The sequence below is a fragment of the Xenopus laevis genome, chromosome 2S (assembly GCF_017654675.1).
Source record: "Xenopus laevis strain J_2021 chromosome 2S, Xenopus_laevis_v10.1, whole genome shotgun sequence".
Classification (NCBI taxonomy): Eukaryota; Metazoa; Chordata; class Amphibia; order Anura; family Pipidae; genus Xenopus; species Xenopus laevis.
The window spans coordinates 101,552,886-101,661,966 of record NC_054374.1 but is presented as its reverse complement, the minus strand read 5'-3'; the positions used below and the strand labels follow the sequence as shown (position 1 = coordinate 101,661,966).

Below are 109,081 nucleotides of genomic sequence, written 5' to 3'. Positions count from 1 at the left end.
CCAATTGGATAGTTTTGGCACCAATATGGATTCATGCAGTTTAGTGACCATCAAGTACAAGCTACTGCTTTGTTATTACAGAGAAAAAGGAAATTAGTTTTAGAAATGTGGATAATTTGAATAAAATAGTCTATGGGAGACGGCCTTTCTGTAATGTGGAACTTTCTGTATAACGGGTTTCTTGAAAATGGATCCCATACCAGTAGTTGGAATTTCAGTGATATTTGTTTTATTTTTGTTTTAATAAATGGAACCCGGGATGTCCCAAATCCCAGCATATGGGCCAACAGTAACCAAACCTTGGGAGGCACATTTATCAAATGTCGGATTTCGATTTCATGTGTGTTTTTAAAAACTTCCTCTAAACTCCCATAAATTCAACCAATTGAAATTTATTAAAAAAATCCAACTTTTAAACTCGGTTGAATGTAATTGACCCAAAAACTCAAATCGAATTTGAATCTAATTCGATTTGAATTTTGAAAACTTGATTTTGAGTTTTTTTCTCTCGGGAAAAAAAACTTGAATGTCAGGAAGGCTGCAAACAACTCAAAATTGATCCCTGGACGTTTCCCATTCACTTAAACAGCAATTCGGCAGGTTTTAGGTGGCGAATAGTCGAATTTAATTTCTTAAAGTGCCAGAGTATGATACATCTCGAAAATCGAATTCAAATGTTTTAAAAAAACTCTAATCGAATTTGAATAGCTCCCAGACAAATATGACCGTTTTGACCAAAAAAAACTTGAAAATCCAACTTTTCAATTCAACCCTTGATAAATCTGCCCCTTAGTATCACACTATTCTTATTATTTATGTATTTATAAAGCACCAACATTTTTGGCATCGCTGGGCAATAATAAATCACCACTTTGCAGCTCTGCACAACATTTTGCAAATTATGCAATATTTCGCTTTTTCTCAATATACAATTAGTTTGGATTATGTTTTTTTATTATGTATTTGGACAAAATCCTTTGTGGAGGATTCGATGATGAGTCCAAAAGTGATGGATTCGGAGCACCCCTAGCTGGAACTTCATGTAACTGGAAGCAGGAACTGTCTCCCTCTTGAAAACACTCAGCCCAGGCCTTGCCTTTCAGTTAAATGGCTGGAGTGTTGTTTTTAGGAGGAGCCCCTTCATAGCTGCATCTAGGTTTCCTTGACAATAGTACATGGGTGATTTCAATCTTTTAGTTTTACTTCCAAAATGTAAAAATCATTTTGACTTGTTCAAGGCCTTAAAATTTGGTATGCTGTAGACAATAGTGAAATAAATTATGTTGCAAACTGGCCTTTATATTTGGCAGCTTGGAACAGTGAGAAGGTGACAATGAAATAAAGGATGGTAGATAATTAGTTAAGGAAATATTATATAGATATATATATATATATATGGTTGCATTGATACCTAACCTATCGTCCCATTAAATACCATGTAGTATATGAAGCAGTAAAAATCATTCTGCTATTGTCTACAACATATGAGTTGATCTTTAAGAGAGCATCCCTTTAACATAATGTTGTCTTTCATTGACCGGTTACATTCCAAAAGCTTTATCTCCAACACAATCAAGATGCTTTTACATGATGTTTTCCTATAAAACTATTATTTATGTATCAATAAAATTATCACTAATACAAGTAGGACATATGCTTCTGTTATCTTCTGTTAGAACGTATGTAGTCCAAAAAGGAACCCGTGTATTGACTGGAGACCTCAGCGAATCAAATTGTCCAGGGATCACCTGATCAGTTCCATAACAGTGAGAGCACCAATTGCTCTGATCGTTGATTTGTTGCCAGCAGTCATTTAAGTTTAAAATTTACAGTTGACCGTATGGTGGCCTTAACAGCAATGTTACAACACTGAGATTGAGAACTGCTTGTAATTATTGACATTTTGCTGCAACTGACAGTTTTAAAGCACCAGCTAGTGAAATGTGTAGGGTACCATAGCCCTTTGAGGCCCTATAGCTTCTTTGGTAAAGTAGGGAGCCCCAAAAATTAGATTCAACAACAATAGAAGATAATATTACAGAAGATTAGAGAGATTTGTCTATTGGTTGTAGGATTAATTGGGTTGTTGCGACCTGATGCACATTGTTGGATATTCTTTGAATTTAGGGCAGTGGCTGACGGGGAGATTTGTCGCCTTCGATAAAACTGCACAACCGCGGGCGGCAAATCTCCTTAAAATGCCTTCTCCATTAGAAATAACTGAAATCACCGGCAATAAGAAATACACATCGCAACGGTGCTTGAAGTTTCCTTCCAAGGCATCTTCAGAAGAACGATGCGATATGATGATTTTACCACTGGCTATTTTAATTATTTCTAACAGAGAAGCATTTTCAGATTTGTCGCCTGCAGTTGTGCATATTTATCTTAGGCAACAAATCTCCCATCAGCCTCTGTGACTAAAAGTGAATAAAGCTTAAAATCCTGATAAAAGCTTTTATTTCCGTACAGGAAAATGCATTGGGAACACTGCACATTCTATTCCAAATCAAAACATGAAGAAGAGTGTATCCCATTTGTGTTATTTTTTTACAGAAAGTGAAGAAAATGGAATATTAGGCTGTTCCAAAAAATAGCAATTTCTGTATTCGTTTTTACAAACTGAAAAATGTTTCAAGATTTTGCTTTCCTTTGAATCACTGACCTAATATTTAGTTGTATAATCAGTGTTTCTGAGAACTGCTGCACATCTGTGTTACATGGAGTCCACCAACTTCTAGATCCTGTTACATTCCACAATTCTTCTGCATTTCTTGCTTTTGCCCCAGAAACAGCATTTTTTTAGGTCATCCCATGCGTTTTCTATTGGAGTAAGATCCAGGAATTGGGATGGCCACTATAAAGTCAATGTTGTTGATCTGGAACCAAGATGTTGCTCGTTTACTGGTGTGTTTTGGGTCATCGTGTTGTTGAAACACACATTTTAAAGGCATTTCCTCTACAGCATAAGGCAACATGATCTCTTCAAGTATTTTGATGTATTGAAACTGATCCATGTTCCCTGGTATGTGATAAATAGGCCCAACACCATAGTATGAGAAATATCCCCATATCATGATGCTTGTGCTTCACAGAGTACTATTTGTACTATTATTTGGAACAATATTCAATGAATGATCCAATTACAAGTCATGACTGTTGGGTCTGTTGGTTTTCTATTACTCTACTACATCTACTAGTAAATTATTTGCCATGTAGAAATATAATTTCATCAGGTTAGTGATGCCGGATTGCTATTATTCTGAACACAGCTGTACTTAGGGACCAACTTACTAAACTAATAGTTGCAATGATTTGTCCTATCATTGAAAAAGAGATGTTTGTATTGTTAAAGGAAAAGTAACACAAATATAAATAAATAAAATAAATGTTTTAAAGTAGTTAAAATGCCTGCAGTGGTGTGTTTGCTTCAGAAATACTACTGTTTAGATAAACAAGCTACTCTGTAGCCATGGGGGCAGCCATTCAAAGCTGGAAAATGAGAAAAGGCACAGGTTACATAGCAGATAAGCTCTTTAGAATATAATGAGATTCTACTCGCTTGTTACTTACTATGGCTGCCATTTAGCCCTATTTAAAATTGAGTGGCCACACCCCAAAGCTACACATCAGCTTATTTATATAAACTATAGTAGTCTTTCTGAAGCAAACACACACATTTTACCAGTACAAGGCAAGAGTAATATCTATTTTAATTACTTTTACAACACTTTGTTTTGGTGTTATCGTGCCTTTAATTTACCTGTTATTTTTCAATTTGTATAGATTCCCTGCTAGCTAAGTAGAATTCGGTCAATTGAATATTGCTGCCAGTCCTGTTTCTTTCCCTACCCATGAAGCAACAAATTGATTGAATGTCCCCATTTTTCATTGCCAATAGCTTATTTATAAAATGTGACTGCACTGCAATTGTTGGCATAAACAGAAACATGAATACCCCAGACACCTATATTTAGATGTCACTTGTTGTAGTTCATACTGTTGTGCTTGATGATGTGATGATTGTGTTATTTGGAATGGCATATGCTGTGCAGTTGCTCCTGATATGCTGCATAGGATTTTTATCTTATTAACTTTCCCTGCCTCACCGGCTTTCCCGGCACATTCTGTGAGTAAACGTACTGCAGTTTTCATGTATAGTTCTTACAAAAAAATAACCAAGCAATACTTAGGATAGGTTGGTTGGCTGGGAGAGGGGTAAAATTCAAAAGACCAGGGTCGGACTGGGCTGGTGGGATACTGGGAAAAAAACCGGTGGGCACCGCAGTGTCTCCATTTTGAACTTCACTGATCTCAAGTGCTTGTTGAGGTATTTTAAGTCTAGGACTGGCCTGAAGGACCCGTCTCTCTTGGGTACCAGAAATAGATTGGAATAGAAACCGGAGAATGTCTTTGACGGGGGAACTGGCACAATCTCTCCGTTTTGTTTCATCTTGTAAATACAGTCTAGAAATGCTTGAGCTTTCTCAGAACTGTCGGGAACTCTGGACATAAGAAAGTTTCTGGGGGGATGGGAAGAGAAATCCACGTGGTAGCCCTCTAAGATGATTTCGTTGACCCAGGTGTCCGACGAATGTCTTTTCCATACCTCCAGGACTTGTAACAGCGATAGACTTTTGCCCCAGCTTGGCTAATGCTTTGCCCAGGTTATCTGCTATAGAGGGTAAGTTCTGCAGGTAAGCCAGCGACTGTGAAAGTTGGAGTGCCCAAAGTGGAGCTGGCGGGTTCTGAAGAAGGGCCTACTACATTCTCAATATAGATTCGTCTTGACTGACAAGACCTGTCTGGGTAGCTGTGGGAGAGGGGTTGCTACCTGGGATGGTTGCTGCTACATGACTCTTGGAGCATGGTCTGCAGAGGGGCTCGGTCTGGCCTGCCATTTAGTGCACATGAAGTATGTGACTTGTGCCACCGCTGTTGTTAGGGCTCTTCCCCCCCCCCACCCTGGGGAATAGGCCCCCTAACTTACCTTCTGCCATTTGTCTCTCTGGTACTGGCTGAAGGGGTGGGTTGCTGCCTTACCCTCGTTGTTACGAATTTTATTAGGCAATATCCCAAATTTTAGTCCACATGCAAGGGAAAGGTATCCTTCCTCCCCTGAGGTAGCTGAAGGGAGCCCCCAGAGATTCCGCTGACTTAAGGAGCAGAAAGGCAGGAGCTACTCGTGTCTGTGTCCTCCCTGCTGCTGGACACGCGATCCAAAATGGCCCCTGGAACGCATGTGGCGTGAAGGAGTGCATGGTGCCAGGGGAAGCAGCCCTGGGTCCTAAAGGAGACAGAGGGAACCGAGACTAGCAGGGAGGAGAACAGATGCATCATAGTAACTAAGGATAGAGGAGGTAGAAGAGACAGGATAGCAACCAGGGTTCGGCTCTACCCCCCCTTAGCCCCCAGAATAGGGGGGGGGGAGGCACCAGTGCGAGTGTGAGAGGAGAGTCTGTATGGACCCCTCATAACTCTAGCTTACTGGCCAAAACATCTGCTGGCTGGAGCCAGGAGCAGAAGACAGTGGGTGGTCGATATAGCTTTCTGGGCTAGAAATGACCCAGTAAGTCTTCCCATGAAGGAGGGTAACCCCCAATAGGATACAGGGACCCCTGTTCCTGGATTACCCATTTTCATAAAATCTTCTTTAGGTGAAGAGAATCCAACCTCCTAGTAAGCAGGACACTTAAAACTGGATAGGTTGGTTGGTGTCGGGATAAGCCAGACCCTCTGGCATGCCCCTTATTTTAATTTCAAGTGTCCTGCCTCCTAGAGGGTGGAGCTTAACCCCCAGTGTCCCCCTTAAGACGACAGAGAAAGGGTTTCACCTTATTCAGCCGCAAGACAATTAACCCTGATCTGCTCTGATGTTGTTGATATTTATCAGTGGTGTGTTCCTGAGGGGCAGGTCAGTCAGACACAATATTTAGAGAGCACCACTGGGCACTGACTACTGAATGATAGGGTTGTCTTGTACCAGAAGTAAAGGCTCACATGCAAGTCCTTTGTAATGAACACTTTGGAATGCAATTTTACTCCACTGAGTGCTCCAGCGCTTGCACAGAGGTACATAATCCCTATGATTCTAACTCAGGTACCTAACCGCCAACACTACTGGATTTATAATCACAGCAAAAATGTCAATTAAATGCTGAAGTCTGAGGCCTGTCAAAAGGGCCATAGTTCCTGGGTTACAGCCCGCAGTTCCAAGGGCACATGTATCAAAAACCAATAACTTAATAAAGCCAAAAAAATCCTGTTAGAAAGCAATACAGACCACCTGGTATTCCGCCTTACGCATTTCATACCATCTGGCACTTAATCATATGCAAGGTATGAAATGCGTAAGGCGGAATACCAGGTGGTCTGTATTGCTTTCTTTTTCCACATGATATTTGAATAAAAACTAGCTTTAAGTTACAGTTGTTACCCGCAAAAAAAAAGCAAGTACCCTGCTAAACGAGGGTAGGCTTTTCACGTGCGGGTCTGCAGGTCTCTTCTTGCTGCAGCTCTCTCCCAGCGGCACGCGTCTGTCCCTCAACTATCGGACACTATTGATGATGTCCCTTCCAGTTGCAGCAACATCACTTCCGGTTTGATGGTAGTCAGCGGGTTGTGGGTAAGGCAGTTGTGGGTCCAGGTAGCGGATCAAAGTGGGTAAATGTTCGAGTTGCAGGCTACGGTCGGGTCTTAGAAGCCTTGCATCATCTCAAAATCTTGTTTGTGCACCAGAATGGGGGACCTGATGTCCATTCCCATGCCCTGGTTACACAATTAAATGGTTACGAGAACTGGGGGAAAGTGGGGAGAGCAGTGACATCTAGGAAGTGCTGAATGGAAAGTGAAAAGTAACTGCCTGCAGTTGACAATATTTGATTGACAGCTGAAATTTTGAAATGAGTTTACAACAGCTATAAATGCTTTAATAAAAAAACAGAATTTGGATTTCATGTTTAATTTGAAAAGGACTTTTATTATACAGTTTTTATGTCTGGGTGACAGGTCCACTTTAAACTGTTTAAAGGGGTGGCACACCTTTAAGTTAAACTTTAGCATGTTATAGAATGGCTAAATTTAACCAGTCTTCATTTTCTTTTTTTTTATAGTTTTTGAACTATTTGCCTTCTTCTTTTGACTCTTCATCTTTCAAATGAGGGTCACTGACCCCATCTAAAAACAAATGCTCTGTAAGGCTACAAATGTATTGTTATTGCTACTTTTTATTACTCAACTTTCAGTTCAAGCCCTCACCTATTCATATTCCAGTCTCTTATTCAAATCAATGCATGGTTGCTAGGGTGCAATTCCCACAATTTGGTTGCTAGGATACAAACTGGAGAGCTGCTGAATAAAAAGCGAACTAACTCAAAAGCCTAAATAATAGTAAATGAAAACCAATTGCAAATTGTCTCAGAATATCACTCTCTACATCACACTAAAAGTTAATTTGAAGGTGAACAACCCATTTAATTGGTTACCGCACCTTGGCAAACTTTATGGGGGTAAGTTGCCAGCCAATCTCCATCTAGTAAGTGAGTAGCCAGAAGCTAAACAGGCCAGACAGGGAACTGCGTCTTTCAGCCCAATCAAGTCTTGAGATATATGCTTTCATAATAAGATAGGTTGAAAAAAGATGCACAAGTCCAACCTTTTAACTTTTTTTAACCTGCATTACTGCCAGTTGATCCAGAGGAAGGGGAAAAAAAACCCCATCTGAAGCCTCTCCAATTATGTAAGCTTAGAAGCATGGAAAAGCAGTTTGTGGAGTAATAGCTTCTGCTAGTGGCCTAAACTCTGTAACCCTGTTTTACACCAGAATCAGTCTCTACAGAAGAACATGGAAGAGATCGACCCAGGATCAGGAATTAGGAGTATAATAAGTGAGATCAATGTCATACCAAGTCAATATACAATTTTTTTTTCATTGAAAAATAAAATCAGTCTGTTTGTTGAGCAATAATTTTCTTTTTAAAGCAACCATTTCTGTACTTGTAGAGTAGGGGGAGAGCAATTTTTAAGATTCAGTAATGGGGCTTCACCCCAAGCAGTCCAGCATCAGCGATGTATCCAAGAAAATCTTAACTATGAACATGTAGTAAATACAATATGTGTGCCTTCCATAGTTCTCTATGGTCATCAGAAGATTATACTTTATTCCAACACTTCTTAAGTCATGGAAATGTAAATCAGTCCAGCCAACAATTAGTCACAGAATATTTACAAATTTAAATATTTTGGAATTGCCCTTTAAGTGTACAGTTGAAAAAAAAAACTATTATTTAGTGGGCAGAAAATGCTTCTATACTGTAGCAATGCACCATGCCCTGAGGACACTACATCACAATGCTTAAAACTAAATAATAATAATAAAAAAAAAAAATCAATTTACAAGACTCCATCTACAGAAAGCAGTTCCTTTACAAAGGCAATGCAACATGTTATTTTGTAGGCTTTGCTTCTGAAGGGTTTTCTCCAGTGTCCAAAGTTTTCAACAACCTGAACAAGCCGGCTGCTTCCCGGATCCTGCTGAACTCGATACAGAAAGCCTGCACCTCTATAAACAAGTCCTGCACGTTGATTATCTTGTTTCGAATCAACGACTGCAGGAAAACACAAACTAATCGCACCAAACGATTCTGTAAAAGACGCACAAAGCAAATGTTAACATGCTCCTATAAGAAACGTTACTCTCAGTAGATTCGATGAATTCTAGCTCTAACCCCTACTATTTACAATGCATTGGGAGATCATCAAGGGTCAAAGTAAAAATTCAAATTCGAGTTTTTTTTATGGCCAAAACAGTCAAATTCCACTAGGGAATTATTGAAATTAAATTTTCGAGATTTATCATACACTGGCCCTTTAGGAACTCGACTATTCGCCAACTAAAACCTGCCGAATTGCTGTTTTAGTCAATGGAAGATGCCCTGGGATCAATTTGGAGTCTTCCTGACATTCAAGCTTTTTTCTGAGAAAAAACTAAAATCGAGTTTTTAAAACTCGAATTAAATTCTATTCGAATTCGAGTTTTCGGGTCGAATCTATTCACCCGAGTTTTGAAAATTAAATTTTTAATATATATTTCGATTGGCTGAATTTCGAGTTCATGGGAGTTTTAAAACACTCCCATGAATTCAAAATTCGACCCTTGATAAATCTGCAGCTTAAAATCACAGTACCATACACATCAGCATCAAATGTATGCAAGAAAGAAAGAAACATGAGATTAAAACCAAATGAATAGGAAATCTTGATAATATTTCAGCAGAGGGAACCCATAGCTACAGTGTATAGCCATAGGTAGGTGGATGACTGCATGAGAACATACCATGTTGGGGGGGGGGCAGATATCCATAGCTAGAGGTCTTCTTTTTCCATTGTGTCTCCAAGTCACTTATTTTTGAAAGGGGTGATAAAATCCCTTGCAGCAAAACCATTCCCTCTGTACATTACTCGTCCCAGAGCTATAAATGCTGGAACTTTGAATGGGCTTGTCACTATTAAACAGCTCTGCCCTCTTCTGGATCAGAAATGAGGTAGCCTTTAAAAGGAACATTTATTTTTGCATGTTCCTTACCTGCATATACTTGTCCTTAATCTGCTCACATGTGGATATACAATTTGAGATGTAAAGGTGAATAAATTCAGGAGGAAGATCCACTGCTGTTGTAAGTCTGAAAAGAAAAGAAATATTAATTTGTTTATAGAGAATTAAATATATTAACGAACAAGACCAAAAAAGTTCTGGGTGCATAAGAGGCTAAACAGCATTTGCTGCACAGCAACCCAATGACTTAATAGCAACCCAATAATCTCTTAACATATTGAGTCTTAAATTGCATTTTAATTAACTAAGAATCAAGCTAATCAATGACAAAATGAGTGGAGACACCAAACTATTCTGTATGTATCATGTGAAGCAGTATGCACTTTAGCCTTAGTTATTGATAGAAGTATTTCACTTTGTTCAAGAACTCTAACCAGCTTGCAGCCATAGTAAAGGATTTTATTTGTTTAGATTTACACAAAACTTCACTTTCAACTTCCAGCACCCGTGCACATGGTTTGTTTTAAAAAAACATATAGTAAAAACACAGATAAGCAAAAAGGCTGGTATGAATAAGATGTATGTACAGAGTTTGTAAGTAGTTGCTATGCAGAGAAACCCCAACAAGCTCGCCGCACAAAAGAATTCTTTACTGCATGTTTATGCACTAGGGCTGTACTGATCTGTAGCACTGAATTACCTGCACAGGATATTCCTCAGCACCATACGAGCGACCTGTATTTTGCTTTCTTAATGTTGTTTTGAGGGGCAGATTTGACAAAGGTTAAAAAGTTTGTGGTATTTAAAGTCTTATACTTATTATCAATCTTGGTGAATTATTAAATCGTTGCCCTCTTTCCTTTTTATCTTTGAGAAAAATGTGTCTTCAGCTTTACGTAGGCGAATACCATTGTATTCTATGGGTCGAAATACGTGTATGTCCAGCATCTGATATATGGCCGCTCAATGTCCAGTTTTCCTTGCAGGCGCACTATATTTCATTGAGTTTAAAATAGTTAATCAGAAGAAGTCTGCAAAAACTCACCTATTTACAACTTCCATGGAATGTAAAGACATATCCATGTTGACAAGCACTGAGAAGTATTCAGTTATTTGACTTGATTGCATTAACTTTAGCAGCATTTCAATAGCAACCAATGGATTGTTTTCCACCAAATCTGGAAGCTTGGCAGGAGTAAGGCCAATGTGATACACCAACTTAGGGTCTTTTTCTAATTCTCCGAGAAGCTAGCAGAAGGAATGGAAAGAGAAAAATAAGAGAAATTTTAAGAAAAACATAAATGTGGCAAACAAATGTGATTTACATAATATATTACAGGACGCTTTTCAAATGCCAGGAAGACAACATATAATAAAGTCTAATTTAAAGGGGTTGTTCACCTTTGAGTAAACTTTCAGCATGATGTAGAGAGTGATATTCCCAGACAATTTGCAATAGGTTTTCGTTATTTATTATTTGTGTTTTTTGAGTTATTTAGCTTTTTTCAGAAACTCTCCAGTTTGCAATTGCAGCAAACTGGTTGCTAGGGTCCAACTTACCCTAGCAACCATGCACTGATTTGAATAAGTGACTGGAATATGAATAGGAGAGGCCTGAATAGTAAGAGGAGTAATAAAAAGTAGCAATAACAATAAAATTATTAGATGGGGTCTGTGACTCCCATTAGCTAAAAAGACTCAGAAGACAAAGACAATTAATTTAAAAAAATTATAGAAAATAAATAATGAAGACCAATTGAAAAGTTACTTAGAATAGGCCATCCAACAACATACTAAAAGTTTACTTAAAGGTGAACCACCCCTTTAAAGGAGAAGGAAAGTCTGTTTGCACTTGGGGGTGCCAAATGTTAGGCACCCCCAAGTAATTTTATTGACTTACCTGAAACCCTGGGCCGGTGCTCCTATCAGCAGAAAACTGCACTGGCCCGGAGTTATACCAGTGAGCAGTTCTCAAACATTTGGCACCCCCATGTGCAAACAGACTTTCCTTCACCTCTAACTTTGCTTATAGCTTTATACTAGTCTGTATAGTAGCAGATGACACACCGTCAACATCAAATGTAAACAATTTAGGGATGCACTTAATCTACAGGATTTGGACAAATACCAAATCTAATCCATATACTGTTCATTATTATATATTGCTTTAATGAGGTAATTAAAGAAACCCATTCCATCCCATCTACAGTAACAAAAAACAAAAATACAAAAGTATTGTAGAAGCAATACCTATATTGACTAACAATAAAAAATAAATTGCAAGCTTTCGGAGCACCAAGGACCCTCCATCAAGCAAAGTAGGTATATCTTGGTTTTGTTTGTTTTTTGTTATTTTTGCTACTGGCTAACTTGCCACAGTTTTTGTTTTTGATCCCATCTACAGGTAACTGGTGGACATTTCTCTGAAGGGGCATAACCTTATCAAGAAAAATAGACTGAAAATTCATTCTTGCACCATTCACTTCCTTCTTAATTTAAATTGGTAAAATGGGGCTTAAGGCAGAGCAGTTCTCTGAGGACTAGATCCAGGGACCTAGAGGATAAGTAATGATTAAGGCAGCATCTCCAGTGTAAAGCCTCTCTGTATATCTCTTGCTCTATCCTTCTGGATTTTAGCCAAGTACTGACAGCCAGAGGTAACAAATTTGTGTGTCCCTGCCCATAAAATCCCAGTCACTCCCACTCTTCTCTTTAGACACTGAGGAGTAGGTATTGTGGCAGTAACATTCTAGTAAGTAGAGCTGTGAGAAATGCAATTAATGTCACAACTTTATCTTACACTGTTCATGTTATTATCTTCCTTTTATCTTTACCTGAGTTTGTTGAGGGGAGGAAAGTGGGCTTTTAAATGCCTTAGCCATAATCCGCTTAATTTCCACTCCAGTGCTATTCTTCACGCACATGGATCGGTCCCATTTAACAGCATGATCTGGTTCTATAAGATTGAGCCAGGCTAACTCATCCTCACAAACATGAAGAGGAGGTGGGGGACGGATAAACTCTGGACGAAAGTGGCCTAGAAACATCAAATAAAGAAAGGTATAGAGATACATTGCGTTTGTGAATCAATACAAATTGCTTATACAAAAATCGTTAAAATTTCTATTAATCCGAAAATATATAAATATATAAATCCATAAATGGATAATATCACAAATTTTCTATATTTTTCAGTATTTCTAATTATGCACACTTATAATTAGCATGGACAGTTTTATGCTACTAAAGATTCATAAAATACCGGTTTTTAATTACCGTATATACTCGTGTATAAGCCGACCCGTGTATAAGCCGAGGTACCTAATTTTACCTACAAAAACTGGGAAAACTTATTGACTCGCGTATAAGCCTAGGGGTGAGAAATGCATCACAGGGTGAACAGCGCAAAGCAGGGTGCCGGGACGCACATGGGCAGAGAGTGCAGCCTCATACCCCCTTAATGGACACACAAGTTGTAGTGACTATAGAATGAGAATTGAGGGGACAATGGTGATAATATGACAGTGTTTTTCTGGGCTGCTCTGCAGGACTTTACTTTTATATGTAAAACTACAGGTCAAGTAGTGGCAATTAGTAAGGAGCCCATTCACATGCCAGCCACTGGCACAGCATAAATGCAGGCACATGAGCTTGCCCAGTCAGCTTGCAATCCTGCAACGTGTGTAGCCCATTATTACAGGAATGCTCTCTCCCAGCATCTTCCCTCCTGCTTGTCTTTTCTCCCTTCCTCCTTCTCTTCTCCCTCCCTCCCTCCCTGCTGCTCTTCTCCCTTTCTCCTGCTCGTCTCTTCTCCCTCCAGCTCATAATCTTTTAGTTGGGCAGGAGCCAGGGTGTACCCCTCCCCCAGTACCTGATCGTGTAGTTGGGCATGGTGCCAGACGCACAGACAGGGAGGTGGACTTGTCGAACACCGCTGTCCATCTCCAGCTCGGACTGCAGCTCATCAGGGGCTTCCCGGGGGCGTTGAGGAGCCACACGGAGCAGAACATGGGAAGTGCCTCCCCCAGACTCCCTCCAGCAGGCGGCCGACTGTGCGGTTCAGCAGCAACTCTTCTTAGTGAGCCACCGCTGGAGCAGTGCTGCCGAACAGCAAAAGGAATACGCAACTCTCCTGTGCTGCAGCCGCCAGCTCTGATTTTAGGTAGTCCCGCAGGAAGGCATCGGGCTCCATGGGCCAGAGGGGGGTGAGAGAGGGGTTCAGGACGGCAGCGGTATAGCAGGAGGACACCGGAAGTTGTCATTTGTTCTGCACTTCCGCCTCCAGCAACGCGGCACCTGGCTGGCCCTTTTGGAAGTTCGTTTGGGATGCGAAAGCAGGTATTTCCAAACGCGTTTAGCCTCGCACTGCGTGCTGCCCTTGTTTTGGAGTCAGAGTCCTCAGCAACCTCGACTCCAACAAAAGATATTTTCCCGGTGCCCTTGTAGCGCTGCCATTGACCCGCGTATAAGCCGAGGTAGAATTTTTCAGCACATTTTGGGTGCTGAAAATCTCGGCTTATACGCGAGTATATACGGTAATAATATTAAGTAGTCAAAACATGCAGTGGCGTAAACTATATATATTGGATAGGATCTGTGACCTTTTTTGGTGGAAATGCTCTTTTATAAAGATATAAAGCTTAAATCATGGCCATAAAGCAGGACAAACCTGCTGTTTTTTTTCGAGAGAAACTAAGGATCCTCTGCTTGCATTTATTACACTTACTCTTCCAAACATAGTTACATTTTCACCAAAAATTACTCTACTTCACTAACATAAAACCTTTTTTTTAGGCATAAATACAAACTTAAGAAACAAAAAAAAAAAAAACTTTATTACTTTCAATAGGTGGTTTTGGCCCGCTGACTAATGATTCTATTATTTGTGAGGCAACAGAACTGTCAAATCCGGAATTGGAAGAATCTGGGTCCGGGTCACTTAGAATACTGGGGAAGCTGGCTTTGCTTTGTGTTGGGAGCTCAGACTGCCGCTCTGCAGGGAAAACAAATATATAAAAAGTGAGCCGATGAAGAAAGGAGAAAAGAAAAACGAGGAAGGACTGGAGGTATTTTTCCCCCTCAAAAAATAATATTTGTAGACACATTTTTATTGAGGTTATACTATAACGTGAGATTTAAATAGTTTTTCCATTTTATCTGTCCGATATAACATCACAAAGAGTAGAAATTGTACAGCAATTAAAGGGACAGTATACACCCTTTTTCAACATGATCTCACTGAACAGGGCTTGTGCTAAACATACTTTTAGCCTATTCTTTCAATTTAGGATTATTTTTTTTTTCATACATGCACTAAACAAGAAAATACAACTTACTTTTATAACTTCCTGATATCTAGTTCCTGGTTCTGCTGATCAGAGGAGAAGATGACAAAACATATTACAAGTGCTCTTTATATAATTAGCAGCTAGTAATCTTCAAGGCCTAACAAAGACTGCAGCTTAGGGTTTTTTTTTTTTTTATAGAGGAATGGGATCCCCTATCTGGAAACTTGTTATCCAGAAGCCCCGAATTACAGCAAGGCCATTTCTCAGTAACTTTTAGGGAAAAAAATGATTTCCTTTATCTCTGCAATACAGCAGTATCTTGTACTTGAGGGTAGCTAAGCTGCAAAATCCATATTGGTAGTAACAGAATCCTATTGGATTTATTTAAATTGTAAAAATGTAATTAAAAGAATTGGCAGAAGCCCTAACTCATTCTTAACAAAGTTGTACATATGTGAATGCTGTCCCTTTTAAGATGGGTAGTACAAAAAGCAATCATCACAATTAAAGGGGTTCTTCACCTTTGAGATAACTTTTAGTATGATGTAGAGATACAATTGGTTTTAATTTTTATTATTTGTAGTTTTTTAGTTATTTAGCTTTTTATTCAAAAGCTCTCCAGTTTGCAATTTCAGCAATCCGATTGCTAGGGTCTCAATTACCCTAGCAACCATGGATTCATTTGAATAAGAGAATGTAATATGAATAGGAGAGGTCCTGGATAGAAAGATGAGTAATAAAAAGCAGCAATAGCAATAAATCCGAAGATTTAAAGAGCATCTGTTTTTAGATGGGGTCAGTGACCCCCAGAAGAAGGCAAATAATTCAAAGACTAAGTTGCTTAGAATTGGCCATTTTTTAATATACTAAAAGTTAAGTTAAAGGTGAACCACCCCTTTATTTTGCAGAATAGTATGCAGCTTGCCTCCTAATGTGCAAATGCGACCCTCAATCCGATAGGAAAATCAAACATGCCAGCCATCAGTCATTTGCTTAATGAACTACAACTCACTGAAACCTTGGATACCTCAATCACCAAGAAAGCTGCAGGTTTACATACATAATATGTCTCTCTATTCTTGGGGCCACCGTAATCTTTAATGGATGAGGAACACAGTGCTATTATTAGCTGGGATCTATATGCACTTTTTCATCAAGCAATATGACATTGCCAGCAATCCCTCGCAGCAGAAAGGACAGAGGCAGCTGTAAAGAGTTTTGAGGGTGGAGTTTTAAAGGAATTGGTCAGTATATAAAGAAAAACTGGGTAAATAGATAGGCTGTGCAAAATAAAAAATTTTCTAATATATTTAGTTAGCCAAAAATGTAATGTATAAAGGCTGGAGTGACTGGATGTTTAACATAATAGCCAGAACACTACTTCCTGCTTTGCAGCTCTCTTGGTTTCCTCTGATTGGTTATCAGGCAGTAAACAATCAGTGACTTTAGGGGGGACACATGGGTCATAACTGTTTGCTTTTGAATCTGAGCTGAATGCTGAGGATCAATTTCAAAATCACAGAACAGTTATGTCCCATGTGGCCCCCCTTAAAGTCGCTGACTAACTCAAAGTTAGAGAGCTGAAAAGCAGGAAGTTGTGTTCTGCTATGTTAGACATCCAGTCACTTCAGCCTACATTACATTTTTGGCTAACTAACTATATTAGAAACATTTTTTATTTTGCACATCTTATCTATTTACCCAGTTTTTTATTTTTACACTGAAGTGTTCCTTTAAGCATATCATTTGTCAATCACAAGAGATTGGCTACTGGAAATGATAACATTCTAAGGACAGCAGTTCTTACATGTACTGAAATTAAAAGTGATTTTTAAAAGGTGGAAGGTGTTTTTACAACTTTTGCTTTACAGTATATATCCCCATAAAGTCTATTACTCATTTAGTATGTCAGTATCTGTTATGCAGCCAATGGTTAATTAAAAAAACAGATTGCTGCAAAACAATAATGACAAATTTAGCACAGGGAAGTACTAGACTCAAAAGTGTAATTTAAAACGGTTCCATCAACGGCATTTACTATAAGGATTTTTGGAGCAGAAGCTAAATCTTGAAAGTTACCAATACTGGAAACACACTTCCATATTTGGGATGAAACTTATTTGCAGTGCTACAGAGAAAATAGGCATGCTCATTCTCAGCTTTTAACATGCTGAACCATCATCGGCCAGCTTCAGCCCCCGAATGTTCTCAAATGCCTTACCAGCAAGAGCTAACTGTAGTCCACTGATGTCCACTGGCTGAGCCAAACTGGTTACATCCATCACAGCAATCTGCCGGGGAGTCTTTTTAAATAGCTCCCTTGGTGGTGCCAACATCAACTGCGAGAGGAAGAATTTTTCTGGTGGAGTAATTGGCGGCAGAAATCCTGTAAGACCAATAATATATAAGTATAAACATATTTTGTGTATTAATCAAAATGCAAAGAAAAAAACTGTAAAATGATATTAAAACAAGCTATCAAATCAGTAGAAATCAAGAAGGTCCTGGCCATCATGCAAATACTGGTATCTTTTATGAGAACTTTTAGTTTACCTAGCCCACATTTAACAGGGAAAATAACGTGACTTTTTATCACAAAACAAGGCAGTAAAAAATGTTTTCCCCTTCCCACCCCTAATTTGCATATGCAAATAAGGGTTCGGATTCGGTATTCGGCCAAATCTTTCGTAAAGGATTTGGGGATTCAGTTGAATCCAAAAAAGTGGATTCGGTGCATCCCTAATAAAGAGACATCACATAAAAATGCTTTCATATCAATTTTAATATTAACTAGGCATTTGATTCTGGAACTTTTATACATGTTCTCTAGGAATGTCCCCTTTTTCAGGGGTATTGAAGATGTATTCTAGTTGCTACTGAAGAAGTTGTGCTACCAAATTTTCTGTGTCGGAAAGCTTGTCTATTGCATATAATCTGCAGTCTGTTACTTAATTCCCACTGTTCTTTCCTTTATCCTATGCCAAGAACTGACACAGATGGGTCCTACTTTTCCGAATGTAAAGCCTTTGTAGAAAACAAGGCCTTTATAAACTGACTTATGGTCGTTAACCAGCTAATATAACTCCTTTTCAGTCTCTTTTGTAATGTTAAAAATGCAAAATAAAAGCTAAAAACAAAAACCGAAAGCATTTCTTCACTTAGAGGGCCTTACCTAAATCTAGTACAGGTATGGGACCTGTTATCCAGAATGCTCAGGATCTGGGGCTTTCCAGACAACTGATCTTTCCGTAATTTGGATCCTCATACCTTAAGTCTACTAGAAAATCTTGTAAACATTAAATTAATCCAATAGACTGGTTTTGCCTCCAATAAGGATTAATGTTATATTAGTCTGGATCATGTACAAGGAAGGTACTGTTTTATTATTATAGAGAAAAAGGAAAACGTAAAGAAATTTGGATAAAATAGAGTCTATGGGAGACTTTCAGTAATTTGGAGCATTCTGGATAACGGATTTCTGGATAATGGATCCCATACCTGTACTAGAGGACTTTGGCTTGACTTGCCCTATTACACAGTTCAAAGCTATAGGCAGTGCATTGGAGTATGCAACAGAATGAGCTAGGGGTGCCCCCTGTCCCCGTTACTATTTTCTTGGCTCAAGACCCCAATATTATGGGCTATGCAGAAACAATTAGAGAATATAAAATAATTTTATATGCCAATGACCTGCAGTTAACACTGCCGAGCTAACAAAACTTACTGCCTCACTAAGTTTGCTCGATTCTCTGGCCTCTCAGAAGAGTAATAAAATTCCTATAGTACTGGTAAATGTGCAGCGAAAATGTTACCAACATTAACATATATTTATAGTCCTTAAAATAATTATGACTCCTAAGTTATTAGGTTTACAAAGTACTGTTCTTCAAAATTCACTGGACCCCAAAACTGCACCAAGGAAACCCTTTATTGTTAAAGGGGACCTGTCACCCTAAGAAATAATTTCAAATTCTTTTCTATCATTTTAGTTGAGCAAAATAAACTTTACTTACACTGTATTTATTATTATTATCTGTGGGGCTTGGATGTCCAAGTTATTTTTCAATTTACAAGTCTGCTCAGATTAAAGCACTTATGAAATGGTTCCTCCCTGGACAACCTTTCCCTTGGCTACAAAATAGGAAATCCAGGCTTTCTGCCAGGAATGCACAAAATAGTTTTCACCAGCAGGATAAAAACAATGTAATCACAGTAAAATCTTTATTGGGACTGGAAACCAACATTAAATAATCTGAACTGGCCCGTATCCTTTTGTGCAGTTTTGTATCTTAAAGCTGGCCATAGATGCAAAGATCTGATCGTACGAATCATCGATTTGTACGATTTTTTGGACCGCGTGTGGAGAGTCCCGACATTTTTCTCCGGCGGGGATCGGTCGTTTGGTCGATCGGACAGGTTAAAAGATTTCTGTCGGCTGCCGATAATATCTCTGCATGTATTGCCCATTGTACGATTTTCAGTGGGAGACTGTCACTAGCTTTGTCAGACATAACTTTCGTACGATTGCTGTCAGGGGCAGAACATCGGCTGATCTGTTCTTCTACTACTTTATTTGATCTGAATGGTTAGTGACAGGTCTGGGATCTTTGCATCTATGGCCAGCTTTAGTCACACAGTGATATTGAACATGTCTAGTTATTCAAACCCTAGTTACCTTTCTAGAAAACAGTAGGGATCCCCTCCATGTGAATCAGTCTTTCCAACTGTACATGTTCCAATATGCCACTCCTGACCTTATCGAACATATGCTATAGAAAGGCCAACAATTTACAATGCTATCTAGTTTTTGGGGGTGTCACTGAATTCAGCAAGGCCACTGCCTGGTTGCTAGGCTAAACTGGTCCCTAGCAACCATACATTTGCTAAAATTCCAAACTGGAGAGCTGTTATACAAACAGATACAAAAAAAACACATTATAATGAAGACCTATAACAACAAGCGGTCTGAGATGATCACTATCTGAATGTATTGATCTTTCTCTGCAAATACAACTACACTGGGGTGAATAAAAGATACTGAGGGTGAACTACACCCCCCAGCACCTACCGACAACCATTACCTGACAGGGGTCTCTCGATCTCCTCTACAGAAGGAGGCGGTGGGTTGAGCAGGTGGGCGAAGACTGCAGCAAAGGGGTTTGCAGCAAGCGGCTCGGTGCGGTACATCTCCCAGAGCAGGTAAAGCGCGGTGAGGCGCTGCGGGACACTGGGCAGTAGGTCTGGCTGCTGCAGAAGCATGACTAGCACGGAGCCCACGCGGAAATGGTCTGCTTTGGAGAAGTAGTGATGGAAGGCGGCCGAGAGGCCCTCGAACGTGTTACTGCACGCCTCCTCTGTCATGATGCCCAGCAGGTTGGACAATTCCTTCCCACACAGGCTCATCTTGGCGGGAATACGGATAACGTCTGAGTAGAACACCGCTGCCTTCTCCGGCAGCCGAGACAGCCCGCGCCTTCTCCCGTGTTATTACATGTATGATGGTCTTGCGGCAGCAGCCTGCCTGTCACTGTTCTACAAAACGCGTGTCAATAAAGTTTTCTATATCTTATTGATGGATGTTCTGCGTGTGTTTATTCGGTAGCGGCTAGTTCCTGTCCTAGGAAAGGACCTGACGTCACGGTCATGTGATCCTGCCATGTGACCGCTCCACTGCAGCTTAGCTATTCGTGAGCGGCAAATTCAAACATGGGAAAGTGCTAATGGGTTCTAGTGGCGGGCTGTGGACTCTTGACAGAACCTGCAACTAAATTCCCAGGGTTACCAACTTGTATTGTAGGTTTAGTACGGGTTGCAACCTCTACCTCAGGTTTTGGGGAGTTCATTGTGTCGCTGGATGTTTGTAGGGATTGAAGGGATCATTGCCGCGGAATTTTTGTGGGGTGAGGGGGGATCACAGTGAATGAATGTCAGGTAGACGCATATTCAATATTACACACCCAAATGCAGCTACAACATTGTTGTTGGAGCTGGGTTTTTTTTACCGTTACTCGCACAATTACGGTGCAACAATGGCAAGATAAAAATGAAAGACATACTGACACATCTATAATAATATTATATTCATTAACCATGAACAGCTTTGCTTTTCTGCCATGCACTGAAAGTCTCCCTTAATGGACAATAATGTAATGGACAACATGGGAACAATAAATTGTATAGAAACTGTTGCCTTGGTGTTTCATGAGCTGACGGAAAATGTGAAGCGCCCAGTCAAGTAATAGAACATGGGATAACGATCATGAGAGGGACTTCTATTTAAGGAGAGGATAATTGCCCCTAAACCTTTTTAAAGGACCAGTAACACCCAGTTAGCTTAACACTTTATTCCCCCCAAAATTCTATATAAGTCAGGCTTACTCTCCCCTTTGGTTTTCTTTTTAAATCTTGAGCTTCAATCTGACTTCCAAAGTGCTTCATAACAGAATGTGAAAAGGTGCTGAACCATAAGTCAGCTTCACATGGATGACCTAAAGCACCTAAGCTTTTTTTTTTTAAGTATCTGCAGTTCAAATGTCTTTCTTTTCCTTCAGACAGCTTTGGGGGTAATATTGTGAGCATATATATTAAAGGAACAGTTCAGTGTGAAATTAAAACACTGGGTAAATAGATAGACTGTGCAAAATAAAAAAATGTTTTCAAAATAGTTAGCCAAAAATGTAATGTATAAAGGCTGGAGTGATTGGATGTCGAACAGAATAGAACAGAACACGACTTCCTGCTTTTCAGCTCTCCAACTCTGAGTTAAGGTGGCCAAACACGGCCAGATTAAAGCTGCTGATATGGGTCTTTTAGACCGATTCGGCATCTTATCTGACCGTGTGTGGGGACTCCCAACGGGTCCCCCCAATCAATATCAGGCCACAAATTGGGCAGATATAGATCAAGCAAGTTTGATTTTTTTCTTTGATCCAGGATCGCATCGGCTAGTTGATGCGGTCCTGTGACCCGTCGTCTCCCATTCACAGCATTATAATCTGATCGTTCAGCCCCAGGGCCGAATGTTCAGATTAACCTGATATCCCCAGCTGTTAGTGGGCATATTGGGTTAATATTCGCTCGTTTGGCGACCTCTAATAGTGTATGGCCACCTTTAGTCAGCGACTCTCTCTGGACATGTTATATATTATAATATTATTATTATATATTAAGCATGCTTGATAAAGGGGGTAACCCCGAAACGTTGCATGCTGCAATAAACATTTAGCAAGGTATAACCTGCTTGCATTACCTGTGTGCCGGTGAATTCTTGCTCTCATGAATATGCAGCCATCTTCCTTTTTATTTTAGTTCCCTCCACCGCAATTCCAACCACAGTGTCCCTTATTTCCCCAATTATTTCTACCGTAATTCCACCAGTGGTCCCATACTTACACCTAACATATGGTTCCATAGACAAGAGCACCCTCAAGCCACTCGGTAGACCCTGCATTCCTTTTCGCTCCATCCCTCAGACTGCAGAAGCCGGATCTGCAGGCTGCCTGGGGTTCAATGGAATGGAGAGGAATGCAGTGTTCACCTAGCAGCTTAAAGGCGCTCCCATTGCCTTCCTCTGGATCAAATAGCGCAGTTTATTTAATAATTATCAATAAAACTGTGACTTACACAGATTTAACATCAAGTTGCTTTGTGTGTGTCTTTATTCTGGGTATTGGTCACATTTGGGAAGGGTAACATATAGATGGGGTGGGTGGGGTGAGAATGGAACAAATAAGAAACACTAAAAAGTTAAAGAAGAATGAAAGTGAAATCTACTCATGTTCTTGTTTTATAAGAAACCCAATCAGTGGAAACCAAGTGAGCTTCAAAGCAGGAAGTAGTTTTCTGTTCTGTTAAACATGCCGTCACTCCAGTCTTTATAGATTACATTTTTGGCTAACTAACCATATTAGAAACATGTTTTTTTGAACAGCCTATATATTTACCCAGTTTTTATTTTTATACTGAACAATTCCTTTAAGCTCAGCATAGCAGAGGAATTCAAGCTGCCATCACCTTTCTGCTATGGAGCACTTTGGAAGTCAGATTCAAGCTCAAGATTTAAAAAAAAAAAAAAATATAGAGTAAACCTGACCTAGTACTATAGCTATTTGAGGATGAATTAAGTGTTAAAAAATGTTGGTGTTACTGTTCCTTCAAATATAAGTTCTGTCATCCCAGTGTCTTTACTATAGAGACTTGACAGGGCTGGTAAACACTTGTAGGCTGCAGCTACATTTATATGCTACATGTATTTCAATAAGTGGGGAGAAGTTATTGTGGAAAGGGTTACTACACAGGACAGGATATGGTTAAAACTTAGCTGCACAAGGGAGATGAAGGCAAATTATAGACTAAGAAAACTGAAGGGAAAGGATAAAGTGAATGTATGTGTGCACTTTTTGGAGAACGTGAGATAACATGATATCTTTTCCCTCCTATAAGTGTAATGGAACACCAAAAGTTTTGTTGAGCAAAATGTTTGTCAATTCATTCTTATGGGAATGCAAATGCTAGCTAATCAAAAGACTGAAGAATTTGTTGCAATTTCCCATTGACTTAAATTGGAAGCTCGTGGTCTAGGGCACTACCAGACATGTTCTTCACACTGCTGCTACTTCATCTACTTACCTAAGAGAGCTGCAAAAATTGGAAAGTGGCTCATCTTTTAGGCCAAACTGCTTGGCAACTTCCTGCATTAGAAACTTATTGGTGGTCAAATTCTTCCCATTCCAACTGAGTTTGAGGGCATGGGAACTGTAGTATGAAGGGATGTTACAGAGGGTTTACTCAGAGTCATGAGCAATTAGTCCATGAAAACTATTCTCATGAAAGAAAGATACTACATCCAGGTGATGGTCCTCCAAGCTCTTAAATACCTGGAATGCAGAAACTGAGTTTCATTAAAAATATTCAATACATGTTATTATATTTTAAGACTAGAAAGTAGTCTCTGACCCTCTCCCCACTCAAGACATAAGCCTTCATGCAAATGATTGACACGTTTCCCAGAAAGCATCAGCGGCCCTGTACAAGTGGAGAATGTGGAGCTCGGGTGGCACCAAGGAAAAGGCTGGTCAAGATAAGACATATGGAGCTTCAAAAGGAAACATGGGCCTTTTACTTTATTAGGGCTGCTGTGTATCTGAACTGTTTACATCACCCCTAGCACTACAAACATTATTTTGTTCACACCCCTAAAGCCCTTTACTGTTCACATCTCTGACTGAAAGTGCCCACACTGTTCACACCTAATGCAAACGGCTGGAGGGGCACCAGCATTGTGTCACTGTATGTAGCACAGTATGAACTGCCAGGGCTGGATTTATAATGCAGTTGCCCCTGGGCCTACTGCCGCTCATCACCCCCATCCCCTCCCCTTCCTTTGTGTACATGCGGAAATTTTCAGCATCGGGTCTGGTGATTGGTGCACATGGCATTTTAAAAACTATTGTATCTCCTGCAAATTCCCAGTGCTTCCGAACCAATGCGGGCATGGTTGGGCAGCGTGCTGCCCCTCTAAAATACTGCTGCCCTAGGCCCATGCCTTTCTGGCCTTTCCACAAATCTGGGCCTGTGAATTGCTCATATTAGAGTCGTCCTGGTAGGTTTCCCTGTCTCCAGCTGTAGTCTGCCTTCCCTATGATCCCTGTATGTGCCACACACTGCCTGCCCTATGCTCCCTGTATGTGCCATACTCTGCCGGCAAGAAGCAGAGGCGCATCTGCCGGCTTCTGTGAAACAATGCTCCAGTCTTTCGGCCGCTGTACTTCGGGTAGGATCAGTCGCGCATCCAAGGCTCCGCGGGCTGCCCCCTGCTCTAGTTGTGATCGCTGCCGGCTCAGAGCTGCACCAATGCAGAGGAACCGGAGTTGTTGCTCCAGATGCGCCTCTGCTTCTTGCCGACAACCCGAACAGTCTGCTCCATCCACGATCTCAGGGCTCCTCTATAGCAGCAATGGCAGCAGCAGCAGCACAGCTGGGAAGCACCGCACTCCAAGGTAAAGCTGTCACAGATCCGGATGCATCGCTGCTTCTTTCCGACAACCCACACAGTCGGTGGGTCGGCAGTCAGGGCTGCATTCCTGGAGCGGAGGAGCGGGGTTTGGAGACATCGCCTTCCTACTGCTGCTGGATGAAGGAGGATGAAGGAGGATGAAGAAGAGCTGGAGAAGGCGATCGGGCACTGTCAATGAATAGCCAGGAGAAGAAATCGAGCGCTGCAGGATGGATGGTCGCCTTTTCGCTGTTTCTGAAGAGGACAGGAAGTGGACTTTCTGTAAGTTATTTCTTAATAAAGGCTTTGCTATTTTAAATTTTAATTTGTGTTGATGTTTTTTTTTCGTTGTATTCTAACGAATTTTGTTGTAAAAATGTTTGACGTTACTGGTCCTTTAAAGAGGTGGTTCATCTTTAACTTAACTTTTGGTGTGTTATAGAATGGCTAATTCTAAGCAACTTCTCAATGGGTATTCATTTTTTTTTGTTTTTTTTAAACTTATTTGCCTTCTCACAGCTTTCAAATATGGGTTACTGACCCCATCTAAAATCAAATGCTCTGTAAGGCTACAAATGTATTGTTATTGCTACTTTTTATTGCGGGTATGGGATCCGTTATCTGGTAACCTATCATCGAGAAAGCTCCAAATTACGGAAAGGCCATCTCCCATAGACTCCATTTTATCCAAATTATCCAAATTTTTAAAATGATTTCCTTTTTCTCTGTAATAATAAAACAGTACCTTGTACTTGACCCCAACTAAGATATAATTAATCGTTATTGGAAACAAGACAGCCTATTGGGTTTATCTAATGTTTACATGATTTTCTAGTACCTTAAGGTTTGAAGACCCAAATTACGGAAAGATCAGTTATCCAGAAAACCCCGGCCCCGAGCATTCTTTTAGCCAACACTGAACTTACTGCAATATCTTACACTGAAAACAATTCTTATGTTAACGCACTTTAATCAAAAGGATTGTAACTTAATATGTTGCAAAACCAATAAAAATACTGAAAAATATAGTAATGAGAATAACCCCTTGCTAGCCCATTAGTTGGCATCAGAGATCAGAGACAATCTCAAAGTAAGCCAGCAGAGAAAGTGCCTTCAAGCAAACCTTACGATATATTTTAAATTTCCATTATGCAGAGTGAAATGTATTCAGGTGTGGGATTCATTATCGGGAAACCTGTTATCCAGAAAGCTCTGAATTACGGCATGGGCATCTCCTATGGACTCCATTTTATTTAAATAATGCAAATTTTAAAAAACAATTTGCTTTTCCTCTAGTAATAAAACAGTACCTTGTAATTGATCCAAACTAAGATATAATTAATCCTTATTGGAAGCAAAACCATTTAAAAACCATTTTGTTTACATGATTTTCTAGTAGACTTAAGATCCAAATTACAGAAATATGTATTATCCAGAAAACCCCAGGTCCTGAGCATTTTGCATAACATTTCCCATACCTGTTCTGGTTAATAGTTCCCAAGCATTCTGGATAACAGGTCCCATACCCATACTGGATCACAGGTGGATAACAGGTCCCATACCTGTACATCATTTGGATATTAATACCTACTAGAAAACCATGTAAACATTAAATAAATCCAATAGGCTGGTACTACTTCCAATGAGGATTAATTATATCTTTGTTTTGATCAAGTACAAGGTACTGTTTTATTATTACAGAGAAAAGAGAATCCATTAAAAAAATCTGGATTATTTGTATAAAATGGAGTCTATGGGGCCTTTCCGTAATTCGAATCTTACTGGAGAATGCGCATCATAGGCCACCATCTTAATCTCCTTCTTCTTCGGTAGCGGCAAGTTCCTATCCTCGGAAAGGACCCGACGTCACGGTCATGTGATCCTACCATGTGGCCGCTCCACTGCTGATTACCTATTAGTGAGTGGCAAATTCAAATTCAATTCAATGGGAAAGTGGTAATGGGGATCATTGTACCTCTGAATTTCTGTAGAGTGAGGGGGATCACTGTGCCTCTGAATTTCTGTAGGGTGAGGGGGATCAGTGTGCCTCTGAATTTCTGTAGGGTGAGTGGGATCAGTGTGCCTCTGAATTTCTGTAGGGTGAGTGGGATCAGTGTGCTTCTGAATTTCTGTGGGGTGAGGGCTGGGATCACTGTGCCTATGAATTTCTGTGGGGTGAAGGTGGAGTCACTGTGCCTCTAAATTTCTGTGGGGTGAGGGGGGATCACTGTGCCTATGAATCTCTGTACATCGTGGGTGTTCAGTAACCAAGCCTCAGCAGAATAACTGCGTAAAGCAAAATTTTACCAATTTGACAACTTTTCGGTACTTGACACACGCTTTGGCAGGAAGGTTTTACAAGCCGAATGCAATCTGGGCAGCTAAGTGGCAAATGAGATTCAATGTTGATAAATGTAAAGTCATGCACCTGGGATGTAAAAATATCCACTTAACAAAGAATTCTCCCCTCTATACTCACATCTAATCAGATGGGTTTTCTCCAGAACAGGCACCCTGTACAAGCAATCAGGAAAGCTATAGCCACAATCTATCAATGTAACCTGGAAAAATGAAGACAAGGTTTATTATCAACTTAGATACAGATAAAGGATTTGATAGGATCTCACACACATATATGAAGACTTCTGAAATTCCAACACTTTGGGATACTCATGCTTAATCTTTTCAAAGCCTTATATGACTCACCTCAAACCTTCCTCACAGTCAATGTGTATAACTCAGAAATATTTAGAATTCAACAAGGAACCAGGCAGGGTTGCCCCCTCTCCCCTCTATTATTTAACATAGCGTTAGACCCTTTAATACAACATCTCCTTCTTAATAAAACCTTTCAAGGAATCCCTCTGGGACACTTAAAACAAAAAATAACAGCTTTCGTAGATGATATCTTATTATTTATTCAACATCCCCAAACAGAATTGCCCGCAATTTTAGATACCATACAACTCTTTAGTACATTCGCAGGCTTCTGAATAAATCTGACTAAATCAGAAGCACTGGATATTGGTGTTGAAGGAACAAATAACAGGAATGACTTTCCATTTACGTTACCAAGATCACATATAACATATTTGGGTATTAAACTACCAAAAAACATACAGAATTATACTCTCTGAACATTTGCCATACTATAGATAATACACAACAAGAACTCAAAAAATGGGAGACGTTGAACTTAACATTTCTAGGTAGAATTAATTTAATAAAAATGATTGTTTTCCCCAAAATACTATATCAACTGCAGATGTTACTGTACAGCATAAAACCCTCAGATTATAAAAGATTACTCAAAACAGTTTTTAAGTTGCAACAAACTAAAGAGATGGGTGGGGTAAATTTCCCAAACATACGTGAATACAATGAGGCATCACTTTTACGTTTCGCAGGTGATTGCATCTACAATATAAATGTATATACCTCAACAGAACTTGATCAAGTACTGACAGGAGGCCTGTCTCTTAATTTCTTACTCCACTCTCAGCTAAAAGACATTCCTCAAGATATGCATGAACATCCACTATTCATAGACACATACAAAGCTTGGAATACAGTAAGGCACAGATTTAAACTCACATCAGGCAAATCCATTTATCTCACATGGATGGGTAACCCAACATTTCCAATGGGGAAAAATAATAGCACATTACTGAACTGGCAAAATCAAAACTTGAGTTTGATCAAAGATGTTGCTACTGACAAATTCACCATAATTACCAAAGGAAACTTAGCTCAGAAATTCCCATTTCTATCTGAGGACTACCTACTCTCTATTCAAATTCTACATTTTGCTACAAAAGCTCTACAACATCTTTCTCAAATCGATAAAAATAACCCAATAAATACATTATGGCCCAGAGGCACTACAGTTAAGACTACATCTCAAATCTATCGTGCAATTAGGACCACATTATTAATTGAAACTCCAAATAATTTTATAAGCAAATGGACCTCAGTAATTCCGCAGACAGAAGCTGCTAAGATACTCAAATTTCACACAAAGACTATTCACATGCTTTCTACTAGTAAATATTAGGAAATGTCTCTACAAATGCAGACAAATGCCTGAGATGCCAACAACCTAGAGCTGACCTCTCTCACTGTCTATGGCTTTGCCCTAGTATCCAAAAATTATGGGGAGAAGTTCAGGGATATTGGAAATCTCGAACACAACAAACTGCACCCTTTTACATCACTGGCTTTCTTTGTTAATTATTTTCAAACTATGATGTAAAGAAATATTGTTGTTTTAATTAATCCCATATTCAAGCTATCTACATTAACTCACAATTTGACAGGTTTTCAGATAAATTGCTAAGCTTGTATTGATAATGGAATCTTCTCTCTTTGTATAATTTATGTACCGCCAAATTTCCATTTTGTTACTTTGTTATTTATTTTATTTGGAAAATAAATAAAAACATATGTTAAAATAAAATATCCACTTATACCCTTAATGGGACTGCACTAGGCAAATCCATAATGGAGACGGAGCTTGGCATCTTTTTAAAAAATGCAAGTCAGCAGCATCAAGGGCAAATAAGGTCTTGAGCTTTATTAAAAGGGGCATAGATTCACTGGAGGAGGGGGTCATTCTTCCACTTTATAGAGCACTGGTAAGGCCCCATTTAGAATATGCCGTACAGTTTTGGTCTCCATCACTCAAACAGGACATTATTGTATTAGAGAGGGTACAGAGAAGGCAGCTCAGCTGGTAAAAGGTATGGAAAATCTTAGCTATGTGGAAAGACTGGCCAAGTTGGGGATGTTCACACTGGAGAAGAGGCGCTAAAATCGATACTGACACAATCCTTTAAAAATTATAGAAACGTGTCAGTATCAGGTGCTGCATCCGCAAAAGTTCCCCTCAAAGCCATTGCCAGCCCGCGAACCTGCGTTGACCCGACCCTTTGACACTGCTAAAAGATCTTCTGTGCTGTTTCAGTGACACTGGTCTGAGGGCGGCACAATCCTTCCATAGGCTAATAAAAAATGAAAACAGAACTTTAGCCTATGGAAGGATCACTCCGCCCCCAACACAGCATCACAGAAGCAAGGCAGAAGATCTATTAGTAGTGTCAGAGGGTCGTCTGCTTTGAGGGGAACTATTCCGGGTGCAGCAACTACTTGATACTGACACATTCCTATGATTTTTATAGGAACTTGTCAGTATCGCTTTAAGGGGTGATACGATACAATGTATTATATAAATATATAAGGGGATCATATAATAGTCTCTGTAATGCATTATTTACAAGTAGGTCTTTCCAGCTGACAGAAGAAAGAGGTTCCGGCTAAATATTCGGAAGGGGTTTTTTACAGTGAGAGCTGTGAAGATGTGGAATTCTCTCCCTGAATCAGCTGTACAGGCTGATTGATTAGATAGCTTTAAGAAGGGGTTGGATGGCTTTTAAGCAAGTGAGGGAATACAGGGTTATGGGAGATAGCTCATAGGACAAGTTGATCCAGGGACTAGTCCGATTGCCATTTTGGAGTCAGGAAGGATTTTTTTCCCCTCTGAGGCAAATTGAAAGGCTTTGATCAAAAGGGTTTTTTGCCTTCTTCTGGATCAACTGGCAGTTAGGCTGGTTATATATAGACCTAAAAGGATGAACTTGATGGACGTGTGTTTTTTTTCAGCCTAACTTACTATACTATATTATACCATGCTACTGTGTCAAAGATTTGTTGTCTGATCCTGCTACATGTTTATTTTTCTATAAAAATTTTCAGTTAATTTTTAGAAGTTTAAAGGTAACTTTACCTACTTGGCTTGAAATAGACCCTGCGCAATGTTACACTTGTAACTTGCAAAGTCAGCCTTAGTTGATAGTACAGGTATGGGACCTGATATCCAGAATGCTCGGGACCTGGGATTTTCTGGATAATGGATCTTTCTGTAATTTGGATCTTCATATCTTAAGTCTACTAGAAAATCATGTAAAAATTAAATAGACAGAGTAATGGCTTCCACTGATCACCTTTTGCCAGGTAAGGTACAGGGGAAACAGGCCTTACCTACTTGCAAATTCAGGGATAGCAATATAAGTGAACCAGTACCATAGCTGTCTGCTCATTTAGAGTAGGGTTTATGGAAACAACATAAAAACACCAGATCCTAGGCAGAATGTTATGTTACCCCCAAAGGGCTGCCTCTGGACTCTATAGTTGGTGTCTTGGAGCAACTTAAAGAAATGTGAATCACGGTATTCATCCATTGGCAGCTCTAAACAAACCTTGACAGACTTAGAATTTCAAGGATTTTGTATGGACCAATAAACTTAGGTCATAACTAGGGATGCACTGAATCCACTATTTTGGATTCGGCCGAATACCAAACCGAATCCGAACCCTAATTTGCATATGTAAATTAGGGGTGGGAAGGGGAAAAATATTTTACTTCCTTGTTTTCTGACAAAAAGTCACGTGATTTCCCTCCCCACCCCTAATTTGCATATGCAAATAAATGTTTGGATTCGTTTGGCCTGGCAGAAGGATACGGCCAAATCCGAATCCTTCTGAAAAAGGCAGAATCCCGAACCGAATCCTGGATTCGGTGCATCCCTAGTCATAACTGGGCAGAGGAAACCTGGAATTGAATATTTTTAGTAGACTTCTAAACCCTGGTACCTAAGAGATGTCCATCTGTTGTATGTCAATGGCTCTGTTAGAGAAGGTCCTTAGACAGGATAGGAATTACCTAGAATTACCCTAGTTTCTATCCTTTTACTGGACCTGCCAGGTATTTGCCTAATACAAATGGTTCCTGTACTGTTAGAGAAGGTCCTTAGACAGGATAGGAATTAGATTGTTCTTATATGAACTGACTAGTTTCTATCCCTTTACTGGACCTGTCAGGTATTTGCCTAATACAGATGGTTCCTGTACTGTTAGAGAAGGTCCTTAGACAGGATAGGAATTAGCTTGTTCTTATAGGAACTGACTAGTTTCTATCTCTTTACTGGACCTAGTGTCAGGTAATTGCCTAATACATATGGTTCTTGTACTGTTAGAGAAGGTCCTTAGATAGGATAGGAATTAGCTTGTTCATATATGAACTGACTAGTTTCTATCCCTTTACTGGACCTAGTGTCAGGTAATTGCCTAATACAAATGGTCCTTGTACTGTTAGAAAAGGTTCTTAGATAGGATAGGAATTAGTTTGTTCTTATATGAACTGACTAGTTTCTATCCCTTTACTGGACCTGTCACGTATTTACCCAATACAGATGGTTCCTGTACTGTTAGAGAAGGTCCTTAGACAAGATAGGAATTAGCTTGTTCTTATATGAACTGACTAGTTTCTATCCCTTTACTGGACCTGTCAGGTAATTGCCCAATACAGATGGTTCCTGTACTGTTAGAAAAGGTCCTTAGACAGTATATGAATTAGCTTGTTCTTATATGAACTGACTAGTTTCCAGTCGCATAACTAACGGGGAGCAAAGGGTGCAATTGCACCAGGGTCTGCTCCCCTTCAGGGCCTGCCGGAGATTGTGTTGCAGTGTGGTAGTCCCGCTTTTGACAGCTCAACCCGTAGTCCCGGATTTGTACTATGTCCCGAGTTTCTCTTTCATTCCTGCACTGAACAGCCATAAAAAGATACAAGATTTCTAACTTAATTGGCTCTTGGCAGAGAGCCCAGAATAGATATTTAAGATACTTTTGTAACAGTTTTAGATTTTAATAACTAAGACTCAGCTTAAAGGGCAATTCAGGCAATTCACCTTCATTAGCAAAACTGTAAGAACACATAAAAACTACACAAATGTGTTCAGACTTGAATAACTTGCCAAATTCTGTAAAATGGACATGGTAAATAGGGGGGTGTGGTCACAAAATGGCATGGTCAAAAAATTTTCTGTGAGAGGGTTAGATCTTAATTGCGGATGCTTAAAGGGGTTGTTCACCTTCAAATTAACTTTTAGCATGATTTAGAGATGGATATTCTGAGACAATTTGCAATTGGTTCTAATTTTTTATTATTTGTGGTTTCGGAGTTATTTATCTTTTTATTCAGCAGCTCTTCAGTTGGCAATTTCATCAGTCTGGCTGCTAGGGTCCAAATTACCTTAGCAACCATGGGCTGATTAGAATAAGAAACTGGAATATGAATAGGAGAGGCTTGAATAGAAAGATGAGTAATAAAAAGTAGCAATAACAATAAATGTATAACTTTACAGAGCATTTGCTTTTAGATGGTGTCAATGACCCCCATTTGAAAGCTGAGATTAATCCAAAGAAAAAGGCAAATAACCAAAAAACTATAAAAAAAAGACCAATTACAAAGTTGCTTAGAATTGTCAATTCTATAACATACTAAAGAACCACCCCTTTAAAGTTTCTAATGCTAACAGACTACTGCTGCATATGTATGCCAGCTCCCTCATACAGCAAAATAGTGGATCATTTGGGTATTGTAAAATACACAACTTGTCTTAATAACAGTGTCCACAAAATGGCTCCTGCCTGCTTGCTGTGATTGTGTAATTCCAAGAAACAAAATGTAAATAATAAATGTAATGTGAGTAAATTTTATTTTGCTCAGTTCCCCTTTAAGTACAAAATAGAAGTAGGTGCTTATAACTGCTGCTGGAAGTATACAGTAAGCCATTCAAAAAGTACTGTGTGTTTATCACAAATATACCAAGTACTGTTTGCAATAATTATAAAATCTAAAATTAGAAAAAAAAACAGTTCCCAAGACTTTTGAAACAGTAGTTCCAGAGCAACTCTGGAATGTACTGCCATGTTGGTGTGATTCTGCAGTATATTTACGAAAAAGTGTGATAACAATTTGCGTTTGTCCATGAAAATAATGCGTAGATTAGCGAAATAGGGGGGTTCCCCCACCTCCAACAGAACCCACCAAAAGCATCTCCCTAAGACCACCCTGTTCCACTGAATTCATATCCAAAGCAGAGTTGTGCAGGGCAGTTGCCATGGCCATGTCATTTCTGATTTTGGGCTCCCTGAAAGTGGTCACCAACCAGAAGCATGCATGGTGAAAGCCAGATGAGATTATCCATCAGATATTTTAGCTACATTTATAAAATAGTATTCTGACCACACTGGTCGCTAATACTATATGGAACTTATTGTTTTCCTAACCGTAGCTATTACTAAGGTTAACTGTTATTATTATTTTTGAGATATGAAATATTAGAAAGGCAAAGGAATCAATTCCACAGCAGCTTCAAAATATGCAACTTTAATATTATATTGGTTGCCAAATGCTTCCTATAGCTTACTCCAGCAGAACATGGTCTACATTGTAGAGCTGTTGCACCCAAAGATGAATCGTATCAACTTTTAGCAGAAACACATTACTTATAATTACTCATGATTGCAGTACTCTTATGTGAACTACCAGGGATCACCTCTACCTCCAGTCTAAATACCTAATTTTGGATATCACTGGTTTTCTGACCCCACCAATGTTCCCTCTAAGGTAAGCATGCATACAAATTTTGAGGCCAGCCCACACCCACACACACCCACACCCACACACCCACACACACACACACCCCCACACACACACCCCCACACACACACCCCCACACACACACACACACACACACCAGTTTATTGCCATTAGCTGCAAACCACCATGGTAAGACTGGACCAGTGGGACACCAGGGAAAAACCCGGTGGGCCCCATCCTGATCGGCTGCCTCTGAAGTAAATACATAGTGACATAGTAAGTTAGGTTGAAAAAACACACACATCCATCAAGTTTAACTTTTTTTTAACCTGCCTAACTGCCAATATGTGATTTGTGCTTTGGCGGGGGAGGGTCCGGTCTTTGGTTGGGAGGGGTCTCCCGGTGACTGCCAGGAGGGCCCTTAGTTTTGCAGCCCAGTTGGGCCCCCAATGCTCCAGTCCGACCCTGCTTACCACCTTCTATAGTAACACCAAAAAATTAAAGTGTTTTAAAGTAATGAAAATATCATGTAGTAAAACTGATCTGTTTGCTTCAGAAACACCACTATAGTTTATATAAACAAGCTGCTGAGTAGCAATAAGTAATGTTACAATTACTTATTTGCTTATCTCGAAATTGTTACAAAGTATCTTATCTGTTGTAGTAGCTGTTCTGAGCTCTCTGCCAAAAGCCAATTAAGTTAGAAACTTTGTTTATTTTTCTGGCTGTTCAGTGCAGAGAAAAACTAGACTTTTCAGTACAAATGAGGGACTGTGGGTTGAGCTGTCAAAAGAGGGACTGTCCCTCTAAAAATGGGACAGTTGGGAGGTATGCACTTGAACAGTCATCTACAAGTTATAAAACAAAATCTAAATCTCTACTCTGATTTTATTAGTGTAGCCAGAACAAACCACTGTGTAATATATATCTAGTATTCTCATATAATTTTTAAAATAAAATTCATATTACAAGGTAGCATAGAAATAAGTCATTCTACACTTGCATTTATTATTAATGAATCCTGTTTCATCAGATGTCATGACACTGCAACATGCACTTTCTGATAATATTTTGATAATGACATCTAAGTCTAATTTGTCAAAAGCAGTCCAGAGCCCACTTGAGCATGTGCAGTACCACTGGTACACAAAAAGACAACCTAACAAGATTCAAAATGGTGCTCCTGTGGACAACTTTGAAGGCAAAGGCTATATTATAGAGCTACTGAAAATCTGGGCTGGTACAGCAAGTTTAGTATATGAAATACATAATTTATAGCTTTATTGTTTTTTAAGCTATAGTTTTCCAAGTGAGTAGATCTTTGCTCAGCTTCCCCACCTAAGTCCAGGCTTATGACTGGATTGCATAAAGGGCCTATAGTCCTATCACGTGAGGACCGCTTTGGATGATAATTACAGTCCTCATGTCATAAACATACCAGATCAAATTCTGGCCAATCACCCCCCAATAGAAATATATATATATATTTTACGTTTAAAATGTCATACTCTGATACTAAATATGCACTATATGGCCGAAAGTATCACCTAATAAGTGGAATATATTTAAACCACACCCATTGCTTTTAGAGTTATATAGTTAAGCACAGACATGTAATTCTGGTGCAGCAAAAAGAATTGTATTGAAGAGCTTAGTGACTTTCATTGTGGCATCATCATTAGATGCCACCTTTCCAACAAATGAGTTTGTCAAATTTCTGCCCTGCTATGGCCCAACTATAAGGGTAAGGTCACACTGAGCGTTTCGGGGAGGCAAGGCGACTAAATCTCCCCAAAACGCTCAGTGTGACCTTACCCTAAGTGTAGTGTCTGTAAAATGGAAATGTCTAGGAGCAACCATGGTTCAGTAGTATGGGCTGAGTGCTAAGTTCTATACTCAATGTCAGCACATTGTAATTCTTTGGTAGCTTAATATAAACTAGATGAGCTTAATAGGGGGAACAGTCTCTTGCAAATGTTTAACATCAGAAAGCACATGCTAAGATTTGACTGGATAATTATAAACAGTCTGATGAATGGTGAATGCCAGGAGAATGTTACCTTGATATCAGACTGTTAGTGCACACACACACTATGGATATTGGCCTGAAATGGAAATACTGATATATCCCAAACTACAACTAATTAAAACTCTTTGGGAAATTTTGTAGGATGGTGTTGGATTGACAGATTGCACCCTACAAGTCGGTTGCAATCACATGGGTCAAAATATGTGACTGATACAAAAATCTGATCTGTAAACTACATGGAAGATTTGCCATCCGACATGACACACTTGTCAGAAGGGGACACAGCATGCTGCAGATAAAAACTGATGGTGTCCAATAGACTTTTTTTCCCATTCAAACACATTGACTATTCGATGTAAATGCATGCACAAAAGCCTCCATCTGACTTTATTTGAACCGACATTAGATTACAGATTTTGTAGAACCCTACAATTCTTTTGGTGTTGGGTGGCAAAATCAGATAGTATCTGACCCACAAATATGATCAGAATCAGGGCCAGAACTAGGGGTAGGCAGAGTAGGCATGTTGCCTAAGGCGCAAAACTTAGGGGGAGCCAGGCATGTAACTTTCACTGCTGCCTACCCCAGTCCGGTCTGCAGTCTGGCTAGTTCTGTGGTGAGGGGGGCGATGCTGCTGGCCGGGTTGCCTGGAGCACCCAGCCCTCATCAGAATGTAGTTAAGCCCTTTATCTTGTATCTTTACCTGGTAACATAGAGGGCCAGTCCATCGCTGCCCCATGCACAGAACTCTGTGCAGCACTGCTTTGCAGAAGATCTTAACAGGCCTGTTCATAGTTCTGACCTCAACCTAAGTGAACACCTGGGAGATGAATTAGACTGCTGACTTTGATCCATTCCTGATCTCCATACATCAGTGCTCAAATAGCTGACTGAAAGCAAATCTCAAAAAGCAATGTCCCTCTGGAGACTATTGTAGCAGCAAATATGTCAATATTTCTGCTGTTGTTTTTACTGTAAACGAAAACAGAATGTGTGAATATCCAAAGAACCAATCCAGTGGGCTGAGCCCAGTGGATTTTAAGGGGAAAGACAATAACACAACCATAGTATGCTGTGCTGGTTTGTTGTAGTAAAATAAGAATGAAATCAACCACACCTCCCATTGTTACAGCATACCTCCCAACTGTCCCTTTTTCGGAGGGACAGTCCCTCTTTTGACAGCTCAACCTGCAGTCCCTGTACTGGAAAGTCCCTATTTTCTCTGCACTGAACAGCCAGAAAAAGAAACAAACTTTCTCACTTAATTGGCAGAGAGCACAGAACAGCACAACAGCACAACAGGTGCAAATGAGATACTTTGTAAAAATTTTGAGACACCCAAAAAAAAACAGTTTAGATAAGGAGAAATATATTCAAACTTTTATAAACTGCCACATTTTGTAAAATGAACATGGTAATAAGGGGTGTGGTCAAAACATTTTTTGTCCCTCTTTTTCCTTCCAAAATGTTGTGAGGTACAGAAACAACAAACTGCTCTTTCAACAGCACCAGCAGCGCAGACAGACAGGCAACAGCAGCTGAAAAGCACGCCCAGAAGGAAGGCCACATCCCCAATGTGACAGGACAGAGTGGAGCCCACACCGGAACTGTGAGTGGAGTCGTCTGTGTGGCACACAAAGCCCAAACATTGGCTAGAGAGGCTGCTTGTCGTGCATGGGCAGGTGAGACATTGATGGGGGGCGGGATGTGTAGGATTGTGAGGGAAGAGTAGGAATGCGGCGGGGAGAGTAGAGGGGAGGAGGGAGAGCCCAGACAAGGAAAGCCTGAGTAGTGACAGGGAAGTTTCTGGTGGGTGGTCAGTATTTGAGTTGTTTTGGGGTATTTAGGACAAGAGCAGAAGTGAACATGGCTTGCAACAGGCCAGGCTGAGGGTTACTAGGGAGGTGCGTGATTGTGTTTATTACCAATGAACTGTATTTGGTAGGTAGTGGGTATAGATTGTAAGCGTAGATTTGGCGAGCACAGCTGTTCCATGAGTGAATGGGGTGTTTTTCTTGGAGGGGGAGGGGCAATATTGAATAAATAAAGGGGAGACTATGGCAGCGGTGCCTATGTATGAAGCCACTCTTGAGATTTGATCTGTCAATGCAGGGACCGTCCGGAGCGGCCGCTAGGGGGAGCGCTGTGTCGAGAAGCTGCTGCTAATCCCCTCACTCGTTACAATCGGCCGTCCTGTCCGAGGCAATCTGACATGCACTGGTGAGAGCGACTCACCGTCCTGCACGAGGATGTGGCTGAAACCTGAAGAGGTGCTGCTGAAGAACGCGCTGCGGCTGTGGGTAACTCAGAAGTCCAACGAGTACTTCATTCTGCAGAAGCGACGTGGACATGGGGACAGCACGGCCAAATTCACTGGTAAGTGTCTCTCACTGTCCCTGGTAAATAAATAACCCTGTGCCTCAGGTTGGGTTTGAGCAGCAACAGCAGCTGGGAAGCAGCCACACGCTCAGGAGCGACTGTAACATTCACGCACGTGCACCAGTTCAGACGCACAGGCAGCCAGGGAAACAATGCTCTTCATTTGTGTACAGCTGCCCATTCACACCTGTACGATTCAGCACTCTCTGTGCCGTTAGTCACTGAAGAGACACACTGGGGGATTCTTACTAGTGCTCCTTGTTTTCATGTGCTTGTCATAGTCTCCTGGCAGAGAAACAGAAGCAGGTAGCAACAACAAAACATCTATTGCAATGTAACTTAGTGGCAGTTTCTGCTTTGAATGAGGATTCCATTGGGGCTTCTCTAGATTTGAAAATGAGCTTTGTCTGTGATGCCCCCAGCCTTACAGTTTGGACCCTCATCTAGAGGTGTTTGGCTGTGCATCCATTGAAGTAAGTGCTGTAGCATCAAAATACATAGAGAGCCTTTATAATGTGTTGTTTCTAACTCACTTTTATTTACTTTTAAGGCTTGTGAGAAACAGGAAAATGCAGAATAGGATCAAGACTGATCTGAAAGCTTGTGGCAATCAGGGTTGCCAGGTCTAATTTTCAAAACCAGCCAAAATCGGCTATCTAACCTGCCCTAACCTAGCCAAGAGGCACTTCAAAAGTAGCCCAAAAATAGAACAATATGTTCAGTGAAAAAAAATAATGAATATATGTGAAAATATACCTTTTTAAAATTTTCAATGATTTGCTAATTTTTCCATGAAGCAAAATGGGACAGATTCACCCTCTTCAATAGAGACAGAACTATAGAGGTAGCCCAGGAGGTATAGGGGCCACATAAGGCCCTAAAACATATACGATTTCAAAAAATATTGGTGAAACAAGGTCAACTTCTAGACATTTTGCCGGGCCAGCAGCAGAGCCCAAAATCTGGTAACTCCCGACTTCTACAAAAGTAAATCCCATTGCATGCTGGGTATTGTAGTCTTACATTAAACTTGGCAGGCGATAAATTGTTAAACAAAAACGACATTACCCAACTTGCATTGGGAGACGCAGGCTTGGCACTTTATGGCAAGAAAAAACGTTGGCTGGTTTCCAAACTAAAAACTAGCAAAGGCCCATAAAGTAGTCCAAATCTGTAACTTGGCTAATTTTTACAACCTGCCTGGGCTTTAAATTAGTAGCCCAAATATGGCTGGAAAACTGCCAACCTGGCAACCCTGGTGGCAATCAATTTGCTCATGTGTGTTTTTTGTCCCTCCAGTGTTTTCACATCCTTTATCGCCCTTTAGTAATTACTATAGCAATCACCTGTGTATGTGGATGCACGCATGGGTCGGGGGAGTAGGCATCTTTTACAAACTGTGATAATCTGATCCATGAGTACACCAGAGGATTTTAGTATGTCCCAGTACTGTAGTTATTTGGCAGAATTCAAAAACTGAAGTATTTTTACTTTATAGTTTTAGCTTTGATCTGTCAACTGGATGGAGTAATATTTACTCCTGTTTTGTGAATGCCCTCAAGCTACTGATAGAAAACACAATAATCTTTGATTGTTTTGGATTAGGCACATATAAATAGAAAGTAGTCTAGATGTGAATCATTCCAGAAAACCCTTAAGGAGTAACTGAAGCTCTAAAGGACTTTGTGGCTAAAAAGGGCACCTTTTCTGGTGTGAATTGGACTGGCCATCATCCTTCTGTTAGAGTCTTGCGCGGGTTCATTTTTTGAAACCCATACCCACAACCCGAACCCGCTACCCGACCCGCAAAGGCCAACTAACCTTTCGACCCAGGGGATTAGAGAAAACCATCACATTTGACGGGAAGTGACATCACTATGTCTCTGAAGCTTCTTTTAAAACTGGAAGAACCACAAGAGAGGGTGGGACATATAAAGCCTGCACCTTTGTTGGGTACCAAGCCAAGTTACCTGCTGACTGCCCGCACAGCCAAAGAATCAGGTACTTTTTGCCTGAAACCCGACCACTTTTCAGGTATTCCACAGGTACCTGACCCAATGCAGGACTCTACCGTCTATATGCAAACTGGAAAATCAGTTTTAATTTTCAGCTTTGAATAATCACTTAAAGGGAACATTATTTTGCTTTATACAGTTGTTTACTGTTTTTTTTAATTGTCTAGAGGCACCCACTCATTTTTTTGCACAGGGTTTAATTTAAATATATCCTGATTGGCTCACATGGTGTACATGAATTTGACTCAAAACTATTCATTGGAGGTTGAGGATACAATTCGTGTAGTTGATCCTACTGAAAGCAAGAAAAGCAAGAAAGATGCAGGGCTGTAAGGCAGGAATGTGGATGGTAACCATGAATAATATGTGGTTCAGACAAAAAGCAGCCCTGTTTGTTTAGAATGGTTTGTATGAAATATTGTCTCATACAGTAATTATCAGTTAAAAATCAGCTTCCATATGTTGCTAGAATAATAAAATAATAATAATAAAAGTAACATTCTTTCTGTAAGTTCTATTTTTGTAGGGTTTTAAAAATTTTTGCAGGGACTCTGAAAGGGGCTGCATTGACTATGCCATAACACAGGAGGAACCTGTTGTTGATGTTAAAGGAGAAGGAAAGGCTAAAATGAAGTAAGCTTTATCAGAAAGGTCTATATAAATACACCAGTAAACCCTCAAAGTAATGTTGCTCTCAGAGGCCGGCAGTGTAAGGTGGCGGGGAGAGCAGGAAGAAGAGCTCAACCCGGACCAGCCTACCACCCGCAAATAGTGGTGCAAGGTCGGACTGAACCCGCCCAACCCGCGGGTGTCGGGCCAGCCTGCACATCACTAGTTTCTTGATTACTAAGGAAAAGGGTGTGAGCATTTTTTTTAAATAATAGTTTTGTTTGCAAACTTTGCACATATGCAGTGTGTTCTACTTGCCTTATATTTATTGCAGATAATTGAGGCAGAATCTGGGGCTGCATTGCCTATTTTTGATTGTACAGAATGATTAAGGAGCTAGAATTTAAAAAGAAAATAGATTCATAATAACTGAAATTATGTTGTAACAAAATAAATTTATATAATGCAACATATTTATTAAATATGTCTCCTCAAAGCTAAATCTGTTGTGGGGATTTTCTAGACATATATGGGATGTGAGTGGGAACTGTAAAGAACGTAGGAGGTGTGAAATTCTTTTAGCAGGATGAGGAAAAAATGCTTCTAATTTTAAGGTGTGTACTTCACTGAAAACTCTTGACAACCACTGCTGTATTTCTAATGCCTATTTACCAAAAAAAGGGATATTCTAGTTCTCTTAAGGTAAGCAGCCTTTTGTTTAAAAACTTAAGGTGGCCATACATGGGCAGATTTAAGATGCTGATTTGGGTCCTTTAGGCAGGGTTGAGGTTTGATTTTCCCCGAGATTAAGGGGATTACCCTCAGAAGAAAGATCCACCAAGCGAGCAGATTTTATAGTGTATGGCCACCTTAAAGAGGTTGTTCACCTTCAAAACTTTTTCAAGTTTAGTTGTTTTCACCAGAAATAAAGGCTTTTTGCAATTACTTTCTATTTTCTATTTGTGATCGTTTTTCTAATACTGAAGTGTAAAGTTTCATTCTTCACCTTCTAAAGCGGCTCTGGGAGGGGGGGTCGCCAACTCTTTAACTGTTCTAAATTGATACATTTGTTATCTTTGTTCCTGCTGAACAGAATCGATGAGTTCCATTTAAGGCAGCTGTTAGAATTGATACAATAGTTGCTAATATTCTATATTAAGATACTGAAGGAGAAATGTATCCAGTAATTGTATCAACTAAATGTTGCAAATTGTAACAGTTCAGTATGCTCCTGGATCACTGAGCTGCCAGACTGAAACAGAATTTACATTTTTTAACTTCAATTTTGAAAAAAATGAAAAATGGAAAGCAATTGAAAAAAGTCATTATTTCTGGTGAACAATCTAAAAACAACTGAACTGAAATAAATTGTTTAGAAGGTGAACAACGACTTTAATGGGCAGATTTATCAAAGGTCGAATTTATGTGAATATTTTTTTTTGCTCAAATAAATTTGAATATACTCCCAACTCGAATGTGAGGTCATTTAAGAAAATTAGAACGTCTAATATTCGTTCGAAAAGTTCCAACCCAAAAATTTGAATAGTCTCTGATTCTAATTTGAACCAGAAAAAACTTGAATTTCAGGAAGGCAATTAACATATTCAAATGGTTAAATGAACCTCTGCCATTGACTTGTAAATTAAGTCTGCAGATTTTAGGTGGCGAATATTCGAATTAGAACTGTTTCCATGGTCGGTAAATCTCACATTCAATTTATATTCAAATTGGGGGATTAAAATGAGTGTGTGAATTTTGACACCAAAAAAAATTTGAAAATTTGAATTCTAATTAGAATTTACTATTCAACCTTTAATACATTTGCCCCTAAGTCTGTGGCTCTGTTCAGTGAGATTCTTAAACACGTTTCTCTCCACAGACAGCACTCCAAATTCTTAATTAAATGTGCTGTCTGTGGAGAGAAACGTGTTCAAGTTATAACCTTGGTGAACAGGTTATTTGACGTGCACCCATACCTTGGAAAAGTAAACTTTAAAGTAAGTGCGGTTTGCTTGGAATCTTCAGTGAGATTCTTAATACAGCATACTCACTTGGCTGTCATAAGTGGCCAGTGCACGAACAAGCAGTGATGAGAGCACTCTCAATCAGTACATGGGACCTCTAACTACTTCAACTACTCCTTGTAGCAGTATATAATTTTTGGACTTGGCTGGCACAGTTGGCCTGAAAAAATAAATCCAACTGGAACATTGTCTGGTGATTCTAATCACTGCGGTATGCCTAACATTTGGCGCCCCCAGTGGTTTAAACTTTCCTTCTCCTTTAAAGTTATTCATTTTCTCAGAAGGAATGATTTCTATCAATAAATAAAATAACTGCACATCCTGCTTCAGATAATACTCATTTCTAGTGATGGACAAATCTGACTCGAATTTGAAAAAAATTGAAACCGAAAGTCTGTGTATTTTGACGCACAACAATTTTTTCACCCATTGCTGTCTATGAGTTTCCTTTTAAACATTTCACTTTTCATTTTCCCTCAAAATTTATTATGTGTACTTTCTTACACTGCAGTACTTGAAAACTATATAATGAATGCAGGCCATGTGAATGCTGGGGTTTTAGAATTGATAAACAATTTAAATATATGTGAATGTATTCCCAATAAATTCTAGCTATGAAAGATGAATATAGTTTTAACTTTATATTTTCTAAGGCCTTGCCATAAATGTAGTGTAAAAGCCCTTTAATGATGCAGAAGACCTTGAACTCTCTGTAATGAAGCATTACAGAAGAACGATATTGGATTACTGTATGCGTTCCGCTGCATGACTCAATTTAATTGAAACTGTGCCATATATGTAGCTTGTAATTCTCCAGTACCGGCACAGCTGGCCCTTTTCAGTTGAAAATGACATTTTCACTTCTCGTCTGAGATTATGGTTTGTGGACAAAAATTTATATAGCACATAAAAATATAGCACACATTTGCAATGATTTAAGCAATAAACCTTCATGCATGTCGACTTTACTACCCATTTTGATGCATATTAAGGCTTTTGCCCACTGCAGACTTTAATACATGGTGTCTCCATCCATTCTAGGCCAAGGTAATATGTAATATTTTTCCTAAGAATTTTATGGGACAAAGGGCATAACAGATACTAAGTAACACACAGAAAAAAGACAAACTACAAAGCATGTTGTTATTGAAACAGCAAATGTGTGGCTTTCCACACGTAGTATTTTTAACTGTGTGGAGAAGGGGGAGGATGAAGCTAATTTTATTTTTCTTGCTTCCTTCTTTATAGCTTAAGGATGTACAACCCGTGGGCACTCAGCTGTTCTACATCTCCGTTTTCAATGCAGCTCTAGCCTTTAGGAAATCCCTACTGTACAGGAAGAATGTCAAACCTATTGTTGTGTACTGGCATTGTAACACTACACTTATACTGTAACCATAAAAAAGTGTTTTTTGTTTTTTTTTAATTGCCCAGCAATGTATTATCAATCCAACTTCCTGACAATTACAAATACTGACCAGTTTTGAAGCCAATCTCTTTAATGCTTTTGCATATAATTTTGCTTAACCCACTGTATACTTACACACTAGTGATTTGCGGGTTGACCCGAAACCTGTAGTTACTGCGGTTTGACTACCAGTTGGGCAGTTTGGGATGAAATTTGGTCAACCACTGAGGGTTAGGGTTGGGAGCAGGGAAGGTATACAACTCTACTGCTCCCAAAGATGCTATGTCTTGGAAGCAGAGGCGGGCATAGAAGTAGCGTACAGAGTGAGATGACGTGGATATAGGTTGGATTCTTCAATGACATTTTGTGGGTAAGGGTCAGTGTGGGTTGAGTTTTTTTTCCTGACCCACACACCATGATTACACACAATCTGTAATTGCCATATGTTGTTAAATATATCCTGCAACTGCTTGCATGCACTTTATACTGCATAAGAAAACCATGCATAAATATTAATATAATGCCTTGATTACATGGAAAAAAAATAGGTAATTAGAAATGATTTTATAGAAATAAGTGTTCCAGGATGCTTGTATATTAGATGATTATAGGACCTTCCTGACACGAATGGGCCTATTTATGATGCCGTGTAAAAATACACCAGTTTTTTACTGTAGGAATTTACTCAAAATTTTTCAATTGACTTGAATAGGTTATGCATAAAAGAACTGTAAAATAGGGCAATTAGGCCGTGTAAATGAAAATATGTGGTGTTATAACTTACAAGTTATTCATTTTATTGAAGAAGATGTGGAAACCTTGTCCAAAAACTGGCAGACATGAGAAGTAGTACACAAATCAGCAACAATGGGTATTCACACAATGTACACAATGAGTGTCTTTATCCCCCCCCCCCCCATCACTGAGCTTCCACATCTTTATGGTGCACCGTTGGGAGGGTTTTATTACTTGATTTAATTTCTTGTTTTTTGCACAGCTACAGAGACTACAAATAAGCTTCCAAATGGTGTAGCTGTTGAATGGGCTAAAAATAAAGAGCATGTGTAGTTATTTCAGATAAGTCAGAATTGCTACACAGTAAAGGTGGCCATACACGGGCCGATAAAAGCTGCCGACAGACTGTGTCGGCAGCTTATTGGCCCGTGTATGGGGGCCCCCGACGGGCTTCCCCGATCAAGATCTGGCCGAAAGTCGGCCAGATCTCGATCGGATGGGTTTAAAAATCCCGTCGGATCGCGGCCGCATCTGTTCGTTGATGCGGTCCCGCGATCCGACCGCCCGTTTGCCGAATGCTAGGATCCGATCGTTGGGCCCTAGGGCCCACGATCGGATCTGCCCGATATTGCCCACCTCAAGGTGGGCATATCGGAGGGAGATCCGCTCGTTTGGCGACATCGCCAAACGAGCGGATCTATCCATGTATGGCCACCTTAAGAATTCAGCATATGTCAGAATTTGCATCCAAAATGATATGGACATGATTTTGTGATGATATGTTTTGGGTTATTTGCCATATATTGGTAGGTTTTGTTTATCTTGATAAAAATACATTTGGTGTTAAAGTGTTGTTCACCTTTCAAACACTTTTTTCCAGTTTTTCCGTTTACACTGATAGTATGCCAGAAAACCTTTTCGATTGCTTTCTAATTTATTAATGTTTTTCTAAAATTGAAGTCTAAACTTATGTTCCTGTGTCTTGTGTTTTAGTTTGGCAACTCTAAGTAATCCAGGCATAGATAGCCTCTGAACTTTTACAATTTGCTACATTGGTTTAAACATTTTTCAACAGCTCCCATTAATGAACCTCAAGGATTATGCAGCTCATCACCTGCATGTTGCTTTGTTCTTCCTAAATTGCCTGGAGTTGCCTTGCGAGGAAGGTTTTACCATTGGCAATTTCAATTATATCTAATTGAGTTAGTATGCTTGCACTTACTAATGTAAGACAAGTCTTGCTGGTAGGCCCCCTTGTCAGTCTGGGCTCTGGGAAAAAAAATTATTAAAATAGCCATGCTTCCAAAAAGGCAGGGCTTTCTTGTTAACCTACATTAGTGGTAAAGGGTGTGATACCAGTTATTCCACCCCCCCCCCCATAACTTAGAGGTTATAACATTTTCTTGTTTGGAAAGGGTGTTTTCTGTTTCCAAAGTTTTTTTAAGCAAAGTAGGGAAATGCAGGGACTTTTTTTTAAGCAATGTTTCTTTGTGGAGTTTGATAATGTTTTTATTGTTTTACATTTCCTCTTGGCATATTGTAGAACACCAACTCTCAGAGCAATTTCTGAAAAAGTGCACTGATCAGATTACAAAGGAAAGATCGTTTTTTTTGCATAGTATGCTTGTGCATTTCTACCATGGGAAATTTAAACATGAAAATGACTCAAGCTGCTTAGTTTCAAATCCTTGCATCATGAATTGTTTGCTGTATTCTATAATAGAAGTGTGTTCCTATAGAAGCCAGCAGCTTTTCACTTCTGTCACTTCTGTAGAAAGGCATGTAGTACAGTACAATTCTACAGTAAGTCATAGTACATACTGGTTACCAGGTAGGTATTCCTATTCAGCTCCTGCTCCTGGCATTTGGTGATTATGCACATGCAGTAAAGTTCCTTTTTGTCCCAGGGAACTGCAGCAATTATTTGCTTATATTGTCCTTCTGTTTGCATTGGTTTTTCCCAGGTTTCCTATCATACTTGAAAAACATAAAAGCAGGTTAATTGGTTCCTGAAATTTTTTCCAATGTGTATGTGTTGGGAAAGTGATAGGAATAATAGATTTAAAGCTCCTCTGAGGCAAACTTCATACACTTAAGCTTTGTAGAATTTATGCTATCCCGTTAGGATGATATTTGGAAAGAATTCCTGTTTTCTCTCCTAGAATCTCAGGGTGAGAGTTAAGATGTATTGTTGTGTCTTATTTTCTCTTCTAGGTTTTGAAACTATGATTAATTGACTGATACAACAAAGTAGCATATCTAGAACCTTCTAAATAAGGCGACCCCGAGTCAAATAAAGTCTGAAAACCACAACTGGGCTGACTAAATTGGGCCTCTAATAATTGGATCCTATGGCATTTGATAATTCTGGTGGAATTCAGACTAAACCGTATGCTTGGCCATAATGGGGAATATATAGGCAGCAGAACACACAATGCAACCTGTGCTGTAGTTGTTGCCTTGGGGCACATAGTACACAAATACTGATGCAAGCAATGCTCATATTTGGGCCTCAAGTTGTAGTGCTCCATAAAGCAGCAGACCTCATTAGTTTATTATTTGGAAGGCAGTCCATACCTATGATGAGTCTAAATTACACAACTGAAAATAGCCATGGTGTGTGGCACAGCCTACAAATACATTCTAGAAATGCCCATCAAATAGCACTTTGCCAAATGGGCTCTTTTACTTGCCTTCCCACAGCTACAATTTCTGTCTGATTGGCATTAGTTTACAGATCTGGAAACAAGGTACCAATTTATTTATTGTGTAATACTAATATTCCTGAAGTTCCAGTATATGTCTTATGGGCTATTGATTTCTCTATTCTTGATATTTGCTCCTCTTTAAAGAACCATTATACTGAACAATAAGTAAAACAGTAGCACTTTCATGTCGTAACGATGTTTCATTCCAAAGTTATTACTCAGCAAATCCTGGAAAATATGCAGATAATTACGACTCCCTGGGCAGAAAAATCTATTGCTGTGTGTCTGGCTGGACAATTAGACAAAAATAAAAAGGATGTAAATTCTACATACAGGAAGTTTTCTTCCTTTAATTCAAGGACAGTGTACTTACATGCATAAATAATAGTTATTATAGACTGCAAAGATACAATCATACAGAAATGAGAGGGACTTGTGATTTACACACCTCCCTTTTAATATACCCTGTACTTCTTCAGCTTTACAATAAATGTTTTTGTGTGTATATATGTATTGTTCCCTTAAATGTGGTGATACCAGTTATGTATGTAAAGATCATTGCCTATATTTATAACCAAATTGGCCCATGATCTCTCTGGATGTGCTCCCATGTCATAATTGCAATATACGTTTTCATAGATGCTGGGAGGAAAACTGCAAAATGAAGTTTAATTAATTTAATTTCCCAATAAAGAAATTTAACAGGAAAAAATAATGTGAAAAATATAGTGGCTTTTTAACACAATGCTTTTACTGAATGGTTTTAGAGATTTTAGTTTTACAATAACACTTGTATTCAAGGTTTCATATAAGTGAAGCTTGTTTCAAGGAGTCTACTTTGCTTTCAATTCTGTAATTGATCAGGTAATTCTGCCTTATGTCACATAAGAAAGGGACATAAGTTATGTCCCTTTCTTATATTTAATTGTTCTCCTTGGCTTATCCATACCGAATAACAAGTAGGGTACTGTGCATAGATATTTAGATTTCTACAGCCTGCTCACATGCTACATACAGTAATGGATGGTTTCTGCCAAAGGGCATAACCTTGCATTTATCAACACTAAACCTTATTTTCCAGTTTGCGGTCCAGTTTTCCAATTTAGCAAATTCGAACAGTGGCAACATCCTGCATGGAACATAATAGTGCTGCACAGTTTAGTATCATTAGCAAAAATGAAAATGATACTTTCAATGCCCACCTCCAGGTCATTAATAAACATGTTAAAAATCAAAGGACCAAATATAGAGCCCTTTTGTACTCCATTGACAACACCGGTCCAATTATAAAATGTTAGATTCACCACCCCTCGTTGTAATCTGTCTTTTAGCCAGTTCTCTATCCAGGTACAAATACTATGTTCCAGGCCAGCATTCCTTAAATTAACCAGTAACTTAATTTGTGGTTCATATTCATATTAAAACATAATTTTATTCCTTGCTGCAATACCCTTTTTCATCTCGATTTTATCTCGTCTGATAGTTTTTTTTGCATCATTTATTAGTCTCCCTATACCTGACAAACATTTTAGCTATCCCAGCTAAGTTGAAAGCCTTAAACGCATGTCTTTTATTTCAAACCTCAACACTAAGGGGCCCATTTACTTAGCTCGAATTTCGAATGTTTTTTTTGGCTACTTCGACCATCCACTTGGCTACTTCGACCTTGAACTACCACTTCGAATCGAATGATTCGACAATTCGATAGTCGAAGTATTGGCTCTTTAAAAAAAAACTTCGACCCCCTAGTTCGCCACCTAAAACCTACCCGAGGTGCCATGTTAGCCTATGGGGAAGGTCCCCATAGGCTTTGTAACAATTTTTAGGATGGATTAAATCGTTAATCGTTGGAACGATTTTTCGTTCGATCGAACTATTTGCGGTAAATCCTTCGATATTTGAAGTCGAAGGATTTACATTCGGCAGTCAAATATCGAGGGTTAATTAACCCTCGATATTCGACCCTATGTAAATCTGCCCCACACACTGCTGTCAAATCACAAACCTGCAAGTTTTTTTCTTACTTAGCAACCTCATTACCCCAGTCAGTGTCTGGATAATTGAAGTAACCCATAGTAATAACTTGACCTAAATGTGAAGTCGCCTCCATTTGTAACAGTAGTTGAGTCTCATTCTCATCACTTATACAAGGTTTGTAGCATACATCAATGATAATTTTCTTTGTAACCTTTTGCCCAGTAAAAATCTCTACCCAGAGGGATTCCACACCCTCCCTCGTGCCATGCATGCTTATTACTGGAGACCAAACATGTATGGCATATTCTCGATGGGGTCTTACCAGCGCTCTGTAAAGATGAAAAACTACCCTATCCTCCTGCAAATCTATTCCCCCTTTAATACAGTTCATAGGAACATTGTAACCTTGTTTGCCCTTGCAGCTGTCCTTTAAAGTAATGAAAATATAATGTACTGCTGCACTGTTTAAAACTGACCGGTTTTACCAGTGCAGGGTAACAGTACGTTATCTTGGAATTCCTTTAAAGGAGAAGTCAACCCTTTAAAAAAAGCCCGTGCCCCCCGGGGAAATGCCCCATACTTTATACTTACCCCTTGGATCAGATTCTGGTATCGGAGTTCCACGCAGCCATCTTCCGGGTCACAGACATTTAGGGGCACATTTACTTTACTCGAGTGAAGGAATAGAATAAAAAAAAAACGTTGAATTTCGAAGTGTGTTTTTTGGCTACTTCGACCATCGAATTGGCTACTTCGAGCCATTATCTCAGGCTTCACTTTTGCGGCAGCCATAAAGGTTCCTGTTATTTTTACCACTTTTCTTACACATGCCAAGATAAAGTCACAAATCTGGTTTCTATTTTACCGTTAAAATCAATTAGGGGATGTAATTTCATGCAACACAGGGAATAAATGGTAAAATTGAGAATTTTTTAATGCCCAAGCAGGCTGGGAAATGTCCAACATCCGTCTGTTCCTGTAAAAAGCACTGTCCATGTTGAAAATGAAAAAATTTTAAAACAAAAAAAATGAATTGCCTCACGAGAAAAACGTATTGCCTACTCACACAGAGTAGGTGCAGGCAACTTTAGCGCTAGTGGGTGCGAGATACCAGCAAGCCATTCAGGGAGATTAGTCGCCTCAAAGACACGGCGATTAGTCGCCAGGCGACCAATCTCCCTGAATCTTCCCGTGTGGCCCTAGCCTAATAGCTCAGCTCTAACCTAAAAATACACTCCTTCACACAATTTACACTCTGATTGTGACCTGCCTTTCTTCCCCTCTCATCAACACTTCATCCCATTCCAGACTGCAAGACTTCTGTCTGTCTCTGGTACTCCCTTCCAAAACCTGTTAGACTCTTCACTTCCCTCCAAACACTCTTGAAACACGCACATGTTTAGAGAAGCATATTCAGTGCGTCTTGATATGAAATGAGCTTCTGATAAATTGGTATGTTTCAAATATTCCTTAAAACTTCAGATTGTAAGCACGTGTGAGCAAGGCCCTCTGATCCTATTTTTATTCTGTAACCTTTTTTTTTTTTAAATTAAATATTTGCAAACAAGACATTGTTTGCAAATCAATGTAAAGGGTTAGTTGCTGGCACATGATAAATAGATGATGATAGATTGGTGTCATTCACATAGTTATGGTAATTCTTCTCTTTTTCCTCTCTGCACAGGTCGTCTGGTGGGAGCGCTGGATGCTGTTTTGGATTCCAGTGCCCGTGTTGCCCCATTTCGCATATTACTTCAGGTCCCTGGTTCTCCGGTTTACCCAGCTATCGCTTGTGGTGAGTTATTGAACGGATCAGAAGTGTACTGGGCCATAGCAATTGGTGAGTTAAAGAGCTGACATTCTCAGCATGCTCAGTGACTGCATGTGAAGGATCTGAAGGTAACCCAAAATAACAGATGCTTGTGCAGTGATTCATAGATTAATACTCCCTTCCATAACAACTGTTTTTTTTTTTTTTAATTTTTTTTTGGTTTTTTTTTCAAGATCAAAATATGTGCCAAAAATATAACCATGCTAACAAGGTTTTAACTAGAAAACTAAACATAGTAAATATTAGAGGAAAATCCTAACTTATTTATAATTATGGGTTACACATGAAACTCAAATTCTCATTCAGCAATATATTTTCTGCAATTTTTAGGTTCAAAATAAGAGATTTTTTTTCTCAGTTTACAACTTTTTTCAGAGTGCTTAATGGTAATGTTAAGGTTTTTCTCAATAAATGGTTCATTCTAAATATAGTACTTTTCTTTGCCTGTTAATATGAATGTTGTCATAAGATGCTTTCATTAGAATACGTGAAGCTCTTATCCACATAGTGGATCCACATGCCAAAATAGCATCAGCAATATATTTATAAAAGTATAATAATAATACAGTATATATAAATCATCATCCAAAGTAAAAGTAACCATAGTAATAATAATAAAATAATGCTAAAAGTAAAGCATGAATAATTTTTGTGCCATAATAAAGCATTAAAATTGCAAGGACCTAAAGAAATACTTAGTTTGAATGTTACAATTAGGAAACAAAATGATTAGAATAAGTGAAGTCATATTAAGACATACGGTACCCTTACCCTGTGCATAAGCACATTGTGTGAACAATATTGGTACCTACAGTCTGGGTCTGAGATGTGAAAAGCCCAGGGCTTCACATGTGGGAACAATGCAGGGGGATTACAGGTGGGAACAATGCAGAAGAATACTGTCAATTTGAGGTGTAAGCAATGCAGAGGTAGTGATACCTTTAAAGCTTACACAAGGTAAGCAGTCACAGCAGCCATACTTTCATGGGGGGGAACACAAGGGGAGGCAGCAGGCCATCAGTTGAACAGCACTGATAAAAACGATGATATTCTGAGAAAATTTGCAGTTGGTCTTCATTTTCAATTCTTTTTATCAATTATTTAGCTATTCTCCTCCCAAGTTCTCTAGTTTAGGATTACAGCAGCTAACTGGTTGCTAGGGTACAATTCACCCTAGCAACCAGACTATAAAATAAAAAATAATAAAATTGTAGCTTTAAAATTGATAGCTAGAAAGATACAGTAGAACATATGCAAATAGCAAAAAAAGTATAAATAATGAAGACTAACTAAAAAGTTTCTAAGAATTCTAAAACATATGAAAAGTTAACTTAAAGGTAAACTGCCCCTTTAATGACTTTCTCTTTAGAACTGAACACACAGTATCCAACTTCAGGCTCTGATTGTTTTATTAGGTGCTACGGTAGAAGAGATCACTCGGCACTGGGAATGGCTAGAGCAGAACTTGCTCCACACCTTATCAGTGTTTGAAAACAAAGAGGATATTTCCAACTTTGTCAAGGGCAAAGTAAAGGTAGGTATTTAATGAGATTTAATGGACATAATAGAATTTCCTGTATGAAAGGTTTATACATTACATTACAAAATATAAATTATGCTTTCTATAGTGCCAACACATTTGTGCAGATATTTTACAAAGATTACAAATGTATATCACACAGAACCGGAAATATCTGGATTGCTGTGTGAATTTTTTAACTAATAATGAAAGCTTAATCTACTTCTTAGGGACATGGTATAGTAGCAGACATTTTGTGGTGGTTGCATTGGTAGATGTGTGCAATAAGGTTTGCCACATTCATATATAAATAATGGGGTGGGACTCAAAGGAATTCAATTATAGATGTTGTGGTTATAGTTCTGGTTATGATTCGTTATAGTTCAGTGCATCATTTCATATTGGCATGTGAACCCAGAAAATGTGATCTGCTCATTATACATATTTTAGGTGAAACCAAACGATCGATCGATCGAAGGTCCAGTATTTTTGTATGCAGAATAACTAATATTCTGGTCGGTGATCCAGTATCTGGTTAATATTTTGTTGTGGCCTAGAGTGTTTAAATCCTTCAAAGTTTTATGAACCCCATATTAAAAAAGGCGTTGCTTATCAAGCAAACATAATCCTTACTCAGCTACTGCTATTCAATTGGCAAACCAAATAAATAAAGAATGTTGTTCTAAACAAAATGGCTCTGTTCTACTGAATTCACCTAATCTTTCACATAAAGATTATTTAAGTTAAAATAAATATGCAACAACTGGGAAAGCCAGAAATAAAGCTTACTTGGACAAATGTTTAGATGTGGCTTAGTGGAAGGAAAACCTCATTGCAAATTGTATAAACATTTCTCAGAACAGTACTGGAAAGAGCATGGAGATGAGGAAACACAATTGCACATCTGAAACACAGTTTCACAACTTGAAACTTTTCAAGACCACAAGATTTTAGTTTTGAGTTTAATTTCATTAGGAGTCTTTTAAACAGGAGCTAGAACTAGACATGAAAAGTGTTTTGACTGGGTGTTGTTACTTCAAAATCTACACAGTAACTCTAGCAATCAGGAACACATGGGGGCCTTTTGTTGACTCTAATGTTACTGCAGAATACATAGATACATAGAATCCATGGTCTGAAATCACAAACAGGGAAATGAGATCAGCAGTGCTAATGCGCAATATATCCTGACACAAGCTAGTCAGATGAATAGCCCTTTATATTGTTTATTATTAATAGTAGAAGTAGTACAGGTATTGGATCTGTTATCCGGAAAATCGTTATCCAGAAAGCCCCGAATTACGGGAAGGCTATCTCCCATAGACTTCATTTTATCTAAATAATCCAGATTTTTTAAAAATTATTTCCTTTTTCTTTGTAATAATAAAACCGTGCCTTGTACAAACTAAGCTATAATTAATCCTTATTGGAAGCAAAACCAGCCTATTGGGTTTATTTAATGTTCACATGATTTTCTAGTAGGCTTAAGGTATGACGATAACAGGTCCCATAATTTGTGCATTCCATTGCATAATTTTAAACAACCAAATACAGCAGTAATATTTGTTATGCCGTATGCACATTATACATGACTTTCATGCTTGCAGTTTATTGATAATGTTTTTATTCTAAATCATATGTAAAGATGTCATCACTTCACATCACAGATTTGATCAAAGTCCTAATTATGAGACAATTGGGGTAAAAGAGGGCAGTACTCAGAAGAGCTTACAATTTAAAAGGAGAAGGGGATATGGAGCACAAGGTGTGGTGATGGCCAATATGAGGAGTCTGCAAGTGGCATATAGTGTATACTGAAGGAATGTTAGAATAAATGAGTGTAAGAAAAATGTGTCTGGGTTAAAGGCAGAGAGACTGGGAGAAAGATTGATTGAATGCGGAAGAGAACTTCCAAGCTTAGCTCTAGCTAACTTTCGAATATGTGTGTGTAAAGAGGAAATGAGTGAGGTGTTATTAGCAGTAAGGTAGCTTATGTGCTTGATTTTACCTAAGACTTGCTGAACGATTGGTATGTGAGCTGCATACGTAAGTAATTATTTCTTAATATATTTTTATTGTACAGTGTTGCAAAATGTCTGTTTTATAAATACATAATATATGTTTATTATCCCATCAGTGTTTGTGGCAAGAGTTATGACTGTTTACTCGCTATTCACTATTTTGCAGTAATTTCCCTATCGCTTACTAATATATGGAACACTTTTGATTCCATTTAGGGCCTCATTGCTGAGGAAACCAGCAGCAAGCTGGCAGAACAAGAAGAGGACCCTGAAAAATTTCGTGATGCCCTAGTTAAGTTTGAGAGCAGGTTTAACTTCCCAGAGGCAGAGAAACTGGTAACCTTCTACTCCTGCTGCTGCTGGAAGGGTCGGGTGCCACGGCAGGGCTGGCTCTATTTAAGTATCAACCATATCTGTTTCTATTCCTTCATTTTGGGAAAGGAATGTAAGTGACCACCGTTTTTATAAGCTCTACTGAATATGGTCTTGTATCTATTTTATAATAGCAGGGCAGTTTTATTTCAAATAATTTTTAACAGATGTAGTTATCATATTTTACATTTTGTATCAAATAACATTAAAACCATGTGTTTGTTGGGGGTGGGTTTTAAATTTTAGTTTAGTTTAACATTTGCATAAAGTTCTTTCAGCCATTGGAAAGTTGTACTGTATATATCAAGCCATTGCCCTCAGTCTAAATCTTTGATTGTAAATTAGTCAAATCACACACAATTTCCTTGGAAGGTATTTTTACATGATTATGCAATTTAACTTGAAATCAGTAACGTGTCCCACAACCATGAAGTGGAGTGTTATTAATGTTTAAACTGTCTTTTGAGTAAAGATAATATATCCTAGGGTTTATTATGCTTCAAGTTCAATTCTTTAGCTCTGCTGCAAACAGTTCCCTTCATATATCACTTAATTAGTTGAATATAGTCCTTCTGTGTGCAATTGATCACATAATCCCAAAATAAATAGTGTACAACTGTTTCTGGTAGGCTCCGTGTTATAGAACATATCCAAGCAGCATCATGAAGACCAATGACTTATCAATAAATGTCTTGGATAAAGGTTGGGAAAAGCACCAGTCAGGAGTGGGTTATTAAAATCCATTACTGGAAAAAACACATCTTAAGTCCATTTGGCCTTTGCCTAAAGGCTTGTGGACATAGACAACATTAGAAAATGTTCTCTGGTCTGAAAAGACCAAAATGTAACTTTGGTTTGAGTGCAGGTACTGTTTCTCACACTGAGAACAGCATAAGTTTTTCATTAGTAGCACCTAAGAAACTTTTCAGGGCTAAGGACATAACAAATGGATCTCGATACAGGGATAAACCAGCTTTAGTCTGCAAGGGCCTTGAGCCTAGGATGGAGGATCACCTTCTAGCAAGACAGCGACCCTAAACACCTAGTAATTGAATGGTTTAAAGGAGATGTAAAGGCAAAAAATAAAATCCAATTTCTATCTCCAATATACTTTTATAAAAAATGTGTACTGTTTTTATAAGAAACCTGATTGTATGCAGTGAAATTCCCCCAACTGCAGATAGGAAACTTCAGACGGCCCCTAAATGCTCTGCAGGGAAACTGATCATACTTTCAAACTGCAGATGGGAGCCCCCCCAGCAGCTTTTTTTGTTTCCCTGTAGATCTCTACCGTGTAGAGATTTGTATCCAGTCAGTACAGTCTGCATATTCTGATTTACCAATCAGTCTTGCTTTATAGGCTGCTATGGCAGATATTATTTAACTTGTGCTATTTTGATAATTTATGATGATCCCTAAGCTTAACCTCCCAACTGAAGCCCAGACCACACTGAGCATGTGCGTAGTCTTGGTCTTGCAAAGATGTTTAACATTGTTACAAGATGATGACCCCCTGCGGTCAACTGTGAAAGCATAAATAATTTGTGTGCAGTAAGTTTATGTTTAGTATACAAAATACAGCATTTCTAGCATTATTATATTTTAGACTTTAGTTTCCCTTTAAAAGACAAGGAACACTGGGTGTGGCAAATTGTTAAGCATCCACTGGGATTCTAGTAATTTACCTCCTACCCAGGCTGGTGCCGCTATAGTGATCCAAGTCATAACACGTAAAAAAGTTTTGTACCAGTAATGCACAGGAGATGTCTGGAACATGGAAGACCATGGTGGAACATGCACATGAAATAGTCCAGGTTGTTGCAGTCTAAAAAATAGAGAGTGAAATTAGAGTTGTAGGTGCATAGTGTTCATTCAATGCATAATAACACTGTCAACAGAATCTTTCACAATAGTTTAGTACAACCATGCACGTCGGCTTCCAGAACAAAATATTAAAATCTGCCTAAATGTGGCTTGTTAAATTTTATTATGTATTTTTGATTACAAACCAGTTTTTTTCATGCTAGAATTATTGAATTGTTGTATAGTAGCAGGATATTACTGTCTGCCACTAAACTTATTTATTTCTTTTAGTCTCCTTGTACAGCTCATTATTATTTTATGAAAAGGATATAAATGCTGAATGGATTATAGACTTTATCAGCAGAACAAGGAAGTCATGTTTTAGAGACCACCGTTCTTATAAAGGGATGTAAAGTTCAAGATTAAGTGTGTCCTTAAGTGGCCCCTATCATACAAAGAATGCTTCCCTCACCACAGGTGTGGCTAATAGGGTCTGAGCTCTGATTGGGTGCAACAGTAGTATATTCTCATTAGCCCCCCCCAAACTTGGGTATGACTATGGTGGCCATATTGTGGCATATACGTATCGAGGAGGATGGACAAGTTGATTCTATGTCACACATATGCACATAATAATGCAAGTTGGGGCACCTAAGCTTGATGATATTATCTACCATCTGTCATACATAAAAATTGTGGAAGGATATATTTGTTTGTTTTGCCCTGATAATTATGTTTCATTTCAGTGAAACTTGTGATCCCCTGGGTTGATATTCAAAAGCTTGAAAGAGCATCCAATGTTCTCATGGCGGATATTATCATAGTCACCACACATGAAAAGGAGAGAGAGTTTTCAATGTTTTTGGATATCAACGAGGTCTTCAGGATAATGGAGCAGCTAGCAGATGTGGCAGTAAGGCGGCTGTTGGACAATGAAGTATTTGAACTAGATCCAAACCTGCAGGAGCCCACACAGATAACTAAGAGGTAAATCCAATTTCTACTGAAATGTTTAAATTAGCTTTATGACTAGGATTCTGTTGCCACACAAAATCTCCCTTTAACTATCTATATTTAAAGGACCAACAACTCCATTCATATACAATATGAAATATAATGTACTGTGGCCATTGCTCATGTGAGGCCAGAATTTCTGGACAAACAGAAGAAGGAGGCCCTTCTTTCCAAGTAATACTGACATGTTTTAACAATTCTTGTAGGAACATGTTGGTATCACTTACCCCTACTTTTTTAAAGCAGTAGCTCACCTTTAAGTTAACTTAGTATGTTAGACATTGGCCGATTCTTAGTAACTTTTCAGCTGGTCTTTGTTTTTTTATTTTGTATAGATTTTAAATTAATTGTATTCAACTTTCATACAGGGGTCACTGACTCCAGGAGCCAAAAAATGTATTGTTACTTTGTATTACTTATATTTCTGTTCTGGCCCTCTCTATTCATATTCCAGTCTCTCATTCAAACCTCTACTATTGTGTACACATGGGCTTCTGTATCAGACTTCCTGTTTTCATCTTAAACCTCCAGGGCTTTGGTTTGAGCATGCTCAGTTTGCTCCTCCTCCTCCTCTGCTGTAATCTGAGCTCAAAACTATGAGCAGCAGGGAGAGACTCAGGCAGGAAGTGATGTCACAACAAGCTAATATGGCACCTGCTTTCCTAAACAAACTGAGACAGTGTGTAGAGCTGTTTACTCGGATGTGCTAAATTATTCTAAAGAATAAAAATTGAGTTCTAGCTTGCACTATTGTGGCTAATCTATTGGCAATAAACTGCCTTGGCAGCTTTGCTTCTCCTTTAAATCTGTTATTGCTGCATCTGAAAAATATTAAAGCGTGGGGACTGAATATTTGTTTAAAAACAAAAACAATGAATATCGTGTTTAGATTTTTTGTAATGTAAAAAGATACCACAGTTAACAAAAGGTTTCAGTATAAGGAATATGAAATAAAAGCATTAATAGGAAAATACTTGCAAAGCAGGATTGGTTATTCATCTATCTTCGAAAATTGATAAAGTGTCTGAATATTTTTACAAGGCTTTGTATTTACGATACATTTATGCAAATCTAGCCTTACTGTTTCTTATTTTAACTTGCCTGAAATGAGCTAAGGAAAGTGAGATGTGAGTGATTTATTTTAGATTTTTGTTTATTGCTTTATTGCGGTGTGGATGTTAGTGCCACCAAATGAATGCAGACATCGTTTTGATCCCTACAAATTGCTCAGCCTGGTCTCTGGCCCAATCTAGTATGATTCCCAGCATTCCAAAATAATATAGATGCATTAATATTTAATAGGACTGGTTTGCAGCATAGCTTATTTGTCATTAAAATAGTTCTTAAGCAAAGACTGTGGGTACGCTATAATTATGGCTGACAGACATCCTGCTGTGTATTGAATTTTCCTTCCTCATTGTTTTATCTCAGACAGGCAGTGCCAAATGCGTGCAGGTTGTATATATCATGGATGAAATGTTCTAGTAATGTTTCAGATGGCAGTGGACTATTGAACTGCTGTGCTGCAATAAACTGTTGCCAAGTATGATTTGCATGCTTTTGATTCTCTAAAATATTCAACAGAAAAACAGAAGCAGTTATATATTTTCATCTTATTATGGTTTCATTAGAAGGCAGCATAGAAAGCACCTGTCAAGTATGTATAATTTTTTCACTTGGATATAGATAGACTTCGTAATTCTATGAGGAAAGCAGTAAGGGGATGCCATCACTGGGTGAAAATAGAGAATATCTCAGTTCTGTATTCTAGGGGCACTAACTGGGCTAATAGCTTGAGAGAATACAATGGTATTCTTATTTCTAATCTTTTTAGCAGATTTTGTAAACAGGTATTTTTATATATTTGTCTGTATTGCTTTTGGTATTATAACCTAATTAACAAAGCATTTGCCTTTGCCAATGTGTCTGACAGACTCCTTTCCAAATGCAAAGAGAGAACTGCAATCATTAATAATTAATTTCAAGAATATTAATAAGTAGGTCAGTATCATTAATGATTAGAGTTAGCAACATTACATTCTTCTAATTTCTAAAAAATGATGCCAGGAGAGAAAAGCATTTGTCAGCCATGTTTCAGAGCCCTCTCCTGAAATTTAAAATTGTTATAGTCCCTAAATTACACAAAGCAGAAGTATTGGTTAGATAGATATTGATAACCTGTACATCATGGAAGAAGAATCCAAGATGTTCCAAGGAAATAACAAGATGAGTGTAAGCATCACCTGCATCAGTTAATTTAGCCACCTAAAATTGCAGGATTGCAGTCAATACAGTATTTGGTTTGAGATGATGCAAAATCCCAGCACTTTTTATGCAGCATTCATATTCAGTTTAGATGAACATTGACAGCCAACAATTTTATACTGACAGATGATGTGAGCTTTTTATTTGTCAAATCTCTATATGAGAAATGGGTTTAAAATTTGTTTTTGGAATTTGTCCAAATCTTTTTGTATCCAAAAATTATAGATTGATTGCATTATTAATCTTAAATGAACTAATTAAGATAGACTCCTGCAACTGAACTGAAATGTTTGGCGTAATGATGGCTCTTTCCCAAGGTTTGGCAAGGAGGAGAGGGCCAGGCTCACCAAAGTGCTACTGTTTTCCTTTACAACATTAAAACCATTCACTAGCTAAGGGAGCCTTCTGCCTGACAAACGGGTACAAAGTTAAGGCAAAAGTAAAAATAAAAATGACTGAAAACATGCCAGCAAATGTCCTTTTTGAACTTGCTGTCCCTTTAAGCTGCTTTTCATTGTTCAAGATGATCAGGGTGAGAAACATTTCAGTGATGGGATACTTATTGGTCAGACAGACCAGTCATGTGTTTAAAAACAATTTTATCCTTAAAAGACCCTAGGAATTAGATTACTGCACAGGTATAGTGGTTGTTTAGCTTTCATGGTATTATTGTGTTGGTTTTCCTGTCTGATATTGATTCATTGTTACTGTGAGCTGGAATGCATTATGCTACAATATTTATTTTTCAGATACAAAAAAAAATATTCCCAGTCGATTATATTTAGATATAACTCTCTGGATGTTTTGAATATGTTGAAATCATTGGTCTACTTCTATATCTTTGTTGGAGAGGATGGTCACAATTCCCCTTTCCTTTAAAGGGACACATAGCCCAATATGTAATAAAGCAGCATAATTGGAAAAAATGGGCACTGCAAAAATGTTATCTCTGCACACAATTAAGATTTAGATTGTGAACACATTGTGACTCAACCTCCAACCAGAAAAAAAGACCCCCCCCCCCAATTGTAGCAATTTCAAGCAGGTAACTCTATACAACTTCCTTATTCAGCCCAATCAGCTAAATCTATATAATTTTATTGTTCAATATTTTTAATATTGTTATGTGCTGGAAAGTGTTACTTGCGGCTTACAAATAATAAGATAGCTCTGTCCTGTGTTAAAGGATACAGATTATTTTATGTAGTCAAGTTGTATTTGATATCCACAAGTATTTTCCTAGTGTTACACATCCTGATATTGCTTGCCTAGTTAGTTCTTGGCAATCTATTCATTGCTGGAAAAATTTCCTTTGTGAAGCTGGTTTTCCTTTGCTTGTTTTTCCATCTCTTTGTTTAAGGAACATTTCTTAGATGAAATATTATTCTGTGTGTGTATCCTTGTTTGAAGACAGCTACTTTCCATTGTGCAGATGGGAAATATTTTCCTGTATTTTATTTGCACTGTTTAAGATAAGTGACAGCAGTTTTTGCATTATGTTTCATTAAAATAATTTTAACACTTGGAGAGGCGAGTACTCATGATGAGCACTTTTAATTTCAGTATGCGAAATGCAGCAAAATAAATAATGAATGTCTATGATTAGTCAGACTAATGTTTACTCAGTTGAAGGTGAATTCTTTTACAGCATCACAGGAATCTGACTATTTCCTAGTGTTGGGCTGCAGAGTGGCTTGCCATGGATTTTACATATATGTTATTTTGACAATTCTGCATTCCAGGTCTGTAAGGTTTTGTCCACGTTATATAAATGGGATTTAGGAGTGGCCTGTTATCAAGGTTAAATAAATGAATAAATCTACAGGGAGCAGTTTGCTACTGCTTAGGCCTTTAGAGCTTAAGATTTTAATTGATGTTATGATTCTTAATTAGAAATGCATACCTCCCAACTGTCCCTTTTTGAGCAGGACAGTCCCGATTTTGACAGCTGAACCTGCGGTCTCAGATTGTTACTGAAATGTCCCAACTTTCTCTTTGATCTCCCGCACGGAACAGCCAGAAAAAGATACAAAGTTTCTAACTTAATTGGCTTTTTGCAGACAGCTCAGAATAGCCACCAGGTGCACTTTGATACATTTGTAACAATTTAAGATAAACAAGTAATTGTAACAATTAAGGATAAGCAGGTCTCATGGGAAAACTGACTTGCAGCTTAAAGGGCAATTCACCTTCAATAGCAAAACTATAATTACACATAAAAACCACAGAAATGTGGTCAAACTTTCATAACCTGCTGAATTTAGTAAAATGGACATGGTAATTAGGGGGTGTGGTCACAAAAATGAGCGTGCTCAAATTATTATTATTTTTTTTTTGACCCTGTTCCTATTTCACAAATGTTGGGCGGTATGGTAATGTAAATTAAGATCTGAGATAAATAATAAATACTATAATCAACGATAAATAATAATATAATAATATATTTGTTTGCTTTTATATGCAAATGTTATAGGTTGTGTATTATTATAATTGTTCTAGAAAATTGAAGATTATTGAAGCAGAATAAAAGGCTATAAAGACATTCCTTATTGTAATAGAAACAGGAGCCTCGCATTACAGAAGTCCTTTTTTTCTGTTACCTGTTTAGAGTTAAAATCTTGGGTTAGGCAGTTTGGCAGATTTCAGTCATACTACCCCACTATCTGACCATGTTTGTCACATCACGGAGGGATACAGTTTCTAAAAGTCTGTCGAAATTGAATATAAAATTTGTCTGTGCTGTTTTTGGTTGGATCCTCAGTAGAACTACATTAGTGTTGCTGTGGGGCCTTCCTCTTGGTTGGCCAATGTGTACTTTAAACATTTATTTTGTTATACGCTAAAGTATAAAAAGAAAATCACGCCAAATGAAACAGCAGAGGTATTATCTCAGTTCGCCATTGGCCTATGGCTTTTCCCACCAAATAAATGATTTAAAGGTATACTGTCATGGGAAAACATGTTTTTTTTCAAAACGCATCAGTTAATAGTGCTACGCCAGCAGAATTCTGCAGTGAAATCCATTTCTCAAAAGAGCAAACAGATTTTTTTATATTCAATTTTGAAATCTGACATGGGGCTAGACATTTTGTCAATTTCCCAGCTGCTCCAAGTCTGGCAGGCTGCTGTTTCTCCTACACAATATAACTGATTGTGTGGCAGTGGGACCTGGATTTTACTATTGAGTGTTGTTCTTAGATCTACCAGACAGCTGTTATCTTGTGTTAGGGAGCTGCTATCTGGTTACCTTCACATTGTTGTTTTGTTTGGCTGCTGGGGGGAAAAAGGGATGGGGTGGTATCACTCCAACTTGCAGTACAGCAGTAAAGAGTGATTGAAGTTTATCAGAGCACAAGTCACATGACTGGGGGCAGCTGGGAAATTGACAATATGTCTAGCCCAATGTCAGATTTCAAAATTGAATATAAAAAAATCTGTTTGCTCTTTTGAGAAATGGATTTCAGTGCAGAATTCTGCTGGAGCAGCACTATTAACTGATTCATTTTGAAAAAATTTTTTTTTCCCCATGACAGTATCCCTTTAAACATGAAGCTGCTATCTGTTTGATCATGGAATTGAGTTTTAGGAACTGCAACACTATCCACGCTGCAAGGCGGCTACATTGTAAAAAGCCATTTTCATTACAAATAAGAACAGGGTATTTGTTTTTAAGGGGGAAAGAAAAAATAGATTTATTGCGAACTAGAGCATCATACAAGACTTTCTGTCTGAGAAACTGACATTTAAACTTTTATCCTTTAGGTATGTGTACATTGGCTTCTTTGTAGGCCTCTACACCTGTGTTTAAAGTTCTATAGAGGGGTGTATTAAAACTGTCTTTAATGGGGGGAAAGTGAGTAGTGCAAACAATTTTACTTTTAAGCAAACATTCTTCCTTTGCACCTGTTAGTATTTATTTAGGTTTTCACAATCTGCAAAGGTATTTAGAGACAAAACTAGACAAGAAAAATTTCCCCGTCGAGGTTGTAAAGCACACTTTTGCATTAAAAACCTTCAGTGACATAGCATTTTTTTCCTTTATGTTATGGTTTTTAAATTCATATTAGACTGTTTTACAGTTACATTTGAATATGTGCTTATATTGCGCACGTCTTGATGTATCAAGTGACATGCTATTCCTTGAATTTGGGAATAAAGGTTGACGAATACAGTAAATAATTTTCACCTTGGACATTCAACAGCTTGGAATTCAAATGGATTTAAATGGGATTTCATTTGATTTTCACACCATACTTTACAGAATGAAGGTTGAAAATGTTTTTACTGTAACAGAAAAGATGGTAGAACTACCGTTGGCTCTAATTACAGCTGCAGGACATCTGAAACCTGCATTATTGCCCATTTTCCTTGGCTAAATTGCACAATAACAGTCGGACTGCACGGTGACCATTTTCGACATCCGTTTTCGAATTTTGCCACAGATTCTCAGTCAGATGGAGCTTTAACTGGTCCATTCTAAAATATTCAGGTTCTTGGGTAAAATACTCCCATCGTTGCTGTAGTTGTATTTAGGATTGGTATCCTGCTGGACTGAGAATTAAGCTGACTGAAACAGGTTCTCCTCCTCTAGAATCATTCTGTATTTGGCTGCATTCATCTTACCCTCATCCTTGACCAGTTTCTCTGCTAAACAAAGGCATCAGCACAAAATGATGATACCCAACCATGCTCGTCATGGATTTCTGCCACACGTTCTGTTTTGTACAAATACCAAAAAGTTCAGTTTTTGTCTTATCAAACATGTGACTCTTCTTCCACATGTCTGCAGCATTTTGTCTTTGACCATTGCCACAGTTATGCCATAATATTATCATATTTTAATGTATGTAATAGTTCTCTGGGAGCAGTTCAAAGTTTTCACTGAACCCTGATTGGTGCTTTTCCAGACTATTTTTGTAAGTGCGTGTAATTTTTGTTTGTACTATCACAAGGGAACCTTATTGACCTCTGTTGGAATGTACCCATCATGAAAAAATCTTTGAAATTTCATCATATGTAAATTTCTTTCTTTTGGAAGCATATGTATTTTATTTTGTTAAGTCATTGTATTTTATTGAAACTTCAATAAAAAGAATTTTAAAAGAAAAAGGAATGTACCCATGTTATATGTGTGTATTAGATTGTAACAGCATACTGTTTTTAGTCCTGCTAGAAATGTTAAGTTGCTTTATTGATAGCTTTCATTGACCAATATGCCAGAAAATTCTGTGTCAATTGAGTTTAAAATAGTGAAAAAAATAAATAATAAAGTGTTTACATAAAAATTTTGACTTGACGTTCTCCTTGTTTTGTTTTGACAGGGACCTAGAAGCCAGAGCACAGAATGGGTATTTTCAGGCCCTATTTAAGCTTCCAAGGAAAGAAAAACTTCATGAAGTAGTAGACTGTTGTCTCTGGACACCTTTCATCCGCTGCCACACAGCAGGCAAGATCTACACATCTGATCGCTACCTGTGCTTTGCCAGCAAGGAGGATGGACTGTGCAATGTGGTCATTCCTCTAAAAGAGGTACCTATACCCAAATACCATGTGTATAAATATAGGAGAAGTTTTACAGTTTTGGTGTCAAATATTGTGATTTTTGAATGCTCGCCTTTTGTTCTGAATTATGCTGCTGGTGTATTTGTAAACATTCTACATAAGTCAAAATTTGCTATGAGATGCCTACTAATTCTTAGTGTGAAAATGAATGCATTTTTGTTTTTTATACTTTTTTTCATATTTTAGGTAGTAAGTGTCGAGAAAATGGAAGACACCAACCTTCTTCCCAACCCCATCATTATCAGCATTCGACATCAGATGGCTTTCCAATTTATAGAGCTAAAAGACAGAGATAGTTTGGTCAATGGCCTTCTGTACAGACTCCAACAAATCAGTGCCAGTAGCCCCTCTGCAAGGCATAATGATCTGGTATTTTGTTTTACACAGTTCACAGTCTACATAAAATATGTGTCCGTTTATGTTATATATATTTAATGTATGTGAGCTATTGTACCTGAGATGATTGAGAATTTAAACATAGCAATAAGCAGTAGATCTGGGAGAATATGTATACAGAGCATCTCACTGAAGTACTGGGTTTTCTGTTTTCTTTACTGGTCAGAAGCTCAGAGGAGACTGCTTTGGTAATATAAACATAATGGTTAACCACAATGAAGATGGAAATGAAAAGGAGAAGCCGTTGTTGAATGCAGAAGCTCTGATGGCTATGTTTCATCAAACAGGAAATGAGAGCCCTGACAATGGCATGGTATGCTTTTTTCACACTTCTTGATAGCTTTAGCAGTAATGATAGAGGAACTTTCATTAGCGTTCAGTTACTATATAAAAATGTAATTGTTGCACACAATGTTCTTCGTTCGGTGGTTGTGACACTGAATTCTCACCTTGGGAACAATTCTGTTTTTTGTTTCTAAGAGTAGCAAGGGCACTTTCACGCCTAAACAAATACAATAATTCTATTGTTTTCAATCATAATTGAGCCTTAAAGAGAAGGAAAACTACCAAGGCAGTTTATTGCCAATAGATTTGACACAACAGTGCAAACTAGAATACCATTTTAATTCTTTAAAATGCTTTTCTTAACAGCTCTACATACTGTTTGTTTAGGATAGCAGCTGCCATATTAGCTTGTTGTGACATCACTTCCTGACTGAGTCTCTCCCTGCTCACTCTGCTCTGAGCTCAGATTACAGCAGGAAGGGGAGGAGGGAGGGGGAGAGGAGCAAACTGGGCATGCCCAAGCCCTGGAGGTTTAAGCTGAAAACAGGAAGTCTGATACAGAAGCCCATGTGTACACAATAGAAGGAAAGAAACGTGGTGTTTCTTTCTAAAGAGGACTCTGAGCAGCGTTACTTTGAGGGTTTACTAGTGTATTCATAGAGACCTTTCCGATAAAGCTTACTAAGTTTTAACCTTTCCTTCTCCTTTAAATACTATTTCCTTTAGTCTTTTTGACATATTTAAAGGAGCATTGCACCTATATGTAACTTTTTATGCAAACTTTTCATAACTTGTAAATATAAAACAAGTTATACATTATTCGTTATTTCCTTTTTTTAATTGTTTTAGAGACACACAATTTAAAATAGTAATCACTAACTGTAAGCTGAAACAGTATTTGCTACAACCTACCTTGTTGCTGGTTGATTCCATTATCTGCATACAGTTTCAAGGCTGACCAATAATGAGCAGAACCCAAACTCCCTCTTGCAGTTTTGTTTGTAAAGGAAAAAAGTTCATACTGCAAGTCATTTTCTACTCTTTTCCAGTCTAGGGAACAGATTAAAGAGAGGTTATGGAATGACCATTTTGCAGAATATGGGAGAAACGTATGCATGTTCCGTACAGAAAAAATCCAGAAGCTTGTTGCTATGGGAATACCTGAGTCAATCCGTGGAGAACTTTGGCTAATTTTTTGTGGTAATCTGCACTTTATATATCTTGAGGTCATTTTTGAACTTAAAGAAAGTTTAAGCTAATTGTTAAGCAGAAAGTTTGCCTAGATGCATTTACTCAGGGCAACCAGATATTTGCTTTTAAACAGGTAACTAGGAAATGCTGCTTGCTTGATTGGTTGCTATAGGTGACTAGACTTGTAGCAAACTTTGCATATTATGTTACATAATCACTATTGTCTGTCAACCTTTTTTAATATCAAAACTTGTAAATAGTTTGCTTATTATTTAAATAACAAGCCTTTGAAATGTTACCTTGTGCATCATGTTCTTGTTGGTTCATATTAATCACGTGTACAAACTAATGCCATTCAAAATTAGAACCAGAGCTCTATTAACTGCTCATCTTCTAAGTTTTATTTCAGCCAGCCACTTTACCATAAATTCATACAACTGACCATGGATATTAATTTGCATTGCTAAGGATAACCCTGATCAGAATGTGCACACCTATACAACCTGCTATATTTCCTTACTTTGCTTTCCTTGCCAGATGCAGTGACTGAGATGGCATCATCACCAGGCTATTATGGTAGACTTGTAAAGGAGTCAATGGGCAAGTGCTGCTTGGCAAATGAAGAGATAGAACGGGATCTTCACCGCTCCCTACCAGAACATCCTGCCTTCCAAAATGAGACTGGCATTGCAGCTTTAAGAAGAGTTCTGACTGCTTATGCATACAGAAACCCCAACATAGGATATTGCCAGGTGAAGCAATTGTAGAAGGAACTATAGGGGGAAAGTAATTAAAAATTGCAAGCATTATTTAAAATGCCATTTTTGCAAATGTTTAGCAGTGCTCGCAATGTACAATCATTCGCTGGCGAATATAACATTGTTCATTATCGCTAAGCAAAGTGTTAACACCTGCTCTTGAGTTTTGTTAAATATTTTGTTGCAAACAAAAAAAAAATGCTTCGCGATTGCAATAGCCATTTGGGAGGAAGTCATTGAGGTCTTTAATCAGTCAAAAAGGATGCAAACATGGTCGCTAACTTTCACAAAGGAGTTTGCAAATGTTTTTAGCGCTAACTAAACATATTACCTTCTCACATACTATATGTAATTATACTTTGCATTCCATTGTACAGTCCCTAATCCTTTAAAGGACATGTCAAGCCTTTTTTCAGTTTTGGAATGCCTGTATAGCTTGCCTTATTCCAACCCAAACCGCATCAGTTTTGCTTAGAAAATCGCCTCCTGCTCCTTGCACCGCTGCATTCTTTCTCTCGCTATTCAAACATTTACCCGGCGGCCATTTTGTTCAGGTTGCGATCTTCCTGGTTGCATTAGGCATGAGCCGATAGTCCCCCATGCAGAGAAAAAAATCCTGGTTGGATAAGGCAGTTGAATAGTTAGTCTCCGTCTCTCTTCCTCACTCCCAGCAGTCAGTAGAAAGAATAAGTGCTAGGAGGAGGGGGGGAGAGCGGAGAGTTAATAATTAGGATCAACATGTCTCTATAGCAACCGCCAATGAAATCTCCTGATTGGCGGATCGACTGCGGAGGCGTGTTTAGAGAGTTCACAATGATGCGGCTGAGTTTAGCCGAAGCCCAAATCCTCTCTAGTGCGCATGTTCATATCGCCAAGCTCCAAGGCTCTTTCCGAAGGGAGGGGGAGAGAGGCTGATCGTGCAGAGAAGAAGCAAGAAGCTGCAATCAACCTAGCAGTTTAGCTCTTTGCTTTTCATGGATGGGAGTAATAGGTATGTGAAGAATGTAGTGAGGCATGTTAATGATTAAATTCTTGTTGTGGGGGTTGACATGTCCTTTAAATGATACTTACAATAAAAAACTACTTTTCAAAATATGAATGTACATTAAAAGTTAACTGTCCGACACTGTGCATATTAGTGTTTGATTTTCTGCAAGTAGGCTGGCTGATTTTCTGCATTAGCGGGGTCCCTCCAGTTTCTTTATTTCAAATGTTGAATATTTTAAGAAGTATTTGTATCTGTGAATCCTATAAAGTGGTATGAAATGTGGTAACGATTACCTTACATTTCATTTCAGTCTATGAACATTTTGACTTCAGTCTTACTTCTGTATGCCAAAGAAGAGGAGGCTTTTTGGTTGCTGGTTGCTGTATGCGAGAGGATGCTCCCAGATTACTTTAATCACAGAGTCATTGGTAATGCTGCAGTTTGATGTCACTTACATTGTCTTTTGCTGCTGCTGATACAATAACTGGTGTAGGTGGAGTTAATGCTCTCCAGGTCATATAATCTCTAGTGAATCTCAAACAAGGCTTTTATAAAGGGGAAATGCCCCAAACATAATTTGTTTTGAAGCAACAGCTATGTTTGCTAAAATACCATTTTTTAAAGTTGTGTGAAAAGATTAATTATGTCCATGTATATTAGGGGTGGTGGTGCATACTCATATGAAAAATATCCTGGATACCAGATGAAGAATACAATACAAGCAATATTATTATTGCATTGCAGTACCATGGTCCTGGTTTCATTAAGTAGGGCATCATCTACATGAAAGTTGAGTGGATTTCATTCTGTTTTTTACTAGTTACAGTTAGACTTAAACTGCTTCTTTTCAGGGCGCTATGTGAATATTTTCTTTCTTGCAACATTAGGATATCATTTAGGGCCCTATTTTTACATTGGATACATCAAGGAAGGACCCTGAGAGTCAACAGAAAATGTTGCAAAAACAGTTATTTAAACATCTACAGGGCCTTGAATTAATTTTGGTGATTGTTGTTTTGTCAAAGAATTCAAACTGTGTAACTTGTGAAAAGGTAGAAGGAATTTGTAAATAGAAACTGTTTAAGTGCACACAATTAAATATTACAATCTGCACTTTTACTAAGAAAACATTCAGTCCTGTTTTTTACCCTTGTAATACTGTATGTACTGAACAAATGTAGAAGTGCTTACAGTTAAGCCATAAATCTTCCCAACATAACAACAATATTATTACTCTTTTGCAGGAGCTCAGGTTGACCAATCAGTATTTGAAGAACTTATAAAAGAGCGACTTCCTCAGCTGGCTGAGCACATCACAGATTTATCTACACTAGCTTCTATATCTCTTTCATGGTTCCTCACCCTCTTCATAAGCATTATGCCTCTCCAAAGCGCTGTGAATGTTGTGGACTGTTTCTTCTATGATGGCATACAAGCCATATTCCAGATTGGACTAGCAATTCTAGATGCCAATGCAGTAGAATTGTGCAACAGTAAAGATGATGGACAGGCTCTCATGATCTTGAGCAGGTACTGTTGTGTCAAGTGCTATTTATTTGATCTAAAAACAACTCTACTAGTTTTGTTCTGTCTAAACTCCACCATGTCCTGAATATAGGGTTATGTAATTATAAGAATATTTAACTGGGAATCCTATACCTTCAGGTCCATGCAGCTGTTTCAAGGTCAACTTGCTTTATAGTCACGCCCTTTTCTTGTCCATATGGGAATCTACATTGTATAGGGCCTATATGGAAAGCTATGTGAAGTATTTTACCACCAAAACACTGTAAAATATATAGGGATGCACAGAATCCAGGATTCGGTTCGGGATTTGACACGGATTCTGCCGTTTTCAGCAGGATTCGGCCGAATCTTTCAGTCTGGCTGAATCTAATAACTTTTTGTGACTTTTTGTCACAAAACAAGGAAGTAAAAAATGTTTTACCCTTCCCATCCCTAATTTGTATATGCAAATTTGGATTCGGTTCAGAATTCGACCGAATCTTTTGCAAAATAGTGGATTCGGTGCATCCCTAAAAATATATAGTGTATTCATAAAGTTTAGGCATAGTCTTGTTTTAAAATTACAGATAGAGAGAGACCATAAGGAGGCACATATCTTGAGCACAAATGGACAGAAGCATAGCCAGTCAAAGCAAGTTTAACAAGAAAAAGACAAATTATAAATCAGCACAACACTCCATTCAGCAAGGAACAGCACCATATCCAAGATTAAAAAGCCTTTATTAATTCATGGTTTAGACAAAAGACAAAGCAACATTTTGAGCCATCCCTGGCTCTTTTTTAAGAAATCAAGGAATCTCTGTTTTCAAGAAATGTAAATATTTTTCAGGTTTTTGGAACATGTTAAAAATGAAGAAAGCCCTCTACCACCCATTGGCAACTTGCACAGCTTTCTTAACAATGAGCAAGAAGTGTACCCAGTAACTGACATAGCTGACTTGATTCGGGACTCCTATGAGGTATTTGGATAGAATTGATTTGCTTACAAATTAATATTTCTATTGTTTTGTCATTATATTATCATTGTGTCTCTAAAATGTAGGACAATGGCAGAAATGGAGCTTAGTGCCCACATTTTATTTTTAGGAAAAAGGATAGCCACAAGCAAAATCACATGCATGCTAGTAAATATATATGAATATTAAGTAATTATTGAAAGTGATTATAAACAAATAAGCCTCACTGAAGTTTTATTTTAAGGAACTAGGATTTTCCGGCACACAACTCGTTCAAGATACTGTGCATTAAATCCTGATAATAATACTGCATTCCTTTATCACAAGATAATTAATATTTTTATCACAAGATTACCTTAGGCAGGGACGATCCTCGGTGGTAGCAGCCCCAATTCTGCCTCCCTCTCCCGATCCGCGTTTAAAACATCAGAGACGGAACAGCTCAGAAAGGGGTCCCATCACTAGTGCAATGAGCGCACTAGCAGAGCCACATTTCCAAGTTAATTAGGCTCTTAAAGTTATGAGGCGAAATTTTGCCACCAATTGTAACTGGCCCCTGGCTTCTGCCTGAGGCAAGGTTCTCACCTTGCCTCATGGCAGGAGTTGCCCTGACCTTAGGGGAGGTGAAAACATTGGCAAACAAATGCTTTATTGCTTGCCATAAACTACATATTGTAAGTACCCTGAGTACCTTGGGCTAATTTAGTACAGAATGCATTTCCAGTTCCAAGTTAGATGGGGTTATCTGGTCACCCCGTTGCTTTCCCTTTAAATATAAAGTAAATTACAAGGACATATATCACTATTGAAAAAAAATATTCACTTTCTCCATATTGACATTTGTACCCATAAAAGATGCTTTGCCTTAGTTTTTTTTCATAGACAATGGTAGCGTTTTAATAATTTGTTTGGGCAAATGAAATATTTAGGCACATGGGCTGTACTCAAAAAACCACAGTGGTAAAATAATCCAAAATCACTTGTTACTGCCTCAAATTTGAAGCAAAAACTAATGGGCAACCAACACCCCAGAAAACTCACTTTAGTATGTCAACCTGTCCTGTTCTTACAGCACTGCAGTGGTCAAATGCACTGTGCGTTATTGGCATTGAAAGGGTGGTTCACCTTTAAGTCACCTTTTGGTATGTTTTAGGTTGGCTAATTCTAAGCAACCTTTCAATTTGCCTTTATTTTTTTTCTTTTGTATTTGAATTATTTGTGTGTTTTATTCTGATTCTCTCAAGCTTTTATTTTCTAAAAAAACAAATGCTCAGTAAGGCTAATGTATTGTTGTTGTTAATTTTTATGAAATATTAAATATTTATTTAAGCCCTTTCCTATTCATATTCCAGTCTCTCTTTGAAATAGACCAATGACTGCTAGGGTAATTTGGACTCGAACAACAAGATTGCTGAAATTGAGCTCTAATACATATTCTAGGCAAAAGGATCCTCCCTATAAGATATATTGGATCTAAAGGTCCCCATAGACGAATATATTTTTCTTTGGTGAACGACCGATTTTAGTGAAATCCGACCAATCCGTCAAATTATTTTTTTTGTCAAAAAATTGATCGAGCAGGTTAAAAAAATGTTGGTTTGCAGGGCCAAGCAGGCAGCTAGCCTCAGTTTTCCTGGCAATATCTCTTGAAATGGTCTTTTTAGTTGATGGACAAATTGTACATTTAAAACGATCGTTTCAAGATAATCGTGGTCTCACGCAAGCTTAACTGTCTGTGAATATCTGACACCCAACTGCTGCATGAAGAGAAACAGATGCTGAAAGAGGAATAGTGAAGATAAACTTGATTATTTCAGAAACAGTACAGTACAGTACATGTTAAATTGACTATATTTAGAAAATTTATTATTTCAGTATGCCGAAGCTTAGATTAAATTTTCATTTTCATGATAGTTCCCCTTTAAGGAGAAGGATCCCTGAAAATGCTTTTCATGTGGATTTCTCTCTTTAAGTGAAGCACACTTTAATTACATTTGCTCTCTCTTTAAGTGAGAGACAGATCCCATTGGTGGTGCTTCCCTCCCTCAACAAATTTGTTGCAGTGCTAGCCCCCCATGCAATAAACATATTTTTGCTACTATTGGAGACGGCTTTCTATATCTTCTTACATGGGTGTATTTGTACCTTAGTCACCTTCTCTATTCTTTTGGTGTGTGGATGGCTTAAATGAGAACTAAAGCCTAACTAAAGAAGTAGGCTATTTAAGTTGTTGGACTTCTGTACCAGCCAAGGCAACCTCAGCCCTTTAGCAGTAAAGATCTATGTCTCCAAAGATGCCCCAGTAGCTCCGCATCTTCTTTTCTGCTGATTCACTGCACATGCTCTGTGCTGCTGTCACATACTGAGTTTAGGGGCCCACTCACAATATACAGTACACATAGAATATAAATGTCACAATATAAGGTAATATAACCATATAATCAGCCCTGTAGCATCAACTTATATTACAGACCAACCTCATTTTCAGCTTGATAATTTGCAACAACCCCTAAGCTTAGCTTCTCAACAGCTGCTCAGAGCCCACTGAGCATGTGAGTGTCACAGACACTTTCCAAGATGGTGACCCCCTGTGACAAGTTTGAAATCCTGTATCATTGCTGCTATTGAGAAGCTGAAACTTTAGGTTGGTGCAATAAAGTCATTATATAAAATATGGCATTTTTAGCCATATCAATTTTTAGGGTTTAGTTCTCCTTTAAGGCTTTTTTCTTACATCAAGAATATATGCTTAGTAAACAGTTTGTCTATTAAATGTGGGACCTGTGCCAGATAATGTCACATATTCCATCTCTATTCTGCTCCAGGAGTGAGATGAGAAATTCCAAATGTAAACACTACCCCCTGTGCCAGCCACCTACTAAGCACCTCTCTGATACTTGGGAAATAACGGGTAAGGTGGGTGGTGGTTATAGGAATACCATTGTGAAAATGGAAAGCTGGGAGTTGTTGTTTAGTAAAAGCTGAGGCAGGCACACATGGTTGGATACACTTGATTGAGTTGCTGTTCTTTTCCAAAAGCTACAGGTTTCTTTTTTTTCACACAGCATCCACTTATAAATGTGGTAAATAATGATAATTAGTATCTTCATCTTGAAACCATTTCCTGAGATTGTGCAAATGAATGAATAATGCTTCTATTTATAGCCAATAATCCTATCTTCATACACTCAACATCTGCAGCTTCTAGTCTCTTGTTGTATTCACTACATTAAGCCGCATCAACACAAAGAGTACTTAGTGTGTGTCACTTGCAAAGACTATGTTCCCTTTCAGAAATTTGGCAATAACTCCGTGGAACAGATTGAGCACTTACGCTGTAAGCACAGGATTCGTGTACTGCAAAACCATGAGGAAACTACTAAGCAGAATGTTGTAAGTTTTCTTTCTCCTCTCTGTTCTGTAATTTGAAATTAAGTAGAATTATGATGTTTATAATTTTTGTTCTTTGATAATAACCATTTATGGCTTAAATCTTAAACTCTGATATCTACAATTACCCATTCCTTTTCCCAGTGGGATTTGTGGGAAATTGTTTGAGTGCATTCTTACACTGTATACCATATATAATATATACTACCGTGAAAGGAACAGCCATGTTCCTTTAATGTTGGCAACTATACAACTTTTGTGTGTTTTTGCCTTCTCTCATTGTCTAGCTTAGAGTTGTTGCTCCTGATGTGTCCTTTGTCCATGAAGAATTAGCAGACCTTTATGATATGTACAAGGTGAGTATCTGATATTTGTCTGGTTATAGTGTAAAACACTGTTGCAAGTTATTTCCTTGTTTGACATATTTTTCCTCTTCTGCAGTATGTATTATGAATGATGTAGATATTTGATTATATTTGCAAAGCACTTCTTACTATAAAGCACATTTTCATTCTTTTCACTTTTATCTTTACAGAGAGCATATTTTATTAGCTGTTACTGGGAAGGAATATCTTCTATACTTGAACGCCACGACCCAAGCAGGCCTTATGCACAGCAGTACAAGATTGACAGCCAGCAGTTCAAAAATCTCTTTAGGCTCTGTTCCCCTTGGACGTGTGAAGCTCACACTGAGGTTCTGGCAGGAAGGATATTTCTTCTGCTGGATGAGAATTTAGATGGCTTGATTGAGTTCAAATCCTTTGCGTGTTGCTTAGGTGATTATGCTATTGATTGTGCATGTTGAAGGCCGGAGGGGTTTTTTTTCAAAGAGTGAAGTTAGAGATAGCCACAGTCTTCTAGAGTGAAATTTTGCCACTCTCCATTCGTTTTATGGGATTTTCAAAGGCAGATTTATCAAAGAATGAACTGTCATCCATGATAAATACTGTATTAAAAATCCCATAGAAATAAATGGAGAGTGGCAGAATTTGACTCTAGAGGACTGTGATGATCTCTAAGTTCACTCTTTGATAAATATACCCCTATGTAGTTTCATTAATGCATATACCATGATTTTTTAAATACCATATTTATGTTTGGAGCAACTTTGGAGGAACAATTTGGCTGGATGGGAGTGTATGTAAATTAAAATGGAATTTTTAATTTAAAATGCTGTGTGTGCTATATACTGTAAACACACTCCATGGGAATTACAATGCAGCTCTGTAGCTGCATTCATATTGATCTGTTTGTCTTTTGCAGATATAATGTATTTTGGCGAGATGAATGAAAAAATCAAGCTCTTATACAGACTTCATATCCCACCAGGTATGAATTTGGTTGTGTATTCTAAAACCGCTAATGCAGGAAATGCTGTCGTTTTCCCTTCATCACCTTTTATTACCAACTGACTATACCTAGTGTTGCCACTAGAGCATTGTGATTATATTTGATTTCTTTCCGTAAAGAACATGTAAAGGCTTTTTCCTACCATGTATATAAGTTGGGCATATCTTCCCCACCCAAGCCACATCATGTGTACTGCACATACCCCCTCCATTTGCCAGTGCCATTACATTTTCCTAAAACAAATAGCAGTTTTACTCGGCAGCCATTTTCCCTCTGACACATCATCAGTAACATTGAGACCTGTATACTGTAAAGTTCATGCAATGCAGAATGCAGGTCAATAGCCAAGGTAAATTCCTGAGGAAAGGGGCCGAGTGGGTTAGAGGAGTTAAAACGATTTCTAAGTGATTAAGGGGATGCTGCAGCCTTACGGTTAACCTTTTAAAGTGTGTAAGTGACAGTTATCTAAATATTTCAAAAAACCTGTTCGCTGATTACATTTTTGTGGAGGGGGTTTACATGTCCTTTAAAACATTGTGTGAAACAAAGATGCATATAAACTAAAGAGTAGAACACATCCATGTTCCAGTACAACTTAAGGAACAATCATTCTAAGCAACTTTCCAATATACCATTAATTAGACATTTGGTTTTAATTAAATGTAATCTCTATTAAAAGGCAACGCATGTCTCTTTACGTTCTCTACACTACTGGCTCTAAATTGTTACAATGCTGTTCATTGAAGAAGATCTGACTTCTGGTAAATCGTTTTAAAGGGAAAACATATCCCCCTTTTGGACATGCTCTCTCATGTGCATAAACACTTCCAATAGAACTTACAAAATTAAACACAAATGTATTTTTTTTTTTTTTTAAATAGACCTACCCGACTCCACAAATATAAAGGAAACCATGATACCGAATGAAATGTTTCTCAACATCCCACATTGTAAAACATACCCTCCATCACTACAATAAAGTGATGAGTTATGGGACTTGAAATGGGAATCTAAGGGGTAGGGTAGGAAATGGCAAACATTTATACAAACTATCACAGTTAACTTTCAAAGGCTAGTTCACCTTTAAAGTAACTTTTAAAGGAACAGTTCAGTGTAAAAATAAAAACAGGGTAAATAGAGTGTATGTGCAAAATAAAATATGTTTCTAATATAGTTAGTTAGCCAAAAATGTAATGTATTAAGGCTGGAGCGACTGATGTGTAACCTAATAGCCAGAACACTACTTCCTGCTTTTCAGCCCTCTCAGGGACCCCATTTGAAAGCTGGCAAGTAGTAAAAGTATCAGGGAAATAATTAAAAAAAACTTCAAAAACAAAAGTTTCTTATAATTACATTTTCTTTCATTATGCAAAAAAGATCCGTTTTTGGGTGAATGACTCCTGTAAGTATTAAGATATGCACCCCTTTAAAGGGACCCGTCGCCCAAAAAGATATTCAAAATCCTATTTTATCACAAAAATGAACTTTAATTACACTATATAAATTATTTGAATTTTGTTTCCTTCAATCTGGGAATTCATAATTATAGCAAATAGGCAGGAGCCATTTTGTGGACACTGTTATTAAGACAAGCCTTGCATCATCTCAGAATCTTGTTTGTGCACCAGAATGGGGGACCTGATGTCCATCCCCATGCTCTGGCTACACAATTAAATGGTGAAGAGAGAGGGGGAATGTGTGGAGAGCAGTGACATCTACAAAGTGCTGAATGGAAAGTGAATGTAATTGGCTGCCTTGCAGACAATATTTGATTGACAGCTGAGATTTATAAATGAGTTTACAACAGCTATGAATGCTTTAATAAAAAATAGAAATTGGATTTCATGTTTAATTTGAAAAGGGCTTTTATTTATACAGTTTGTTTGTGTCTGGGTGACTGATTCACTTTAAAATAATGAATTTGACCTTAAAAGACAAGGAAGCCCGTATTTACTGGCAGTGCCAAAATGTTAGGCACCCCTCATTGAATTGAATTACTATTATTTTTCAGAAAGAAAAAACACAATCCAGACAGGTTTCTTGAGCAACGCTGTGGCCACATCTTTCTTTCCTTTCCCAGGCATTGTTTGTAATTGGCTAATGTGCATGCACAAGTCTGCTGGGGGATGACTTGGAGTGGTAAGAAAGATGACAGCGTGGTGCTGCTATAAGAACTTCCCCAGGCTGGTGCATTGTTTTTTCTAAAGATTAGAACCAGCCTGGAGATAAAACTTAACGATTTATATCAGTGGGCTACCTAACATTTTGCTGTCAGAAATCTATGCTGTAGAAGTGTTTTTGGGCTTCAGTCGTTGTGTGACGACTCTTGTATTGAGTCACAATAAAGCTCAGACAAATTACGCTGTCTAATTGTGGGACATTCACAATATCATTTTGAATGCACAGCATACAGATTTTGTTGCTATCAACATGTAACATCACTTACATCAAGAAGCAACTTCTGTTTGGGTAATACCAGCTATACATTGCCTGCAAATAAATATACTCAAGGTAACTTTATAGTAAGTTAAGGATGTGTTCCTTTCTTATTCTCATTTAAAAACAGCTCTCACAGAGAATGACCAGGACTGCCAATCACCTCTGAAGGGCCCACTTCTGTCAACAACTAGACCTCTGAAGATCTCCAAAGCAAATGGTATGTGTTTATCTGACAAAATAACCTGATTTTAACAAAGTCTGTGCATAACTAATGGCAGTGCTTGAATTGGAGTGGAGGGATGCTCTGCGTGGTGAGCGTAGCGTGGCATGCTAAAACAAGCCCCTCCCACAACCATAGACCACACCCATTGTTATAATAAGCCTCATAAACCAATACTTTCTGGTTTCACCCACTTTAAAGCAAAGCCATTTTGGTATTTCCTTCTAATGTACAATTTGATGCCCAGTATGCATAGATTTACATAAGTATGTGACCTATAGGGACCCCAAAATTAAAATTGTGAATTTGGCTTTTCTTGGCTGACAATTCAGCTTCTGCAAACAAAGTAGTTTGCCTGTGAATCGTGTGTCATAACATAGCCTAATCCCATCATATTCTGTATTATCCAAAATTATTTAATACATATCATTCTCTCACTTTTCCTTAATCTGCTTCTGTTTAATACCTCCATTTTCTCTTTTTGTTTCCCCTGTTTTCTTTTTCTCTACTTTTCTCTATAACCCTCTCTGATGCCGCCACCTCCTTTATCTGTTTAACCCTACTCTATCTCTTCTCTACTCCTCTCCCAACAATCTCTTCTCTCCTTTTATCCTCTATATATTTAACTATATTATATTTTACCTCTTCATTTTATTTGCATGCAAAATAAAGTTCCGGGATTCAAAACTCTTGCATCCCCACTGAGGGGATAGTATTTAACAGAAATAAAAAAGTGAAGGGATGGCATCCCTGTGCATCCCATTCCCATAGGATTGGACTTTTTCTACCAGACATTTACCAATGTTCTCAGTTCTCTGCTAATAACATTTTAAAACTGAAATTGAGGCTTTGAAACTGTTCTTTTTTTACACCAGGAGAAAAGAAAGATTATCAAAAACAGCTAAAACAAATGCTCAAAGATTTGGCCAAAGAAAAGGATAAGAATGCAGAAAAAGAGCTGCCGAAGATGACCCAGGTATGTGTGTGTTACTTTTTTTACTGCTTTGTATGAAGTGCTCATAGAAGAATGAAATGAGTTCATGTGTGGAATTAACACGGGGATAAAACCTAATGCATTTAAGTTACTGTCCTCTCTGCACAGGCCCCATCCATGAACTGCATCACAGGAACTCACAGAGGAGCCCTGCTCCCCCATAACTGATTTCAATAGGCAGAGCTGTGTATTGAGTTTGGGGACCACTAGATGAACTAGCTGGACTTCGTGTCATCCAATCCTGCTGAACAGCTCTGCATTTGGAGACCAGATATGGAGGAATGTGGCTATTTCCAGGAGTCCTTTTAGTGCAATTCAGAAGGGGCCTGTGCCTAAAATTGCACTCAGGGGTTATCTTATACTTTAAACAAAACTAGGTGTCTGAAGAAAGATTCTGGGCTTGAGTAGTCTTCCAACAAATTGGACTTATTATGGCTAATATATTGTAAATGAGTGGAGAGGTTTTGTGAGCACAATACCTTTTAATAGAATACATTGTTGTTATTGTTAGCAGTTAGGGCATACAAATATCTAGATAGGTTTACTTATTTTGCTTATTAATAGCCATTAGTATGGGAGGGGTGGTAGTATGAAGGGAGGTGTGAGCTTTAAATATAGAACATGTATGGGATCTATTTTCCAGAATGCTTGAGACCTGGGGTTTTCCAGATGAGTCGTTTTTTGGATTACCATGAAAACATTAAACCCAATAGGATTTTCGCCCCCAGTGTAGCTTCATGCAGCTTAGCTACCAACAAGTACTGTAACTTCAAGATAGAAAAAGGAAATAATTAATTTAAAAAATAGCAGTTTCTTAAAATGGGCTCTATAGGTGATGGCTATCCTGTAATTCAAAACCTTTTGGCTATCAGGTTTCCAGATAAGAAATCCCATATACATTATGTTTCGCTACTTTTCACACTTGAAATTTAAATCTGTTGGCAGACACCAATGGTTGAAATTTTTTTCAGTTTCTGGGATGCTTTATATACTGTGCCTTTCTTTGCTTTTCAGAGAGAGTTTATTCAGTTCTGCAAAACTCTGTACAGCCTTTTCCATGAAGATCCAGAGGAGAATGATTTGTATCAATCCATTGCCACAGTGACCACCCTCCTTTTGCAGATTGGGGAGGTCGGGCTACGCAGCAGCAGCTCAGGGAGCACTTCAGAAGAAATCCCCAGTGTTGACCAACACAATAACGCATCCACCTCTGACCAGGACTCTGTGTTCTCCAATACAGTCAAATCCCCATCGTCCTCATTATCTGAACCAGACTGGGTGATTTCTTTTGAACACATACTGGCATCTCTGTTGACAGAGCAGTCCTTAGTGAACTTTTTTGAGAAGCCTTTGGACCTTAAGTGTAAGCTAGAAGCTGTAAAACTAAATCCATACAGCCTAAAAGCAAATGGCACAGGGACTGTACCTTCTAGTCTTCACACTTAATAAGCTACATCAATAACTGAATACATTCTTTTTCTCTAATTTGGGGTTTGGTGGCAGCTGATGGAAGAAATATGTTCATTTTACTGCACAGCCAAACACTTTGTGGAAACAGCTACATTATAGCATGGGAAAGCCAAGCCAATCTTAATGCTGCCATCATCCCGCATTTATATTGCAGAGCTTAAAATAGGGCTACACCATGGTGATCATCCTAATTCAGATCCACCTGGAATGAGAAACAGCTACTTTGTGAGCTATGAGCAGCCCTTGATAACCATAGAAACAAGCAGCTGCACTGACTGTATTGCAATCCTGGTGAATGTATTCTTACACTGTATGGCAGACAGTGCTAAAAATCAATGTAGAGTAACACCAAAATATGAAAGTGTTTTAAAGTCATGACAATATAATGTACTGTTGCCCTGCACAGGTAAAACTGTTGTTTGCTTCAGAAACACAATTATAGTTTTTATAAACAAGCTGCTGTGTAACCAGCCCTTCAAGCACAGGATACACAGTAGATAACAGAAAAGAACTGAAGAATTCCATTGTATACTACAGAACTTATCTGCTGTGTATCCTGTGCCTTTTCTCCTTTTTTCAGCAGTGAATGGCTGCAACCATGGCAACACAGCAGCTTGTTTATATAAACACACCAGGTTTATCAGTCAGCTCAACAGTATTTTATAGTTTCATTACTTTAAGACTTTCATTTTTTGGTGTTACCGTTCCTTTAACATGGGTGACGTCATTAGTCTCTGGTTAGAAAAGCTTTACAATGTTCTGAAACTTGAGCAGTTGTTTCATGCATGATGAACTGTCACATACAATTCCCGTATTTTGTTTCTTGCATTATACATTGGTCGGGAATGAGGATAAGGATGATTCCAGCTTCCTCTACTCTGTGAATAACCAAAGCACACTGGATAATCTGTTACTTCCCTGTCTTTTTGTGGTGCATTTTAAAGGAGCCTTCCTAGGCAGGACGCCGGCTGGTTTGTGAGACGTTCCCACGAGTACTGGCATGCCAAACTTTCTTACTGTAGGAATATGTTCCAAAGCCACCCTGAGGTCCCATTGAATGTCCTCTGTTTTGTAATGTATAAGTTCTTTTCTTTGCACTACTAATTAACATGTTTCAATGCTGGAAATTGAAACTTTTATTATATTTGATTTGCATTGGGATTTCTATGTTGTGCTTTTCTTCTTGGTCCGTGCATTTTTCAATAAATATGTTTTTATGGTTTCCTTTGTTATCAGCCGCTTTTTCTGTTCTTTCTCTTGCCCTGAGCAAGATTGGGTATTACAGAGAGTTCCACTGATTTATAAGCAGCATAGGGAACTTTCTTTGCACTCATAATTCCCTTACATCAATCTGAGCGCCAAAGCTTCCTTATCTATTCTGGAAATGACTTATGGCTGGAAGTGAATATGCAAGGAAACACCACGGAACGTAAAAGTGGGGAAATTAAATAAAAAGAGAAACACAAATGCCTGACTATTTCCATTACAGATATAAAAAGAATGAGATGGCATGATGTCAATGAAATTGTGACAAACTATAGAGCCATTTACTTTCCTAGTATTTTAGGGCCTGTAAAAATGTACAGCTGAAGCAGCCTTAATTTATACATTCATACACATTATTTTTCATCTGCTAACTGCACATTGCTTCTTGTGATTTTTAAAGTGATACTTTTTAAATTATCTGTAGGTAATGTTGATTGCTTTTCATGGATAGGTTTGCTTTTGTTAAGTAATTGTTACTTGAAGTAACCGGACTGTCCCTTCTCAGTGGTCAGTTCCTAAAGCAAACAGACTACTACTGCACAAATTTTGCAGCCCCCTGATAGAGGAACATGAGGGATCAGGAAAAAGCATCAGAAACATACTTTTATGGCAATATCATAAATAGCATGTTATGATACATTTGATTTCTGGTGTCCGTATCTCTTTAATGTTGTGAGCATCCTGTGGTATCTTCTACAGTGTCATTGCTGCAATTTTGGCCCAGCTGGACATATGATTGCATAGTCAAGACTAATGTGTATTCAAGAGGAAGGCCGATGCCAAGTGTAGGGGCTAATTCTCGGCCTGTGTTTTTCCGCAGACAGAATACCTGTGTGATAGTCTTGGGGTACATATCAAAGAGTGAAGCTAGAGATCGCCAGTCCTCTTGAGTAAAATTCTGCCACCCTATTAATTTCTATGGGATTTTGAAAGGCTTATTTATCAACGGATGAACTTTCGCACATTGATAAATACTCTTAAAAATCCCATAGAAATGATTGAATTGGTGGAATTCCACTCTGACTGTGGTGATCTCTAACTTCACACTTTGATGACTATACCCCCTTAGAGCAGTAGTCCCCAACCAGTGTCTCATAATCAACATGTTGCTCTCAGTGGTCTCAAAGCAGCGGCTTATTTTTGATATCCAGGCAAGTTTTGGTTGCATAAAAACCAGATGTTCCCCATTACTTTGCAATATCTCTCTAGAGCCATTGATTAGAGCGTTAAATAACATGATTTCTTTTCAAGGTATTAAAATCAACAAAGTCCATTTGAAATCTCTTGCTTTTGCTGATGACCTGTTATTGATTACTCAAAACGCCAATGACTCACTGGGGGAAATCTTCAACTTACTCCAAGAGTTTGGATCCTTTTCAGGATATAAAATTAATGCCAATAAATCAGAACTTATGAACATTAATGTAAATATTTCAGGATCCCTGCTACGAAAATTAAACATTAAACGCCCCAAGTCCCATTTAACTTACCTAGGGCTCGCAATTCCTTCAGATTTGGGGAAGCTCTATACTCTGAATTTCACTCCTGCTAGGTGCTTTCTCTTTGCAATAAATGGGTAAATGCTCCCTTGAATTTAAAAGGGAAGATAGCGCTATTTTTAAGATGCTAATTTTCCCTAAACTAATCTACCCACTGGTAAATTTGCAACTTCTGTTGAAACACACAGATATAAAAAAAATGGATTCATCCTTGAACAGTCTTATCTGGGGGACTAAGAAACCTAAAATTGCTCTTTCAAAACTACGATGTCCTAGCGAACAAGGGGGGTTGAAAGTTCCAGATTTTAGGGCCTTCAACCTAGCTTCAATCACTAGATATCTTATCGAGTGGATATATGGAGGTAAAAGATTTACTAACCCGGAACTCGAAATATTTCATGAAAATAACCTTAACATCTTGACAGTTGCTCACACAAAGTGGAAAGAGGTGCCCGTTACTTTTAAAACAAATCCCTTATTCAGAGACTCGCTGTCCACCTGGAAACTCTTGTTTTCAAGTCACAATCTAAATCACATGCAGACCCCCTTTATGCCCCTACAGCTCCTGTGGAGAAATTCTAAAATGGGTTATCCTTCCCTCCTTCCTAATAAGAAAAACAATCTACCTTTATTGATGGAAGATGTTGTAGATCCTGCCAATGGTAACTTACTAAAATGGCCCGAGTTTAGAAGAAACAACAACCTAAAGCCAGGTGATCATTCTATGTACATGTTTATTAAGAGCGGTTTAGTTGGAGCCCAAAATAAGGAATCTTATGTTCTTCAGAAATATTGGCTCACAAGGTCAATGAATGTTATTCTTGAAAATCCTGATTTAATGAACATAGATCTCATTTCTCAAATATTTTGGTCTCCAGGAAACAGGCAACCCCATCCACTAAAGAAAGTGGCTGAAAAATGGTCTGGTTACTTACAATCTGCAATTACTCCTTCCCATCTCTTAAATTCCATTAGTAAATATAACAAGCACTTTGTGTCCGAAAACTGGAGACTACAATATTTTAAATTGGTTCACTTGGGCTATGGGAAACCATATAAAAAGTGCTTAGGTGTGGGTTCTCAGACTTTCTGTCCGAAATGTACCCAACTAGATGTGGACCTATTTCACTACTTATGGTGTTGTCCAAAAGTGTGCAAGTTATGGTCATCCTTGGAAAAGTTTTTGATTCTAAAACTAAAGCTTAACATTAAACTTAACCCTAAATTTGCACTCCTACATTTGGATTCCCCAGGACCTGGACTAAAGGAACAACCGAATTCCCTGAGAGACCCATTGTTAAGTCTACTTTTGTTGTTTACAGCTGCTACTAAGAAACTTCTGTTTTTAAATTGGCTGTCCGAGTCCATTCCTTCACTGGCAGACATTCTGTCTCTCCTAAACCAACTCTGCTGGCAAGAAGCAATAAGGATTAAATCAGCAGAACCACATCTCAAACAGTCATTTACTGAAACTTGGTCATTATTCTGGGATCAAATTGACTCTAGTTTCAAAGCACGCACATTGGGTTTGTTACATTTATAAGCTAATCTTTGCTGGTTCAATGGATATGTTTATATATTTTCTTTGTTTACAGCCGTTGCTTTATGCTGGTATATTTTAAAATTTAGTAACATTCGCTGAGCGTTGTTTGGTGGTTTGGTTGCTTGGTTATATGATTAGATTTTAGATGGCTTCACCAATCATATTTACTCTTCATTTTCCTATTAGGCATTTTTGCTACAAGTTGTATTGGTGTGCCTCATTGTTCTGCTTTGATCTTTTGTTGAAATTCCTGTTTGTTTAACGTGGAAAACAATAAAAACATTTTAAAAAAAACAACAAAAAAAACAAAAACAAACCAGATGTACTGCCAGAGCTTCTTGTAGGCGGTCAGTCCATATAGGGGCTACCCAATAGCCAATCACAGACCTTATTTGGTACTCCTGGGAACATTTTTCATGCTTGTGTTGCCCCCCCCAACTCTATTTACATTTGAATGTGCTCAGGGGTATAAAAGGTTGGGGACCCCTGCCTTGGTGTCAAATTTAACCAGCTGTAGATAAAAGGATCTCAGCATTTATTACTTGTTCCCCCCACCCCTAGGCAATGAGTGGCCGACTTGGAAGAGCCCCAGAGCCAATGACAACTATGCATCTCCTCCAGTGGATAATTTGAGGACCCATACTGGGAGCTAGGAATTAAATAACAAAGCAATCTCCAAAGGTGTTGTGATTATGGTATCAACTAAATATATATTTGTGATACACGAGCCGTGAATATCCTGGAAATGATATCCTTTGAATCTGTGGTTAGTGATGTAATTTATCACATGACTCACTGAAACTTGTGCATTTTAATCATGTACCCCTTGTTAAATATAGAATTTACCTTGGAATTCCACACTGTATAAAAACACTGCCTTAGCCTCCTGCTTTTATAAAACTGCTTATATTTTACAATAGGGGCACATTATTCCCTATAATGGAAGTAAAATTGAGCATTGTTTTCCGTTCACACAACTTGTAATTGTAGTGCACCCTGAATTACGATATAAGTTTAGAAAGATTGGGATAATACACAAGCATGTCTATCAACATACCAGGGTACCCCTGGCATAGATCAGAGGTGTTGTCATGCATGCAAGTCAGTTTCCCCACTGGGACATTATTCAGCAGGGCCCTCCATGCAGGAGCCCAGTGGATTAATAATTGGGCCCCCTTGTAGTGTGGGGCCTATTGACTCCAGATGGTGGCCATGTGTACTTAAACTGACCTGCTTTTCCTTTAAAATGGGGGGGTTGGACTGTAATAATCTAAAGACACAGTAATTAGCTTCTTGACAATTAAGCCAATATCCCTAGCATGGTGGAGCAGATATTTCAGCATAGCCCCTACGATTTTCAAATACTCTTGTTAGCACTGCCTATTTCTTCAATGGGTCTTACATGTTATAAAGTCATAATACAGCAATGTGGTGCTAGATTACATTTGGTTTTGTAAAACCATCCCTCCCATCAGTTTTAGGTGGACTATACAAATAGAAGTACATAGAAGAACTCATCTCTGACTAAACACAGCTGTTTGACATCCAACAACCTGTTCTGTACACTGAAAGCCACCTCCCAGCCAACTGTTTAAAGAATGATGTGGCAGTTGTAATTGGGCTTGAACTACAATAGTGTTGTTTAAAGGAGAACCAAACCTTTTCTCTTAAAAACCCCTACCCCCCTGCCCTACATAGACCCCCCCAGCCTAGGTGTAAACTTCGGTAGTTAACCCCAACTCTTTACTTAAAGGGCATGTAAAGTCTAAAATAGAATAAGGCTAGGAATGCTGTATTTTGTATACTAAATATAAACATGAACTTACTGCACCACAAGCCTAATCAAACAATTTGCTTTCAAAGTTGGCTACAGGGGGTCACCATCTTGTTACTTTGTTAAACATATTTGCAAGACCAAGACGGTGCACATGCTCAGTGTGGTCTGGGCTGCTTAGGGATCATCGTATACAAAGCTGCTTGAGTTCTGCATGGCTGGGAAGTAAGGCGGGGACTCCCCCTGCTGTTCATAAGTATGATTGTTTCCCTGCTCAGCAGTTAGGGACCTGACAATTCCTATCCACAGCAGTAAATGAAGGGAGAATTTCACTGCATAGTCAGTTTTCGCATAAAAACGGTACACATTTTTTAATTAAAGTATATTGGAGATAGGTTTCTTTTTCATTAAAGAAAGTAAAAATGGGATTTAATTTTTTTGCCTTTACATGCCCTTTAATGCTCTGCAGATTCAGCACAGCGGAGCTCACGGCCGCCATCTTCCAGCTCTTCGGTAATCTTCAGTTCTTCCGGGGCTTCTGCAATTTGTGACTTTCGGCGCATGCTCTGTCAAAAACCGGAAGACTGCTCCAACTGCGCATGTGCCGATACGGCGCTTGCTTACAGAAGAGCTGAAGATGGCGCCCATAACCGAAAGAGAGGCAAGTAAAGCGTTATGGTTAATTACCAAAGTTTACACCTAGACTGGGGGGGGGGGGGAGTCTAAGTAGGGTAGGGGTGTAGGCGTTAAAAAAGGTTTGGTTCTCCTTTAATATTTTGTGTGAACTACACTAAAAAAAAAAAAAAAAGGGAAAACAGCCTTTTAAACGCACCAATATTTGATCGAACACAGTTAATACTATAACAATCGTTATATTATATACACAGAATGTTGTGCACAAGCCTAATATACAAGGTATGAATACTTTGTACACATACATAACATCACAGTAAGTAATCGTAAATGAAAGTGTGCATGAGATAAGGGATGTTAAACCATGATAATGCTGCTTTTGTGCCCAGTGCCCATGTCAGATAATCTGGATTTCTAAATAAAAGAAATTACTAAAGATGGATTCATCAGTTTTACTTTTTTATTTTAACAATGAAACGCCATTTAGTTTTCATCAACGTTGACAGTTTGTAGGCCTGAAAAACAAACAGAAAATCCTTATTAGTAACAAATGCAACATCAGAACTAGCATCAGAAATAGAATGGAAATAACCCTTTTTATTATAAGCTCATGTAAGTTGGGCTCTCTGAATATTACATTATACTAAGATCCTTTGTTTTTTTATGAAAAAATGTAAAGTGCTGTGTAATTTGCTAGCACTATATAAATAAATGAGGATAAAACGAAGTTCAAATTTAAAAGGAAACAGTTTGAATAATCAACACATTTATAAAGCCCCAACATATTTTCTGCAGTTGTACAATGGGTGTATAAATTGAACATACAGATTTACATAAAAGCAGCCAATAACTGATACAAGAGGTAAAAAGGGACTGCCCAAAAGAGCATTCAATATAAGAGCCTTTATCTTAAAGTCCTTCATTCCCACAGCTGCAGCATGTTAAGCAGAGATAAGTAGCAGCTCATTATACAGAGGGCTGCTCACACAAACTGAGTTTAACGTGACTGCCATTTAGTGCAAGAAAAAAAATAGCTATTTGTTATTCAAATATGATCTGGTCACCCTAAAAAGGACCAATGCAAATTCCCAACTCTGTAAAGGGCCAATTATAAAATACAATACCCACAACTAAGACAACCTTGAATTACAGTATTTTCCATTAACACATCATATAGAAGGAAACTATTACTCCACATACACACTGTTACATTCGGAGTTTACATGGCTGGTATCAATAACCTGTTGTATGCTTATGTCCCTGAAATAGATGCAAGGACAATACATGAATATCTATGGCACTGATCTTGAAAACAATGGCACAAAGACATTTTATATGCCTTTATTTGAAAAGCAAAACTTAAATTGAATGGGAAATGTGCTGCCCATGTCAGATTGCTTGGAAATACTACATTTTAAATCAGGCATGTACAAAGTGCGGCCCGTTTCTAAATTTACACCGGCCCTCAGCCTCCATCATGAAATTAATAATAATGTGGCCCCCCAGCACAGTGTGATCAGGAATCCCATAGCAGTAATATTAAGGCACATTAGTAAAATGATCTGCCACTTGGTCTATACTGCTGCCTGTGTGCTGAAGGTGTTAGCAATAGACACGTACTGGCACATAGAGACGCGCTGTTTTCGCATACTTCTTTAGGGCTGAAGGTGTCAAAAGACATACTGACGTACCAGTTCTAGTACGTGTTTATTGCTGACACCTTCAGCACACAGGCAGCTGTATAGACCAAGTGGCAGATCATTTGACTAATGTGCCCAAATATTACTGCTATGGCTACGTGATTCTTGTAATTTAATGTTAATGGTTCAAAGAATGTCGGGCTGAATGGTCGGCCCCACACATTTTCACCTCACCAAATCCGGCCCTTGTTGCAAAAAGTTTGGGCACCCCTGTTTTAAGTGGATAAGACAATAAAAAAGAGGCACAATCTTTACTAGTCACACAGCCACAGATTATCAAGCAAACTTTACCAGTCAACTGGTAAAAAAAAAAACCAAAAAACATATTGGTTGCCATGGGTTACTGCACCTGGGCAAACTGTGCTTTTTATTACATATGGGGGTTAAAGTGAAAACCGCATTTGTGGTTTGAGTTTCCTAAACAAACTGTTTATAGAGAGAAAAAGCTCTTATGCAAGCCAGAAGCCTATAAAATGAAGAGTAAAGTACCTTTGTAGTTTGTGACAGGTACATATGTTACCAGTGTGTAAAGTTTGTTAGGAGAATCTTCATCTTCATTGCGTTTCCTTGACAAACGTACACGTATGCGATAAGGAACATTTCTAGACAATAAAACAGGTTGTCAAGAGTTACACATAGGAAATGTTGAATGTATTAAAGCAAAGGAACCTTAAATATCAAAAGAAAACAGTCAAGTCTGCACACACATATAATGGATGCTCAGGGTAGCATGCTTGTATCAGAGTCCAAGGGATGAAGCCCTTAGTGTTTGAGATACAAGTGGCGGAAATTGTGTCCAGTCCCTCCTGCTCTTGTCACATCTGACTGATAAATATATAATAACTTACTGTTTTTTTCCCTCTTTTTTACTTTGTTCGGGACTGTTCTCTCTCTTATGGAAAATGTGAAAGCTTTATTTATGGCTCACAGAACATGTGGTATCCGTGTCTGGGCTTTGGTTAGTACTACACAGACAATACTATGATATTTTCCTGATCAAATCAAACTCCCAATTTAAGGGTTATGCATTGTGTGTAGTCTCTATATATTGGACTGGCTCTGGCCTCTAGCTGTAGATGCCTGCCTTTGGTTTTTCCACTTCTACTGTTTGTGCATTTTTGTGGTTGTGATCGTGTAATTTTTAAGAGGATACGGTGTGTACTTCACAGTATGCATAGATTATTTTGCCTAGGATTCTTTTCAGCAGTATTACCTGGCTGCATCTCTTCCTAAGCAGCAACTTGATGCATGGTATCATAGCAGTGAGGATTAGAAATAGATCACATCTGTACAGTGGCTGCACGTTAATAAAGACATGAAAATGTGCCTCTACTCAAACTGCAGCAAGTTTCCTAGTTTTCTCCTCAATACATTTGAAGTGATATAAAATGTAATGTGTTGGGGTGTTCTATCATGAAAAACAACCTTTGTTTTCTGCTTTAAAATAAATATAGGAAGATAGCCCACAGAAAATTCAGTGTTTTACTTTTCTTTCCTGGGCTATATTGGACAAGAAGGACTGTGGAGCACGGGTTGCTACAAGTAAGTTGTGTGCACAAGCCTTTATCTTGGAAACCACCTTTTCATATATAAAGCTGTCTTATCAAGCCTTACCTGATACCCTTGGCCCATACAGCTTTGTTCAGTCTGGTATCAATACGAACATCAGGAGTACGCATTTCTTTTACTGCAAACTTCCTGATCTCTTTAAGGGCCCTAGGAGCACGCTTTTTGAAGCCACTAACAAAGAAAAAAAAAAGTTTATTATTTTTGTATTAATATAAAGCAGAAAACAAAAATGTCAAAGTGCCCAACTCACAACAATCCAAAAGCATTAATATTTTATTTAGGTTAAGATGCTAAGAAGTAAAAGTGAAACACAGTTACAGCTAATGTTAATATATTTCATGGTGAAGGATTCTTAAAAAAATAAAAATAAAAATTGGCATGAAAAAACCATGCTAGACAATAATGTTTAATCGATTGAATAATATATTATTTACATGCTATAAGGGATCTAGTAAGCTAACAAACCTTTAAAAAAATGTATGCGACACATATGGAATAACCCTTAAATCACTGTAGTCAATGTAAACACAACGCTGCCAAACGAACGGCAACACCAAAAATAAGTGTTTTAAAGTAATAAAAATACAATTTACCGTTGCCCTGCACTGGCACAGTTTGCTTCAGAAACACTACTATTTGTATTAACATGTATTATATAGTGCCAACATATTGTGCAGCACTGTAAAGTAAATGTGTTTACACAACTAAATCAAATGAATTACATACATAGAACATACCAACATACATCACAACCAATACGGGGACAAAAGGTGAGGAAGGTCCTGTGCAAAAAGAGCTTAGAATCTAAAGGGAAGGAAATAATACACAAGGTGTGAGCAAGATCAGAATGAAGTGGGTGAGAGATGTGGTACTGTATGTGATATTGCATTTGGTAATACTATAGTTCATATAAACAAGCTGCTGTGTAGCAATGGTGGAAATTGAAAAAGGCTATATGGCACAGGTTAAATAATGGATAACAGCTAACACCGTTATGTTCTACAGTGTTTTCTGTAACCTGAGCCTTTTCTCCTCCAATTGCTACACAGCAGCTTATTTATATAAACAATAATAGAAGTATTTCTGACGTAAACACAGCAGTATTACCAGTGCAGCACTATTATATTTTTATTACTTTAAAACTTTTATTTGTTGATGTTACTGTTCCTTTAACACTCAAGGCCAGAGTTGTGAGCCACTATACCCATGCACAATTTGTTTTAATAGGAAACGACGAACACTCACATTCCATGGATCCTTTTGTGGATATTGATGGTGTATTCCCTAGTAACCACCTCATTGATGGCAGAGCGGCCCTTTTTCTTCTCACCACCCTTCTTAGCTGGCGCCATCTCTCTAAAAAGAGGAAAACGACAAGACGTGTGACAAAAGTGACACCTGAAATGTAGGTTCTGCATTCTAGAGCCAGGGAAGCAGGAGATGGCTGCAAATAGGAGATTCTACTGGATTCAGGGTAGAAAAAGTAGGTGTTTTAATGAACAGGAGCCTAAATCTAAACATCTTGTAGAGAATGCACTTTAACAAGGAGAATGATGTACTTATTTTACTACTGAATGGGAACTGCTGCTAGAATAATCCTTTAACAATCCATTTTGGGTTCATTTTATGCAGCAGCCAGCAAAATACACAGTACAGTAAGCATTCTCCAAAACATTCATGTAAGAGACATAACCCATGTCACTAGGGTGTCAATGATCCAGTCCTGGATTTCTAATCAGCCCTCGCGCTAAACAATAACATGAAATATAGTCCCGGCATGGCCGGAGTGGATTATTGGAACTGTAACAAGATGGGCTTAGTTGGCCTCTTAATGTAACGCCTTATGTATCGGTAACATCTTTATCGCGGCCTACTGCTCCCGGGTAAAATAAAAAAAAGTGCGACCTATTTACTATTTGGCCTTAAATAATGACACCGATATGAGGCCTCGAGTCCCACACACAAGCCCTGGACAGACTGAAGGTTTCCGAAGAAGACAGAGCGAGGATGGTAATAGATAAAAACAGAGCAGTAACACCAGCCGATACTCACTCAAACAGGGACTATGGCAGAAAGGAAGTAGAAAAGGATCGTGGGAGTGAAGTAAACCCGAACGTGGCGAATGCGTTTCCGGGTCGATGTTGTGACGTCCATTACGTTCTGCGTAGCGTACGCGGAAAAGGGGTTGCTATAGTTACGCGACGCTTTTTGGGCTGTATAGAGTTAGCGTATATATATGATGAAGCTTTTATTGCGTACTGTATTGTCGAAACGTTAACGCAAGTTAGTTTATGTGGTGTAGGGGAAGACGTTTTTCACCAGTATCTCAATACTGAGTGCAGTACATGCGTCGATTGTTTGAAACTAGAATTGTTTCCCATTGCAGGGAATATCAGCGTTTTAATAAATCGTCTTTATCATAAAGTAATAAATATGTTGCCTGGATTCTGAGTCATTTGGTTTTTAAGTGTTTTTTTCGTTTGTCTGGGTATGTCTTACCCTGATTTAAGATGGGCAGAGAAGAGGAAATCATGAATGTACTATATGGCACATAGGGTTGCCACCTTTTCTGGAAAAAAATACAAGCCTTCCTATCTATTTAACTTTTTTCCCTATTAATAACATTGGGATCAACCATTATTATACAGCGGTAAAATATTGGCCAGCAGGGCCGGAACTAGGGGTAGGCAGAGTAGGCACGTGCCTAGGGCGCAAAGCTGGAGGGGCGCCAGGCATGTACCTTCCATGCTGCCTGCCTACCCCATATCCAGTCCGATCTCTTCAGTAGAGTCCAGTCCCCTCTCTTCAGTAGAGTCAGCTTGCGCATCCATTTGTGCATCCTGGTGCCTGTGAGCATTAGGGCCTGCCAACAGGAAGACTGGTGCCCCCCTCTAAAAAGCCCTGTGTATGCAAGGTCATGTACCTGGCCGGACCCTACACACAAAAGCTGTGTCACATATGTATGTATGGGCAGATGAGATATCTTTTTTATATTACATACATTTTTTTCATCAGTGCCATCTGTTATATTTAGCCACTGTCAGTTTATAGTTAAAGGGAATGATTACTGTTTCTCTTCCTGGATTATTGATGCAATAAATGACATAAAATCAGTTTTCATTGACTTATGGAAATTGTAAAGATTGATTGTGGCACAGGAACTTTACATGCAATTTACACAGGTACTAAATTGCCCAAGTACAGTTTTTCAAAGCAGCCAGTGGGGGACGGGGTATATCAGGGGAGGGATGGCAGTTTAATTCTCCCCCATGTCCTTCACTGATGTTAATCTATTCCTGTTTACTTTATTTGTTTTGTGTTACAAGTAGCTTCTTTTCATATTTACCATTTGACTATGTTCTGGAATTTCCTGTAAGAGCCAATTTGTCAATAGCAATCTCAGGTCATTTTGCCTGGTCATGTGCTTTCAGAAAGAGCCAGCACTTTAGGATGGAACTGCTTTCTGGCAGGCTGTTGTTTCTCCTGTTTAATGTAACCGAATGTGTTGCAGTGGGACCTGGATTTTACCACTGAGTGCTGTTCTTATATCTACCAGGCAGCTGTTATCTTGTGTTAGAGAGCTGCTATCTGGTTACCTTCCAATGTCTAGCCCCATTTCAAAATGAACTATAAAAAAATCTATTTGCTCTTTTGAGAAAAGGATTTCAGTGCTGAATTCTGCTGGAGCAGCTCTATTAACTGATGCATTTTGAAATATTAACATTTTTTCCCATGACAGTATTCATTTAAGATTACAAATATATATATATATATATATATATATACCATTTTTGTATCATATATAGATATGGTGTCTCCCCTGGTTACTGTATAATGAGCGGGTGCCATTGTTCAGCTAAGCCCTAGGGAGAAAGGGGGAATAATCTAACTGGTTATCAAACATCGTTATAAACCAGTTCTAATTTGGTCAAAAGGATGTCAAAATGATGTGTGTACTAAATTGGGTGCCTTATATAAAGTTTACAAACCTTTGTAATTAATTTAAAGTAATTAATTTATTTTTGATTTCTATGATCATAGAACTGGGTCCATTGTTTCCAATTGTGGTTTTCAGTGGATGGTTTATGGCCCTCAGTGCTGCTTTTTCATATTTTATATTAAAGTTGATTTCTGCTAATAGTCGATTGTATGTTGGGGCTTCCTTTTGTTTCCAAGATCTGGCTATTATTCTCTTAGCTGCAATGAATATAGGGGTGAGGATCTCCTCAGTCATCTTATACCCCAAATCTGGGACTATACCAATGAGTCCCAAAGATTGCTTAGTTTCTTACAGCTCCACCAGATGTGTAGCATTAATCGTTTATTATTACAGTCCCTCCAGCATAGTATGGATGTTTCTGTGTAGATCTGAGTACGTTTTTCTGGAGTAAGATACCATCTATGCAGGACTTTGTAGTAATTTTCTAGGTGATTTGCACATTTGGTGTGAGATTTCAATCTTCTGATAGTGATCCACTAATCCTCTATTACAAACAGGAGTATTGCTGGGAATTTCTCCTGCTGCATACCTGCGGATAATAGGTCGTAGTAAATTATAGACTATATTTTAACAGCTAAGTTTATGTACTATATATCATGTTTATCTGTATATTGGTGTAGTATAACTGGACCTTGTCACACCAAACTAGACAATTAAGGGCACATTTATTAAAATGTGAGATTAGAGTTTACCATAAAACTCACCTATTTTCTGTCATGCCTATGGAATTTTTACAATCATATTTGCAGATAGGTGAAAATTACCATTTGATAAATACAATTCTAAAAATCACAGATTCATTTACTATGGGTAACAGCTTAAAGGGCATGTAAAGGCAAAATATAAAATCCCATTTTTACGTTCTTAAATGAAAAAGAAACCCATCTACAATATACTTTAATTAAAAAATGTCTACCATTTTTATAAGAAACCTGACTGTATGCAGTGAATTCCTCCCTTCATTTACTTGCTCTGACTGCTGTGGATAGGAAACTTCAGTCGGTCTGCAGGGAAATGATCTTACTTTCCGACAGCAGGGGGGAGAGACTTCCCAGAACTCAAGCAACTTTGTTTGTTTCCCTGTAGAACAGCCGAAAACCATGTAGAGATTCATATCTGCAGCAGTCAGAGCAAGTAGATGAAGGGGGAATTTCACTGCATACAGTCAGGTTTCTTATAAAAATTGTACAAATTGAAGTATATTGGGGATAGGTTTATTTTTCAGTTAATAAAGTAAAAATTTTATTTTATTTTTGCCTTTACATCCTCTTTAATGTTTCCAACTCCAGCTGCAGGGACATAGATCATGAAGCCAGATCATGGAGCCTGCTGAAAAAGGCAGAATCTTGGCCGAATCCCGAACCGAATCCTGGATTCGGTACATCCATAATTTAAACAGATGCACTGGGATTGTATTTGGAGGATTATGTTGCTACAGCCGCTAGTTCTGGAGAGTTGGAGAAAGTTTGTATTAAACAATACAAAAACTATAAAATCCACATTAAATTACATAACAACACAGGACCCAGTGCATATTCTGATTACTAATCTGTCTTGCTGTATCTGCTTCTATGGCAGATATTATTTGACTTGTGCTGTTTTTACAATTTATGACAATCCCTTAATTTAGTCTCCTAACAGCAGCCCAGACCACACTGAGCATGTGCATGGTCTTAGTCTTGCAAACATGTTTAACAAAGTTACAAGAAGGTGACCCCCTGTGGCCAACTTTGAAAGCATAAATCATTTGTTTATTTAGGCTTCTGGTGCAGTAAGTTCATGTTTATTATACAAAATAAAGCATTTTTAGCATTATTCTATTTTAGACTTTGGTTCCCCTTTAAGAGCACTAAGGTGTTTAGAGACTATATACTGAACACTTCTTTTGTACCCATATGGAGATTCTTCACCCTGAGCAGAGATAAAACAAAGGGCTCTGTAGTACTTTGCACTCCTTTCTTTTTGTCTTCGCAGGATGCTCAAAAAAGAGGGTGTGTGGCAAGGAACTCTCACATTCTGCCTTTCCTGTATACAGGACCCAAATATTGAGGATATGGATTGTTTCCTCTTCTGGCTCCAAGCTTTACTTCTCTAAGGGATGCATCCAAAGAAAGTGCATAATGTCTATATTCTTCCAGGGCCCAATTTGTCAGCTAAGTCTACAGAGCATATGCTACATTTCTGAAGTCTTGGGGCGAAGGACATCAGGATGCAAATGATATTAACTTTTGAGCCTGGCATACAGCGGATTCATATTCTAGAAAACATAGATCTGGTCTATGCAGTCATACTTATGAAGCTTCAAATATTTCAGTGGTACTGGTTGTCAAGGTAATAAAGCCAATAAAACATTATTTAGATATTATTTCAAAGCCTGTGGTCATATTATGGCAGAACAGCAAAACATAATGAAATTTACTGAACACTTTGTTCAGCCATCTATGTAACTACTGCACAGAATCTGCGGATGTTACAATCACACTGAGGGAAAAATATTTTGGGCAAATTTTCCCTCCTTAAATTGTCACCCATCTAGTGTTTTTGATATTTACTGTATCTGTGACGTGCTGGTAAACAGAAAGACTTGTGGTTGGTGAAAACCATGTCATTTTAGAGAAGTAAGTCTACCAGTTGTAGCATTGAATATTAACACAGTATTTTGGAAGGTATAGGCACAGAACATAACTGTGCAAGCAACTTATAAAAACCAATACAAAAGTAAACTGTGCTTTAGTCATCCTCTGAATCACTGTCTTTCTTTGTAGGGATGGAGGCACGAATCGAGGTCATGAGCTGGTCCTGGATTTGCTTTTTTGGATTTTCCTCAAGGTCAGTCTTGATGGATCCTGATTCAGCAAGCTTCCATTCTAACTCTAAAATGATATGCAGTCATATTTAGTAAAATCACAACAAAAACTAGAAACATAGAAACACATAAATATCAGATTGCTTGCAAACATTTTCCATTGCAATATTCAGTGAGGCAAACAATGTAAAAATGTATTTACAGTAAAATGTCCCTTAACTTCTAGCAAACTACTATTATTGCCAAAGACTGCAAATGTTTATATAATATAGGGGGTTAGATCAACAGTAAAGCTAATATACAGCATGTTGTGCATGTATTCAGCCATAGAAAGGGAAGTTACTAACTGGAGTTAGTATGGCCCTAGCAAGGATGAAGTCACATAAGAATAGCTACTAAACTTTTGCACATAATTTTCTACTAAGGGATGATGTAAAATCTCTGTAAAGATCTGTAGTAGTTACTGCTAATAGAAAAAATTATAAAGGCCAATATGTGATATACAAAAATTGATAAGTAAGATTTTTTTCAAGACAAGCACAGCAAATGTCAAGAATGTGTGCTTGGTGTAATGAATTAATGCTCTTAATGCTCTTGCTAAGTTAGAAAAATAAAAACAACATCTAAAATGATAGGTATTACAACAATCATTTAACAAAACTGAAACTGATTTTTACTTACCATCCTGTGTTAGATTCATTCCACCAAACACAAGAGGTCCTATGAACTGAGCCCGTATATCACCATCAAGGTATACAAAGATAGTGGGAAGGTTCTTGTCAGGATAGTTGGGAATGCATGTTGTGGAAATTGCTTTTACAAATTTCACATCTTTGAACTTTCGTGCCAGTGCAGTTAAGTGCTTGTTTATTAAAGAACAGAGTGGTACGCTAGAAGACAAACAAGAAAACATGGTTTTTAGATCGAGTTTTACTTGGCAAATTGAAGCATAAACTCTGTGAACAATTGTCCTGATAATGGTATATTGTATGTACATACAGCTCCAGTGATCTTACAATACATAGTAAATTAAACCATCAGTTCAAGCTTCAGGTCACCTTAAATAAGGATGAAAAAAGAATGCACTATGGTGCGCTCTGTATTCTTCTTATTCTGCTGATAAGTTCCCTCAATAAAAGAAGTTGTTCTTTGTAGAAGCATCTTTCCATTCCTTATAAAATATATTAAAAGGATCACACATTACTCTCAGCCCAAGACCACTGTGGCAATCTAAAATATGTGTGGGCTTAATATTTCCGTTAAAATTATTCCCATTAGTATTTTTATGTACAGTAAAGTTAATTTAACAGTACAAGCTTTTAAATGGGGATTACTGACCCCATCTAAAAACAAATGTTCTCGAAGGCTAAACATTTATTAATACTGCTACTTTTTATTAGTTATCTTTCTATTCAGACCTTCTCCAATTCATATTCCAGTTTCTTATGCAAATCAATGCATGTTTGCTAGGGTATTTAGGACTCCAGCAACCAGATTGGGGAAACTGCAAAATGGAGAGTGACTGAATAAAAAAAGCTAAATAACTCAAAAACCTCAAATAATTAAAGCAAATGAAAACCAATAGCAAATTGTCTCAAAATATCACTCCTTACATCATACTAAAAGTTAACCCAAAGGTGAACAACCCCTTTAAAGCTAATTAGTGACGATGATCAATTGAAGTCTACCGCAAGTCCATTTCCATGGACAATAAGAATATTACACTGGCATGCTTTCAGGTGACCTGTCTCCAACTATTGGAGGGCCTCCAGTGGGAGGCAGTCAAGATAATTCACCACACTGATCACTACTGCTAAAAAACAGATGAAAATGTAATGTCAGCAATAGCCTTAGCATATCTACAGTCAGCATTGTGTAAATGATTGCACAAGTTGGAAACACATACTCTTTATATAACAAATACAGAGATATGCAGAGTTTCTACATGGACACAAAAGAAATCAGATTTAGAGCATATATAAACAACAAAAAATACTGTTCATACCCTTGTTTGTAAAGATGTAATATCACCCACAGATCTTTCCCAGCTTTGGTAATTTCCTGGACATAGTCTTGTCCTGAAATCTCTAATACCTCTCCAAATTTATTCTTTAGTTGGGTTGCTTGCCACTGTGCCATTCTTTGTTGTCTAATGAAAAACAAACAAAAGATCTGAAAATGTTGTAAAACTGAAAAATAAGTTTTTTGAGAAATGGTCCATGTGAGCTCAAACATGTCAAAAGACAAAATATTGCAACACCGTTCTGTTTGGAGTGGCTCCCTACATTCTTTTGATTTTGATACAGTTTTATCATTTTACTGAATAACAAATCGTACAATATAATTTTGCACATTACAATGTACATGTGAACAATGGGCAAAAAAATATCTTTGGCTGTGCTTTCTTTTGCAACTGTCCCATACAGGCACATCTATACCCAGGCCTGACATGGGACAGTATGCTGCTGAGGCTGCATAATTAGTAACCACACTGAGGACTAGAAGGGATATTCAAACTCCTGCTGGCACAAAGTGAGTGGGGGGACAGACAGTTTGGGGGGGGGGGGCTAGGGGCATGCCAGGGTAGCATAATAAGGTGGGACAAGACACCTTGCTAAAAGACATAAGAATATATTCTAGAATGTAAGCTTTTTTTGACAGGGCCCTCTTTAACTCTCATATTGGATATTGGTTCTTTTTGTGTGCAATTTAGTATGTTCAATGTATCCAACCATTTATTGTACAGGGGTGTTTTGTTGGTATTGATGTTCATATCAAATTGCCATAATAATAATTGCACAAACTAAAACAAAAGTCTGAAACAAGAAAAAAAAAAAGAAGCTTGGGAGAAGTTTTCTGTATGACCATGATCCCAAAAACAGCCAAAGTAACAAAAAGGTGAATGGCTTACAAAGACCCCGATCTTAATCTAAGAATTAGTCCCCCACAACTTTTTTTTGACTGCACGGTTAACACTGTCAGTCTATTTACCTTATTTATTGTATACAACTAAAGCTGCATTAAATCTAGTATTACTCTTAGGGAATTTAATTTTGGGTATATGGAGAGCACAGCATCAAGAGGTGCTGCTACATTTCAGCTGTTTTTTGCACATTTGCTATTGTCACATGATCTATAGTCACCTGATTTTAAGTTTAAGTTTAGTTTTGGTTTTGCTGAATCAGAATCCTGAAAAAATAGGGCACATTTCTGCCAAAATGTATTGGCCATTTGGTCTGTTCCTCATTTTAATACCCTGACTTAGTCATCTTCTTAGATTTATATTAACAGAATTCATACCATATATTGACAGACAGTTTATTGAACAGGAACAAAGGTTGCCTTTCACAAAAGTGGGCTAAGATATTTTGATGCCCAGTATCTGTAAAATATATCCTCATCCATTACAGAGAATAAATCCAGTACCTGTCCTGTTTTGTCTCCTGTACTAAAGAACTAGGTAACCTAACTTTTTACAAATACACACATTTTTGGTTCATGTTTCATGGTCACTTCACCACCAGGATGGTTAAATAGAAATGCTTTTTCGCTAGCGTTACTTCGGCAATCAAAGCAAAGATGCGCTAGCGTTCAATTATACCTAGTGAAACTTCGTTAGAGGTCTTCAATAAGGCTAATTTGCATAAGGCGTGAAATTATAAAGCTGAATAGATGTATATGTTGCAGCAAATACATTACACAAGTCCAGGGAACCTTAATAAAGACAATAAAGTTGTTATAATGCCCTACACATGAACCCACTATATAGTTTATATCCCATATGTTAGGAAATGTATGGGGGAACCCGGTTACCCCAAAAAAAAAAAAAAATGTAAGGATTTTTGCAGGCTAGACTTTTTCCACTAAAAATATGATGTAAGTAATGCACTTTGCCTGGTCTGAGCTGGTGAAGGAGGTAACATTCAGTAAAATCCGCATCTTAGTGAATTTGCGGAGTAATGTCCATTCGCCAGAGTGAAAATTCGCCTGTGGATAGAGTGACTAGTGTCTGTCTCTTTCGCTAGCAAAGTTACACCTGCGCCCGTATATCGGCGAAGTGCCTGAAAGCAGTAACGATGGTGAATTGTCATTTCGCACTATAGTAAATCTGCCCAGGCCCGGACTGGCCATTTGTGAATACGGGCAAATGCCCGTTGGGCCGCTGCCCATGCCGTGTAAATGGGCCGCATTGACAGTGTGCGACTGTGCGATCTCTTGTGCGCAGGGCCCTTGCGCTTGGATGAAGAGAGAAATGTCATTTTGCAGGACCCGCACTAACATTTCCTACCAGTAGAGGGCGCGCAGCAGAAGTGAGCCGGAAACTGAAGAGCTGCACGGGGAAAACTTTGCAGTGCTTTTCAAACGCTCCAATGAAGGGATGAAGGGAAGGATTGAATTTTCTGCTGCTGTTCTGCATTTCCCCCCTTGCCCCCCCCCTCCAACTGTACAGAGAAAGGGCAGGTAAGAACAACTACTACCTGCTACTTAAAGTGATACTGACATGAATAAAAAAAAAAAAAAAAAAAAAAAAATATATATATATATATATATATATCTATGTATAATACTGTTCATCTAAAGTTATAGGTCATGTACATTTTGAAATCTGCACTGTGTGTGAGTTAGCTGTCTATTAATCTTATAAATGTTGCCTTATATGTTAGAAAAAAGTGTTTTTAGTTTATTTTTGGGAAAGAATTCTTCATTTGCGCCTGTGTAGTAACAAATTACAAGCAGTCTCGTGTCCTACAGATATATGTGTAGCAATAGCGATATGGAGCACACAGTGGTTAGGAGGAATTAAAACATTCTTTATTAGATATCCTTTAAAATCATCAGTACATTATGTGGATATGACTTCTCCCCCACACTTGACGCGTTTCGTGGCGTTTCGCCACTTCCTCAGATGCTTAGGTCTATGCTTATGCCTGTGCTTCTGAGGAAGTGGCAAGACGCCATGAAACGCGTCAACTCTGTTATGTCATAATACTGATAATATCACTGCACAGTTTAATTATTCACAGCAGTCTTGCCCTGCTTTATGGCAGCTGAGATTCTAACTATCTATGTGCAGTTTTCTATGCAGGACATGGCAGGCTTCGGGCATCTGTTCACAGGTTTTTATCTAATATTCCCCTGTATAATTGTGTCCAAGGAATGGATTAAAAAAACTTGCTCCCAATAAAGACTAATTATATCTTAGTTTGGCTCAAACTACTGTTTTATTATTACAGAGAAAATTAAATCTTTTAAACATTTGGATTGTTTGCATATAATGGAGTCTATGGGAGACGGCCTTTCCTAATTTGGAGCTTTCTGAAAAATGGGTTTCCAGATAACCAATCCAATACCTGAAGTGGGCTGCTTTGATTTTTTTTGCCAGGGCTGCTTTTTTCTCCCAGTCCGGCCCTGAATCTGCCCCATAGTCATTAATCTCGAAGTGCAAATGCCCTTGAGAATAAAAATTTTTACATTTGCATATCAATCCACGGTTACATATGTACAGACCTGTACAACTCTACTGCTCGCTCATCTTCTTCTCCAAATTCATCCTCATTGTCTTCCAATTCCTCAAGCGTCATGTCTTCATATGTTTTTACTAAAACAGTTGGTTAAGCATTAAATATCATATATCATCTTGGAACCAATAAAAACTGTTAAAAGATAAAGTATAGACCTCTTCTAAACCTTACGACAACAACCATCTAGAACAGTCACATCCAACTGGTGGACAGTTAAAGCTCACCTATCATCAAAAAATGGTTCCCACACTGGAGGTGTGGGTAATTAGAGTCTGTATTCTGCTTAGGAAGCACCTTGCTAAGCTACCCCTACCAGGAAGGTTTTCCTGATGCAAGTGGCCATGTTGTAACACTTAGCAAAATGTCACAGCTCTTGTTTGGCCATGATTAGTCATACACACACTGTAAATAATAAGAAATTCTCCCAGCTCATTCACACACATGCACATAATGATCAAGAGCAGATTTCCTTAAAAGGAACAAGTTTGCCCAGATGAAAGTAACCCATAGCAACCAATCAGCAAGAAGCATGTTCTGGTCATCTCTTTAAAAGCAAACATCTTATTGGTTGCTCTGAGGAAATGATGAAGAAACCCCCTGTAACACCATACCTGGCACACACTGTTTTTATAATATAACTGGCAATAAATGTTTTAATGGAAGTACTTTTCATGTAATTCCAAATTGAAATGTTGTTGTGCTTGCCTCTATTCTATTGCAGGTTAGTGTATTTTATAATATAAACCTATTAAACACCAAATACATAATGAATACCATATTAGTACCTATGACTCACCAACAGATTGTTGCTTAAGAATCTCTGTTTCTTCCTCTTCATCATCCTGTGGCTTTTCCTTCGGAGGAAGGATACCTTTTCGGCGCAGAATATCATTCCACTCTGTGTCTGCGTTTGGATCCTAAAACAAGGACGTGCCGATTTAAAAAAGTGCACCAATAACCTGAGCGAGAGTGCTATAACATAGATCTAGAAATAATACTGTACTTCCCTTAAGCTTTACTTAAAATGCTAAAAACTGTATACACATGAAGAATTTTAGTTCCATTCAGTGTACACTGTCTTCTAGTGTCATAAAAATCCACACAGTCAACATTAAAGCAAGGTGTGTATTTTCTTTTGTGACAGGACTTGAAAACAAAGACTAGGAAAGTCATGGCAATTCAGATTCACTGGGGGCATCCATCAGTTATTATACGTGCTATCCTTGGGCCCCAGGCCGGTAAGGTATGTCACACTGCTGAGTGCAGCCATCTTTGATGAATTTCCAAGGGTTACATGGGCTACACATGCACACTTTCCTGTGCCTCGTTTGTGGTGGTTGGCAGCTGACACATGCACAGTATACTCACTCTACTGCACGTGTGTTGGATCTGGGCAACCCCTGGGAAATTCATGAAAGATGGCAGGATGGTGTTTACATAGAATGCACTCTGGGATGGCATGTTTTTCAGGCAGGGTACAAGGCCGCTGATTATATTCTGACTCAGCAAAAGATCCATCCACCGGGAGGACATATCACTCCATGGGACATACAGACGCTTATGGATTCTGACAGACAAACAACTCTTTTTACAAGTTTTCAGCTTTGTGGATTCCACAGATGACATTCAAAGAATAAGCACAAAGGAGAACGCCTTTGTAAATATAATCGTTTTTTTTTATTTTAAAGAGGTGCTGAGGGATTGAATCCAGTAACTACAGAATTCTCTAGTCGCACAGATTAGCCGAATTGCCTGACCACTGCACTGGGAGGGCACTTTTGCTAGACCCATTACTGGTATGTCTAGAATAAAGTCACAGCAAGATCCATCATATCTTGGTCTGACTGTAAAGGGAACACTTGTCAGTCACTGTTTCCCCTGTTGATCTGCAGATCACTTGGTTATTGGCTTGAAAACAAGCAGCAGCATCACTTATCTTTAACACTGACAGGGAGGGACACAGTCTGATACTTGTATAGCAGATAACTACGCTACTCCCACATTTTTTTTCTAACCCCCAATTTTTGTGTGCTTAGCTGCCCCTCCCCGGGAACAAGTGGCAAGACCTGGAGTTCCGCCCTTACCCTGGTGCTCTCATACCTAAACACTGCCTGCTGGGTAAAGCACTACAGCGTATCCCTCTCACCTGCATTTCACCGCTTCCTGGGCACACGAGACTCTCTGCACAAAGGAAGAATAATGAGATATGTTCATCAAAGGGTTGTTATAAAATTCCTGTCAGTAGAAAGGACAAGGCTCCTTGTTCCTTACCAGCCGGGGGAAGTTATTGGGTGCCTCAGCTCGTGCTTCCTGCCCGAGTGCCTGTCCTTATAAGGAAGTAGCTTGCTAAGGAGCTGGCAGAACTATCTGACAGTTTATATACAGTGTATGTGACTTATGCAGCTGTTAAGGGGGTGGACATGTTGTAAGGGAGCCTTGTGTATTTCTTTTTACGTCAAAAGAGACAACCCCTTGTTTCAGGATTAGAATGTGTCTGATTCTCAGGGTTGCCAGATTTATATTTCAAAACCAGCCAAAAACTATCAAATAAAGACGAGCCAGAAAGTAGCCAAAAGCCATTTTAAATATAGCCCAATTTGTACACTGAACAGCATATAGAAGCAGCTAACTATAAGTCTATTTGTATGGCACATGTGATTATCATAAACAGCGGATGCAGCGGGCTACAGTTGTAGTACAGACAGGCTGGGACTTAAAGGCTAGAACTGCAGCAAATAGAAAAGGGCGTTGCTTTCTATGCCATTCTACTACCATTGCATTCTGGATATTGTAGTTTCACATATGCCAAATTAAAACTATATTACCCAACATTCACTGGGATCGCACACTTGGGGGGAAAAAACTTTGGCTAGTTTTCACCCGCCAAGGCTCCAAAAACAAACCCAAATCCGTACCTTGGCTAGTTTGTACATTGGAAACACACCTGGGCTTGAAATTAGTAGCCAAGTTTGGAGGTAAAACCGCCAACCTGGCAACCTTGCTGATTCTTAACTGGATCTCAGCTTTTTAAGACCTGGCAGGGATGTCTGAAAAATTGGTTATGGAGGTTATGTGGTGGTGTTTATACAGGGAATAACACACTCCTTGACGTTGTTAAATCCCACTTTGACAAGGTTGCAGACAACTGAAAACAGAAATATCAGCCATTCAGCTATTGTTCCAAAAATATCTAGTGCAGCATTGTACCCTTAATTTGCTATTTACCCCAGTATTGTGGTTACCAGTAATTGTACCACCTCTAAATGTGTAATTCCCCTAACTTTCTTGCCCCTCTGCTACAATAACTAGCCTTGATAGTCCGAAAGTGTCCCCCCCCACCTTTCCCAAAAAAAAAAACACGGGAAAAAACTGGGTGGGGGGAGAAAAAAAGGAAATACTGCTTTCCCAACTCCCCCTGCTCTAAAAGAATCATTTTCACAGATGTCAGTGTTACTAAGTGCTGTATTTGCTGAAAAGTATTAGATTCTATATGAAAAGATCACTTCTAATGCTTCATGTTGGGGTGTAGCAGCTGGATGGGATAAAACATACGAGTGATGTGCCCAGCTAAAATGGCCTAAATCGGGTCCTAAATCCTCCTGAATCCTGACTCCCATCACAACTACCCCTTTATCTGCCTCTGTTCTGTTCACTCTTTGCCCTATGACATTATTGTTTCATCTTTATGATGTCAACCTACAATTATAGAAAGCAACCCAAACTCTCCTTAACTTTAAACATTGCTGGGCAACAAGCAAGCAGGACCTCTGCTAAAGATGACAGTGGAAACCAGGCTCAGGAGAAGAAGTGCTGTGCGTCAATTATATTTATTAACCAGTGTATGTTTTGAGCATAACTGCACTTTATCAAGGCAGCAGTGCTAATTATTACATCACCATTCTGCCCAGCATCCTTTAGGATTTTTTGTTTCATTACATTGCAAATTAAAGGTATGATGGTGTGTCTACTGTCCTGGTGGAAACTGGGCACTTTTTACCCAATTACTAAGGGGACCCTGCTAATATACATATAGTGCTTTCTTTCTGGGCAGAATATGGCTCTTTTACCTTTCCTTATTCTCTGCTTTTTTGAGGTTCACAGATGACCCCAGAACTCAGGGGCCTTATTTTGTGGCAGTGATTTATACAGCTCTGGACTATGAATTGCTTTTTTTACATTTACTTTCAGGTTAATACTGTGAATGATTTTTTGCTGCTGAAAAAAACTAGATCTTTATATTGCCCAGGAGACAACCCT

General features: G+C 38.4%; 4 protein-coding genes across 10 annotated transcripts; 1 reads left to right on the top strand and 3 right to left on the bottom strand.

Moving 5' to 3' along the window:
• Positions 1-7,776: 7,776 nt before the first annotated feature.
• Positions 7,777-20,456, bottom strand: cnot11.S (CCR4-NOT transcription complex subunit 11 S homeolog). The gene is made up of 7 exons (XM_018249768.2): positions 19,923-20,456; positions 17,063-17,227; positions 14,394-14,546; positions 12,388-12,590; positions 10,599-10,801; positions 9,584-9,680; positions 7,777-8,642 (listed from the first exon to the last, which is right to left on the bottom strand). Exons 1-7 carry the CDS (start codon positions 20,242-20,244, stop codon positions 8,445-8,447), a joined length of 1,341 nt encoding a protein of 446 aa, XP_018105257.1. The 5' UTR covers positions 20,245-20,456; the 3' UTR covers positions 7,777-8,444.
• Positions 20,457-37,821: 17,365 nt separating this feature from the next.
• On the top strand, positions 37,822-82,980 carry LOC108709702 (TBC1 domain family member 8). 4 transcript variants are annotated; one of them, XM_018249762.2, is made up of 21 exons: positions 37,822-37,988; positions 38,419-38,682; positions 51,846-52,001; positions 53,408-53,526; positions 55,749-55,977; positions 58,454-58,694; positions 66,308-66,515; positions 66,735-66,917; positions 67,111-67,257; positions 68,279-68,429; positions 68,958-69,172; positions 70,477-70,594; positions 71,411-71,696; positions 72,523-72,652; positions 75,944-76,042; positions 76,327-76,395; positions 76,575-76,815; positions 77,303-77,368; positions 79,956-80,045; positions 80,924-81,024; positions 82,057-82,980. In XM_018249762.2, the coding sequence occupies exons 2-21, from the start codon at positions 38,556-38,558 to the stop codon at positions 82,486-82,488; spliced, it is 3,408 nt and encodes a 1,135-aa protein (XP_018105251.1). In that variant the 5' UTR covers positions 37,822-37,988; positions 38,419-38,555; the 3' UTR covers positions 82,489-82,980. The 4 variants fall into 4 exon arrangements, with proteins under 4 accessions (XP_018105251.1, XP_018105256.1, XP_018105252.1 ...); XM_018249767.2 differs by having other exon boundaries at positions 37,825-37,988; positions 51,846-51,956; XM_018249763.2 differs by lacking the exon at positions 37,822-37,988 and adding an exon at positions 38,080-38,210.
• Positions 82,981-89,673: 6,693 nt separating this feature from the next.
• Positions 89,674-94,595, bottom strand: rpl31.S (ribosomal protein L31 S homeolog). Of its 3 annotated transcripts, none has more exons than XM_018248172.2 (5): positions 94,549-94,595; positions 93,742-93,852; positions 92,542-92,667; positions 91,417-91,529; positions 89,674-89,742 (listed from the first exon to the last, which is right to left on the bottom strand). In XM_018248172.2, exons 2-5 carry the CDS (start codon positions 93,846-93,848, stop codon positions 89,711-89,713), a joined length of 378 nt encoding a protein of 125 aa, XP_018103661.1. In that variant the 5' UTR covers positions 93,849-93,852; positions 94,549-94,595; the 3' UTR covers positions 89,674-89,710.
• Positions 94,596-98,221: 3,626 nt separating this feature from the next.
• pdcl3.S (phosducin like 3 S homeolog) lies at positions 98,222-107,188 on the bottom strand. Of its 2 annotated transcripts, XM_018249761.2 has the most exons (7): positions 107,096-107,188; positions 106,971-107,005; positions 105,621-105,741; positions 104,811-104,901; positions 101,308-101,451; positions 99,984-100,192; positions 98,222-99,369 (listed from the first exon to the last, which is right to left on the bottom strand). In XM_018249761.2, the coding sequence occupies exons 2-7, from the start codon at positions 106,974-106,976 to the stop codon at positions 99,227-99,229; spliced, it is 714 nt and encodes a 237-aa protein (XP_018105250.1). In that variant the 5' UTR covers positions 106,977-107,005; positions 107,096-107,188; the 3' UTR covers positions 98,222-99,226. The 2 variants fall into 2 exon arrangements, with proteins under 2 accessions (XP_018105250.1, XP_018105249.1); XM_018249760.2 differs by having other exon boundaries at positions 106,971-107,129.
• Between the last annotated feature and the right edge of the window lie 1,893 nt (positions 107,189-109,081).

Excerpts from the sequence above, each read along its gene's own strand:
- cnot11.S (XM_018249768.2), bottom strand. The coding sequence starts at position 20,244 with ATGAGCCTGTGTGGGAAGGAATTGTCCAACCTGCTGGGCATCATGACA. Across the intron at positions 17,228-19,922 it reads GATCGAGAGACCCCTGTCAG|GATTTCTGCCGCCAATTACT; the intron begins GTAATGGTTGTC and ends TTGGTCTTACAG. Across the intron at positions 8,643-9,583 it reads TTAAGGACAAGTATATGCAG|AATCGTTTGGTGCGATTAGT; the intron begins GTAAGGAACATG and ends CGTCTTTTACAG.
- LOC108709702 (XM_018249762.2), top strand. The coding sequence starts at position 38,556 with ATGTGGCTGAAACCTGAAGAGGTGCTGCTGAAGAACGCGCTGCGGCTG. Across the intron at positions 80,046-80,923 it reads GAAGATCTCCAAAGCAAATG|GAGAAAAGAAAGATTATCAA; the intron begins GTATGTGTTTAT and ends TTTTTACACCAG. Across the intron at positions 81,025-82,056 it reads AGCTGCCGAAGATGACCCAG|AGAGAGTTTATTCAGTTCTG; the intron begins GTATGTGTGTGT and ends TTTGCTTTTCAG.
- rpl31.S (XM_018248172.2), bottom strand. The coding sequence starts at position 93,848 with ATGGCGCCAGCTAAGAAGGGTGGTGAGAAGAAAAAGGGCCGCTCTGCC. Across the intron at positions 91,530-92,541 it reads GTATGGGCCAAGGGTATCAG|AAATGTTCCTTATCGCATAC; the intron begins GTAAGGCTTGAT and ends TTTATTGTCTAG. Across the intron at positions 89,743-91,416 it reads ACCTGTCACAAACTACAAAG|GCCTACAAACTGTCAACGTT; the intron begins GTACTTTACTCT and ends TTTGTTTTTCAG.
- pdcl3.S (XM_018249761.2), bottom strand. Across the intron at positions 100,193-101,307 it reads TTACATCTTTACAAACAAGG|CGTACCACTCTGTTCTTTAA; the intron begins GTATGAACAGTA and ends TTTGTCTTCTAG. Across the intron at positions 99,370-99,983 it reads AATGAATCTAACACAGGATG|AGTTAGAATGGAAGCTTGCT; the intron begins GTAAGTAAAAAT and ends ATATCATTTTAG.